Raw genomic sequence first — 144,179 nt, 5'->3', positions numbered from 1 at the left:
AAACAGAACAGCCAACATCGTTTCCACCAACAAAAGCCTTCAGAGCCGTTCTCTGGTGGTCTTTTTAAGAAGAAATATAAGCAAGATTGGACAACATGGATGAAATAGCAGCATTGATGTTGACGTCTGCTTCCTCGATGTGAACTGTCATTCTTGCGTGAATCACAACAGTCGCTTCTCCGCTACGTCACATATATAAAACCCAGCACCTGCGGCCCTGATTGGCTCGAGCATTTTTTACAGACCCTGGAATCCCTCTGCAATGAATGCACCCAGATGGTGAAGTGAAACTAGGCAGAGTCAAGGTGGAATTGAAGTCATCTGGCGATAGTCAAATTATGTCTCTGTAGCAATAAGGATTAGAATGTACAGTACTATCATGATGCTGCACTGATGAACTAATACTGAGAACACACCAGTGAAAGTCTACAGGTATAGCCACACCTCAACGTAACAGACTGACTGGTTTACTGACTGACTAGCTCAGTTTAGAGAGTGTGTGTGTGTGTGTGTGTGTGTGTGTGTGTGTGTGTGTGTGTGTGTGTGTGTGTGTGTGTGTGTGTGTGTGTGTGTGTGTGTGTGTGTGTGTGTGTGTGTGTGTGTGTGTGTGTGTGTGTGTGTGTGTGTGTGTGTGTGTGTGTGTGTGTGTGTGTGTGTGTTGTGTTTGAGCGCTCCTCAGCATTGCGTTAAACAAAATGGGAAGTGACATATTCCCTAAAGGATAATGCGGTGAGTGCAGGGGCTGATATTACCACATACACACACACACACACACACACACACACACACACACACACACACACACACACATACACACACACACAGCATTGTTTACAGCACAGGTGATCCATTTCCAACAAAGCAGGTTTTTATATTGATCTGCATCACCTTCAATTTAACAAAAAGGACTCCTGTTTGTGTGTGTGTGTGTGTGTGTGTGTGTGTGTGTGTGTGTGTATACGTGCTTGCGTGCATGAATGCGTGTGTGCGTGTTTGTGTGATTACAGTGAGTTTTCTGTCTTGCCATTTCTAATAATGTTTAGAAATAATTGCATTTGAGCATAGAAGTGTATCGACATTTCAAACAGGAGTGGCTTGATTTTTAGAATGATGAAATATATTTATTGACATGGTGCAAATAAAGTTTAAGAAAGGGGAAGAGTCTTTTGCGATAAGACCCCGTTGTGATGTCATAAATTAAGGGGGGAAGTGATGCCTTGTGTAATACAGGAATATCCCTCCGATGCAGGACCTTAAAAAATAAAAAATAAACATTATATCATTGCTGCTTTTGTAAAAATGTAGCCTGTTTTGTGCGCAACACAGGCCGGCGTGCCACTTAACCTGAGGAATTAATTGATCTGAACTTAACTGTGATCTAAACTATTAGCCAATGTTGATGGTAACTTCCAACATAGCTTACCCAGGTAAAAGTCCATCCACCACCAAGTCAGTCAACTGAAAGAGAGAAAGTGAAAAGAAAGTGAGAGAGAAAGAGATAGAGTGTGTGTGTGTGTGTGTGTGTGTGTGTGTGTGTGTGTGTGTGTGTGTGTGTGTGTGTGTGTGTGTGTGTGTGTGTGTGTGTGTGTGTGTGTGTGTGTGTGTGTGTGTGTGTGTGTGTGTGTGTGTGTGTGTGCGTGTGTGAATGAATGACTGAACTTCCACTAAGTCCCATAATCAGTAACACCACAAAATGATCCATCCCACATGCAGTGAACAAATAATACCCGTTAGTGAAAGCTTTTTAAAACACAGGCTTGCAATTTGCAAACATGTACCTGCCCTGCGCTCGCAATGCTCAACACAAGCCTATCCGTTACCTGCAATTATCTCTACATCAAATCCTGTCCCCACTCGACTCGTTAATATAAGACCTGACCTGACCCATAATTAAATAAAGGCTCAGAGCTGCTGCTGGGTAGTGAAGACAAAAGCGTGGAGCGCAGGATACAACGGCAAGAGGTAATAAATGATGAAAAAAACAAAAAAAACACTGACACCTGCAGACTAGTGAGGCAGAAGTACCCTCCATGTTTTCAATGAATTATGTTTGCTTATGTTTCCTTATGCTCAGATCAACTCCGTGGCAGAGGATCACACTCCAATTCTACCAAATTCCCCACAGCTTTACAGCTGGCAGTGTGAATACCTTCAGTAATTATTGAAATCTTCGGACGAGACCGCAGTTTAATGGTGACTGACCATGTGCATTTTTTCAGAATGTATTTGACACTGAAGGCAAACTTTCTGTTGTTGTGGAGGAAATTCAGTTGTAAAATGAAACTCATGTCATGAAAGACCCTCAGGATAGTTTCAAAATTTATACAGGAACATCAAAGTGACTTATACAGCCAAAGGAAACATCATTAACAACCACCTTTCCCAGTGTTTGTGACCTACAGTCAACATTATCAATGTATTGCTACCCATAGATGTGACCATTTGCAACTCTCCTGTTGATCCCTCTCAGTTCAGGACTTGCAAAACCTATTGTTGATTCCCTCACTTCAAAAACTTGCAAATCTTTTGTTGCTCCCTCGGTTCAACAGTCTCTCCGGCATCTGCTCAGAGTCTGATTTCAACAGACCACAACTTTAACTTTCCCAACTTAAAACTAAAAAAAACACACTACATAAAATGGATTTCTGACAATGTACTATCTTCCTTTGTAAGCAGACAATGCATTTGTTCCGGCAAACATGAATGGATTCTGACCGGGGACTCCACACATCTCACACATTTCAACAAGGAGCTCCATTGCAGTGACCATTGATGATTTAAGCAAGCAGGGACCATTCTTCAACATTAGCCTGGGATCCACATGCATCTGAAATATCTTGTTTTATTTACATGTGTCTAGTCCCCCTGTTTTGGACAGATTTCTTTCGAGCACAACCGTTGCATCATCTAATATGGGGTGTGTTTGGAGGACAGAGGATCATCGTTAAGGCATTTCGCAAAACAAAAACAACCAGCTGAACTTTCTGACGAAGCTGGTATCGCATAGCCTGACATCGCCTGACATCGTCAGACCAAATTGTATATGCATCTGCCCCTTTCGGTAAAGTGTTTAGAACCGTAGGTAACCTGTAAGGACATGGACCAAAACACTAGAACTGTTTCATGACACGTTACAATATACTTTATTTTCCCTGTAGGGAAATTTGCCTTGGACTCAATTGCGCCCAGATATTGCCTCCACAGTTACAATAGAACAACAATCGCACTATTACATTTAAAACAGCAATAGACATCAGATATATATTGCACATATAACGTAATGCACTCATCCAGACTAGTGTACACAATGCATTTCCACTGCAGACAGTACTCCTAAATGTAGATGAGGTTGTTACCAGATGGTAAGAGCCAGGTCAACCTCTTAAGACAGCACTGCGCCAAGAAAGAGCTCAAAAACTTTTTTGAATCTATTTCTTCTGCACCAACGATGCAGAGGAACTTCTGCATCAATAGACTGCAGTGTTTCTGGCTTCACCTACCGGATCAATGTACTGAGTACCTCAACAGAGGAGTAATGAAAAAATTGGATGGAACAGAGCGGTCAACTTGGGAATGCAAACATAATCGTTCTAATGTGTAACGAACTGGACCTGACTGAACCAGACTGGTCAGTGAAAACAAGAAGCTATTGATGTTACACCATCTTTGCACATTGTAGTCTGTTTAAATTGGCCATCGTTCAATGCTATGTCACATGTTTCATTGCTGTAATTGGTTGTAAGTGTGTCTAATTATGCCCAGAGGAAATTTGGTCTGTGGACGTTGATAACGCCCCTTGGAAACCTAAAATAAATCGAAAGATTTCAGGCTTATTTGCGTGATTTGGTCCGCCAATGTCGGGTTAATATCTTCATGCACCTCTGACTCATTTTGTGATGTAAGAGCATGCTGACTATCCCTCTATCGACACATCCCCTGCCCTTCTCCTGTTGAAAATAATTGTCCGTGCAAGTATGTCCTTGGCAAGGGCAACACAGCTGTCTGTGGAAGAGCATTGTCTGAGTTGACTCTCAGCACGGAAATAAACTTTATCCATGTGAAGATATAGACATTGCAGTGAATGGCTGCCTTTGTGGTGTATTCCACTTGGCCTCCTTGAAAGTGGTTAAGACACCAGCAGAAATTACCTCATACCATCACATCTGGTGAATAATTTGGACATGCCATGCTGACTCTGCCAATACTACTTCATTACTTTACTACAGATCTTATTCAGGCTGTGGCCAAGCCGGGCTAATGAGGGAATGTTGTAGGTATTATTTTATCACTTGTACCCAGCAACCGCTTACACTGCAGATACATGTGGGAAGTCTTTGGGAAATGGAAAAGTCCTCTGTCTTCTTCAGAGAGGTGTTCTTTTAAGCCTTAACCAGAAGTCTAGCAATTTCCCACAACGTCTGTCTTACGTGATCATGCTTAGTCACATCGGATCCATGATGATTAAACATGTGCTGATCAGACTGCACAATATATCACTCTGGGCGGTACATGACTCATCATCGTAGGTCATATAGGACATGTTCTTCAAACCCTCACTCATGTCCAGGATGAACGGAGTTGCGAGATCACACAATGATTGACCCCGTTTTCTACCAAGCTCAGATTTGTTACTCATTTCACCCTTTCTGGGCAGACTTTCTTTGCATGAAGACTGACATTCAGTCAGTGAATTAGCTCTTTACCTCGTCTGGTTGTCCTGGTCTGTATCGGACTGAAGATGTCATACAATTTGGAATGGGAGCAAAACAAACAATATTTCCTCTTTCCAAAGATACAAAATGCTTTCGAATTTAAGGGTCGCAGTACTGGAATTGGGGGCTCCTCCATCTGACCAGCAGCAGAAGGTGGAAAGACTTTATTGGCGGACCCTGCCTTTTGATGATCTGCATGCTTCTTTTCAATTTGCCAGTCTGTAGAAGTTTAAAGGACATGCTGACTTGGACTTTTGCCTTGCTAAAGGCAGCTGGGGAAATATTGAAAGACTGCCAGTGAGGGGCTAAGGAATGCTGTGGCTGGATTTATCTGAGGAGCCAACATCACTGTCAAGATATCAGGATAGCTGCAGTCTATGCAGTCGGACTCATCAGTTGATTTGCTTTGGCCATCTTCTCTTTTCAGGAAAAAAAGATATGCTGTTTTGTGTGATACAGATCACTAAGAAGCAATAGATCAAATGTAATGCCACTGTGTGTGTATACTGTTACAGAGAATTTATAATTCCCATTTATTTGCTCTGCCTCTACCTACAAATGCCCGAGTTAATAGACACTTCCTGCTCCTATGGTGTTTTATGTAACATTCTTTTAATATTATATTGAGATTTCTTAGTGATGGTCACGTTGGATTTCACTAATTACACTAAGATCTTAAAAACATGTAATTTTTTTTCCTAAACCTATATTTTGAATAACAACTTGTGTCAGTCCCTAGCAAAGACCGAAGTAGCTGTTAACCTCTCTTGCTCCTCCCTCTCTGTGCAATATGGCCCTACTTGGTCCCAGGTTTTATTGTGTGATATTTTGATTAAACACAGATTCATTTAGGACTGACCCTCTTCAAGATAGGGCCTCATCATCAGGTAATAAAGCCACCTTAAGACCCTTATCATGTCAGGTGATTTATGCTTTAGTTCAGGGGTATTCAATTAAAATTAAAGTAGATCCTGTTACTAAAATGTCCTCCCAGAAAAGAGCTGAACCTCATGCCTAAATTGCATCCTATAGCCTACCCCTATGTCTTTTAAATAACACCAACAATGTGCATTGCACTTAAAAGTCAATCTTTGCCATGGATAACGTGGACTTAAGGTCCACATTTAAAGTAAAAGAAACCAACCAATGAAATAAAAGTCTGTCTTTTAGAAACAGAACTTTAAGGGGCTCCTTTTGTCTTTGTTATACATTTTTATCTACTCCATGTCCTCGAGAAAGAAATGGGCAAGTGACTGCTCTGCAAGTAATTTGAATCTTGGATCGAATGGACGTAGTGTCATTTTTATTCACATGTATTTTGCGAGAGACTTTGTTTTAAACATGTTTATAGTGGAGAAAGCTGTGTCACAGCAATAAGTTGACCCAAACATGTTCAAGGTGAGCTACTTTGGTGAGACCAGGGAAACAGTCTCAGAACCGGTCTATAGCCAGGAAGTAGCAGGTCCGTTGATGCATGGTCCATGCGGTCATCTCTCTCATATCTCACTTGCGCAGTAATCGACACATAATCGATTTGATTGGCTCAATTTAGTGAAGTTGTTGCCGTGTTAACTGAATTAGCTGTGCCTGCATTCTATAGCTGTGACTGAAGTAATGTCCTGTGAAAATTACTATGTATTCTCATTAATTTATCAGAAATTGGTCATGGGTCGAGATAGAACTGTCACTTGGTGGGGGTTTGGACTGCAGCCTGCCATTTGGTGATGCCTTTGTTAGTGTTTCATATTGTGAAACATATTTTCAATTAAATGAAATTAGCACAAATCAGTCGATGCAGTAAACCAGGAGGTTAACATAACTCCAAGAGCTCCAGGTACAGTTACACACTCTGCCCAGTTTGTAATCCTGCCTTGGTTCTGCTCTCAGAATGTGACAATTTGCTGCTTCTCCCTATATAAAATCAAATCAATCTTTGTTTATATGGCACTGTTCATACTTTTTACAGTAGCACAAAGTGCCTCATAGAAAATAAAACAAAAACGAAACAGAAAATGAACAACAAAGAAACACCATGAAAACCCAAACCTCCCACCCCCACAAATATACACACACAGAGATACACAAAGACATACACACTCACGCACATACATAGCCATAAACACACCCACACACATACACTAGCTGTTGGTGAGGAGACATAGCTGGGCACCAAGATCTGAGGTGAGGAAGAAGCTACCTTTGGGGGCTGCGCATACCAAGAGGAATCATGGTCCAAGGCTGCAGGGGGCGCCACCACAGGGACCACCCCGGCCAAGGCAGACAGGAGGCTCCACACCAAGATGTAGAGCCTTCAAGCCACCTGGGCCAGAGCCGTCCACTGGACAGCAAACCCATCGGTGGACCAGAGACAACTCCCATTGTGGTAGGCCCCCAGGAGGAAACACAGGAAATCCAAGGAGCTGAAACAGTAAAATAAGATAAAAGGTGTAGAAGCTAGAAAACAAACAAAAAAAAAACTGAGGGAATAAAAACAGTCAAAACAGTAAAAGCAAAAAGGAATAGAAGCTAAAAATAATCAAAAATCTAAGAAGCATAAAAGGAATGAGAAAGAATCCAACAGGTCAGTTAAAAGCCTGATTAAAAAGGTGTGTCTTGAGCGTCTATTTAAAAACATCAACATTCTCTGCGGCCCTGAGTTTCTCCAGCAGGCTGCTCCACAATCGGGGGCCATAATAACTGAATGCCACCTCCCTGTGTGTTTTAGTTCCTGTCTGTGGTATGGTTACAAGGCCAGCACTGGAGGACCTTAGGGTCCGCAAGGGTTAATAGGGTAAACGTGTTGCAGATAAATAAGAAGGCCCGAGACCGTTAAGACATTTAAAAACTAGTAAAATAACCTTAAAATCGATCCTAGAGCGCACGGGGAGCCAATGCAGCGATTTTGAACCTGATGTAATGTGCTCCACCCCTTTGGTCCTCGTCAGCACGCGTGCAGCTGAGCATATATAGTATATATGTGTGTGTGTGTGTGAGTGTGTGTGTGTATGTGTGTGTTTGAGGCTGATTGCACGGGGACGTTGGACTTAATGATAGCTAATTGAAGTAGCCGGAGAGTCTTGTTGTTGCTGTTTTTGGCCGCTTGCTTACATTGATGACTGGCTCTAATGATGATAATGACATTTGCATTGTAAATGTGCCTCTTCAGCAAACAACAACAGCGCAGAAATCATGGAGATAATTTTACTAATATGGTGGTGTTATATGGCCTGCTGGGGTAACTAGACTGCACGTCATGCATAGATTATTGGTTGGCTTTATTCTGTAGTCGTAAAGTCATATAATAAGAAAGTATAGTGCAATGTACGTACATGTATAGGACTCTGAGTCATACAAAGACATAGAATAGTGTCGTTGTCTGGCAGAAACCTTGTACCTCCATATTTTGTATTTTTGCTATTGGTCTGTCAGCGACTAACAGTTACAATCTAACACGCTAACAAACAACAGAAGCTAAAAAAGATGCTAACTACACTTACCATTCGGATATGTCTGGCTAGTCAGCAATTTTAGGACACAACATATTCCTGTCTGTCAATCCACTCGCTGAGCTATGGGAGATGCACTGTACAGTGCCATACAGTGAGATGGCCATCCACCCAAAGGGCTCCACTGCTTGTAACATGTAGGCCTATTGATGAGTTTGGTCATCTTGATGGGTGGATTGCATGCTTTGCTCTCACCTGGGGTAGAATTTGTACAATAGAACCTCAACGCTAGATAAAACAATGCATCAACGTTTTAGAAATTAGCCACTTTTTCATGTGACAGTATCATAGCAACATGGGAATATAACTGCCCAATCAGAGCTGTAATGGAGGTGTTTGTTAGTTTAGTTTAATGAGCATGTATCAGGCATTGTGTGTTTGTGTGTGTGTGTGTGTGTGTGTGTGTGTGTGTGTGTGTGTGTGTGTGTGTGTGTGTGAGAGAGAGAGAGAGAGCCTGTGTGGGTCTATATCATCTCTTCCATTGATGTAGGAGTCCTCTTTACAACACAGCCACCCAACCATGCTGATAATGCTATGCTAATTATATGCTGATCGCCCATTCTCAATATTGTCAGCAGCTAATGCTAGGTGAATTACATAATGAGACACTATCTGGATTACTCAGCGGACACTATTTAATTACAGACAGTATGTCGATTGAGGGCTTTAGCAAACGTTTGTATATCAAGTCTCATATTTAGACGCTGCGAATTAGAAAACACACTGCTGATTAAACTGTGTTGTTTGAAAAGGTCCAATTCAGGCTCCTCTGTGTGTTGCCGTCAATTTATGATGAGCATGTACTGCTGAATAACTCAATGTCTAGCTGATGAGCAGGTGCATTTTAAATGGAAGAAGGTGCAGAGCTCTGAGCTTGTTAGCTTTTGAATGTTAAGCCTGGCAGCTAATGTCCAGATACCGCTACATGAAAGCACCGCAGACAGACATAGAGATTTAAAGCAGCATGAGTTTATTACTTTTTTTCTAACCTTTACTTTGAGTTAGACTACATTCTCAAGCGCCTGAGCTTCCACATAGAGAACTAAACCCAAGTATGACTTACTTTGCTCAGGGCTGCTAACCTTCTGCACATCTGTTGAATGTTAATCCAGCCTCAAAGGTGCGCTTGAATATAAAGTTGTCGTCTTAGATTCGTAAGCTGGTATATTTGATTTTCATCCGTGAACTATGTTGTGGATTTAGTTTAATTTACTCGTATGTATATTCGGAGGAAGGAAGGAATTTTATGAACAAATCAGTAGTGATGAATTTAGTTTAGGCAGTGGGCAGTGGCATTAATAGGTAAAAAAAAGAACTAATATTTGCAGTGATCTTTTTGAAGTTTGGGTTGAAGCTATCTAATGTTATCTCTATAATGTCCTAACAAATCACCATTAGACCTCATCCATTCACAGGTTTGTGTTTAAGGTTTTACACTAAATACTTTGATTATGTTTTATTCTGCCAGCTATAGCAAATCCCAATGTAAAAAGGTCACATATGATATGTTCATCTGAATGGTGGAGATTTTAGGACTAGAACATCATGTTTGCCTGGGCTCTGCCTGTAAGAGAAGCTGCCAGAACATTCTACACACATTCTCCAAGTCTGTTTGAAGAACTGTACCCTAAATTATATGGTTTTGTTTCCAAGACGACTCATTTTGTGTGTGTGTGTGTGTGTGTGTGTGTGTGTGTGTGTGTGTGTGTGTGTGTGTGTGTGTGTGTGTGTGTGTGTGTGTGTGTGTGTGTGTGTGTGTGTGTGTGTGTTCTTTCCCTGACATGCATTATTTACAGCCTGCCTGCGCTGCTTGGGAACCCTGCTATTTTCCGTGGGTGTCGAGCATACACAGAGAACGCAGCTCGGCTCTGTTCATCACAGCCGTTGCATAACGTTTCCAGTCCTGTGTGACTTCAGGACTGTGGCTGTATGGAGCTAACAGAGTTGGCTCTCTGCTGCAAAACAAATCCTCCTAAAGTCTGACTCTGCTGATGCATTGTGGCTATGAGGAGATGAGTGCTGTGCCTGTTATTTATAGCAGTATTCTGCAGGATTGTACGTTAAGATCACGGGGACAAAGTGGAGAAGTCTTAAGTAGTAGTTTGTAGATGGTGAAATACAAAGTCGAAATGTTTTTGCAAAGGAAGCTACAGTATGTTCACAATAGTTGATGTTGTTCACCGTGCACTAAAAACATGAGCATGTTTAATAAACTGCATTCTTGTAGTGCCAAACTTTGCTTATTACCTCCAATAACTGGACTGATGTGAGGCAGTAACCCATGGTGAATTGTGGGATAGAAACATATTTCAAAGCACATGGGACACTGCTGCTTACTACCTGACTACACACTGATCAAGTGCTCAAGACCGTAAGTGTGGGTATTGGGACAGACCAAGAGGATAGATGAACGTACAGTACATGCACACATGAATGTTGAAACAAGACAAAGGGTAAACAGTGCAATGGCCACGGAATGAAACAACCACACACACACATAAAGACTGGGGTTTAAACACACTCTGTGTTCCAGTGAAGGAATATCCCTCGTTTGCATGGGAGAGCTGCTGTGGTGGAGAGAAAAGCCTGTTTTTGTAGATTATGGAAATGACTGTATGGAGATGAAGTCTTTGTGTGTGTGTGTGTGTGTGTGTGTGTGTGTGTGTGTGTGTGTGTGTGTGTGTGTGTGTGTGTGTGTGTGTGTGTGTGTGTGTGTGCGTGTGCGTGTGTGTGTGTGTGTTGCTGTAGACAAGCTGTGGTGTGTTGACAAAGCAGTTCCCAATGAATCAAGTCCCTGGTTACACAGTGGCTAGCTTACTGTGTGCCAGAATGTCAGCTTTCTTTTAGCATGTGTGTGTGTATGTTTATTTTAGCACAGAAAAGCATGTGTATGTGTCATTAGAACAAATGCACAAAATGTTTCTGGTTGCTTGCATATGTTGTGTGTGAATGTGTACATTGTATGTATGTGTGTGTGTGTGTGTGTGTGTGTGTGTGTGTGTGTGTGTGTGTGTGTGTGTGTGTGTGTGTGTGTGTGTGTGTGTGTGTGTGTGTGTGTGTGTGTGTGTGTGTGTGTGTGTGTGTGTGTGTGTGTGTGTGTGTGTGTGTGTGTGTGTGTGTGTGTGTAGCATGGATTATGTGTAAAAGAGAAAAATGCAAATCATGCAATTACAAGCCCCAAAGCCAAGTATTAGAATTAATGCCTACAGCAGATGTGATGGAAATGAAGTAAATGTCTGATGTGGAATTAGCATACTGTACTGTTGGACAACCCCCTACACCCACCCACACACACATACACACACACACGCACAAAGAGGCTTATTGTCCCTTTATCACCTTCATCGCATTTTACAGTTATGTGGACATAAATTATAGGCATTTGTATTGTGTGTGCGTGTGGGACTAAACATATGGAGTTTATCCTCAAGGTGGCAGTAGAGGAAATGCAAAGTGGTCATTATAATGAAAAGGGTTCATCTTTTGGAGTATCTAAGGGCGCACTCACACTGTCCTTCCACACCGTGACCCGGGCTTTAGGGTACTTGTCCCCCCTCCCTCTCCCCCCGTGCCCCAGGCCCGTTTGTACTCACACTGCCTGGGCCTCGCACAAATGCTTCTTGCTGTCCATACGTCATCACGCTGTAACACGTCACACGCATTGATTGACGTCATCGCGATGCGGCGCTTTGTTTCCAAATCTTTCCATAGACCTCAGAGTTTTTGTGCGTCTTGTCGACTGTTTTTGAATATTTTCATCCGACCAAATCTGCAGTAAACACTCCACCTCCGCATCACACCAACGTAAACCTTTCGCCGCCATTGTTGTTATTGTTAAATGTCCGCGGATGGTCCCTCCTTCTTTTTCCTATGTCCCAACAGGCGCACATAAATAACGTCAGAACCGTCGTAGGCCTCGTGCTCGTACACGTGCGCATGCTCGTGCTCGTACACGTGCAAACGCGCTCTACAAAAGCCCACCTCTCTCAGGCGGGCGGTGGACGGCCAGCTGGCCGCAGTTATGCGCGGAGCGAGTGCACTCACACTGGTCTAACCCACTAGGCTTTAGCTGAAAAAACGGTTTTGGCCCGGTGCGGAAGGACAGTGTGAGTGCGCCCACTCCGCGCATAACTGCGGGTATACTCACACTTAGCTCAGATGATCCAAGCCAGTTTTAGCGGGATTGTCCTCCCTCCCTCTGCCCCGACGGCCCAGGCCCCCGGCCTGCACTCACATAACTTAAGGTGTGTCATGATGACCCCTCTTGAGTTTTTTTACATCCATACTTTTTAAAGTCAGTCTAGATACAATTTGGATATAGTTTAACATAAAGCTAGGATTGGAAGTCTGAACAAGGCTTTACATAATAATAATATTGTTAAAATAATCTGTAGAGCGGGAGGACAGAGATTGAGATTCATCCTCTGGGGGTCATGAATACCCACAGAAAAATGTTATACCAACATTGGGGACTAGCATGAGACAAGCATACAAATACATTCATAAAAATTGAATGAAATTAGATTGAAAAAGGATTTAATTCAATTTCAATAAATGCAAGGATACTTAAAAACTGCAGTATGTAAAAAGCACAAAAAAAACCCAACAACATTTGAAGCAGAGACTTCCTCCAGCTCTCCCTCGCCCCTCTCTGTGCTGAGCCAATAGGAACACTGTCTTTCCCTGAAATGACCTGTGATTGTCCAAAGTCTCTCTTTAGATTTTCTAAAGTGTGAAAACAGAACGGAGGAGGTACAAACGTTTGTTTTTTCTCTCTCAGACCACTTGAATTACAATAGTATAACGGATTACTATGTATTTTTTGCCTAACAATGCCACAATTAAACTGCCTACCCTAGCCTGAAAATTAATATATAAAATGTGATTGTTAAGAGTTTCACATCACAGTTTTGGTCCATAATAAGAGAACACTGCCTTTCTAGATTTCTTTGTCCGTATGATCACCTATCACCTCTTGATCACCCGATGAGAGGCGGCAGCCGGACATCAGGGAGGCTCCTCAGTGGATCCAGTGAATGCTCATAGGGTTCAGGAGATAAAGGAATCAGGGCAGGCAGTGGGCTAGTCAGCTCCGGTCAAGCAGTCTGGAGGCTAACAATCCTGAGGCTAGCCGGTTGGGTTGCAGACAGGAGGCTAGAGTGAAATTAAAGCTCTCTGAAAAATCCAGGCAGCAACTTCACCAGCCAAGGATTGGAAGACACTTGCTGGAGAGCGGTTGAGAGCTGCATCCTTCTGCTCAATGCTGGAGGCATCTTGGCAGTAGGTATAAAGGCACTGAACGGCATGAGTCACCTCATTTATCTACAAAAAAGGCTTCATCTGTCGCGTGCATTATTGGCCAGATTGTATTGTCAGGTGGATGAGTATTGTAAGAAGGGAAGTACCCACATACAGATACTACGGGCGGACAGAAACAGTTTAGTAATTCCTATTCCTATTAAAAAATACAAAAAGCTTACTGGCATTCAGTGAAATAAAGAACTTGGTTTGACAATTTGGTTGTCAAGGGGTTGTTGAGGAGATTTGGTGGATGTGCCATCTCATTCCTCAGGTGTAGCCTACTGATACTCCAACTGAAACTCTTACTTTAGCATCAACCAACTTTACATTTGGTCTCTTGTTGGGTGAAGCTCTGTGATAGCTGGTCTATTCTTTGAGGGCTCACCCAGCTCAAACACACTGTAAGGTTAGTGTGCACGGCTATTTTTTGTCTGTTTCCTAGGTTGATTCTTTTTTTGAGCGCCAGCATGTGGCTACCTAGCGCAAAAGCACTGCACCCAGTGTCTTTTTTTGAGAGTGCTCCATCTTTTTTGTGCAGCTGCAACTTTTCAGAAAAGTGCTGCTGTCGTCACTGTTGCCCCTGTACAGGAAACCATCACAATAGGGGTGACCCCGAATAGTCAACTATTCCACGATCCGCTCCGAGAAGCCCGATTCGACTGCCAATCTCACAGTCGAATTGTCGCAAAATGCGCAAAATGTGCAAAATGTGCAAAATGTGCAAAATGTGGTTATGAAACAATGGATTATTCCAGTCTGACTCTGGGGGTGCTGAATATCTGATTTTACGTATAGATGCTTGGTTTCTCCCACTAAACCATGATGCATAGCCTATTGTTTATAAATATAAGCCTATTAATAAATACTGTTGGTAAAACATGTAAAATTAATAACTCATGTGCTTTTAATCCATCTTCTTATTATGTGGGATTAACCCCCTCCCCCTCTTAGACTAAGTTGTACTATCCAGGATCCAGCACTGTCAGAGCGCATCTCGGCTGTGCTTTAAATCTGTCTGGGCGTCAGAAATACAACAGTCTGCTACTGTTTAATCATCAGCATCATTTCATTTGAATATTTGCCCATTTGTTGTCTTTCATTAAAGAAGTTCAGTCCGACACAGTCCGACACAGCGCCGTGAAAGTGAAACTACAGTTCTTAATATACCGTCAGCTATTGTCAAAGAAAGATACAAACAAAACACATTTAATACGATGTTCCTATCAGAAATCAGAAATCACATCTCTCAGATTCAACTATAAACATGTTTAGTCGGGGACACCCCTACATCACAACAAAGACATAAAAGCCCATGTGGGAGAAGATCATCTGGACACTGAATGTCGCCAGTGAATTTTTGCTTTTATCACACATTGTTCTTGTTGTAAGTTTCATGTTAGCTGTGAGGTCAACCCTCTGTCAACATATCGTTAAGTTAGCTCCCGTTGCCATGAAAACAAAACCTAGGTGCTTTTTATGCCTACTCGCCAGCGACAGCGATCCAATGTCTCATGAGTGCCTTTAGAGACTTTCTTCAAATTTGGCACAAATGTCTAACTTGACTCGTCAGATGGTTAGTCACAGAGAATCAATCTGAGAAGTCTTCATTGAAAACTTCTTGAGAAAGGGTTGGCACTTCCAAAACATACCTGGCAGGTGATTGGATAAACCATCTGTCTATCAAACTCTTGCCAAAGTCAGTTGGGAAAATAAGAAAAACATATTCTCCATCAAGAAAAAAAGCCTTCGGTGCTTCTCTTTGCCCTCGCTAACCTCTTCGGGAGCTGTCAGTGTTGTTTTGAATGAGAACAGTTGCCTTTTGGCTCTTATTTGATTTTATCCTGGAACTTCAAATGTATTGCATATGCAGCACATCACGTGTTTACCTATTTGGTAAATAAAATACAATAAACGACCTAAGTTTTCTGTTTTCCTCCCACGTACCCATTTTACACGTGGGAGGAAAAGTTTGTGACTGCACAAACAGTATTATAATTGAGTGTTTTAGCAAAAAATATGTGTTTTCTGCTTCATTGCTCCGGAGACATGCTGTTGATCTGTCAGCTATTAATTAGCAGATTTAACAAATGTGATACAGGTTTGTTTGTTTTCTCATTATACTAAGTTGTTTCTGTTCTCTCACTGTATTATTCAAGCAGTCAATTGTCTAGTTTAGAACCAGCATGCCACTATTTACTTTTGATATTTCGGACTAAGAGCTTATCAGGAAACATTAAACCACAGCATTAAACAATTTCATCATCATATGTTTGTTTTCCATAGCGGACATTATGGTAATACTGCCGTAGTAGCCATTACCAGTTTTAGACTTAATCATTATTAAAGTTGGTCTGTTATCTGGATGGATGTTAAGGGTTTCAGTGTGCTGTGGATCGGATGAAGAATATGCACTGTAGTGTACTGTGTGCTCTTGTTTTTCCTAAAAAGAAAACATAATTTAATGAACATGTACATGTAAAGCACATATACAACTTGGCTATGTTCCTGTGAGTCCATTTGTAGAAACCCCCCAAATTCCTTGATTTCCCCAAATTGTTAGATTAAATGATCTTCCAGGAATTAATGTTAAAGTATCTGCAGCAATTCCTTTTGCTCAACTCCTTCTCTCAGTGATTAGATTGATCTATTTTTGTTCTCATGCTCTCTCTCACCCTTTCTCTCCCTCTCTCTCTGTCTCTCTCTCACACACACACAGAGAAATTTGGTTTTGGATCAGTTTAAAGCGTTGGCCATGATGCTTTTGAGCAAAGCGGGTGGAAGCTTATCTTCATGTTGCCTTGGAAACGTAGGAAGAAAATGTTTTATCTGTCCTTGGAGGACCTGTAATGCGTGTGTGTGTGTTTGTTTGTGTGTACACGTGTGTGTTTTAAAAGTATCTGTCGGTCATACGTTAATCTGTGTGTTTGTGTATGTGTGTGTGTGTGTGTGTGTGTGTGTGTGTGTGTGTGTGTGTGTGTGTGTGTGTGTGTGTGTGTGTGTGTGTGTGTGTGTGTGTGTGTGTGTGTGTGTGTGTGTGTGTGTGTGTGTGTGTGTGTGTGTGTGTGTGTTTGTGTGTGCAGGGGTGAGTTGTGTACAGTAGATTTACTCTGTTACATATTTATGCTCATCCATATTACACCACAGCTATTCTATGATAAAAATAAACCCCAAGGTCATTCAGCTCTGAGCAGTTGAACCTTGAAGTCCAACAACTTATTTTACTGCATGTTGTTTTTTTCTGCTACAGTATACAGATCCCCTCTTTAAGTAACATGCCCTGAAGGGATAAATGCATATCCTATATATATATATATTATGATGGGGCCCCCATTATGTCCATTAATCAGTCAGAATTCAATTGATTATTTGCTTACGTAAATTGAGCAGTTCTTTACAAACCATTAGGTTTCAGAAAAGGTTTTGGGATAAAGGAAAAGACAAAAGGCCGATGCAATCAGGCATTTAAGGCCATTCATTGTTAATTAAATAAAATGAGCAAAACAACTGTTAATTGAGGTGAGCAAATATCACATCTAACTGGTAAAGTCCAACAAATAAAAGGAATGAACTGGCTCTTGTCTTGGTCTTGGAATTGTCTTGAGAAATGGTCAAGTTGTTCCCTGCTGCGGATTCTGGATCAGTTGTGAACCATGGATTAATTAGTTTGCTGTTAGTAGATAGATCATTATATTACTAATGAAAATACACTATTGCTCTGGACTTAGTCTTGAATTGGTCTGGATTGCGGTTTTGGACTTGATTTAGACTTAAATGAAGCTAGTCTTTAGCTAGTTGAGCAAGGCACCGAACCCCCAACTGCTTGGGACGCCGGTCACTGGCAACCCCCTCACTCTGACATCTCTCCGGGGCGGAAGTAACTCAGTCCATAGGTGACTTGGCTGGGAACGCTGGTTCAAGTCCCTGTGTGGACCATATATGGAGCGTGGACTGGTGGCTGGAGAGGTGCCAGTTCATCACCTGGGCGCTGTTGAGCAAGGCACCGAACCCCCAACTGCTCGGGGCGCTGGTCACTGGCAGCCCCCTCGCTCTGACATCTCTCCTTAATTGCATGTATATAGGTCCTGTCTGTGCATGTGTGTATTTCGGGCCTGTGTGTGTAACATGATTAATAATAAGAGTCAAAAAAATTCAATTTCCCCGTTGCGGGATAAATAAAGTAATTCTGCTTCTTCTTCTTCTTTACTACAGCCATGCATTACATTTATCCTGCATTTTCACTTGTTAACAAAAGTGGATCCAACTGAACACCTCACATCTGGACACCCAAGCTCTGTGAATGGCGGATTTTTCCCAAAATGTAATTGAACAGAATTTAACAAAGTTCAACATGTTTCCACACATATGTTATGTAGCGTCAACGTATTATTGTTTGGTGCTTTGAATGAATTGATAACAAACTTTATAACAATGACATTATAGCTTTATGAAACAAGAAAATATTTAATGGGACATTGGCTGACTCATTTTTTTAAATATAGCGATAGAGATTAGATAGACTGAAGATGTACACACTAAACATTGCACTTGGGCTTCTCCGCAAACTAGCTAGTCAGCTGCAGTTCATTGGACAGCTTTAAAATGTTTAAATGTTAAACGGTGTGTTCCTTATTCTTTTACAGCACCATTATATATTGTACTGATAACAAAACACTGATTGTATGTGGTTTGTAAGTTACTGTTAACAGTGAAAGTTTGTTTACATGCCCCTACCGGCTAAGCTGTCAATCAAACACCCACTCTGAGGCTTAGAGGTTAAAGGAGCATTTCTGAGGAATCTCTGTTGTAGGGCTGTTTTTCTTCCTTTCAATTAAAAAAAATGATAATAACAATAAATAAAAAGTCTATTTGACATCAGTTTGACGGCAATAAAGTATACCAAACTGTGATTTAAGGTTGAACTTTAATGACATGCATTACACACTCGCTCACTCTCACGCAGAGTGACAGAATGATGTCCTCAGTAGGGTCTGTGTGACGTGAGAATGAATTGGTGAAAAGATGAAGTACTTGGTAGGTGAAAAACCTCAAATAACCTCTATAAAAATCCATGGGTATTCAGTCTCTCACACACACACATAATGCAGCTCAGAGAGCCTGTTATACAAAGTGTGTGTGTGGGCGTGTTGGGCTCATCTGCATGGCGGTTGTTGCAGTCAGCCAAGGTCACGTCACAGTTTATGGCAGGACTCTCTGTCAGAAATCAAATTTTAAACGTGCGAAATGAACCTTGAAAATATGCACAGACATTCTGAACAGATTGAGCTCAACTTGAGCCACATCCTGAGGTATCAGGAAAACATGTCGACCATGGAGTGAACAACACTGACTGACGTGTGATATATTGTATAGGCCTAATGCAAGTGTGTCTTTGCAAAGACCTTGTTAATCTTGTTCCAAAGTGCTCAATCGCACCATGTTCACACAAGATTCAATACCAAAGGAAGTCTGTAATTTTCAGGTGCATTTAGATTGAACCGATAGATTGATGCCCTTGCAGTCAATGTTCATTCGCCACTAACTAGTCAATGTTTCCAATGTTTCAGCAGTTGTAGCTCACAGCTAGCAATGTAATCACCAATTTGCCGGTGTGTGTTTGTGACAGTTTTGCCTAGGACTGCCTTCAAAAACAACACATTTCAGGAGGACGGTGCCTTTCAAAGATGTTTCCATTACCAAAATACTGATTTAAAAGTGTGATTCATGTGTGTCTTTTTGATCAGCCAACCTTGTGTTTACAATTTGGTAAGGTTTAGGCACAACACTGATTGGTTATGGTCAGATTCTTTGACATAGTTAATAGATACAAGAATGGATTGGTGGTAGGAGGTGGGAAGCTCTCCCTTGTCAAACTCACAAGTTTTAGCTTTTTCCACTACAGGAAAGAACCCATAACCTAAAGGGATAGTTCAGATTTTTTGAGGTGTGTTTGTATGAGGTACTTATCTATAGTCAGAGTAGATGGCAGTCAGCAAGCCCCCAGTTTAGAGAAGCACAAGACACAGCGATGTACTGCTGTGGATGGGGGCAGCATTTAACTTTTAGCCACCTAAAAAGAGGCCTGAATATTTTCTGTGCTTTTGCTGTCAGAGAGCTTTTTCTCTTGGCACTACATTTTCTCAACAGTGTAACATCCGTATTTCTTCGTTTCAATGTCCATCCTACCCGATCCTCCAAACTAGGGGCTTGCCGACCACCATCTACTGAAGGTAATACACTAACAAGTGCCTCATAAAACCACACTTTAAAAAATCTGAACTATCCCTACGTGTTTATGCGTCATCCATAATCCAGATCATAATGACTCTGGCTTTCCAGTGGAAAACCAGGCAAAACCAAGAATCTAGGTTTCAGGCTTTGGGAAACTGCAGGTTACAAGTCACAAAGTTACTGTAGTGGAATTTGGAGTTTGTTCTAAAGCTTGTCACATAAACCTTTAAATTGTTTTTTCTCCAATTTAATGAAACAAATGTGTATATTCAAGAGGAAGAGGAAGGCGGAAGAGATTTCCAATAAAGCCTAGAACATGAAATAATTGTCTAAACTACTAAATATGATTTTGTTGAACAACAAAATTAGCTATTGTTGAACACAGTTTCAGGACAATCCTTGGAATCTCAGAGTAAGTTTGGACTGGAGTGTGTATACCTGATTAATGTAGTGTTTTCTTAAATAATGGGAATTACAATTTAGTTTTCGGAGCTCACAGTGCAGTACAATGTTGAAAGTAATTGTTGAAAGTAATGTTGAATCCTAAAAAAGCTAAAACATGTTACATTAACATATTGCTTGGACATAAATAAAACTATTACATGAGATGATTTATCAGAACTGTTCACAGTTTTGTGTGTGATATACTAACACCTCTCTCCCAATGACAACAGCCAGCAGATGGGTGTATATTACTGAGCCATCATCTGTGTTTTCACAACCCCTCTCTCTCTCTCTCTCTCAGCTCACTGAATGTGCCAGTGTAATGGCTTTCAGTTACTACAAAGTGCAAACATTGATCCTGACAACAGAATAACATCTGTGGGCTTGTTAGGCAAATGAACAAGTGTTACACACCAGAACAGAGACGCTGCTGCAAAAGTGACAAACGCCAATCCTCCAAAGTTACAAAGCACACACCTGCACACTCACACACACACACACACACACACACACACACACACACACACACACACACACACACACACACACACACACACACACACACACACACACAAACACATTCTTCCTCTGACTCAGCTCATGCAAACTCGCTCATTAAGCCTTAATTATAGCCTGTAATTTTTGGAGAAAAGCAGCTTGGTTTGTAAAAGATGGGAACTTAATTCCAAATGTCGAATCATTTATAACCTGAAACAAGGAAACCTTTGTAATGCATCAATACTATGAATAAAATTTCAAACATTCTGACTGGTCAAACAGGTTAAGTCAACTAACTATGTAGCATTTAAACTCATGTAAAAGCAGTGTGTACCAGTGTTGGGGGGTAGCACGTTACAAACTAATGCGTAAGTGTACTTTTTTGTTGTGACAAGTAATATAACATGTTAATTTAGCAATTCAAGTAATCAGTAATTTAGTTTTCAAATGCGCTTTCAAATGTGTAATTCGTTACTTTAAAACTAATCATATCTTCCCTGCAAGTATCAATTAAACTACAGCCGCCTGCACCTATCACTGGAGGAGACTCTGGCTTGAGGTTGATTTTTTCGCATTTGAGATAGAAAAGTGACAGTTTCGACGGTCACTGAAATCATGGAGTATGCCTCTGCCCAGCTTGCTGTCAGATTGTTAGCAGCCAACAGGTTTCACAGACCTGTCAGATACCCTCAATGTTTTCTATTCAGCCTACTTTCATGTACAAGGAAGTGTATGTAAGCCACAGTCGACTCTCGGTGGATGTTAGCTGCTTTAACCCGCAGGGATTTTTGTGCGCTGTGGCCACAGAGGGCATCCACAAACCATTCATCTGCACACACTGCCCACACTGCTATGACAAAGCAAGATCAGCAAAAATATCTCTCTAATAAAGAGCTGTGAAGAGAATATTGCGTCTGGCATTTATGTCATTAGTCTGTAAAGTTGTCGTTTTTTTATTTTTTTATATTGTTTTATCAGTTTATATATAATCAGTGGTATAGTGGAGGGTATATGCAGCTCCTTTTTTCAATATCTATCAGTGAATACACATATAGTGTATGCCTACTTCCTCCACTGTAACCTACTCACCTACCTAGTAGAACACCCACCGCATCAACTGCCACTACACTACTGTATATATACACATTTACTTCCATTGAAACATCAGAAATCTGGGTCTTTATTATTTAACACACCTGCCATTACCACCAGTAACCATGGGGAATAAATGGGTTGCTGTCCCTTCAGAATATTACTGCACATTTCCATCCACTACTGGATGTTGGGGCCATTAGATAAACAGCTGGTGGCATTAATTCTCCAACCCAGTGCCATTAAATCATTGAAGAAGAAGAAGAAGAGGGCACAACAAGATGACGCAGTTAGAAGTGCTTCAGTCAAAGCTCAAACGACAGAAACCCGTATGGAAACCATGGTGGAAATATGTAATTTCTGTTTGTTCATAAATTATTCGGGGAAGATTAGGTCTGTTCACCTCAGCCATCTAAAAATTATTTTTTTTCTAGTGTAATACTTTTTTTTCCTCATTTCTGGCATTTCCACTAATGTTTCTTCCTAAAGTCATCTCCAAAGACACTCTACCCCTGGCTGAGATTTATGAATTGAATCTAAAGTGGCGCCTGCTCTCTGAAAATATGCCAACCAAAAAATATATATTGTGGTACTTGAAATGCAAATATCTGGTGTATAGACCTTAAATTAGTTTTTACTGTGGGTTCCATTACACAACCATCATGAATAAATACACGTTATGACAGGCAGCAGGAGCCAGGCTGACTCATGACTGAGATGAAGTTCTGTCTTGAACCAGTGAACAACCGAATGAATGTCTGGCCTCAAGTCCTGAGCAGGACTGCCAGCCAGCCCAGCAGTGTGTGTGTGTGTGTGTGTGTGTGTGTGTGTGTTTCTCAGTGTTTATGTGTTCATCCTGCATGGTGTTGCTATGGTCACACCATGCCTCACATCCCAAACCATCTGTCAACTACACGACCAGGACACACACACATACTCACACACATCTGGCCGGAACTCGCCCGTCCATAATCCTACCAGCTTCTCCTTCTTTGGTCTCTCCCTCTGTGTAGAAGGCCATCTGTGTGTGTGTGTGTGTGTGTGTTTGTGTGTGTGTGTGTGTGTGTGTGTGTGTGTGTGTGTGTGTGTGTGTGTGTGTGTGTGTGTGTGTGTGTGTGTGTGTGTGTGTGTGTGTGTGTGTGTGTGTGTGTGTGTGTGTGTGTGTGTGTGTGTGTGTGTGTGTGTGTGTGTGTGTGTGTGTGTGTGTGTGTGTGTGTGTGTGTGTGTGTGTGTGTGGCTGAGATAGATGTATCCAGTATTTAACAAAGAGAGGAATTAAGTAAGAGGGGTAGAGGCCATGGACCAGCCAGTAAAATGATTACCATTATAAATAGGGACAACATCTCATTAATCTTAAATAATAATCTCAATTAGCTTTCTTTGAGCTTGAAACCACAGTCTTCATTAGCTAATGAGTGACCCAGGTGTCATCCTGTGACATGAGTGCATATAAATTAAATTGGATAATTCAAACATTCCCATTCAAATCCATGTAGCAGAATAGTCAGAGTGGCAGCCGTTTTCATGTGTATTGTTGCCAAGCAACAAACTAACTTCCATATAAACTTTTGTATTAACCAACTTGCAGCAAGTTGTGGAGGTGAGGTCTTGCAGTCACGGCCAAACGAGCAGTTGAGTAATGACGTTAGCACTGCCAGCCGCTAAATGAGTCATATTAATACACTATGCTGATATCGGGTAGGGAAGCACATTGCTTTTATGCGTGGGGGATGGCGAGTTAGCAAACTAGCCACCCATCCGCTGATTGGCTGCTGGCTTGCTGGTTCCGCTGTGCTTTCATGCTGTATTGGCTACAGAAAATGAGCCGGATAGTGGGCTGGTTCTAATGGCCTGCTGACCCGCTGCCACTTGGTCTAGCCAGCCCCCCTATCACACAGTACCGTTTTGAGTTGCTGTTTTAAACAGAGGGAACACATTGTTTTAACTCACATAAAATTACATGGTTAGGTTAAGGCAACAAAGCCACTTGGTTAGAGTCAGGAAGTGGGTTCATAACGTAACTACCATGGCACATGGGAAGCACGGGACAGGAACAGGTCCCTGGTGTCCTGGGGGAAAGTATTGTGTTTGTCTGAACCATCCACCACTCCAGCTTACCTCATTGAATGGAGTTTGGCGCTCTTAATCCTGGAACACTTGCTCCGATCGTCTATATCACAGTTGAAAGCCCTTTGTGTTGCAGGACACCATTGTTCTTCTGTTCCAGATGTAGAGGGCCGTAACAAACTACCAGTATTTGACGCCCTTGGAATGAGAACAGCCTGGTCTCACTGTCAGCTGACCTGCTGAGTCTAACGCCCCCTCCTCTTAAATCCCTGTCGCTCTGGAGAACGTCTCCCGAGCTGAATTGGCCCGCTGTCCCCACAGCAAGCTGTGACTCACTTTATAGCCCTTTATATGTGTTGTCGACCAATTGCCATTTTGTTTTCTAACTGGTCATATGACCCTGGCAAATGGCTCGATGTCCTTTCTATCCAATTGAATTTCTATGGCAAAGTGTGGAACCTGCTTGGTGACATGATAACAGGTGGTGATGCATGGTAACCCCTGTCTCTGTTCAAAACATGGCCTCTGGTGTCAGTGAATGTCCTCCTTGATTTTTCTCCAGAGAATTTATATGTTGAAGCCAGGTGCCGTAGACACCTGACAAATTGAATAAGTGTAACCCCAACTCTAGACTGCAAATGTCACGTCAGCGTTGCATGCCGACAGCGTTCATGAGGAGACTGTCTATACTGATTCCGTGTTGTCTGCCAATTTCAAGCGTCAAGCTGCAGGGCAGGGAGGTGTTGGCCATCAGAGCAGAGGAAAAGGTTGTCAAGGAAGTTGGTTAGTTGCAGTAAGTGTACAATGATTACATTTGATTGATGTACAGTAGATTACAGTTTGCCCATAAATAAGCACGGAAGCAAAGACGTGCTTGTGCTTCCCAGCTGCTGGACAAAAGTGAAGCGAGAGTCTGTGAGATTAAAAACCGGAGCAGAAAATGTTGCTCCCTGACTCTGTTCAGAGACAACACCCTGCTCCAACTGGGTTTCAAATTGTAGATAAACATATTCAATCAGTATCTTATAGGGCATCAAAATATCATGAAGCGTAAAAAAAAAACACTTCAGGTCATGTTTACGCCTTTAAGACATGGCTGAGATGCGAGTCTGCCAGTGCAGAAATCTGCATAGATTAAAATGAGAGCGTATCTGTTGCATGTCTGCTTACAAATACACAGACATATCAGCATGTTGTTAACAGTCTCATCACTGCACTCTAATGTGAGTGTAATGTCCCCGTAGAGACCTTGCCTAGTGGTATACTCCCTCTTGTGGTGAAAGCTGTCTTTGTTCAAGTCACTGACACACAGTAACTATTTGCTCACCGAATAATAACATACAAATATAAGTATGAAAGCAAACAATGCATGAACTATTATTTAGATCTAGCGCAGTATTTATCATGGTGCTACAATGGAGTATATTACATGTAGCAACAACATGTAGGGCAGGGATGTCAAAGTCAAATACATCAGAGGGCCAAAAAAACAAATTTGCTACAAGCCGAGGGCCGGACAGGTTCAATGTTTATTAAAACATATTAAAATGATTGCATATAACCTATTGAACCAAGACCTAACACAGTGTACTGTATATTATTTAATGATTAAATTAATAATCCAATATTTTTGTACGGCTCTGTCAGTGATTTCAAGTGAAAACATTTTTCAACAGACTCACAGACAAAAACAAACTTCCTTCAAAGAGAAAACATATGTCCTGTACATTAAATGAATAAAGCAATATTTTCTTATGACTTTAGTTATTTCAAGGAAAATATTTTCAACAAGCAAACAGCAAAAAAGAAAATGTTCTTCAAAAATAAAATGTGTTCCTTAATATCAAGATAAAGACACACAGCTTTGTGAACATGCACTAGTTTCAAACACCCAGTGCTCATCATCCACCTTCGGTTTAGCCATTATTGGGGAGGGGGGGTGCTGAAAGTTGAGGCGGCCCACTTGTGGCGCTGCAGTGTGTTCGCGGGCTACCGTTGCATTGTGGGTAATGTAGTTTTGGTGCGTGAAAAACACCAGCAGGCGGCTGTGGCGTGCGGGCCGGTTCTAATACTAATCAAATATCATCCTTGACTTTGACACCAGTGATGTAGGGGGTGCATCATTTTATGAACTCCTCACATTAAGCTTCAAACCAACTAGTTCATGTGTCAGATGTTGTTTTGAACAATAGATTCAAACTGAATTTGAAGAAGCATTGTGACAACTTTATTGATGGGGGGCACTGATGGTGTCCAGTCCAGTTCATCTCAAAGGTCTGGAACGGTTGAGCTCAGGGCTCCTGGAGGCCAGTCAAGTTATTCTACACCACACAGGGAAAAACGTATTGAGCTGGCTTTGTGTATTGTCATGTTGAAACAGGAAGGGGAGTCAAACCGGGAAAAACAGACCAAGACAAAAAGACTAGAAATGTCACAACACCAGAAATGTGTGATGTTTCTACCTAAAACTTGTGTCATGTCACTCTTTCATTGTAATATTTTGCTCTTCAGTTTCAACTCTTTGTCACTTTTTTGGCATGGAGGGAAGGGATTTGAGGGAGCCGGATCTTTTGACAACCAACAACCCGCTGCTTTGAAGCCTGACATCACTTCACAGCTAGCTAGAATACAGTAATGTTTGTGGTTTCAAGAGAACTTGTGAATTCCGTTGCTGTAGTGTTGTGGGAATTTTGGATCTTTGTAATTCATAATCATAGTTTTGTCAGGTCAGACACAGTTCAGTGCCTCCTCTGTCTCACCTTCTTAATGGATAATGCAAATAACTAACTCATGATGATATATTGGCATATTTGTGCATCTGTACCCTGTGTTAGAGACCTTGTGATGAGAGAGGTTCAGAATGTTCAGCATTGTAATGTCTGAGGCAGGTTTTTGTTTGGTCTAAAGACGTCACCCAACCGAGGCTATTTGCGTCCTGTCCCTCTCCCTAAAAGACTGTGCGAGATTTAGCACAGGGTCATTTCTACTAGACTCTAACTTTGTGAGGATGTAGGGATGAACGTATTTTTGTCTGCAGAGGAAAATGCTTTGGCAAAATAAACCACGGAGAAAAAGCTGATCCTGTTTGTTGATCTTTATTGAAGAATCTATTTCCACAACAGTAGATAGATAGATAAATAGATAGATCGATAGATAGATAGATAGATAGATAGATAGATGGATAGATGGATAGATAGATAGATAGATAGATAGATGGATAGATAGATAGATAGATAGATAGATAGATAGATAGATAGATAGATAGATAGATAGATAGATAGATAGATAGATAGATAGATAGATAGATAGATAGATAGATAGATCGATAGATAATTACTTTATTCATCCCGAAGGGACATTTTTTTGTTGCAGCAATGTGGTACAACTGAATATGATACAATAGAATAGAATAAAATAAGATAAAATAAAAAATATCTGGGCCAAAGAAATAAGTAGGAACACAGAACGGAACATGGGCACTTAGACATACACACGAGATGAAGCAAGATGAACAGTAAGGCTAGAGGGCTCACACCGTGTCTACGCCATCGTCAGGATGTCATGTCACGTCTGCGCTCTCTGTCCTCACTTATTCATAGTATGTGTGGAACAAGCTGTAAAATATGCCCCTGATAGACAGGTAAATATCCAGTGCACCGGTGAATTACTAGGGTTTGACAAGGAGGCAGCGCCGTCACCTCACAGAGGCCGCCTTCTGCCCAAACCCAAACTCAAAAACAACTATCGTCACGTTCTCCCAATTTTGGCATTGTTAGCCTTGCATACACTGTGTGAATATAGAAATGTTGCTGTATAATTCCAACACATACTGTATGAGTATATCATCTTTAATATACAGCCAAAGCTCACAATTTATCTAGACTTGACCTGAGTGCTCATACTTGTGTAAGACATCCTGACAGCCCCTCCGGACTATTCTGTCTGACAATTGTCAATAAAGATTAGTTTGAAGGCTCTGAGGCAAGTAAAAGTTTGTTTGCTAGTGGTCTGTAACGATAATCATCATCATTGACACTGTACCATGGAAACTGTACCGTGAAGATCTAACAAGCAGAAAATATATAATGTAGGCTTTTAGCAACTTTATTTAACTTCCTGTCTCTTTCCTATATATTCCCCAGATCACTACACACAAGTTTCTACATGTAAACTATAACTACAAGTAGAACTCATTAGAAAGTGAGAGAGTATGGATCATTGCTCATCAGCTATGTTTTCACCTGCAAGATCTATTATTTTTATTTGTGGATCGACCAACCTGGTCTCCATATTTTCAAACCACATGTCACCATGGCACTTTCAGAGCCTGGCAACGGCTGACCAAAATTTCTGACATGTCAGAAATTCGTCCCAATGTTCGATGGCCAGTTGAGAGCAGTTAATTGGGCCATGACCGGTTCTTGCTACCCACAGTAAACTGCACCAAAAATGGCGCCTGTCAAGGCTAAAATTAGGTCCGTGTCTAAAATGAGAATGTTCAAAAAAATCCCTAAAAAATCAGGTCAGCAATGGGCTCAAACAGTGATCAGTGAATGCCCAGCTTAAAAGGGACAAGAGTATGTGTCCATCATTGGCCGTATAGTTTAATGGTCCAAATGTAAAAAAGCACATTTCTACAGTACAGATAAGAAAGGAAAGAGAAGAGAGTGGTGAAAACATTTTGGGGGAATGCTACTTTCATTCACAGTGGCACCTCCTCCTCCTCCTCCTCCTCCTCCTCCTCCTTCTGCTCATTCCCCCACTATACACACACACACACACACACACACACACACACACAGACATACAGAGACACACACACACACACACACACACACACACACACACACAAAGCCATCCATAATTGATGCTAGCTGTAGGCAGTCACTGGCGGGCTGGACTTTACGGCGCAGCTGGATGTGCATGGAGGAAGGCAAATGCAAGATGGTAGAGCAGGTACTTCTGAGAATACACACTGTTTTTCCTCCATCTCTCTCTCTCTCTCTGTCTCTTTCGTCATTGTCGTACTCTGCACTTGCTCTCTCGCTCCACACTGTTTGTGCGGTGACTGCAGAAGGCAGCATGCTGCATGCCCCTTATGTGTGTGTGTGTGTTTGTGTTTGTGTGTGTGTGTGTATGCGGTACATGTGGGTTTGCAGGGCTCGGTGCTCTGCTTATGTGTGTCGGTGTGTATCTCTTTTTTCTACTTCATCTGTGGTAGATGCCAGCGAGAGGCGATGGATGTAGGCATTAGAGAGAGAGAGAGAGAGGAGCTGCAGCTTTGTTTTGAAAATGAAACAAAGACAACCCGCAAGCCGTAAAGGATCGTTGATTGTCCAGTATTGAGAATAAAAAAAGAGGAAGGCAATATGAAGGTAGAATGATGATAAATTTGACTATTTATTTTATTTCTGAGGATACGTGTACAATATGATATAGAAATGTTGTGATTTGGTGTAGTATACTGTGTCTCGTCAAATTGGCCACGGGGGGATCCCCTCCTAGCAAGACTCCAGTGTAAAACAGAGGGGTGAGAACATGGACCAAAGGTCAGCTGAAGTGAAACCAAAATATATCGGTTCTGAAAGCATATCATATATCAAGATAGAGAAGGCATTTTAATATATATATATAGATTTAATGAATAAACAATTTGATAGGATGTTTTTTTCAGTGGTTTTTAAGGAACACCATTTTCAAAATCTATTTTTCCGGGCTTAACGTCACGGCTCGACAGAAAAGACAAGTCCATGAGTGAGTCGAGAGGAGTTTAGCTCAGATATGTATGAAGCAGCAGGACAGAGAGGACTGAGCGTTGTTAAAGAAACACGTAAAAAAAGTTGGAAAAATGTGCTTTTTTGGAGTTTCTCGAATATGAATGTAAACAAGTAACGACTTAATGGCTTAAGTACCAGTACCACCACTTCATTGAAGCTGTTGTTTTTTCCGTGTTAGTAGTCTTTTGAGGGCGTTTCTTTTAGCGACCGCCTTAGCCGATGTCGATTTGTCCTAAAATATGGTGAAAATATTGATATGGTGATAAGTGAAAGACCACGCTTCATTTTTTCAGAATGACCCGTCTCTATAGGGCGAAGTGCCTCCCCTTCTGGTGTCCTCCGTTAGACTTTATAACACAAACTGTACGGTATAAAACAGCGAAAGACGAGTAATATTTTGATACCATTTGAATTATGCCGTGAATTATATGCGAGGTTTGTCAAATAAAAAGATAATTGCAAGTCAAGGAGCCAAGTCTTCGACAAACGTTTACAAACATTGTGTTATTCATGGCACAATTCAAACGGGATCCAAAAGTATTTGACTCTCGCCATTAGCTACCATTCATTTTTTTTTTCTGGAGTAACGTCCCGTGGTGGACTTCGCCTCTCTATGTAAAGCTTCATAGGTTAAACAAATCAAGTGGATATCGTCCAACGCTACAGTCTATTTAGTAGGAATTTCTCTTTGCGTATTTCCCTCCAGCGCCGGTGTTTCAGTATGATAGTCTGTTTCTTCATCTTCATTTGTTTTCCCTCACACCTTAACCTGAACCCTACCCAAGTCGACTTCTGACCACAACCTAAACTTACACCTAAGCCCAAGTTCTATGGGAAACACTGTTAGTTGGGGAAACAGATTTAAATACAGTAAACACAGTAAACACAAGTCATAAACCTACAGTAGTAGCTCAGTCCATAGGTGACTGGGCTGGGAACTGGAGGGTTGCTGGTTAGAGTCCCTGTGTGGACCATGACTGGAGTGTGGACTGGTGGCTGGAGAGGTGCCAGTTCATCTCCTGGGCACTGCCGAGGTGCTGTTGAACTGCTCGGGGCGCTGGTCACTGGCAGCCCCCTCGCTCTAACATCCCTCCTTTGGTTGCATGTATATAGGTCCTGTCTGTGCATGTGTGTGTATTCCGGGCCTGTGTGTGTGTAAAATGAAAAATAATAATAGAGTGAAAATTAAATTTCCCCATTGCGGGACAAATAAAGGAATTATTCTTCTTCTTCAAGTAAAAACAATAAAAATAAATACTTCTAATGTATTAGAATTGTTTTGGAAGTGTATTCTAACATTTTTAAGTTGAGAGTCTTGTTGATCAGCTTCTACTGAACTTTAAATGTTGACGTTTGATGTATTGCGTCTGGGTTAGTCTAAATCTAATTTTAATCTGCTGTCACAATTCAAGTGTATTTGTCATTTGGACTGTGATAAATACAGTTTAATTAAATATGGTTTCTTCAGGATCATAGCGTAAATTGGACAGAACGTCTGAGAAAACATAAAGACAAACATCTAAAGCATCTTGTGTATGAGTGCATTACAACTTGGGTGCAATTAAAAGTGTATGTTTAAAAAAGTTAAATAAATACACCAAAGAACACCTTTAAAGCTCACTAATTTAAATGTTCTATATAAGTATAATATAACCTGTAATGGCCCTGCACAATACATCCATGCAGTCTCTCTGGCTACAGTGTGGCAGGACATCCCCTGATGTTTAGCCTTCCAGTCTCACTCTACACTTTGTAGTTATTGTAGTTGTATACATAGTTTTATGGTGCAATGGGGGATTATTAACAACATTTCCGGTCAGATATACATTTGTGCTATGAAAATAAGACCCAAATTGTACCTCACTACAACTCTTTATGCCATCTGGTAATGTGTGCCAGTGGCTTTTACAGAAAAGGCTGGCTGAACAAATGCAGTGTAACAAACGGCTGCTGTACCATATCTTATGGAAGTCAAGTCAACATAACATTGTATCAGAAGTCAATCAATGGGGAGTTGCCAAGGCCTTCAAGTTTAAGTAGAACAGATATTGTCTTTGACATAGTTCTAGAGCAGAATAGTACACAGCACACTGAGTGACAATATTTACTCTGAAGGAGGAAAGAAATTCCTTCTCTCCCTGGGCTTATTCTGAATTTTAATTGTATTCCTTCAGTTGTGTGTGTGTGTGTTTGTGTGTGTGTGTGTGTGTGTGTGTGTGTGTGTGTGTGTGTGTGTGTGCGTGTGCGTGTGCGTGTGCGTGCAGCGCTCTGCCACGTAAAGCATATTTCAGCCTTCAAAATGTGGTTCTCATTACACAGCAGAGCATTTAGCCAAGACTCACTGTCTGCATCCCTTTCACTCTTTCTGTCTCTCGCTCACTCGCTTTCTTTTTCCTACATATGGCTGCACCCCCCCTCCCCTCTCTCTCTCTCACTCTCACTCTCTCTCTCTCTCTCTCTCTCTCGCTCTCTCTCTCTCTCCCTCTCTCTCTCTCTCTCTCTGTGTAATGGCTGAGATATAAATATCCCACAGGAGTAACCTCTGTCACATACACACTCACACATACTTACACACCACACTAAGTGTTTTTGAAGGCAGTTTGACTTTCCTTCCTCCAGTTTTGCCACTATTTTTGTGAATCACAGCTGCAACAGCTGAAGACACATTTCTAAAAACTCGTAATTCTCACTCAGACATTTTTTAGTTTGTTCTGAGCAGTCATTGCTCAGGTATTTGATAGTTTGTGTCTGTGGTCATCACAACTCACCATCTGTAATGTATATCCTCTCACTACAAATACTGTGTGGGGTTATTGAAATATGGAATATACATACCAGCATCATTGGGGGAGGGGGGGGTGTATTGGCAAGTATCCTGCAATACAATATGTACTGTATCATGATATAGCAGTTACGATTAAATATACACGTTTTTGCATGTAAACTATTTATTAAAAATTGTTTTTGAGAATCAATACATCATCACAAAACATTGTATCGCAACACTCAAGTGCATCGATATTTTCTTACACCCCTTGTGGATTCCTTCCTTTAGTTCAGGGAGTTTGTATCTAAATAGAGCAACAACACGCTAAATCATCTGTAGAGCAAAAACATTGTTGTACAGATTTCCATGAGCCCTGACACACCAAGTCACCGATATTAACTTGCAATGCCTATCAGGTTATCTAACCACAGGTCTGTGCATTAATATGTTACTGATTGGTTTGAGAACAGGAAATTTAGAGTTAAAAGACCTTTCAACTTGTTTTGATGGATTTTTGTTTCTTTCTAAGAAAGTTGCAGAGCTGAACAGAGTAATTGACACCTGGTGGTGATCAGGTGTAACCAAGACCACTTCCACGACACCATTTCCACCTAGTATCAATATTGGACATGTATCTGAATAATGGCATCTGGTCATTGGGCTTTGGCATTTACTCTCGATTATGGCCATATTGCCTGTCAGATCTCCATATGCAAATTAGGTAGACAGAGCTGGCTCACTTGCCAACAGAAATGGGACCACTGTGATAAAAGGCAGGAGTCAAATTACGAACAAAGACAGCTGAAGGCATCTGTAGGCTACTTTTAACTAACTTACTGGGCTAGCATTGTCTTAGATCACTCATGAGTCTCCTGACATGATGTTGATAGTCGAGCTCTGCGGCAGAAAAAAAGCTTGTCTGTAGCTTTTGGATGAACGTGTGAAACAGCAAGAACGTGGACAAATCATATTGATTTACACCTGATTGAGAGAAGATTAAAATGTGACCCAGGCCACTTCTAAATGGTGCATCTTCAATATCCTGATTAACAAATCCTGCAAGATTTAATCACAATGTACTTACGCACTGACATTTCTAAATCAACCCATATATAAAAACAAACACATGTATTTAAACTTATGATAACTTAAATGTGGTTTGGCCTGGACGAGTTCAACAAGAGTATTTATTGTACATAAGCAGCTACCTATGCTAATGTTCTGTGACAACGTTAGTGTTATCCTCTGTATGCATGGTACACAGTGTTCAAGTTTAGTGTGTGTGTGTGTGTGTGTGTGTGTGTGTGTGTGTTATTCGGTCCGTGTCTGTGATGTAGAGTGCCCTCTGCAATCATGTGGATAACCCTGCTCTCTCAGTGATGGATGAATCTCTTATTAGACAATAAATCTCTCCAAGTATGTTTTCTCTACATAAAAAGCTAAAAAGGTCTGATTGCCCATCATCTTTTTTTGTAGTTTTATTCTGCGAAAAAGTTAAGGATAAGGACATATGACTAGGAGGCTTCAATCTAATACTGTTGCAGTTGCAATAAAAAGAACAATCTGATGATTTATATCCTTTAGGTCTTGTCAGCTGTGGGAATGTACATAAAATGTGAGATTTGCCTGAGAGTTAAGCCAAATGAAAGCTCCTTGAGTATCTCAAATGGAGAAAGTTCTCCCTCTGGTAGTATGAATGTGCTCGATACCTCCCATGACAATGTTCTCATTAGATTGTTCAGTGTATTTTGCTGACACTTAGGGAGCAAACAAAAACACAATTATTCATTCTCTGGGGATCAATAATATCTGCAGCAAACCTCACTGAAATCCAGACAGTTTTAAGCATACTGTAAGTTGTCATTGAGCAAGATGATTACATTTATAATAATAATGACATCTGGTCATTGGGCTTTGGCATTTACTCTCGATTATGGCCATATTGCCTGTCAGATCTCCATATGCAAATTAGGTAGACAGAGCTGACTGACTTGCCAACAGAAATGGGACCACTGTGATAAAAGACCGGGGTCATATTACGGACAAAGACAGCTGAAGGCATCTGTAGGCTACTTTTAACTAACTAGGCTAGTATCGTCTTAGATCACTCATGAGTCTCCTGACATGATGTTGATAATCGAGCTCTGTGGAGTAAATTTGTTTTCTCCGTTGTACGTTACCAGACTGATCTGCAAGTAAAATACAGTGGAGCTTGCGAGATCAGGATGGTCTCACGTGGCTATATTTTTGCAGAAATTTAGTAATAAACCAACATGGTTAAAGTTTTAAAATTTGAACCTGATAGTGAGTCAAGAGAGAAAGCCAGGGCATCACCAAAGTCATGAGGACACATCATTTCGGAGGAACGAATGTCTATACCAACTCTAATGGCAATCCAACCAATAGTTGCCAGCCAATAGTGCTGGTTGGCATCCTCTGGGGATCATGAGTGTTTGTATACAGTGTAATGGTAATCCATCCAAATGCTGTGGTGATTCCACAGTCTGGACCAAAGTGGCCGACTGATTGACCCACCACGAGCATGGCAAAAAAACAGTAATATAAGTGCAGGAAGTGAGAAAAATCTTCAATAATGAAATGGTTTTTATTAAATTAAGAATTTAATCTCTCTGTCCATACAGGGTAACCAGGACACACCGGCACCCCCGGACCCATCCATGGCCCAGGCCTACCCATCAGCCCAGTTTGCCCCCCCTCCCCAGAACGGCATTCCAGCTGAGTTCACAGCTTCACACGCCCATCCGCATCCACACTCCCACCCGCATCCACACCAGCACCCTGCAGCACCACAGGACTACACCGGGGTCCAGGCCTCCGTCAGTGAGCATCAACTCAACATGTACCAGTCCTCACAGAGCCACAGTGAGCAGAGCGGGTCAGACTCCGGCAGTCAGACGGTCACCGGCACAGCCACAGTAAGGCATCATGGGAAGCTGTTGATTAAGTCGGTGATAGCTAGGTTTAAAAGTTTAGTGTTTAATGTCAGAGTTTTTCTACATGCTGTAACATGTAGTTAATTATTATCAATTTTAGACAATTAAATCCTGTCCTATGTACATGTTGTTATTTGTTTATTCAACACATCTGAGAGTATTTGTTTTCCCTTTTGTAGTTTCTGCAGGTTAAAAATCAAATAAGATAATTGAGCCAAACACTATCTCACAAATAAAATAGAAAGCAAAAGGCAGCTTCCAGAAAAACAGAGGTTACCCAAACAAAGTCCAAATGTACTCAACATCCGCACATTCTCATTTTAAAATGATGTCTTAAAACAAACTAATCTCTCTCATTAATAACACACCGGAAAGCACAAATCGCTTGAATAAAAGATTGGCTCTTGTGCACGTAGGCAGTAGAAGCATTATACAATGCAGAATTTAACTGCAAAGCTGCTAACATCAACAACAAGGTCAGAAATGGCTGTAATTTGTTATCCATGTTGAATTAACCATCGGTAACCAAGGCTTATATTACTTGCTTTTCCAGAAAAGGGTATGACTTGGACCTGACTAATCGGGGAAGGACAAGTCGGGACTGATAAGACCCAATCAGGAAGCGGATGTTGGTGTCTGTGTCATTGTTGCCAAATGTCTCTGTTTCTTCCTGTCCAAAGTGGTGTGTAAGCAAAGCAAAAGTTATGTGTTGCAGTGTGTTTGTAGCCTTAGAGGAGCCAGTGCTCTATAGCAACTCTGGAATTTAAAACTAGACCACAACCTGCAGGTATAGGACTGTAAGACTGTGTCATGGCTAATGAGTTGATCATGATCTGGAGGTCAGGGGTTGTGGGACTCGATCTTGACTGGGCATGTAGAAATGGATCATGATCTGGAGGTCAGGGGTTGTGGGACTCGATCTTGACTGGGCATGTAGAAATGGATCATGATCTGGAGGTCAGGGGTTGTGGGACTCGATCTTGACTGGGCGTGTAGAAATGGATCATGATCTGGAAGTACATGGCAGTAGGATGGCATCATTACCTGGAGATATGAAATTCTGCAACTGGTTTTATAAATGCTCGATATATGAGGAGATTTTGGTTTGGTTGGATACAATTTTTTTGTTTTAGACATGTTGATGCATTCATTTGCTTAGTATTAGACACTGTTAGCCTGACAAATCAGTTCAGTTAGTCAAGGTGAAGGAACAAAAAGATACTGTCATTACGAATACTGTCGCACCATGCAACCATGTGGTTGGTCTACTATCCTTTCAGTCCGCAAACAAACTGTATAAGAGTCTGATTGGAATTGATCTGAGGTTTGGTCCTCACCAGAACTTGATTGACAGCTTTTTCACCAGCCCAAACCAAACAGGGGAACAAACCACAGTTGTTTGAACCGAACAGATTAGATGTGAAAGCTCCCTAAGTAAAAGCCTATGAGGTTTGGTGGAAAGAATTCTGAATATCTCTCTATGTATTTATGTTTTTGCAGCCTTTGGCGTTGGATAAATGTCTTTATGTGTCCTGGTACACTACTCGTCATCGAGGAGTATTATGCTTATATGTCACATGTCTCAGCCTTTCATAGTCAGCGATTTTATCTCGTGTTTTTGTACAGTCAGTGGTTACCAGTAAAATTTTACTCACTTTGAAAGTGTGACTCTGAAATGTTTCCCATTTAAAACCAGTGCTGGTATAATTATGCCAGTTTCACCAGTTACAAGGCAGGTTAACCTGTCAATTTAAAATTCTAGGCACTTGCTATCCCCTCGATTGTGTATTTGTTCAGCTGTATACTGTAGTACAACCACAAAACAGACCCGCAGGGTTATCTGGTTATCTCCAACACTGCAGCTCTCTAAAGACAATTGCTATTGATCTCTGGGGGCCATTTTTGATTCCCTGTTTTAATAGAATTCATATGATTTTTAATGCAGAATATACCGGTACAGCCTTGCAGGCGACAAAACTCCTGCTTGTCATTTGTTCTCTAGATTCATAACTCAGTTCATTTTCATAAATATTTATTACACCATTGGCCTTAAGTGTCATACAGATGGGTATTATTTTGCATAGTAATAATGTTTCCCCTCCGCACTGCAAAAATTCCTTAGTTTTCTTTTTCTTTCTCAGCCGGACGTTCAAACTTAATTTACACAATAAATATTTATCTTAATCAAAGATGAAGCTTCACTGACAAACGCAGGGCTAATGCAGATGGGCCTGATTATAGTAGGGTACTAACAAAAATATGAACTTTTAAAGTCAGAATATAGTAGAGTGATCTAATGAGACACCCTCCTACAAAAAAAGGTGATTACTTGTGTGGATATTGAAACGTATGTCTTGCTTGAGAAAGACATACTGTATAGATAAGATTCAGATATGACAGCAAAAACACAACACAGCTTTAAGTATGAGTTGAGAGTGTTGTATGCTTTCTTTTCTGCAACCCTCAAGCTATTCTACCCGAGGAAAGAGTGAGAGAAAGGACGCTTGTCTGCAGCAACAAGACGGCATACTGTACATCTGGAAGTCTCATCAGTTTTCTCTCTCTCAGTCAGTCTGTCTGCTGAACTCCTTTCCCCACGTCATCAAACCCCCTCTCGCTGCTTTATGCCTCTCTTTTTTTCAGCCACATCTACTCTGTGTGTCTCTCTCCGTGTCTGGGACTCTGTTTCTCTCGCTCCTCCATGCTTCAGCAACACTGAATGTCAGTCCCAAATTACCACGAAAGCCACAATAACAGAAGATTCAGAGAAGCGCTATTGTATTTGGTGATTTTATGCACAACATGCTGATTTGGCATCAACATGGGACACTTTTAAATGTATTATATGCTTACACCACATTACAGAACAGTCATCACAATGAGGAGAAAAAGCTAAAGAGCATGATTACGTGTCAAGCTGAACAACATGACAACAATATCCTGTTGCAACTTTCCCTATGAAATAAACTCCACAGATGTATTACATTAAATTAGTGGTATACCTAACATTAATTAATAGTTTTTAAATATAATCATGGCATTTAAAATGATTTATGTATCTTATAAAAAATACAGAAATGGGCTGCAAGTAGCACTACACAGAAAGTGATGAACGCACCTGGGACACGCTTGTTGTTGCCGGGGTTTGTGGCTTATGAATTGATCTGATGAAGCTATTAATCAGACACACATGATTTATTGTGATTCAGGCTTACATAATGTCAGCTGGCTATAGTTAGTTTCAGAACGCGTAATAAGGGACAAGAAACAAGAAAGGTAAGTTAAGGCTCTCAAAATATACTGTACATCTTAAACACATGAAATAAGTACAAAAGATGACGGGGACTGACTGCACTCAACTTTGGCATCGCAGATAAATAAGTTCATATTAAATGACAGTATTTAACCTGTGTTAAATCCACCTCGTAGCCCCACCCTGTGAAAATGGAAAAATTATAGCCAATTTACTCAATTCTGTCTCAATATTGAAAGTTGCTTCTGAGGTTTTGACTAATTTAAAATGACTGTAATGCGCCATACACACAAAACCACACAATATACAAATGAAATTAAGAAATGCGATGATGAGTGACTGTGATGGATAAAGCAATGAACAAATAAGTGTCAGCTACTCCGCATTTAAATCATCACGACGAAATAAACTTCCTAAATAGCCATGCATAATACTTCAATTAACGTACACTTAATTGTGCATCGATAAATCATTTACTTTTACCCTTTGACTCCACAGTGCTGTGTGTGACTTTGCCGGCCATATCCTGGACTGTGCGTAGCAGCCCATAATGTAATCATTTGCAGAAAATGTAATAATGCCAAAGAAAAAATAATAATGGGAACAAGAGATCAGTCTAATTAGTTGGTATGGATCGGATGATCTAATTTCTTTCCATTAGGACAATCATATCATAAGAACATATGATATCATTTTATAAAAGAAGAAGAAGAATTCCTTTATTTGTCCCGCAATGGGGAAATTAAATTTTCACTCTACACACATGCACGGACAGGACCTATATACATGCAACTAATGGAGAGATGTTAAAGCGAGGGGGCTGCCAGTAACCGGAGCCCCGAGCAGTTGGGGGTTCAGTGCCTTGCTCAACAGCACATCTGCAGTGCCCAGGAGATGAACTGACACCTCTCCAGCCACAAGTCCACGCACCATACATGGTCCACATAGGGACTCGATCCAGCGACCCTCCGGTCCCCCGCCAAGTCACCTATGGACTGAGCTACTGCCGCCCCAAATTTCTGCTAGCAAAGGAAAACTATAAAACCTTTTTATTTATATCAATTTACATAATTAGTTTATTCTGGTATTCATGCATGGAATTATACAGATTTTTGGGATTTGGAATATTGTAATTGTAATCAGCCTGCAATTGAGATTTGCAGCTGCTGGAAACCCATGTCAGTGACTGTAACAGTTTTGGAAATAAATGTCACAGTCAATACAAATAAAATGAATTGAAATGTGCATGTACTGTAGATATGTATGGATGTGGTGGTTGATTTTGAATGAGACTCACTGATTTGAAATGTGTTGCAGACTGAGCACATTTGTTGTCAAAGTAATGAAAAAATATGGGATGCCACGGTGCTTCCTGCACAAGAGTCTAGAAAAAGTGGATCTCGTATTGGAAAAAAGCTTTTGACAAATTGTAAAAACCTGTAAATGGATGGACTTACAGGTATTTGCATAATGTTTTTTTGGCTGGAGGTAGAAATCGACATCTCTCTGCCTTCCTCTCTCAGTAGTGCGAGTATGTGTGTGCTGTGGAAGAATGGAAGAATGACCTCCTCCGGTCGGAGTGTTTATAGAGCGACCTCAACCTCCTCTCCCCTCACTGTCAGCCCCACATGTGAGCAGTAAAAAAGAGAAAGTTGTTGTTGTTTTTTTTAAAACTTGCAATCAAACCCACATTATTTACTTATTTGTTAGAGCATTACCTATTTCCATCCAGACATACTGCAGTGAAATGAGGGACAAAGTGTGAGAAAAAAAGGTAATGAGAAAGCTGTTTTTTCTTTGTTGACTAAAATGCTCCATGGTAAATGCATTTCTGCCCTTTCTGGTGTTATGGTACATTTGCATAATTCCACTTATGAGAGAATACAATGACATGATTGCCGTTAGATGCACTACTAATCTGCTGAACACGTTCATGCTCCCCAGAGTATGAGCCCTTTCCATTTTGGATCCAAAATGTCAACTTTTCACATGCGCTATATCATGATTTAATGGGCAGATTACCATAGTTTGCTGAAAACTTTCACACTTCATAGGGGATGAAGCCATCTGAGTTATATGACCTCACCTTAAAGTCCCTCTCCACTCAAAAAAGTGTTTTTTCTTCTGTTTCTGTCCTCTCAATTGTCTAACACTAACTATAGTGATTTATATGTGAGCAAAGTTTGTCACTAGAGAGGTGTTTTCACATTCCTCTCCTGAAGGAGGAGATGCCTGTGCATTCCTCTGAGTTTTAGTTGGAACGTCACTAGTAAGTAAACCAATCGCTGTCTGATATGTGAAACACTATTCAAAGGGGGATAAACTTCGACAGAACACCGGCAGATAAATCTGAAACCTCCACTGCAGAGTGGACTGTCAGTACAGAGAGAAAACTCACTGCCACCATAGCTGTCAGCCACTGACAGTTACAAGCTAACAAGCTAACAAACAAAATAAACTAATAAAAGATGCCTATTACACTTACCATTCTGATATGGCTGCTAGTCGCCAATTTCAGTGCACAACTTATTCCTCATCTGGGTCTGGGTCTGACTGACACCAGGTTCAGAACGCAGAAAGTAAAACTTTGTTGCAGATCGCTAACGTTAGCTCCATGGGTAGGCAGCTTGGGCTCCGTGTTTGTCCATCCACCTGCAGGGCCCCAGGAGTTACACCTGCCATAGCTGGGGTTGGTGATCTGTCCAAGGGGCTTGGCATGTAGAGCGATGGCTAATCCCTCTGATGTGTTTAGTCATCTTGATGAGTTGTTGCCACGGTTCAGTTTAAACCTCTTGCACATTTGCAAACCTTTAGTAGAAGCTACCAGTTGGTTATCTCAAGCTAACGGGGCACGCGCAGGGTGGGGGCTAAATTAAATTGGTGATCATATTAAACATATCTTGGCGAATATCACAAATATCAAGTACAGCCTCACAGAGCTGCCAATATTGTTGCAGACTTTTTTTAGTATTGTTAGACACACGATACATCACAACTTAATGGTCAGATTACGATGAAATCTAAGAATTGTGGAAAATATAAATACATTAGACAAGAGGTTTGTATGATGTGTGGTCTATTCGATTGGCTAGAGGCTCTAGTGAGGCTTTTCTTAACAGGTTCAAAAGATAAAATGCACATTGTTGTGTTTTTACAACCTTGTTTCACCAGGTTACAATTCATTGTCTCTTCTCTGAGAACCTGATGTTAGAACTCATCTCTGTTTGATATTTCCCATACATCTGAAACCATGCTATATGCAGTCTGGCCTTATATATGAGTTTCTGATGCCAAAAGGGATGAGATGAGATGCTTTGTCTCACTGTTTGTTTATTTGTTTTATTTCTTCACTGCAAGTGTAGGCGGATGTCACCACCAACGAGGAGCTCTGCACAGATGGCATTCGCTGCTGTGTGTGTGTGTGTGTGTGTGTCGACAGTCCTTTCCATATGTGTCGGTATATACCTAGGCGTTGCATGGAAGACTTGCAGTCTGCTGGCCTTATGCTGTTTCTTTTTAAGCTCATACACCCACACAAATACACACACATACACACAGGCTGTATTTTTAGCTGGCTTTAAGCCTGGAACTGTTTGCGAGCAAAAGAAAGAAAGAGGGAGAAGAAATGGCAACCATTGTCTTTCATGTAGGATCATGATTTAAGCATGTTACACAGGGGTATAGCTAAAGTTTGTTCAGTACATTTATTATTTAAACAGAAAACCATGGAAACACGATCACTAGTCTACTCATTGCATTGAATAATCAACACCCCTGTCACTCACTTCAACACAATTGTTATTTCTTGAGGACAGTTTTGGATGTTTTTATCGGAATGCATTATAGCCTATATACAGGGCCTTGTCTCATTATTTCCTTATTTTCTGTCATATACATATTGTTAGAATGTCAGATGTTCATGCTAAAGACCAAAGTTTCAAATAATGAGATAAACGTGTTTATGGATTACTAATCTAACTCCCATGAGCAGATCTGCTCAGAGTACAGACTGTCATCGCCTTCTTTCAGACAGTTTTTTTCTTCTTTCTTAGCGGTCTGACATCAAGCCTTCGCAGATTTTCCAATAAAGCCAATGAAGAACAGCTACGCATAGCTCCGGTAGAATGTGCTACTATTTACTAGATGAAGTGACATGCTAATGGCAGACAAAGCTGTAATTTTGGTTGATTGTGTTGTTCATTTGACTACACTCCTGCTACAACATTGCCGGTTGTGTTATGTTTGGTTTATAAAGCGTAATTTGTGATTTCTGACAGTAGAAAGTGCTGCTTACAACATATAGCTACATGCTAACGGCAGACAAAGCAGTAATATTAGTTGCTTGTGTTGGTTATTGCTGCTTAATTTAGTACCACACTCCTGCTGCAACATGTCCGGGTGTGTAGTGTTTGGATTAGAAGGCTTTATTTGTGACTTTTGACGTTAGAAAATGAAACAAAAAAACTAAAAATTACACTCTCAGCTTCCCTCAGAGAGACAGAGAATGGAATAGCAGAACGGAGAACAGGAAGTGCATGAAAAATAGTATAATAGGTCTTGAAAGCCAGCAAAGAGACCCACCGACAGTTTTTGTAACACACACACACACACTCTTGAAGTATAGCAGGAGAGACTGGGAAGTCCTCTCCTGTGTTTAACAGCCATTGATCTCACTCACACTGAGAGCTAAAGGACAAACACAGACTGCTGCTGGTACTCTGTAGTTGTGTGCAAGAGCGTCTATTATGTCTGTGTGTTTGCATATTTAACTCTTTCTAGATCAAATTTATTTTTGTCTCTATCTATTTTACCCGGGGTCTGGTTGCAGGGGCAGCAGGCTCAGTTGGACGTTGGAGCAGTAGCTCTACTCCAAGCTCCCTTCGGATGTCCAAGCTCTTCACCATATCTCTAAGGCTAAACCCTACCCTCTCTTTCACTCTTTCTGGACGCTTGTATCAGCAATCTCATTCTTTCGGTCACTACCCAAAACTCATGACCATAGGTGAGGATTGGAACAAGGATGGACGAGTAATTGAAGAGCCTTCCGGGTCAGCTGCCTCTTCAGCACAACGGTGCCGTACAACAACTGCATCACTGCTGAAGCAACATCAAACCGCTTGTCTATCTCACGAACCATGAAACCCCCTCTTGTGAACTAGAACCTGATATACTTGAACTCCTTTGTCATTTATACATTTCTTTTAAATTCATGGGCTCTAAGGATCCATGGCCTGAGGTCCGATGCGCTCTCAGAATAAAATGAATTATAATGTGGAAACTAATTATTAAAGAGAGATTAAAGACATTAAAGTGCAATTTAAAAGCCAGTCTTTGCATGAACAAGCTCTCTTCCCATATACAAAGAATTGGGTGTGCATTCAAATCTCCCCCTCTTTAAAATTACAACTCAGAATGAGAGTTACATATAGTTACAAGTATAGTTCTACGAGTACTGGATGAGATATTACCTGGACTTTTGTTGTGGAACTGCAATTCACCCGCATCTAACTGAACATAATGGTGTCTTGTTATATTGTTTCATATCAGGGGTGCACTGTACACAATATTTTTTCCGCGCAATCTGCCCAACTTTTGTGATTTTTGCTGTTTAAACTCGTCCTGATGTTGGGGAAAAGATCAGGGTCATATTTTGGGAATCATGAATAACTATTTGGGACACATGGGCACTGTATATTGACAGGTTTTGATTCCTGGCAGGGGGATCTGTGGCTTGGATGTGTTATGAGGTGGCTGATCTGTCATGACATCAAGCTAGAACCTTCAAGTCACAAGCAGTCAGCACTTAGCATAAACCATTGAACACCTTAATATCCCTCCTGGACCTTCCCAGAGGAAATCTGGAGTGATGTATCACACCATCATGAAGTCACTTGTGACAGCTGTGGGTAACACTAGATCAATTAAACAATTGACCCTGGACAGTAGACTGAATGAACACCAGGAACAGAAAACACAGAGTGTGTGTGAACAGCAGACCAAAACCAGTTGGATGTCATTGACCAGGAGTCAGTAGGTGGCCAGAGAAACATCACCATCAGGACTTCACTCCACATCTATATTGACCTTTTGTTGCCTGCATTTGTGTCTTATTTGTCCTAACTTCTGGGTGCAATAGCTGGTTATAGCACAGGTAAAATGTGATCTGTTCACACAGCCTACTATACATTTTCTCAAAGTTGGTCTGACACCAGCACATCCACCACAGATACTGGATTAAAAAGATTAACTTTGGTGCAAAGTTACATTCAACATCAACTGGCCTCCAACAAACTCAACAGTTTTTGTTTCTATGGGGGGGGGGGGGATTGTCAAGACCTCTGATGCTAACTAAGTTATTACCAATATTTGCATTCTTTACAAATGGTCACTAAACCATCTGATGTTCGCTTTGTTGTTAAGAATCGGACATATTAGAAGAAAAATTGTACACACATAGATGACTGTATATCATATTGTTATGAAACTGATAATAAAACAAAATATATATATATAGAGGATGAAAGTCCTAGCTGCAGCGGCCAGGGTTCAACCCCGACCTTTGTTGCATGTCGCCCCCCCTCTCTGTCAACCTCCCTCGAATATACGTATATATGTATATAGATCAGTGCCTTCTGACAAGTCACAATGACTTTTACCGCAGTGAAAGTGAACAGCTGATCCCAGCACTATGCATGTGAACTGATCTACAGTACTTGGTGCTGCTAAGTAAATTGCGGTGGATATTTGTCAGACTTCTGTAGAAGAAGTAATTTTCCTTTCAATTCCTTCAAACTAAACCTAAGATCATAAAACTGATAAGATGTTTGATAAAATGCAGATCACAGGCAGCAGATGTCTGTCTACACAATGGGACACATTCCCACTGACAGTAAGTTAAAAAAAGAAATTGGACAAGAAAGTTCTTGTTGCTGAAATGTCGCCACCTTTTAAATATTACAGATTTAGAAATGATATACATATTATCCTGTTGTCAAGCTAATTTCATAGTTTAATGTTACAGAATGTCAATGAATGTAAAGGTGTATTCATAGCTGCTGCCATTGTCATTTCATCCGTTTCAGTGTCTCTGTTTCTGTGTTTTCCAGCAGACAGATGATGCCGCCCAGACAGACAGTCAGCCACCAACACAGTCTGTATCCGAAAGCACAGACAGCAAGGCCCAACCCAAGAGACTTCATGTCTCCAACATCCCCTTCAGGTTTAGAGACCCAGACCTCAGGCAAATGTTCGGCGTGAGTTCAACAATATCTGACGTACAGTACATGACACATCCCAGACTTATGTTTTGCGAGACATTTGGATCAACAAAAACTAGAAGTAATTAATTTTTTGTTGAATTGATAGCAAAAAGAAAAATCAATCACTGAGCGCTTCTTCTTTTTTTCCGTCTTTACAGCAATTTGGCAAAATCTTAGATGTGGAAATTATCTTCAACGAGCGCGGTTCTAAGGTACGTGGTTTTTTGTTTTATTTACATTTCCTCCTTTTGTAGTAACTGTTCCAGAAGAATCAATAAAGCAAGTTTAAATTAAAGATACACAGTTTGTTCTGCTTCTTTATGTTGGCCTGCTTACAGGCACCTCTCTGAAAACATTGGAGCAAGTTTTCAAGTAGGCATACGTCTGATGAATAGACTTTAAAATCGAAGTTAATTTTTCACCTAAACAAAACCTAAATTTAATCTGGAGACACAATAACATTTGCAAAAGGTATAACTGATGACTTTTATAAGTCGTCGAGAACAAAGACAAGTACGAACAAGAACACATTTCAATGTTTAAGAACATGCTACAGAGCTACAAGATGTCTGATCAATGATATTCTCAATGATTAAGCACATTAATGAGGAAAATTAATGATTTTGAAATTGATAAAAAAGAAAATGAAACAAAGTTGATTAAGTATTTTTCCACTCATTAACAAACCAGAGAGTTGTTGCTGATCAACACTGGTGTATAAAATGCCCTCCTTAGAACAGAACCCTTCTTTTATACTGAGCTACGATATTGTCTATCAAAGATGAAGGTCCTTTTGAAGTCCTTAAGTTCCTTTGAGAATGGTTAGAATATGATTATTTGCTGTTTTCGTGTTCTTTGTTTTGGCTGATGTGCTGTGCTTTTGGTTATTCTGTAGTCTTTTTATCTTATTGCTGATGCCTTGCCAAAAATAAGTTAATTTTCCTTCATTCTTTTGGTAGATTGAATTTGCTCTTTTATGACTTCATCAGATAACTCTATTTGCTGTTCCATTTTGCAATATAGGAATATTGCAGTAGATGATTTATGTGCGACTACATTGCATGCAATTGTCATAAACCCCTGCTATAAAAGCAGGCATTTATTATTGCCGCGTGTTATGAACCCTTGAGACCTGAATTTAGTGGGACAGTGCAGGTAATGCTTGGGAGACAAGATTGGGAGGCTTCAATTCCAATAACTAACAATTGTAAATCAAATGTCTTACAAACAGTACTGCATTTTTTTCATTGTTCACATTAAAAACTTCACTGACATAGTTTATTGATGTTCCGTATGAATTCAAACGACTCTTCACTAAACCCTTCCCCCAAACAGTGATTGTCCAATTATTGCTTACCATCCGTATCAAGCTCGCAACAGGCCTGTCAAGCTTTACTTTTCTGAATATGTCAAAGTAGTGCACATGGGGCTCTTGTAAGAGCTAATACTAAGGATCCAACGAGTTTGAAGGGTTATAACTTTTATTCTCATTTCCAAACCAGAGAGCAAATATATAAGGAAAGGGTTAAATGTTGGGTTTGTCTATTCTAACGCACAACATTAGCAGTGGCATGTCTGGCTAACTAGTTCACTTTCTGCAGTATGCAATGCAATGTTAACATTACTGCCAAGGCCAAGGATCACACAATTAGCTACCTGTATTATTGTGTGTGGTTACAGGTCATGTGAGTAAAATCCCCATTCCGGACTGAAATCCACTACAGGGGAGCTGGTCCTGGGTTCTGCCATGTCAGAGTACAGGCTAACTTTAGGAGCTCTGTCCTGATACTGAAAATATACACTCCAAGACTGCCAGGCATGTTTGTCCAGAACATGCATGCTTAGCTTTTAGCATACTGCCATGTATGTAGCCTTAGAGGGCATATTGAAGATCAATAATAGTGTTCCCATTTCAAGTCAGCCGATGACAAAGTTTTTAACCAACTTGCAAAGTTCAATCTTGGCCAGCAAATTATAACCTTCACTGACTAAGAATGAGAAGCCTGATTTTGTCCGCCTCTGTGTGAAATCAGCCTAAGCACAAACCCAGTGCAGTATAGACAGAACTGCGCATGCAACCATGTGTATACGGCCCTTAAATTGCAATGTAATATGCAATTCAAAAAAGGAAAGCTTGACAGGGATAGTAACAGTACCTAAGGGGGCAGGGCTTTGCTAAAGGTCAGTTTCCTCTCATCAATGAATTTGCTTTTTTCCCCAGAGTTGTGTAATATCACTGGATATTGGTTAATATAAGATATTGAAATAGAAGCAGACATTTGTGTTATCTACTGTTACTGACGCAAGCCCTTATTCACTGTAATGTTGAGTATGATATGTAAAAAATAATGTGCATGTTGTTCTTGCCTCTTTCCGTCCTGCATGCAGGGTTTTGGGTTCGTAACGTTCGAGCATAGCGTGGACGCCGACAGGGCCAGAGAGAAATTACACGGCACCGTGGTAGAAGGCCGTAAAATAGAGGTGCATGTTCTCAAATTCTTCTTCCTTCTCCCTGTCCTCCTTTTCCTCTTTGTGTGTGTTTGTGTGTGTTTGTGTATTTGTGTGTGTGAGTGTTTGTCCACCACCACATCCCACCCTGGCATCTTTCTCATGACATCAAACTGTTACGTCATCCAGCCATCTTCATCACTTCCTTTCCTTGTGTGGATTAACCCAAACACAAATAAATGTTGACGCATACTAGTACATTATTGTATGTGAAAGACTTTGCTTGTTTTATTTTTTGTTTTTTTACTTTTTTGTTCATTTTCCCTGTTTTACTTGATTTTGTACTGTCGAGGCAATTGGCCTTACCAAATGTTTAAAAGTAAAAATCTACACTCCAAGCATTATAGATAGACATATTTGCTTTGGAGTTTGGCCATAAATGTTCAAAATACATTCTAATTTATGTGTAATAAAGAAAGGAACTTTCCCCCAGAAAAAGTACTCATCTTGCTTATCCATGGACGGAGAAAGTACTTAGGAATTTGAGAGACACTTGGAGAGTGAAATGCAGGGTTTTCAACTAACTCACTGACTGATTTAGTAGCATTACAATAGTTAAGTGTTATTTATGTCGTGTGTCCAACAAGGGGAACAACAGACACCACAAGACTTAAAGCACAACTCTGTCCATTTATCACATCGCAGTTGCAATCTTCCATTGCTAATCCTTCATACCAGACTATGTCTATACCTGTTGAACCTACAAATATAAAATAATTAATTCTTTGTACCCTAATAAAGGCTATAATATGTTGACACCATGTCAACCCAGTCTCCTTCACCCATCCATTCACTTTCAATCGCTTATCCAGTGGCCCAGATGCCACTTCCTCCAGCTCTTTCTGGGGGATCCAAATGGGATATGTTATCCCTCCTGCGTGTTCTGGGTCTCCCCTAGGGTCTCCTCCCAGTGATCCTCCATATAATACCTACACAGGAAGGAAGAAAGGCCAGGAGGAATTCTAATCAGAGCCCCAAACCACCTCGACTAGCTAGTATGCCAGATAAGTCATTCTACTCTGAAATCCCACCTACACCTGAGTATGAGATATCTGAACCCCTTCACTCTCAGGCAGAATCAATAAATCCAACCAGCAGTCCCTGTTACATATATTCTACACCCAAGTGCTTATAGGCCGACACCATGTCTACCATTGCACCCTGGGGTCTTGTACACTGTAGGTACATGTAATGACATGGTTATCCCTGAACACAGGTCATCAAATGTATTGCCATTCAACCTCTTAAATCAAAACATCTAAATAGACTAACATGCTGTAAGAGACTGTATTGTAGCTCATCTTTATTTCCCTTAAAACATATTTCTGAAGCCAGATTAATTCAATTTCATACAGCATCCTAATCTTGTATCCTAAAATTTCCAGGTTTGTCCAAATGTTACATATAATGTCTTAAGGGGCTTTACAGGCCCACAACAGTGCCATTTCCAGAATCCTAGACTCACTAAGAACACTGCGCCATCAAGGACCATGTGGAGTAGGACTTGTTACTGCGGCAATTGTATCTTTCATCACTACGATGACAACATAGACAGTACAAATGTGCACTTGCTGATATTTGATTGGCACTCCAATACTCTGCTCCATGATCTTGCATTGAGGTCTAAGATACTAATCCTGCCACATTATCAAACTTTGATACAAAACCTCAAATCCTTCCGTGTGCCCTTCTAGATTAATAAAGTTTGATGATGGGTTATAATCTAAGATGACTCAGTGGAGTGTTGACTGAACTCGACTTGAGGTGAAAAAGTAATCCCTCATCAACATCCACTCCTTTTAGCCTCCATCCACCTGCTCAGCTGTTTGCAATACACAACACTAACTAGTATGTCTATGACAAGGAAGTGCTAAAGCAATGGTGCAGGTAACATCAAAACTTCATAAGAGAAATAAGATTTTATATGACATTAAAATAAGTTAGTATGGATCTAGAAACACAATGGCTTCATCTACCAGCATCAAACTAATCAATGCATAGAAAGGCAACGTTCTGTACAACTTATCCCGAATCAGCAGCCAGTCAGAACTTGACATGATCTCAACAACCAAGACAAGTACAAGAGTTAAACAAAAGTGGACATGACTCAAGTACTACAACAATGCTCTGGGTGCCTTCAAAGTATTTACTGGTTCTTTGAGAGCTGAGCCAATATGTAGTTATCTCTTAGTGTAGCAATTTAGATGTTTTTGGCCAAATCAGTTAATATGATGAATGAAGACAGCTCGTCCAGACAAAATAGTCAGAGTTATGCTTTAGGAAACCAGCTAACTGCTTGTCTAGAGAGAGCTGAAAGAGAGCGTTTGTGCAGTGGAATGATTGCAAAGTTTTCTTGGCCACGTGAGTAAGATGCTGCTTATTCCTTTTTCATCCCCTCCTCCCCCACCATCCTTCCAATGGTAGCTTGGCTATTGGTTGGTTTAGGGCCCCATCCAACACAGTTACAACGGTAACAGTACACAAACAAGTTTGCGGGGCCAAGAGGTTTGGGAATGGTAAGTGTGGGCAAACAAGCCATTCTGCCAGCATTTCCTCTCTCTTCCTCTCTCTTTGGAACGTTTGCAACGCTAAAACTCACGTGACATTTCTTTTTGAATTGTGGTTGAGTTGATGCTGTATATTGACATACATATTTTATTGCGTGTCGGCGTGCGTGCCCATTCACTAAGTGTTCTCCTGAAGCTGCGTGTGGGAGCGATACTGACTGAGATTTGAATTCGTTTGCACATCTATCTGAGATTGTTGGAAACCCATTTCTTAATTTATTTTATTTTACTTTGGAAGACAATGCACCTTTATTTTAATTTACCCTGTTAGCTGTTTGAATTTGGAATGATTTGATTGATTGACTTGGTTGGTTAATTTCAGTACATCTACTTTATTTGGTTGTTTTTTGATCTCAATAATTTCTCTTGCAATGAATTAGAGAGACTGTTGTCTGAGTGTGAATGCTTTGTGTTGCTTTCGTCACAACAGTTCTTCTCACGTTTTAAGGTTGACTGGATGTTGCATAATGCTCCCAACATATTGTCTTCTCCCCTTCCCCCAATGACATTTTCTTTGTCTGTTTTTCTTCTTCTCCTTATCTCCCCCACGGCATGCATCTATACATTAACAAAACATCATTTTGCCAAGTGCATCTGTTGTTTTCTTTACTTTTGTCTGTATGTTATTGAAATGTCACTATAATTGGGGAGAGCATGCCGGAAAACGTCAGAAGATAGAAAATATGCAAATGAGAAAGAAAACTGATTTGTTTTGGATGTGTTTTTAAGTGTTTCTGAATGCAATTCCAAAAAACACACAAATGACATTGGTGTTTGCCGTGATACAGTGTACTGCTTTCTTTGTTTACAACATTAGGACACTATGCATGCAGATTTATTCTAACAAGTATAGCATTCACTACTAACATATTAGTATCATAACTCATGGACCTCTCTTCATCTGCTGTAGGTCAACAATGCAACAGCACGAGTAATGACAAATAAGAAGACTGTCAACCCATATGCAAATGGTAAGGCCAAGTCAATGGAAGTGCCTATACAAAATTATGTACCTTGTTGTTTAAATTGTTCATATTTTGTTTTTATTGGCGGCAAAAAATGTCAAATTCAAAGGCAGCGCTCTATTAGTGATGCTTTTTATGTCAGTCAGCAGCTGTTAGTCTGTCCAGGTGGCGCTTGTCTCTGAATGCTACGTTTCATTGTAATCGCAAATCGGGAACTTCCAACTTCTGAGTCAGGCTTGTAGTGAGGGCAGAATTGTAATAGGAACATCTGTGTATATGGATTATAAAACCTGACACAAGATAGCTATAAAATTCAATTTTTTTTGGAACTGAGATGTTAATCAAACCTTTTAAGAAAATACAAAAAAATGCCATACTTTATTTACGATATTGTTTTTTGTATCACATTATTTACATTAGGGTTGTTACGATTATGGTTTCAGAAAAATTGGTATTGTGAAAATTACAAAATACATGTATAAGCATTAACCCTATTTAATAGGACACTGAAATCATCATTGATGCAACCAATGGGTTTTAAAAGATGCATAATTAGTTAAATGGAGATAATCTTTTTTTTTTTAAGGGGTTTGAGTTGATTGTGGTATGAATACACCTGTATCAGTCGCACCTTTAAGGCATGGTCACAACGCGCGGATACAGGCAACCATTGCCTGCCAAGGCAAAGTACACCAAAGTTGATATGTCAGCCACAGTTTGCAGGGTACATGGGAGGCTCCTAACTCAGCCTGAAGAAGCTTCAATTTGGGGAGAGCAACACTGAACACCATGTGCACATTATCATAAACATAGCCTCCCCGCCATGAAGCATGGTGGTGGCAACAGCATGCTGTGTGGATGCTTGTTGGCAACAGGCCCTGGAAGGCTTGTGAGGGTAGGGGGTAAAATGAATATAGCTAAATACAGTAAAATCCTGGTGGAAATCCAGATCATTTTTGCAAGAAACCTGCAAATAGAAAGAAGATTTGTTTTTCACCTGACAATTAGCCCTTGCATAAAGCCAAAGCTATATGGAAATGACATAACAACAATTGTAATGACCTGGACCGGCCGAGGCAGACCCCGGATCTATTGATCCCCATGCAACCTGACAGCGCTTTAACTGTTGTGTAAAGAAAAATGAGACAATTTTGCATTGGGTTTTTTTTTGTAATTAACATTTTATTAATATTTGAAAGAAAAAAAAGAAAAACACAGACAAGAAACAAAGACCACAAAGGGCAATATACACCCATACAACCAAAAACAGCAAACCAAAACAATGATAACATAATTGGGACAGGTGAGCAAATGCATGTGTGTATGGTTACGTGCAGGCGGCTAAGCCCTGAGTTTGTCTCTAATGGTAATTATCACATAGTTGTGCAAACTGATTCAAACATATCCACTTCCTAAGCAAAGGTGCAACTACTAAATACCGACATGCAAATATATATATTTTTTTATGGATATATTCTATTCACTTTGACAATAAAGGGTCATTTTGTATTGATCCGTGTCAAAAAATCCACATTAACTGAATGTGATTCAGTTTAGATTATAGAAATCACAAAATAACATTGTTTCCCATCAGAAGTAAAACATGAAATCTTCCAAGGGGTAGAGTATTTTTTTATAGGCACCGTGTGAATGCATTACACATGAAAGCTAGCTTCCAACTGCTGATTTCAGGCCTCTTGACATCAAGTCACCCATAGACCACAGTAAATTATGAATGTCACAGCTGTGACATCACACAAAGGTTTCTGAAAGGACATTTCTATGTCTGGATTTTAATTTAGAGTGGTTCCAGCTTTCTAGGTCACACTTCATTTCAGTTCACTTGCCTTAAAATAGGAAATTATTTTGCAGCAAAGTAGCATAAAAACACCAAAACATGAGAAATAAACACAATAAAAACACATTAACACGGATGAAGAAATGAAAAGTATTGGTATTATACACACAGTTCAGAATCAAAAGAGAGGTAATAATGTATTAGAACTAAGAGCACATGGGATTCACGAAAACTTGAACCAGTTGCATCTCATTTTTGGAGATCAGAAACATTTCCTCTCCACAAAAAACCCAGCACATGCAGACTGTTGTGTTGTGTTGTCCCAGTTGTGCTCATTGACAGCAACATCATCTTTCTGTGCCTGGATAAAAAGCGACAGAAAAATAGCCACAAGGCAACAAGCATGGGTCAGGAGGACAACTATGCCAGATTAAATAATGAAGTGAAGAAAAAATCAGACAGGCAGTCCAGGCTGCTTATCACACACCAACATTTCTGCTATTACTGCACCCAAATGGATCGAAGATGCGGAAGGAGATGAGGAAACAATCATCTAGCATATTTTTACCGTAGACCAAGGGTGTCAAACTGATCCAGTAAAGGGCCGTGTGGCTGCAGGTTGTCATTCCAACCAATCAAAAACACACCTGGTCCAACAAATCAACTGTGTGAAGACAGTTCAGGTGATTGAGTAAGTCGAGTCAGGTGTGTTCTTGCTTTGTTGGATTGAAAACCTGCAGCCACACGGCCCTTTACTGGATCAGTTTGACACCCCTGTCGTAGACTAACGTTTAGGCTACAAGCTAATAGTCCTGCCTTCTTGATATTTTTATCGCTGATAGTAGTAGTTGTAGCTATCAATCATGCAAATGAGCAGCGCCTCCTCAGCTTGTTTTTGAGTTGCGATTTATATGAGTTGTTTCATGTATATTTTCTTTGAAACACCCATGGGAATATTAAAACACAAAGTCGCAAAAATTAAACTCATTTGCATTGGCTAATACATTACAGGGAGTAGTGTGATATCTGAAGTTTTGACACCAGATGCAAACATACAGTCTATGTTTCTAGTTATAATGTCTTTGTCTGATGATGTCATAACATTGTTCTGTCTCAGCTCAAAGCACGATGCTTGCAATCTGGGGACCTGAAGTTTGAAAGCCTGGTAATTTCATTAAGAGGGCCTATTAGAAGATGAAGTTAGATTGTAGGAAATTACTATTTTTGTTTGTTTTTTTGTTTTTCTGTGGGTTACATATGTAAGGTGTAGGTAAGCAAATCCTGATTGGCCAGCTATGTTTATGCAAATTCAAGTAGGCGGATGTGTGCTGTTTATTGGAGGAGAGTATTACCTACAGAGTCCAGTAGAGGGCGGAGCCTGTCTGAGATACAACCACAGTCTGTATCCGGTTTTTCAGACCATTCTAGGGATAACAATTCACTATAATTGCCATGATATTACACACAGGCATCCACAGTCCCCCAACGATGTGTGGTGATTCCTCTGGTGCCACTATGAAGTTCACAATTGTGTTTTTTTTTGATTGCCGTGAAATTAGGTTCAGATATTCAGGATGAAATGTAACAACTACCTCAAATCTACATGCTAGCATTGTCATTGTGAGTATGTTGCCATACAATCATTAGCATTTATTTCAAAGCCCCGATCTACCTAAGTACAGTCCCACATAGCCTTATTGGAAAGTCGGGACTAGAAATCCGTATATTTCATTTAATTTCATTCTGTGTACCCTTTTATCCAAATACGTTGAGTTGCCTAAATTGCCCTACGAAAAACTAAGTGCAAAGACTACAAAAAAAATGTAAACAGAAAAAAATTGCTTTTAAGTTTGTTTACTATCCCAACAAATGAATATTTGGCACATTGATGGTAGATAATGGCTTACTAGCTTGCCATTTAATAAGTTGTGTCCAACTCAATCCCAACCTCAATACTTTCAGGCCCAAACTTGTGCAAAAATCATGTTATTAGTGATTTTGTAGTTACTGCACTTTGGCTTTGTAGGGCAGTATACATAAAGATAATGTTCCATATGAACATTTTGTGTTGCCAGGTAGGATGTGTTGCTAGAAATTCATTCATTCATTCATCTTCAACCGCTTATCCCGGGGTCAGGGTCGCGGGGGGGCTGGAGCTAATCCCAGCTGACATCGGGCGTGAGGCGGGGTCCACCCTGGACAGGACGCCAGTCTATTACAGGACACATAGAGACGAACAGAGACAGACAACCATTCACACCTAAGGGCAATTTTTAGAGTCATCAATTGTTAGTAGAAATGTTCTATATAAATGTTTCAATTGCTGTTTATGAATATAATGTATATCATACAACATCACATATATTGGCAGCTGACATGGTAAGGAGGTAAAAACGTTAAATCTGTTGATTCAAAGTCCATGTGACCATACTGTGTTGAATCTAAATACATTTCCAGATAGATTAAACCTCAGTCAGAATAAACAGGTTCATATAAACTAAGCACACTAAAACACCGTTACCTGTTCTGTCTCTTTCTCTTCCTCTTTGTCTTGCTGTCTGTCTTGTTTCAGGCTGGAAGTTAAATCCAGTGGTCAGCGCTGTCTACAGCCCAGAATTCTATGCAGGTAGGAGGACATGCCCTTCTCCATCCGTCACCATCTCCTTTGTCGTTATCTTCCTCCTCCTCATTCATTCTGTTCTTCAGTTTCTCCGACATCTTCATTTTCTCCTTCCCCTACCCCACCCCCTCGTGCCCCCTTCATTTTAACCTTTGTCATCTCTGCTTTCTTTCAAAGCAACACACAATCAGTAAAAGTCTGTTTATAGCCTGAGAACTATGCTGACTTGCACAAACACAACAGACTCATCTCTGCTGCAAAACAAATGCACATTTTGCATCCCACACCACTACCCACAAGCCATCTTCAATCTTGTCCATCCTAGCATTCACCTCCCCCAACCCTTAACCACCACCCAACCCCCCACAATGTCATTAACCATGGCCATTAAGGTGAAAAATACCTGGATTTTGTGATAAGAGGAAGAGAGACAGATAAAAAATAGTGTGGCAGAAGAAAGGAGGAGTGAAGGAAAGCAAAGGACAAAAGGGAAGGAAATCTAATTGTCCACTTCTGCAAGGACATTAAAAGGTGTGAAATATATTTTTAAATTAAAATCAATAGTTTCAATTTCTCCAGACAGTCGTTTGCCTAATTCACCCCCACGTTCTTTTAATTACAAAATTGCTTCGTATTGATTTACATTTGTTTCACCTTTCGTGTACCCAAAATGCCATTGGGGCATGTGTATGTGTGTGTATGTGTGTGTGTGTGTCTGTGTGTGTATGTGTTTTGTATGGATGTGCACATGTGCAAGGAGTGTACAAGGTTTTCAGTCTTTCACTTCTTAATTAGCAATTAGTGCTATTATGTTATTAATAGGTTATGTTCGCAGTTGTTGAGGATAGAGGCCAGGATCTGTTCTTTTTGTTAATTGGTTCAGATGTTTCGATAGCAGAGTAGATTACGATTCACAAGGCAGTGTTGAAGACCAAATTACTACAGCCAATTTCTTTGTCAACTGTCAAAACTCCCTCACAGATAAAAAAAAAAAGGCAGATTTTCTTTGCAGATTTTAATGAACCCCGCTCCTGAAAATGTTCGGCTTCTTTGGACTTAAATAGAATGGATAAGACATGACTCTGAATTGCCCCCCAGCTCTATCATTAACCCCTTATTTCTAATACACTGCTGTAGCCTCATAGTAAATGTGGACCGTTAAGTACTAGAAAAAAGGGGCAACTAGTCTTTAGTACATATAAGGCACGTTTCCATTGGGGTACAATTTGGCCACTGGGGAAGTTGCAGGGCACGTCCTCTCAAAAGTCTTCTCACTCGCCGTGTTTCTATTACAAACAAAAGGCCCTGGAAGGATTTACCAGACTCCGCAGGTGCCCTATCAGTCTGAACGGGTTTCGATCGCCGGATGATCAGTAATGCAGGAGCACTCCGTTGTTTCTCCAAGTGAGAAATACAGATTAATGCAGTTTGATTTAAGGTTGCCTGTATGATTGATAAACGTCAACCTTTGTGCAAGTAAGATGAAATAAAAGGCTTGCAGCGGTGCAGACCAGAGAAAGTATATAATGTCTCTACGTTATATACTTTCTGTGTGTGTGTGTGTGTGTGTGTGTATGTGTGTGTGTGTGTGTGGAAATGGGAGAGAGAGAGGGAGCATGCAGCAAAGGGCCGCAGGTCAGAATCCAACTCGGCTGCTGCAGCACTCATTTTAAAAAGCCCTTAAAGATACTCTTGCACAGATCATTTTATGCGCTGTGTTCTACTACACCTTGCTTTACGTCCACACGTCAAATCCCGCTGAGAGTTGCATCCAATCAGCAACCAGGCTTCTCTCAGGGGAGAAAAAAAGGCCTTGCTCTTTGACAGGGTAAACAAACGGCCGCTCGGACGACTCACAAATTAGGGGCATTTTGGCAAGGGAGACCCACCTTATTCCGGGTATCTGTCCTAATGAAAACGCACCTATAACCATATGTACTAACATTGTCAGTGAGTTCTGAAGTATTACTTAGTAGGTTGAGGAGGTAGAGGAGTAGCGATGGGAAGGGACGTCAGTGTGACTTTAAGGGCAGCCAAGCCACTTGGTCCTAAAATCAAGGTGACAAAAGATGAATAGGAACAATTACCAGCCACACTCCTCTCCTTGTCTCTCTTTGAGAAACTCTTATCCTTTGGCTCAAACCTTCCATTTTTCATCAGGTCAATGAATGATTCACCGTTTCTATTAGCATTTTATTAGATCTCCTTTTTGAAGAGATGTATAATTAGGGCTGGATATGGCACCTCGATCTCCTTCTCAACCTTCACTCACCCCAGCTCTCAAATTAAGCTTTGTGTCAGTCGTCCCCAATTAAGATTAATGATAAGTTAATAACAATACCACTGCAATAGCTCCGCTCCACTCCTACGCCCCCTTTATTCTTTCCTTCTCTTCACATTTTTACCACAAGTGGAAATGAGAGAACACTCATTCTCTCCAGAATCCAAATGCTAATATTACAGGTGTACAGCTCTTTGTGCTATACTACGCACTGAATACCACTAACATTATCCGCCTTAAGTGGAAATTGTGCATTCTTTTTGGGGGATTTTATGACATCAGGGGAGGTATGCATCATTTTTTGTTGTCTGTCTCCAGTACCAGGTTTTCCCTACCCAACAGCCAGTGCAGCAGCAGCATACAGAGGAGCCCACCTAAGAGGTCGAGGACGGACCGTGTACAACACATTCAGGGCGGCTGCTCCGCCTCCCCACATTCCAGCTTACGGAGGGTGAGCGTTCTTTCTTGCTCTTTTCCTGTTGTCATTTCTCCCTCTTTGTTCTCTCTTTGTCTCTTCCCTTTATCCAATGGCAAGTCATGAATCTCTGCGCTCAGAGTCAGTGGAGCAGTGCATGCCAACCTCTCCACACAGCGATAACACACTCCCCTACTTCCACAGCATGCTGAATCAACTGACAGGCATGCTCAGAGACATGTGCCTTTGCACGGGCTCATGGGTAATGATTGTCAATTTGGCCTTGTACCCTGGTGTTATTGAAAGACGCTGTGTTCATGGTGAGAAGTCCTCTCACTTTGTGACCAGTTTTGGAGTTTACCCAGTTGCCACAAAAAAGAAAGAAAGAAGAGATAAAAGAGAGAAAAGACCCATTTTCTCAGCCACAGCATATCAAATGACAGTTATGTTAGAAATTGGTGGGATTAATTATAAGCAATATCATAAAATCAGTTAGTTAGTATCAATGCAATTAAAATAAAGGTGAATGTTGCACTTATAAAGTAAGAACTCATCTTAAAAACACTGGTCCACAAATTAGATTTTGTACAGTTTATCAAAAAAACTTAATTTGATTTGGTTTTTAATGTAAGATAAAAAAAAATTATTAAATTACTCTTACAAATTCTAAGCACATATATTTACCAGTTTTATTCCGTGCACAACACCTCACGTGTGAATTTTCGAAGAATTTAGCAAACGATCAGATAACAGCTGATGTTCAAATAATGCCAGAGGTTCAAATAATAGAGGCCAACACCACAGGCTGGAAAAAAACCCTCATAAAATACATTTCTGCAGCACTATTTCAGGTTCATTCGCAGATTTATTGCAATTGTTTCTACTTTGCAGTTTTTTCAATTGTTGTTAAAGCACACGTGAAAGTGCTTCTATTTCCCGATGACTTTCAACTGAAGTAACAAATAAAATCTTACTGTCACTGGGATCTTTAGGGGGACCGTCACATAAGAAGAGGAAGATAGGTGTTCGGGCACGGTCTTGATAAAGAGATATGTGCTGCAGATTGTACTTTCATTATCGCTGCTGCACCACTTAATTGCCCCAGTGGCAGTCGGATGGTGAATTATTAATGTGGACCGTGATGTATTTTTATTAAAACTGTCTCGAGTGGCAACGAGCCGACTCCAAATAAAACCTGTGACACAGCTAGGAAACCAAGTTTGCTGTGTGTGTGTGTGTGTGTGTGTGTGTGTGTGTGTGTGTGTGTGTGTGTGTGTGCGTGTGTGCGTGTGTGTGTGTGTGTGTGTGTGTGTGTGTGTGTGTGTGTGTGTGTGTGTGTGCGTGTGCGTGTGTGTGTGTGTGTGTGTTCATTAAATGTTCCTTCATGTATTTAAGGGGGCCTGACATGACAGCGGCATCAGTAAGCCAATATGTGTATGTAGCTGTGCTGCAGTCGCACAGAATACATGAGTGTAACAGCTCCCTGGGCCACCTTGACATTTGAGAAGTTATTGATTATCAGAGATAACATAAACGGTGTGAAACCAGTCCATCGGGTGGTGAAATTGGAAGCTTGGCCCTCTGAGGAGCTCTTCTTGTTAAATGGAACTCCATCATAATGCAATGCTGACAGCAGCGTCCCGCTCATTTTATTGGAGGCTACTGTAGATGAGGAACGCTTTCTCTCTCACATACACACACACCTGAATACACTGTACATAGAGGGAGGATTTTAATCTCAGCACTAATGGTCAGTGGTGCAGTGATTTCATCTCGTTAGTCAAGGAATTGTGCTGCAGGTCAAGACACAAAAAACACACACAGAAATGAAATTACAATCAGATGTCATTGTTTGGCCAATCCCCAGGTGTTAGGGTGTGATAGCAATACATGTACACCTCTGTTAAATACAGGTGTATAATATAATCTGAGAGAATAACACTGATTATGTCATAGTGATGTCAACAGGGTTATCACAAATTACAGAGTTATTATGGATAGTATGTTATACAAACTAGGGTGTGGATTTTGAAAGATGTGATGGCTTACCAGGCAAGGAAGGTCTAACAAAGGATGATATTGGAGTCAGGAGTCAGTGTGTTTTTGGGACTTTAACCACGTCAGAGACTAAAAGTCACATTAATTTTACCACGCAGAACACGTTAGTTGCTGGTCTACTGCTGCCTAGTTAATTCATTTTGTATTATTGTGTGACTTGGTGTTATAAAGTGGTAAGAAGCAAACGAGCTGGTCAAGGCAGCAATAGACCAACTCCCGTGTTCTGTGAAAAATACTGTTTTTGTTACTGGAGTCTGAGTGGCTTTAATAAAAGCATAGAACGGCTTCAGTTGCCCCATGTAAACTTACAACAGCAACATAAAGCAGTCAAAATGTTCTAAATATAGCATACATTGAAACTAATATGGATTTTTGTAGGTGGTCCTTTTATAGGTGTCTAAAATACATCCATCTGCTGCCTGCACCCACAGCCGTATATTTCTTAGCTTTCCATGCCATACCTCCTGTCTTTCTCTCTTAACTGGGGGCATGCCGACCTCCATCTACTGTAGGTAATGCACTGACTATAGATAAGTACCTCATACAACCACGATCCAAACCATCCCTTTATCTAAATGCATTGTTAACAAAATGAATCGAAGCCATATGATTTTGTAAGTAAAATATGTTTAAAATACACTTACACTTAACCCCTCATAGCTAACTGGGTGACTGGTTTAATCATTGGAACCAGTTGACCTGGATTGAATCCAGCCTGCAATGTACTTTAAAATGTTGTTGATTTATGATTTTCACCGTTTGTTTAGGTTCAGACAACAAAACTATTTGGTAAGGTTCAGGCAAAAAAAACATTTGGTGAAGATAGCATTGTTGGCTACCGACACCTGGGTACAAATAGCATACGTTGATATTTGTACCCGGTAGTAAATAGCCTTTGCCTGAGCATTAGCATTATTAGGTAAATAGCACACATTGCTATATACACCAGGGTACAAATAGCCTCCACTTCTAATTATATGCTGGTGAAAATAGCATACATTGATATTTGTACCCGGGTGTAAATAACCTTTGCCACTGTTAATCTCCAGTGGCTTGCATTAGGTCAAAAACTCATTCTAGACATTTGTAAATATATGCCTCAACTCCTATTGTTGTAGAAACTCTTTTTGGACCTTCCCAGCCTCCTTACCCAGCTATTAGAGCAGTGCCTGCTGTATTTCTCCTTTGCCTCTGCCCCTCTTATGTCCTTCTTTTGGGTTGTTTTTTTAGATTGGAGGGGGTTGGTTGGTAGCTAGCCCAGTGCCTGCATGTCAACATGCACTAATATGGATGTTTTTGTTTTACTGTGTGTCTGTTTGTCTGTTTGTTTGTGTTTGCATCCTCTGCAGTGTTGTTTACCAGGATGGATTTTATGGTGCAGATATTTATGTAAGTATTATTTACTGGTATGACATTGCATGCTACACCGCCATCTCTGTGGTTTCTACCCTGTTGCTACGGACATGCAAGCCCCCAACCTTTCATACTCATACATGGCTTCACTTTCAGCTGTCGGAGCAGATAACTGGTTATGGCACAGCCTGCAGTTCAGATTATGGCTCCAGCAAAAAGACCAGACGACAACATCAACAGGCACTGTGAGCGAGGAGCACACAGTGTAGTCCAACCAAGACGCAAATAAAACACACACTACAACTACAAACACAGGGACAGAAAAAGATAAGGCTTTAAAAATGGGAAAGTGACTTCTTTAGGAACCTCACAATTTGATTTGATTTTTGATTTGATCCTTGATGTCATGATTTGATCCAGAATCCCTTCTTGATTCGAAAAATAGGAAGAAGCGGAAGACGCACTCGGTCCAGACTATTTTCAGTGCACTGACATTCACTCATGTCCTTAGTCCGCTGTCCAACTGAACACATAAAGAAAAGAAAAGTGTGTTAGCAAATACATTCATTTGATTGAACAAGTTGAAAAATGTGCTGCAGTATCCTGGCTGCATAAGACTAATGAACCAATATGAATAGGAATTACGGCAGTGTAGTTTTAGACTACTACGCATCCCTGGTAAAGTTTCCTTATAAAGACATAAAAAGTAAGTAACTTGTAGCAGGTTTGTCTACATCATGGCAACGAAATAAATATGGACCCAAGGTTCTCGTGAGAGAGAAGTCAGTCCATCACTGAAATTCTGTCCGACAAGAAAGTTAAATACCATTTTATTTATTATCGACTGATTTTAACTTAAATAATGTTGCATATGTAGGTTACATAACAAACATACTTAGCCCAAAACACAATATTTCCCTAAACCTAAGCTCAGTCCATAGGTGACTTGGCTAGGAACCAGAGGCTCGCTGGTTCGAGTCCCTGTGTGGACCATGTATGGAGCGTGGACTGGTGGCTGGAGATAAGCCAGTTCATCTCCTGGGCACTGCTGAGGTGCTGTTGAGCAAGGCACCAAACCCCCAACTGCTCAAGGCGCCGGTCACTGGCAGCCCCCTCGCTCTAACATCTCTCCATTAGTTGCATGTTGTACGAATCTCTTGTTGAAAGAATTGAATCCTGATTAAATACTGACAACAACAGAAAAACAATAATTTTAGTTTATTTTTAGAACCACAACCACTTAGAGCCACATTATCTCCCCAGCATATGCATATTAACATGCACCTCTCTATAGCCTCATTTTGTCACTTTGCCTTTAAATTTGGTAAATCAATACATTTTCACATGATTAAGATCCGGTCTCTCAGGTCTTTATCCCAGTGAGACTTCCTGAATAAATATGGCTTGTGACCCAGTGACATGAGGACTTTTTTCAAAATACAAAAGCCGATAATGTGTTGCTATGTGTTAAAAAGTAGCAAAATTGAACTCTTAAGTCAAACATTCTTCATTTATACATTTAAAAACAGCAAACTTAAAATACTGGAAAAACACAAGCGAAACGTAGTGGTGTCAGGGACTCTTATTTGTATTCTGGTGTGTGTTTGTATGTGTGTGTGTGTGTGTGTGTGTGTGTGTGACTAATTGCCATGCTACAATCAGAGCATGTAATATTCCCATGTCCCGTGTGAAACCAAAAGCCATCATTTAGTTGTTTTCGTAACACACATATCCTGCGTCACTTCGTAACATATTTAACTTAACTTATGTACATAACTTAAGTTATGTATTAAACACACTTAATTAACCCTGAACATATTTTTTTCTTAACTTACCCAAGGTTGTCTAAACCTAACCAAGTAGATAGTTTCAATTCACAATGCTTACCATTGTTTTACTTCGTGCAGTGCACTGGTTGTTGAGAAATCTGTTTTCCTTGAAACAGAATGCAGTTTTGTTGTACCTGAACATCATATTTTAGGAGACAGGGTTGTTCAGAAATGTGTTCAGTCAGGTCTAATAGCAGATTAGATAAGATAGAAAAAGAGCTCAGCCATCCCAGAGAGGCTCAGACCATTTGAAAAAAAACCTCATAGTGGCCAAGGCTGTTATCTGAAACAGGTTAACATTGGAGACAGGTTTTTTTTCGTCTTACGCCCGTTTGGCGATGCAAACTCAAAACGTTCTCATAGTAAAAAAATCTGAAGGAAATGTTACAATTAGTTGATGGTGGCTTGACAACGATGGAACAAAATGACAAAGTATAAGTCGTTGGGGGGAGAAAATCAATGAAAACATTCACATATGGATTTTCACTGCATCGCCACAGCAGTGGTGTCATGTGTGATGACGGAGAATACACGGAGGAGGGGACCCAAATGCAGACACGGAACTCAGGAGACGGTATTAACAGATTTAATAAAACTAATTTACAAAAGGTGCTTAAAACACGAAGAGAACTGATACAAACTGATACGATGAATGGACACAAGAGGACAGGTACACAGGGAGACATCAGGGTATGTAGAGGGTATGATCCGGCACAGAGTGAGGCTCAGTACCAGGTTAATATACAGAGAGGCAGGTGATCAATGTTAACAAGGATCACCTGCCAGGAAAACAAACTCAAACCAGAAAACAGAGAGAAAGCACACACAGAAAAACACAAAGAGAGGGAGAGAAAAACAACGATTAAATAGGAGAGGGAGAGACTGTCCAGAACCAATCACAACAAGTGGATAACTATGTTGAGCCTCACTGTTGGGGTCATGCTTGGTAGCAGGTTCGAGCATAGCTAACCTGCGTCTCATCCCTCAGACCAAAGCCACTTCTTACAATAATCTGATCTGATCAATACATGGTTATCTGTACTGGTGACTAGAGAGAAAGCCCTGTTTTTAAAAGCTTTAGCTCTCAGAATGTGCATAGCTTCTAACTTCTAACTCAGTGGTTTGGCGTTTAGCATACTTTCCTGTTTGTACTTTCAGATATCAGCCTTATCTCTCTCATTCTCTCTCCACGTTTACAACCCAATCATATCAGAGCCTTGTTAAGTTACTGATGCAAACCCAACGTGGCTCACCTTGAAAACATGTTTTGTGATTTCAAGAAGCAGTAATCAGGAAATGCAGTGTCTTTGTAACTGTATTAACAAATAGTGGTACAATTCTTCCTCACTAATCCTGTGGAAAACCATTCCTGCTCAGCTCATGGGACTATATGAAAATTGTATTTAATTTATTTATCCAGGCCCAAAATAATTGTGATTCACATTATCCAGATAATCATCCAAATATATTTAAAACTTTAAAATGGCACTAAAACACACTGGAATCACTTGCATTTAGTTAAGAAACAAATATGTTATTGCATCACAGATAGGACCCATCTGTTTTAAATATATAGTGTCAAATCATGACAGAAGTGACCTTAGGACACTTGTTTTGTTGGGAAAATCACACAGTCATTGTAGAGTATGTTGTAAGAAATCACAGTGGAACAGAAAGCCCATGATGATGTTGTGGTTGATGAATACGTGAACAGCGATGTTAACTATATATGCAACAAACACTTTCACTTTCTCCTTTTTTTATGAGGCTTCATCAAATGAGAAGATGGATTTTCTGTAGAATTAAATGCATTATAGTTGATTTGAATAGTTACTATTGAGTAGTGGCCAAATTATTGTTATTGTTTGAGATTAAAAAAAAAAAACTGTAGTAAACTGCAGTCAGTTTGCTGTTCAAGCCAGTCATGAGGATATTTAAGATATTCACCATTATCCCGATAATGGGAATTCACTACAGAACGAGGTCGCGGGTACAAGCGGCCGAAATGTGTTTTCTCAGGAGGGTGGCTGGAGTCTCCCTTAGAGAGAGGGGGAGAAGTTCAGCATCCGTGAGGAACTCGGAGTAGAGCCGCTGCTCCTTTGCGTTGAAAGGAGCCAGTTGAGGTGGTTCAGGATCATCTGGTAAGGATGAACCCTGGGCGCCTCCCGAGGGAGGTGTTCCAGGCACGTCCAGCTGGGAGGAGGCCTCGGGGAAGACCCAGGACCAGGTGGAGAGATTATATATCCACACTGGCCTGGGAACGCCTTGGGATACCCCAGTTAGAGCTGGTTAATGTGGCCCGGGAAAGGGAAGTTTGGGGTCCCCTGCTAAAGCTGCTGCCCCCGCGACCCGACCCCAGATAAGCGGATGAAGATGAGATGAGATGAGACTACAGTCAACTAACTGTGAGGTTTTTTTTATCAAAATCCCTGATAATAACGATTATCGTCCCATCCCTAATACCGACCCCTGTTAAAATCCATTTGACATGACTCTGTTGTCTTACTAATGGAATTGGTGCTGCATACTTTACAATTAATATACCGCATTAGTTATTATAGGACAAGTCAATCGCTATATCCCTATGGTTTTAACTGGTCTTTTGTAGGAACAAAACATAATTGATTCCTGGTGGCCACAAGCCAATATTAGAATAGTGGCTTGTAATTTAGATTTTACTCCATCAATAAACATGTTAACAGAGAAGGTTAAAGCTATAAATGTTGTTTGTAGCCATTGAAGATGTTACTTTTGTGCAATCAATTGAATGAAGGCAGTGTCACAGCATGAGTGTGGGCCTGCAGCCTCGTTGCCAAAGACACCGAAAGTCAGTGAAAATGGATGCACAGACAGGAAGAGGAGTCCTGTCCGGCCCTTCTTCCCTTCAGTGAATCAAGCGTGATGGATTGGAACATTCCCATTGTGAGATTGCGTGTGTACGGAGTGGCCAAACCTTGACCATATGGACACACACACACACACACACACACACACACCGACTATTAGCCTCCTTTCCAAACACAATCTACACACACTACAGAGCAGTAGAGTTGCCATTAGTCACTCAGTCAGGAGTGACAGTCCACAGTGGCTGGTGACTAACACAGGCCAACCTGTTCATCTTCCTGCCACGGCCCATCATCACACGCACTAAGTATCACTTACTCGCCTCCACAGTTTATAGTGGTAATAATGCATTGCTCATGTCAGGACAGACACGCTGCCTCATTCATAGAGCATGGAAGGGTGGAAGGTGAAATGATGTGAGAAGTGCTGGAGTTGTCACTGAGCCTGGGATAGAGAAAAATGGCTTGTGTTTTATAATAAATTAAGGCAGGGGTTCTCAGCCATGTGCCATTCACAGCCAACAGACTACTGGCTTTTAGTGGTAACCGTAAGACAACCAAGATACAATATAACTGCTTACACCTCAAACAAAAAAAAAGACTCAAACAAAAACATAACAAAAGTGGTGGGTGGAATAAATAAACAGAATATTCTTTAAATCTTAAGCCCATGGTGGCGGAGATGCTCTAATTTATAGCTCTGTTCTGCTCAACTAGACTAGACGTGCTTTTGGTTATCAGTACGTTTACACCCTCAGTGGAGGCTGCATTCTCAGCTGATCACCATAGCAATGGTGCGTAAAACTGCAGCTTTTTCTTTCTTTTTTTTTTTTACATTTTTCAACCTTTGATGTGTCTGACTTGCAGCATTTCTGCATTTGTTTGTTTCTGTGTGCCACGTGCAGTATGTGCAGTCAAATTACTGAATGTGTTCGTATTGTTTTTGCTGCTTTTTGTTGTTTGGTTTCGCTCAGTTGCAGTACGTCAAGATGTCTCTGCCACTACACTTACTCGCAGATACGAAAGCTGCGTTTATATATTTCTGCCCACTAGGGGACAGCAGAACACACTTAAAATACAATATTAACGAATGATAATATAATAGAGTTGTTACGGAGAATGTGTCGGTACATTAGCAACACTATCGTTTATTTAGAGTCATGTTCATGTTCACCTGATGAATTTAAGTCCAACATTGACTCTCCTTTTAACTCTGGTTTGGTTTCTAGCAATTAGCTCCTAAGCTGCTGTCATTCTGTTCAACATTGAATTGCTCTGTGTGATCACTGCTGACAGCATGTCACGTGTGTGCATGTGAGTATTAATTTGTACGAGAGATGTGTAGAGGAGGGAACTGATCCGGCAGGTCTGAAGGCAGTGCAGGATTCACCGAGTATATAAGATGACACTGTGATGCTGACACTAAACAATCCTGTCGTGCGGTATGCAGCACTATGTCAGCATGCAGTGTGACATAGTGCTGACAAACACTACTACAGCTAGCTCCCTAGTTTCCGCTTACACTTAGAGAAACCTGTCATCGATAAGGCTTAAAGAGAATGCTTCGTAAATGAAAAATAAAGTAAGAAAAGCGAGGAATGATTCAATTTCAGTCGGCTGGCAAAAGCACAATTCAATTTAACATGCCGTAAATATTACCTCTTATTTCAACATCATATTTTTTTAGGGAGAAATACAAAATGATCTCGTGAAAATTTGTCATGTAGTCTATGTGCTTAAGTGTGCGTGTGTGTGTGTGGTATATGCTTTCATATTACAGAATATTTGTGCTGCATCTGTGTAGGGGAACTGCGCAGCTGACAGCAATAATGATTACAACAGTTTTGCATGCTCTCACAGTCTACTGGAGATATGTGACATTACAAAATAATGTGGGAAGATTTAATGTGTGTAATGTGCATATGTTTGTAATAACAGTATCATAATGCTAGTATCTCATACATTGGGTAAAACCATGTGTATTAAGTTTAGTTTAGTTTTTTTGTTTCTTAATGCTGGTATGTCTGTCTCAGTGTTAATGTCTGGCATTACGGTAAAAAAAAACCTGTTTTATGGAACAATATTGACACTGATTTATATATTTTCTCTCATTATGGTGTGTGTGTGTGTGTGTGTGTGTTTTCCAGGGTGGTTACGCTGCCTACAGATATGCCCAGCCTACTGCTGCCACAGCTGCTGCATACAGTGACAGGTAAGGTATCAACGCTCACTGACACATTGGGACATTCATTATTATTATTAATTGTGTTTTAGGTTCAAGATAGGATGTTATGACCCATAATTGCGAAAGTAATCAAAGTGTCATTTAACAAAGGCTACACTGGCTGTATTTACACTTATTTACACTTGATCCAAAGAGAGACTATTTACAATTAAGTTAGGTCAGTTAAATTAACTAGTTGAAATCAAATAGTTGTCTCGTAATAAAGTACCACAAAGAGAGAATCCCAACAAGTTGTGAAACAGACTCTCAATGCTCTCAATCTCAAAAGAGACAGTAGCACAGTGGTCTGCTACACAAAACTGTATGTGATGTAGCACTAGCTCCAAACTCTTGAGCTGCTGTAAGCCTCACTGTTGCTGCAAACAAACATCTGCTACAGGTGTTCGTATTAGTTGCCCCATATCCAACTAAGCATTTTACTCGCCTAACCCTAATCATACTTTAATCCAGTGACGTGCAGTGAGGGTTGGGGTTGGGGAGGCACTGACTCACAAGTCAGATTTACAAACATACAGTAGGATGCCAATAGGATAGGATGAGAGAATAGGAGCGAACAGGATGCTGAAAACCATTTTAAAACACCAGTGCCACTGTATATTGCGGTATATCTTATCTTTACTTGTAAATTACTTCTTGCTTTGACTGAAAGTCCAGCTTTGTCTTAGTTTAGAAATCAAATCCTCCATTTTCAGGGGGAGAAATGAAAGCTTGTCGCTAAGCTCTACAGCGTCGCACAGCACACTTCTGTGTTTACTTTTTGCACAGGGGTCAGAGTTCACCGTGACCTGGCTGGATGTAGGCTGCTCACTGTCGCCGCCTAACTTGAGGCAGAGGTGCAGCCTGCCTCAAGGCGAGCATTTCCCCTGTGGATTTATGTCACATCAAACAGCATATTGGAAACATACACAGAAATGGGAACAAGCACGTGCCATTTGCACGCGCTCAATCCAGTTTGTGAGTGATTGCGCAATCTGGAGGGAGGCTGGGCTGTCCGTGCCTCACCTCTCGTCTCCGAAGAGACTCCGTTTATTTAAGCAGGAAATACAGAATTTTCTGCCATTTTTACTATAAAAACGGTCAAAATACATTAAGAACCACACCAAAATCACAGTTTCTTTTTTAACCTTTTCATGACCTCAGCTATACTGTATCTGCCATCTGCAGATGTTGTATAAAGAAGACATTGAAACTGGTTGAAACCACTATCAATGTTGTTCTGGTGAGGGGTTTGGTACTAACCCTGGTTATTTAGTGCGCCATTCACATATATGTTGACAGTTACTGCAGCATATCCCAGATACTCGTTTATATTGTCTCCCTACCAGAGATGAGCCAGATACTCTTTCTTTTAAGTGTCTGACACTTTCTTGCTGTAGTCCATAAAAAAAATAAAGGTAGTAGAGGTATAAATATTACCAATCAATTAAGCTGCACGCACACACCACACACACTCCCTCTCCCTGCCGGTCGTCTGAGGATTTTTCTTAAACCGCCAGCTGTCAACACACACACACACACACACACACACACACACACACACACACACACACACACACACACACACACACAAACACACGCACGCATACACACACACACTCCTTCTCCCTGCCGGTCGCTGGTCGTCTGTGCACGCACGCATACACACACACACATACACACACACACATACACACACACACACACGCACACACACACACACACACACACACACACACACACACACACACACACACACACACACACACACACACACACACTCACTCTCTTTCTCTCTCTCTCTCTCTCTCTCTCTCTGTCTCTCTAACTCACTCACACGCACAGACTCACACACACACACACTCCTTCTCCCTGCTGGTTGTCTGAGTTGGTTTTTTTTAAACCATCAGCTGTCAACACACACACACACACGCACACACAAACAATCACACACACAAACACACACACCAACACACAACTGGTGTGGAAATAAAAAAGAACCAAAAAAAATTTAAAGTTAAAAAAAAAAAAAAGTTACATTGAGTATGTTGCATTCACTGTTGCAAAACTTGTTCTGTAAATAGTTTGCTGTCGTAATCAAAACCATTGATCTGAAGCTCAATGCCGATGCTGTCCTGTCAATAGTTTTCTAATTAACAATGAATATAACCATTTCTGATCAACCCATATCAGTTGCATGCTTAAAATAACATACCGGTTAAAGCCCTGGCAATTTCAAGACAACTCGACCCACTTCCTGGTTAAATCCCGCCCACTTCTGGGTAAGGATACGGATACAGATAATGCTGTACTCGCTCATCCCTACTCCCTGCCCAACCTCCACTCATACATTTGATGTAGCAGTTGTATCTATGGCTCAAAACATATTGAGACGATGGTGATGGTGAAAGTCTCAACAAAAACAGAGCATTTGAAGCCGTATTTCAGGGCCATTCCATTGGATTGCAATGCAGGATTTCCTTTCTACAGACTTCACTGTGTAAACGTTGGAAGTACAACACAGAGTAATTACTCTGATGAGTAAAAATATGCTTCAGGAACATTTGAAAAAGGCAGTGGAGTTGAAATAGTGGTTTCTAGGGCTGAAAGGTTATTTGAGTGTGTTTATCTCCCATATGTCCCTCCCCACCTTACTAAAAATAGATCTATTCATAACATGATGAATAATTTGTAGGCATTGGTGTGAAATTTTAGTTTCTAATTGCATGGAAGTCCTTTTTGATTCATTATTCATCTTCTGCCTCCCTTTCCCCAGCTTCAGTTTTATTACGAGCTTGGTTTGAATTAACAATCTTGGATGGGAGAAATATGATCGATCTAATTCAGGGCTGTGATGTTTAATTATTACATAGAGGGGTTTGGGGCTCTAGACGATAGAGAAGCTAATATTTTAGCAGACAAAGTAGGTACTATACACAGTAGTTTCACTTGTAAAGAAGCTATAATGCTTATGAATGATGACACCGGCTCTATTGTCCAAGTGAGACTTGAGGGAGAGCCAAGATTAGAAATGAGAAGATTTATTCCACTACCTCAGTACTTTTGTTCAGATCAGACATGGCAGTGTAAATAAGCAACTGTTTGCTAACATATTCTGCAATTATTAACCTAATAATATATCAGATATTATTTTTCCAGTTTGTTTTGCTCCCTTAAGTAGCCAAACAATCAATAATGGTGCTTTAAACAAGCCCCTAGCACTGTTTTGATGTTCCACCTCGGTCTGGTGTGGCATTGAGGGCTTGCTTGTGTACCTGTGTGGCCTTGATGTTCCCATCTGTGTGGGGTCACGCTGGCACCATGTTGGTCATGTTCATGCCACAAGGGTCACAGATGGGAAGCACTAACAGCTGCTTTCATGAGGCCTGACCAGACCCAGTCTGGCTCATATGGCAGACAAACCTATGCAAATTCATTGCAGTCACTCATGCAGATATGCTCATGCAAGCACATTATGAGCATTCACAAATTACTACACACACGCACATGGGAGAGCACAGACCTTTTGGCCCTTTACCAGACTATAACATTTTTATAGAATACAGGAATTAGGTACCACATGCATGTCTCATTTGTCTGGGGAATAAGGTCATTTATTTGGACGTCATAATTGAAATTGCGTTGGGTCGGCAAGTACTTATGTGTTCTTCATCAATTTATTCCTCCTGAAGAAACAATTGATATTAGAAGCAAAGAGCAAAAAACAAAAGAACTATTGACACTGTTTTATAAGCCATGAGTTTGGTCTCACATGCCATCATTGCAGGAGGACCTTTCAATGCCAAAAACGTTTTCATGAGTCACTTACAGACTCACAGTTTACCAAACAAAATGCCTTGATCATGGTTTTCATGCATCTTCTTTTACCCATGGTATTCTCTAGGGATGACAATGTTGCTCTATCCACTGCTCAAGTCCAACAGATTTTCTAAGCTATTGGATGGATTGCCAATAAATTCACCGTGCTCAGAGGTTACATTCTAATGACTTACGTGACCCCCTCACTTTTCCTCTAGCGCCACCATGAGTTGACAGTTTTGGTTTAGAGTGACATGTCTCAAGAACTACTGGATAGATTGGCATGAAGTGTGACATTCATGTTTGTGGGAATTTGTTTCAACTTTGGTAGTGCCTTAACTTTACATTAGGCGCCATCCGCAGGTCAGAACTAAAATTGTCCCAGTTGCCTCTCCAGAACCTTTGGCAAATTTCCCATCAGCCTAAGCTGTAGTTTGTGTCTCCGCCTAATTAGAAAATGTAAGCATGGTAGCTGAACATGGTAAACATTGTTATCCCTGTATAACATGTTAGCATCATCATGGCGAGGGTGTTGGCATGCTGATGTTAGCAGCACAAAGCACCACTGTGCCTAAGTAAAGTCTCCATGAGCTGCTACAGTAGTGTGACTCCAGTTTCATACACAACGCACACATGGGAGACCTTTCCATGTTTTGCTCGTAGAGAAAGTGCTTGCTGCTTATCTATAAGGAAAATAACAAGTAATGATTCTGCATAATGATGAAGAAAGCTGCAGTTTCAGGTCATCAGAATGCAGGACAGTATAGTTGCATGACTGTCTTTCTTCACTCTATCCAAAAACCTTGTGCATTTGACCAGGCTCCCAACCATTTTGTGAGAGCTGTTGAAAATGTTGTTTCCATGTTTATCTTTTCACCTCAGGGTCATTTTAAAAATGCATTTGACTCAAATTGCATTTGAATTTGTGTTGTACTTGCAGCTTACCACACACTCTCTCACATACACACTGTCACACATGCACACACACACAGACACACACACTGATGATGGGTTAGGGCTCTGCGCTGTGAGATAAGATAGGTCAAATGCGGTGCTGGGCTGAGTGTGGGTGTTGGGGGGTTGCATGGTGAATAGCAATGTCCAAAACTAATCGGGATTAACTTCTAATCGCTTCAACCACTGGGTCGCTATGCAAATCTGCTCAATTATGGGCACAGGCCCTGGACCCTGATTGGCCCTTATCATGACTGGGGGAGGACACAGAAGGGAGGAAGGGGGTGGACTGGTTGCCCACAGCATGGCTGCTCACTTGGAATAAGCACTGCTGCTGTCTATTTCTTTCTATAAAAAAATAGATTGATTCTCTGTTCTTTGATTGTTTATATATTTAGTCTACTGTATGTTCATGATGCTTTGTGTTTTCTGTTTCTTTCTTGTATTGTTTAAACTCTGTCTCTTTCTTGGCTAATTCCCCCTGTTTCCTAGACTACTTAATCATAACCCTTGGGGTCATTCAATTGAATTGGTCTGTACATAGGATGTGGACATAAAATGACAAGTAATATCTTGGTCCACTCAGAACTCTGGTCCACACTATGATAACAACCAACTGCACCCGAACTGCAATGGAGTTTGCTTTGGATAATGCTTTGAGAGGATTATATGAATTAATCACCGGCCTTTCTTCTTGGCCAACAAATATATGTACATGGAGGAAATTTCACAACTTAAATGGTAGATGACCATGACGTTTAGTGATCGCCAGAGGATGAACCATTCATATTTTTGATGCTAGTTGAGATTTCCTACTTTTCTACTTTAAAGCCGAACTTGGAACATAAAAATAAATTCGTAATAAAAATAGCTAATCGTCGTGAGTATTGGAAAGTGGACTTCAATATAAAGAATAGCAAAAATGTGTTGCTTGTTCATTCCAACACCTTTGTACTGTGACGTACAATTAACATTAGACCTCACCGCTACTAGCAAGGCTTTATCGTGAGCCTCAATTGACTGAACAGGGAAGTACTTTAGCCTATAAAGCTCATAGAGCTGGAAACTTGAGTGATCATTCGAAGTGACTTTGACTGTGTCATTATGAATTTGATATGTAAAATTCCTAGTTATTTCTGTGTAACCCACCTTTATATTTATATTTAATCCCACTGTATGCCACAGATTATTGGTAACTAATGAGTAGTTACTTGGAGTCTCCACTACACACACTGCCAGGGCATAATTTGATTTAATTACTCTCTGTTATCCCATGTATTTCTACAGTTACGGACGAGTATATGCTGCCGATCCCTACAACCACACACTCACTCCAGCAGCCACATACAGCGTTGGTGCCATGGTAAGACTATTGTGCCTGCCACAGATCTCTGTTCTACATTCCCTGGTCTTCTTCACATCATGCATCATCCCACTTCCCTTATTTGCAAAGTATTTAAAAGCTAACTTTTAATATTATAATCTCCAAAACTGTGTTTCCAAAATACACATTAAAATGTAGCTTCCGTGCCGTGCATGACTCCTGCTTGTACTTGCATTGTTTAGAGCTGCCCTTGGTGTGCAGGCTTGAGTGGAGTGAGACTAACTGACCAATCATCACATTCGGTGTTGCTGAGTAGGGCAATAGCAACAAAGGCTGGATAATTTACTATGCCACTGAGTATGGTTGGCCATATTTATAAATAATAATTAAAAAGCACAGAAAGATTTATGAGCACAGTAAGGCAGACATATTTTATGCCGAGTTCATACACACTTATAGATCTTAATTACTGTCTTAGCTTGATGCTGTACTATTGTGCATTGTAGGAATGGTTGACCTTAGCAAATACTCCATTCACACTGCCTGTTTATTGTGGGGCTGTTGCGCCTTAATTATGCCTCGTCGTCTTTGTAAATGGCACATAGACTGCAGGGGGGGGGGGCAGATCTCTGAGCTGCAACGGAAATAGTCACAGAGCTGAGCCGAGCCGACATCTGTGTGAATGGGAAAACTAGCAGGGCGGAACGACATGCAATAGTAATGAAAAGTTGACCCACAGACAGGTCAGAAAGCGACAAAGCAGCATTGAGAGTAGTTATTAATAACTTACAGAAACATTCCGTGCAATTACTCCACTGTCTCTTCCCCTCTCTCTTTTCTCTCTCTCCCTCTCTCAAACACGCACACGGTGCAGTCCAATCTCTGTCCTTCTCTCTACTGACAGTTGTGCTACTTCACTGTTTAAGTTGTTAGTTTGCGTGTCGGGTCAGCTTCGAGTGGTTGAGTAACAGTGCACGTTGGCTCACACACAATACATGCCAGCGCCTCTATTGCTTCAAGAATGCCAGCGTTCTGTGTGAAATCACAACTGGAATGGCTTTATAGCCTACTGCTGTAAATGTGTTCAATCTCAAACCCAGTTCAGACCAAAGATTCACAATGACACGAGTTGAAACTTGCGAGTCCCTGCAATGCGCACGTCTGCGACGTTCCGAAACCTGCCAGTTCACACCTACACCCCGCAATGACTCTCTGTACTTAGTTTCTAATTTCTAACTTTTCAGGCTTTGTTGTAGCTGGATATAATTTGTAGCATCTTTAAATATGAATGAGGATAGTGATAATGAGATACTTCTACAGTTTAATTTCTATGAAACAGCGAAAATAACTAATCAATGTTTCTCTGATTCACCACTTTGTTCTTGATAATGGCGTTCACTATCCTCATTTACTCAGAAGCTTGCTCAACCCCCTATCTGTCTCTTTTTCTCTCTCTTGCACATGATCATTGAGCCTTCGTCAAAAATTCTGCCATTTCTACCAACTGACAGTTTCAGCTGACATTGCTAAGAGCTAATTGGCTGTTGAATAAGCTGCTGTTGACTTGACAAGGTGAGTCGCACTCGCAGGCTACACTGTCAGCTGCTTTGAGACAAGATGAGACTAGCCAATTCACACCGCTGCAACGTTTACCTTGAACATTTTAAAAGGGTTTCATCTTGTTGGGAAACTTTGGTCTTAACTGGGTTTTATCCTCACTCTTGAACAAGACTCCAAGATACTTAAACTCCTTCACTGGTCTACACCAGGGCGTTTGTCAAATATCATATCAACGAACATGGCACCCTTGCCACAGGCCTTTCACCCAGAAGATGGCATTCTATGTCCCGTTCATGTCACGTGACGTCCTAATCAACACTATAGTTATGTTACAAATGCACTTATTCTAACCCCAACCAGAATCTTTTCCTAACCCTAACCAAGTGGTTGTGTTGTCCAAACCTAATCATGTTTTTGTTTGTATTCACAACACTAACCATGTGTTCCCCTTGTTTAAAACACACACACACACACACACACACACACACACACACACACACACACACACACACACACACAGGACTGCTCAATGCATTGAAAAGCGATGCCAAGGGCTCTTGACAAAGCGGGCGTATGTGATGAGCTGGGTTTAGAAAAGGTTGTCTTCACCCTTAGGTTGGGGAGTGATGAAGCCATCAGAAGAATATTATCTGCAAAAAGCAGAAATCCAATCCTGAGGTCATCATTTCAGATACTCTCCGTGCATTCTCTCCATGAAAATCTCTGACAGAATCTGTACAACCCTGGCAGACCCCAACGGCCATGACTTTTTTTTCTAATAATATGAACACAGTGTTATACAAGCAATGGCCCTGGTACCCCATTCTCCCAAATAACTCCCCGCAAGACACACTGGGGACATGGCCTTCTTTAAGCCTACAAAGCACAGGTAGACTGGACTAGGCAAACTCCCCGCCAGTATCCTTGCAATTAAAGAGCTGATACACTGTTCCACGACCAGGACAGAATTCACATCACTCCTTCTGAAACTGAGTGATGACTATAGGCCGCAATCTTTTTCGGCCCTCTTTGTGATATCCCTATAATTGGAGCACAACCTCTGAGCACACTATACTACTTTCAACTGAATTCTTTCAATGTCCACAAGGAGGAGACCCCTTTGGCCATATGGCCTGTGCTCGAAAGGCTTGCTTGGTTAATCCATCCCTTAGGGTGGGGTTCAATAGTATTTTACTGAATCCTATTCCAGTATTTAATCTTATTATCAAACCCTTTCATTTTCAAGTTAACTTAATGTGAAATCACCTGGTGTTAGTTGAGAAGGCAAAAAAGGGTATTGAGTGGCAGCCTATTGATATTCACTACCTGTAAAAGATGCACAGCATAGAAAGATTTTTTTTTATATTAAGGATAAATCTGCACTTTGTTGTGAATGTAAAATTAAGAAGGGGACTAAACAACAGCAGCTGAGTTTTGCGTCCAAAATAAACTCTCTCTCCTTAGAAGAACATTGACTGTAGATAAAAATCTTACAAGAGCGACAAAGTGCATTTTCAGCCCTGAGCCATATATGCAGGTACTTCTTTCAAGTTGCATACAGCCAGACAACCTTTACCAATAAGATAAGGCAGCCTTTATGCAGACCTAAAGGCTAAAAGCCAGGCCAAAAAAAAGCTGCAGAGGCCTCTCCACACCACTCTACTGCTCGTTAAGCTCCTATCTCTGCATGCACAGTAATAACTGAAGTTGACTCTGGTGAGTGTATCAGCATTTTTATCAACTCAGATCCCCTCTCCTCTGGATTTTGGCAGCTGGAGGACATGCAGAGAGGTTTTACTATGAAAATCCAAAAATGTGAGGGGGAGGGTGGAAATGATGCCCTTGTATTAAGTTGGACTTTTACAAACTGTGCCAATAGAGCCCCATAATCTCCATCTTACGATTTTATTTTAACATTTTGGATTCCTTGAAAATAATTGAATACAGAACATGCTTTATTTTATTCACTTTCATCATGTGCAGGGCTGTGTGATCCACAAGGACCATTGCAAATTGTTACAACCATTTTTGAAAGCACTTCATAAAGATCACTGCACATGACATCAATCAGCATTATAGATGAAACAGAAACAATTAATATCTGGATGTCTTTGACCACGGCAGATCAGGCTTGAGCTGATTGCGCATACAAGTGTGTCCAGTCAATAGGCCTTCTCTGATGTCACTTCTTAAGATTGGTCTATTGGTATGTGCCAGAAACATTTGCATTTTTAGCTGCATATTAAATTTCACCAACTGCACTTCACAATCTCCCCACGCGCTCCATCTCCTTCATACTGTCCCCCTCCCCCCAGCACTTTCTCTTCTTCACTTGCTGTGCATAAGCTTTTCTGCAGCGCTGACATCTCCTCACTTAAACTTAATTGAATTTGTCTGTGCTGCTAACGGCAGTCCAAATGACACATTAATCCCGCCTGTAAAAGGTGATGAATGTCTTCATGCCTTGGCAGCCCGGTCCATGTTAGTTATTATATTTCTAATTTGGTGGATACCACCTCACCCCACACTCCCTGGTAATGAAATAATTAGTCATTTTGATAATTAAATCCCTTGTGATGCAGCCGCAGGGAGGAGGCAAGGGAGGGAAGAAATGAATAAGAAGGCTGGGAGGACTGGAGGGAAAGATCGTCAAAACTCCCCGGTTAGCCGCAAGCAACACCTTCCAAACTGACAGCGCAGTGTGGTTGATAACAGAAGAAACAAATACGGTTTAAGGTGTCAGTCGTGTCTCAATACAGTACACCAATAAGCCCTGTAAATGATGCCACACCTATATTTAAACACTTTATTCGATTTCTTTCATTAAGTTATGCACATGAATACATTGCTAACATATCAATAAGAAATGTGCCACAAACTGGATGAGCAGCTATATGGAAGCCCATTACTTATGTTAAATGATGTTTGAGCTATCATTAGGACCTGCCGTATTAAACTTTCCCAATTCCCTTATTTGATCGCTCCCTGCTCCTTATTTGACCTGGAAAAAGTTTCGGTCAACCAAATTGGAGGATGTTCCAATTCCCTTAGTTCTGCTCTGAGGATTGAGGCTCGAGAAGCGAGGACAAATCTCTGAGGAGACATGAACGATCTCACGTGAGAGCTGCAGAATCAACCAAGTTTTAGATGTCATTGATTTTCTGATTAAATATATGATTAAAAAGTGTGGATCTGTATTAACTGTGGGTCTAATCAACAAAGGAACCATGGACAACTCATATTAGAAAGATTTTTCTCTTTGTGATCAGTTATTCCTTATTTTAATCAGTGATGGGAAGAGAGTCTGTTGTCTGTCCTTAATTAATTAGTAATAATTGAGTCACAAATGAGGTTGAAAAGCTAGAAATATAGTTTGATGTATGTTTATAAATAGCCTTGATTATAGAATAATCATTTTACAAACAGAATATACAATATGTGCATTTAATTGTTAAATTAAAAATTAATTTCCATTGACATTAATTTAAATTTTAATGTGTTGCTGGGTGAAGAAATGTAATGTTTATTCTGTTTTTAAATCTGTTTACACAGTCTACATACAGGCGGCAGGTTTTAAATAAATGTGCAGATGCCTGTCAACAGAGGAGAAAAAAGAAAGGTCTTATTTCTCTTAAAGGTGTTTCTTTGCTCGTTATTTTGTCCTATCTCATCCTCAGCCTCACACGTTTGGTCCCTACCTTCCAGTAGGTTCAGAAGTTATTCTCTATTAACATGGTAATGGTCGCCGTAAGGACCCCTTTGCATCGCTTTTTAACGGTCTGAGAATCACATTATGAATTTAAATAAATTAGACGTTACATGGTTAAGTTTAGGCAACAGAACTAAAAAAGTACCAAAAGCGATTCAATCCTCGTAGACCTCCATGTCAAAATTCCCAACTTTACAGCAGAAATAAACATGTTTTATAGCCTGCTACAAAAAAGATTTCCTGGTCCATGACAACTCTACATAAGGCTTTAAGTTCTGCCTAATTAAGAGCGGGTCATTTTGATTGACAGGTGGGGGTAACTGTAAAGGTAGAGCGGTTGTGCTTTAAACCAAAAGGGGGAGGTTTGATATCCGGCTCCTGCTGTCCACGTGTTGAAGTTTCCTTGAGCAAGACAATAAACCCCTAATTGCTCCCCGGGCGCTTTTCAGCTGCAGTTAAAAGCAGTATTCAAATTTTCACTACATGGTGGCAATTAAGAAAGCGGTTACAAGGAGATAGTTAAGCCCGATTCAGCCTTCCCTCGATGATTGGATTGGAGTCACTCTGAAGATATTTAGGATGGAAAAAATTGAATTAAGAATCCAAAAGGAACAATTCTACCAAATTTGGAACAACTGGATTTCATTCATAACCCCTACTAGAACAGATTTGATTTGATCTCACTGGTATTATTGTTTTGTAATCTACTTATTTCATTTCTGACTGGTTATCGTTGATTATTTCTTTAACAGCAGCAGCAGGCGGCCACCCTGGTTCCTGGACATAGTCTCATGTAAACTGTTCCATCTATGATGAAGTTGTATCAGAGTTTTTTTTTTTCTAAATGAATATGTGCACCTCATCTGGCTCTCTTTTTATCCCGGGCTAGGTGTCAGTACTCTCCTCAAGAGGATAATGCATATCTACTGATGTTATTCTATCTCAGTTGCTGTGAAACTTGACTTGATAAGAGGAACGTGGACAATACAGGGGATGAAGTAACCCGATACACGATCCGTGACTATACTCTCTTTGGACTCATTTGCCTGGACGTCTGGTGTTACATTCTTTCTTCTGGACTCAAAACAAACAAACAAAACTGGAAGAACATGTGTTTTTTTGCCACTAAATGTTACTATGCGGGTGTTTTTAGCTGTCCATCACAAATAAAGTTACAATATAAAAAAAAAAACAATTCACTACATTTGTATGTACAATTTGTATGTGACCACTGATGGATAAAGTTTAAAGGTGACTGTATAGGCTTCATCTAGCCCACCTCAGATCCATGAATCACAGAAGATGTTTAATTATTCCACACTTGCCTCGGAGATAGCCTTGTATCTTCATGTGGTCGGGATTGTGGCTTTTCCCCCTTTTCCTCCGCGTGTACGCCTTTGTTTCATTTGGAAACCTCAAGGAGCCAGGTTAGCAGAGTTGGCAGGAGAGCGGTGAGTTGGTTATCTGATCCTGTCCTGATGAGCCACTTGTAGTCATATGTCTTCATTGCCCAGTGTCAATCACAAAAAGTACAAACGATGGGGACAAAGCCAACATCACCAAGCAAATGGATATCGAAGTTGTGGTTATTATTGCCAAAATTGTGGGATAAGGACACCTCTGGAGCTTAACTAGATGTTGGCAGAGATAGGCGCCTAAAAGTAGGATCAAACATGTATCACTGACAATGTTTGGCCAGTTAGACTTTCACTCCTACTTTGAAAAGTTTGATGATTAGCTTGGGAAAATGATTCACAAAGGCAGTTTCATTTGGACACACACAGAGGAAACTGTTCTCAACACTCTCTTTCAAGTGTGGATTTCACAGAAGTACATTTTTATAATATTTTCAAAATGACTGTTGCTAATAGCTGCAATCGCCTCAATCTCAATCACCATCACCTCCACGCCAGCATGATCCATTCAGAAGATTTAGTCCGTCCTGGTTCACATTCTGCTCAAAATCACCTTTTGACTTGATTTCTTTGATTCATCTTTTATTCCACTTTTTCATGGTTGTATTGACTGGATTTCTTTCACATAGCAGTCGGCATGTACCCCTGGCATGAAGCGTCCCGCTGTGCTTGCTGCATGATGGTTGCTCCGGTCATTGGTCTGTTCATCCCCCATGGGTTTGCACTGGAATAATGGTAATGTAATGATTAAACTCTAGTTGTAGTTTTTGCAGGACTAAGGGAGGCTAATGAGGGATGTGTGTGTGTGTGTGTGTGTGTGTGTGTGTGTGTGTGTGTGTGTGTGTGTGTGTGTGTGTGTGTGTGTGTGTGTGTGTGTGTGTGTGTGTGTGTGTGTGTGTGTGTGTGTGTGTGTGTGTGTGTGTGTGTGTGTGTGTGTGTGTGTGTGTGTGTGTTTTTCTATGAATGTGTATGTGCGTACGTTCGTTTTGTACATTCTGTCTTGGGTGCATGTGCCTCTGTGTGTGTGCATGTGTGTGTGTGTGTGTGTGTGTGTGTGTGTGTGTGTGTGTGTGTGTGTGTGTGTGTGTGCATGTGTGTGTGCGCGTGTGTTTCAGAATGCGTTTACCCCACTGACAGATGCGAAAACTCGGAGCCATGCCGACGATGTGGGGCTAGTGCTGTCCTCTCTCCAGGCTAGTATATACCGGGGAGGCTACAGCCGCTTCGCACCCTATTAGCAACACCTCCAACTTTTACTCAACCTTCCAACAGGACAGAAAGAAAGTGTGTGCGTGCGCGAGTGTGTGAGCGAATGAAAACAACAGAGAGAACGAGTTATCAGAGGAGAGACGTTACTGAGGCCTGGGTATTGCAATACATGCAGTCTGTGCATCATTTCAGCATCTCCTAAGAGAGAAGTACAAAAAAAAAAGAATAAAATAAAATGACAGCTGATATTTTTCATCTTATACCTCAGATATTTTGTGCTGTGTATTTTGATATTGTGGGTTTTTAATTTCTAAAGATTTAAAGCTAGATTATCAGCTGTAGAGGTTTTTCCATGGTACTAATAGAGAGCTGCTAGAGCAATGATTAGGACACAAATGAAATATTTATCAGATTCAAATTGTTAGGGCTTGTATAGAACTCCAACCCTGTAAGATAGATCATAGTCACACTTTGGGGTTTTTATGTTTTGTAAGAGTGTTAAAGTGACTATGCTAGTCAAGTGTTGTTGTTTTTCTTGTCTCAGCTTCCTTTGGCACTTCCTCTGTCAGTTTAGCAATGACAGTGTTTTTTTTCCTTTAGTTTGGGAAGTAAAGAAGCCTTGGAAAACATGGACATCAACAAAAAGTTCTTCTCTGAACCTTTGAGGGTAGGGTGGGTATGTACCAGAAGCTGAGAACAGCCATTACTGCTATTTTTCCAGACCATTATCTTGAGATGTCAACTTTTTTAAACTGAGAACAGAATGTTTACTTGAGACTGCAACTTTACTGTCATATGTTCATAGTTATTTTACCAAACCAAATATAATCCTTTCCAAAAGACAAACTCCTATGTAGTGTCTGAATAGTTGGGGAAACTGCATGTAGTGGAGCCCAATTACGTGTCGTTTTCTTGTTCTTGTGTACAATTGCATTGCATTCACAGAGACGAAGGTCGACTTTGTATCTCGTAATTACAAAATCTCATCCCTGCTCTTTTTCAAACATAAGCCATGTCCACCAAACACCTAATGTCCATACAGATATTTTTGGGCAAATAAGATTGGCCTGTCGTGCATGTTGTTGAGCCTAAAAATAGATATTGAACATTGGGCTATGATTAGTCTGTGAGTTGTTAGTAGGCTTTTGGCTGATTACTTTATACTAATGTAGCATGTGATCTTTGGTGACAAACAGATATCTCTCTTTAACATCTCACTGCACTCTTTTACACTCAAATTCAAGACATCACTTAATGCGCCCCTTCTTAACCAACACGACTGCTACGAAAAGTCACATCATCCATTCCAATATGAGGTTACTTTTCTAACTTCATTATGCAATTAAAATAAAAGGAAATGAAAGTTTCCCAGCTAACCTTTCCACACTGCAACCAAAAACTGTTCTATTGAAAGTAAAGCACTTTTGTTTTCGAATTGAAACGTTTTGATTTGAATCGAAAAGTCGTGTTGTGAGTCTTGTGAGCGGAAAAGAGAGACAGCTTGGTAATATCCACTGTTAGTAAATGACAGAGAGAGAGTTTTGAAGTCCATGAAGAAGACAGAGAGGTATCAGAGAAGACAGAAAACCAGTGCACAGGTCTCTATCACTGTTACTGCCACTCAAGATTGGCCAATAAAGACAATATATCTTTCAGCGTAGGTTCGCCCACAACATCCAGAGCAACAGCAAGCAAAACTTTTCAATTCGAAAACAATTAACGCCATTTTAATCAAAAATCTCAATCTGTTTTTGTAGTACAGCGTAAAAAATTTAGCTTTCAAACCTTTTCTGTTTGATTGCATAACAAAGAAACAAGCCCAGCCCCGTGTTGCTATGGCTACATTGATTAGACAGGCTAACAATAATTACTCAAGGCAAACATCTCATACGTTTAAGATACGAAGTCACGACTACGACATGAAGTCTCCGGTTCTTCTTCTTTCCTTTGATGAATGCAATGTGTTTTCAAAATAACAACATTCTCTGTTTGATGTTTCTGCAGCTAACATGACAAAAATGCAACAAATTTCAAGTTTCTCTAAGAAGTGCGTTTCTGCTTTTTTCTGCCTTTTTATCTTGATATAACGGGGTTATTAAGTCATAGTCACTTAATTAAAGAAAAATTCAGCACTACAACAAGTACGAGCAGTCACGGCTGCTCTCAGCTTCCAGAGACAGGCGAAAGTGTGGTTGAGTTTACTTTTTTGGGAGAGAATGGTGTGAGTCAGCACATTATTCAGCCTGTAAATATATTGACTAAATAATGTGGTTATAGCTTACATCACTTCAAGCCAAAGCTTCTGATGGACATTTCTGCCGTGTTTATGTGTATAGTAAAGATTCTACATAGATATGAATTATGAGATGAGAAAAAAAAAAAACAGAATTTCCATGGCAACTAAACTGTTCACCATTTAATTGCTTAGTCCACATGCTGTGATATGAAAGAGAATTAGTGCCACGTCAGTTAAAATAAAAACCAAAAAAAAAAAAAGAGATTTCGATTAATCGCAGAACTCTGAGGAAAAGTCCGAATCCTGGGGAAGAAAGTCAAACTTTAATCAGAGTTCTGATTTTGAAGATGAAATGTTTCGTGGCACTAATCCTCTTCCATACTGAGTAGTGTTTGCCATCCAGATGTAGATGTTTTTTATATAAACTTCCAATATATTCATTGGTATAATTGATGATTTTTTATATTACAGGAGAGATTTCAAAATATATATATCAGTGGCCAAAGCCACTGTGTCTATTTTATCTCTTTGTTAATTTTGTTTTGGCTTTTTTTTTTTTCATTATTGAAATTTAAGGGGGGGGGGGGGGTAAAGTACAGTATAATAATCCAACAATGTATTATATTTGAACTGTGCAGTGAACATGTTCTCTTATATGAAATACACAATGGTATAATGTTTTAGAGTTAGACGAGTAGATCAGTTGTTAGGGCGAGCTATCTCATTTTCTATCAAACCATGTTCTGATTTTTATTGACTCTTTACAAATAATGTAATCACGGTGTAGATACTCATTCATCGTTTTTCCTTTGTCAACTGTACCATTTTGCACACGCAACTTGTCATTTTCAGATAAACCTGAGACATATCAGTGCTGTAGTTGTAATTTTTTTGTACCTTTTTTATTTTCAGTTCTGTGATCTCTGATTCTTTCTCTTTCCTCTCATGTCGTTCTCAATGTGACATATTTTCTGTTGTTTTCTAGAACTCAACCTTTACTCTTTGAAAAATAACTGTTTGAGTATTATGATATAAAATAAATATGAGAAATAAATGATTTGTGAACAGGCTAATCTACAGTATGATGTAAATAGAAATGAATGGAATAAATCCATAGTGTATTTGGAAAGCACTACATGGGCAACAGGAGCTCTGCTACGGCTGCATTGCAAGCCAGCCTACGGGCCGCTTCCTGTGCCACATTCTGTTTACAACTATTCCCAATTAGTGGTGTTGTTACATATCTCCCTTTTTGTATTTATAACAAATTAGATAGGAAAAACTCTCAGATGCATCACATTATAAAAAAGGCAGCAGTAAGAGCCTCTGGGCCGCTCTGTGTCCGTCTGTGTCGATGAGAAACTGGACAACTAGTAGTCCTCACTATGCTGAATGTCTGACTCCGCAACTACTTTATACAAGCTCTGCTTCCAGTAGGTGTTGTGGTTCAAAACAAGGCTTCCTACCCAGTCATTGTATGTGCATGTACTATGGTTCTTCCACTAATCAATAACCATCAATAAAGTTTTGTTTTCTCAAGATGTTCTCGTCTGTTTCCTCTTTTTAAAGCTATTAAGTGAAGATATTAGACGCTGATCATCACTGTGTCGCATATTTCTCGCATAACGTGTTTTCAGAAACATATGTTAGTTACTGTTTAACTCTAAAATGAGAACGTTTTCCCAGCTAGTCTGTTGGTTAAATGGACTTGTATTTCTATAGCGACGTCTTTGGCTCAGCTTGCTCACAAACTTTCTCATTTTACAGCTAAACAGTACACTTAAATATGTTTCTGAAAACACTTAATGCAACAAATAGGCGATACAGTGACAGAATATTGATTCATATTTGATCAGAGCTGCCGAATTTCACAGTTTGATCAGATTTCAGAGCATTCATTGACACTGGGTCAGCGACTCCTCGGCTCTGGTTGTTTTTCCTCTGGCGCGGTGGAAACTAGCATATGCCGTTAGCAGCACACAGAGAGGGCTCTGGGAGGAGACACGAACAGAAGGTGCAGGTAAATTTACATGACTTTTGTTGTGTTTTTTATTGTGTGTGTTTTAATGGTAATAAGTGTAACAGTGGCTCAAACAATGGAGCTCTGGTACAAATAAGTATGATAAGGCTTTGATGTAAACACATTACTTGCTACTATTTCACGGGACTAAAACATCTGGCATAGGTTTTTCCATTAATTGAACTGCTTATTAATCAGCACTGAGTGCCTTTTGAGGAAATAGTGCAATTATCATATTGTGTGTTCAAACTTAAGTTCCAGATGGTGGATTGTTTAGAAAATTTTCACCAGTATGATATACTGGCAGCCAACCTGGTCAACAAGTTCTCACTCCCAACTCGTCAAATAGCTTGGTCAGTTGCCCTCAGCACCTGATACCGAACCACGAGAAGTCTTTACATGGTTCCTACGCAGTATGGAAAAGTATTTAATTTAGTTTGAGTCATTTCCAGGTCTGGATAAGTCTGGTAAAAAAAGGAAAAGAGTATGGAAAAGTGTTTTCCTTAGGTGCTCATTTGTTGAGACTTCGCCTACCCCCCTATTTATGGCCCTGAGCTTTCAATTGGTACCAAGATTGAGTCTCTACGACGTTCCTATCAAAAGTTATGGCCTATTTAAAATAGGGTTAAGGTTTGAGATTAGGGTTATGGTTAGGATTAGGGTTAGGGTTTAGGGGTTAGGGTTAGTTTAGAGACTTGAAACTTGGGCTACCCCCGCCTATTTCCTGGAAGCTGAGTGCACTCGTGCTAGTTGAGACTTTGCCTACCCCCCTATTTATGGCCCTGCGCTTTCCATTGGTACCAAGATGGAGTCTCTACGACGTTCCTATCAAAAGTTATGGCCTATTTAAAATAGGGTTATGGTTTGAGATTAGGGTTAGGGTTTGAGATTAGGGTTAGGGTTTGAGATTAAGGTTAGGGTTAGGGTTAGGGTTTAGGATTAGGGTTAGGGTTTAGGGGTTAGGGTTAGTTTAGAGACTTGAAACTTGGGCCACCCCCCTATTTCCTGGGTGCTGAGTGCACTCGTGCTAGTTTCATTGCGATCGGACGTCGGGATCCCTTTGATCTTGAACAATTCTGTGCCTATTTTTTTCCCCTTAGGTGCTCATTTGTTGAGACTTCGCCTACCCCCCTATTTATGGCCCTGCGCTTTCCATTGGTACCAAGATGGAGTCTCTACGACGTTCCTATCAAAAGTTATGGCCTATTTAAAATAGGGTTAAGCTTTGAGATTAGGGTTTGAGGTTAGGGTTAGGGTTTGAGATTAGGGTTAGGGTTAGGGTTAGGGTTTGAGATTAGGGTTAGGGTTTGAGATTAGGGTTAGGGTTAGGGTTTGAGATTAGGGTTAGGGTTAGGGTTTGAGATTAGGGTTAGAGTTAGGGTTAGGGTTAGGATTAGGATTAGGGTTAGGGTTAGGTTTAGGGTTTGAGATTAGGGTTAGGGTTAGGGTTTGAGATTAGGGTTAGGGTTAGGGTTTGAGATTAGGGTTAGGGTTAGGGTTTAGGATAAGGGTTAGGTTTAGGGTTTAGGGGTTAGGGTTAGTTTAGAGACTTGGAAATTGGGCTACCCCCCTATTTCCTGGGCGCTGAGTGCACTCGTGCTAGTTTCATTGCGATCGGACGTCGGGAACCCTTTGATCTTGAACAATTCTATGCCTATTTTTTTCCCCTTAGGTGCTCATTTGTTGAGACTTCGCCTACCCCCCTATTTATGGCCCTGCGCTTTCCATTGGTACCAAGATGGAGTCTCTACGACATTCCTATCAAAAGTTATGGCCTATTTAAAATAGGGTTAAGGTTTGAGATTAGGGTTAGGGTTAGGGTTTGAGATTAGGGTTAGGGTTAGGGTTTGAGATTAGGGTTAGGGTTAGGGTTAGGGGTTTAGGATTAGTGTTAGGGTTTAGGGGTTAGGGTTAGTTTAGAGACTTGAAACTTGGGCTACCCCCCCTATTTCCTGGGCGCTGAGTGCACTCGTGCTAGTTTCGTTGCGATCGGACGTCGGGAACCCTTTGATCTTGAACAATTCTGTGCCTATTTTTTTCCCCTTAGGTGCTCATTTGTTGAGACTTCGCTTACCCCCCTATTTATGGCCCTGCGCTTTCCATTGGTACTAAGATGGAGTCTCTACGACATTCCTATCAAAAGTCATGGCCTATTTAAAATAGGGTTAAGGTTTGAGATTAGGGTTAGGGTTAGGGTTAGCATTAGGGTTAGGGTTAGGGTTTAGGGGTTAGGGGTTAGGGTTAGTTTAGAGACTTGAAACTTGGGCTACCCCCCCTATTTCCTGGGCGCTGAGTGCACTCGTGCTAGTTTCGTTGCGATCGGACAACGGGAACCCTTTGATCTTGAACAATTATGTGCCTATTTTTTTCCCCTTAGGTGCTCATTTGTTGAGACTTTGCCTACCCCCCTATTTATGGCCCTGCTCTTTCCATTGGTACCAAGATGGAGTCTCTACGACGTTCCTATCAAAAGTTATGGCCTATTTAAAATAGGGTTAGGGTTTGAGATTAGGGTTAGGGTTAGGGTTAGGGTTTAGGATTAGGGTTAGGGTTTAGGGGTTAGGGGTAGTTTAGAGACTTGAAACTTGGGCTACCCCCCCCTATTTCCTGGGCGCTGAGTGCACTCGTGCTAGTTTCGTTGCGATCGGACGTCGGGAACCCTTTGATCTTGAACAATTCTGTGCCTATTTTTTTCCCCTTAGGTGCTCATTTGTTGAGACTTCGCCTACCCCCCTATTTATGGCCCTGCGCTTTCCATTGGTACCAAGATGGAGTCTCTACGACGTTCCTATCAAAAGTTATGGCCTATTTAAAATAGGGTTAAGGTTTGAGATTAGGGTTAGGGTTAGGGTTAGGGTTTGAGATTAGGGTTAGGGTTAGGGTTTGAGATTAGGGTTAGGGTTTAGGGTTAGGGTTTAGGGGTTAGGGGTAGTTTAGAGACTTGAAACTTGGGCTACCCCCCCCTATTTCCTGGGCGCTGAGTGCACTCGTGCTAGTTTCGTTGCGATCGGACGTCGGGAACCCTTTGATCTTGAACAATTATGTGCCTATTTTTTTCCCCTTAGGTGCTCATTTGTTGAGACTTTGCCTACCCCCCTATTTATGGACCTGCGCTTTCCATTGGTACCAAGATGGAGTCTCTACGACATTCCTATCAAAAGTTATGGCCTATTTAAAATAGGGTTAAGGTTTGAGATTAGGGTTAGGGTTAGGGTTTAGGATTAGGGTAAGGGTTTAGGGGATAGGGTTAGTTTAGAGACTTGAAACTTGGGCTACCCCCCCTATTTCCTGGGCGCTGAGTGCACTCGTGCTAGTTTCGTTGTGATCGGACAACGGGAACCCTTTGATCTTGAACAATTATGTGCCTATTTTTTTCCCCTTAGGTGCTCATTTGTTGAGACTTTGCCTACCCCCCTATTTATGGCCCTGCGCTTTCCATTGGTACCAAGATGGAGTCTCTACGACATTCCTATCAAAAGTTATGGCCTATTTAAAATAGGGTTAAGGTTTGAGATTAGGGTTAGGGTTAGGGTTAGGGTTTAGGATTAGGGTAAGGGTTTAGGGGTTAGGGTTAGTTTAGAGACTTGAAACTTGGGCTACCCCCCCCCCCCCTATTTCCTGGGCGCTGAGTGCACTCGTGCTAGTTACGTTGCGATCGGACGTCGGGAACCCTTTGATCTTGAACAATTCTGTGCCTATTTTTTTCCCCTTAGGTGCTCATTTGTTGAGACTTCGCCTACCCCCCTATTTATGGCCCTGCGCTTTCCATTGGTACCAAGATGGAGTCTCTACGACATTCCTATCAAAAGTTATGGCCTATTTAAAATAGGGTTAAGGTTTGAGATTAGGGTTAGGGTTAGGGTTAGCATTAGGGTTAGGGTTAGGGTTAGGGTTTAGGATTAGGGTTAGGGTTTAGGGGTTAGGGTTAGTTTAGAGACTTGAAACTTGGGCTACCCCCCCCCCTATTTCCTGGGCGCTGAGTGCACTCGTGCTAGTTTCGTTGCGATCGGACAACGGGAACCCTTTGATCTTGAACAATTATGTGCCTATTTTTTTCCCCTTAGGTGCTCATTTGTTGAGACTTTGCCTACCCCCCTATTTATGGCCCTGCGCTTTCCATTGGTACCAGGATGGAGTCTCTACGACATTCCTATCAAAAGTTATGGCCTATTTAAAATAGGGTTAAGGTTTGAGATTAGGGTTAGGGTTAGAGTTAGGGTTTGAGATTAGGGTTAGGGTTAGGGTTTGAGATTAGGGTTAGGGTTTAGGATTAGGGTTAGGGTTTAGGGGTTAGGGGTAGTTTAGAGACTTGAAACTTGGGCTACCCCCCCTATTTCCTGGGCGCTGAGTGCACTCGTGCTAGTTTCGTTGCGATCGGACGTCGGGAACCCTTTGATCTTGAACAATTCTGTGCCTATTTTTTTCCCCTTAGGTGCTCATTTGTTGAGACTTCGCCCACCCCCTATTTATGGCCCTGCGCTTTCCATTGGTACCAAGATGGAGTCTCTACGACATTCCTATCAAAAGTTATGGCCTATTTAAAATAGGGTTAAGGTTTGAGATTAGGGTTAGGGTTAGGGTTAGGGGGTTAGCTAGGGTTAGCTATTTATGGACCTGCGCTTTCCATTGGTACCAAGATGGAGTCTCTACGACATTCCTATCAAAAGTTATGGCCTATTTAAAATTAGGGTTAGGGTTAGGGTTAGGGTTAGGGTTTAGGATTAGGGTAAGGGTTTAGGGGTTAGGGTTAGTTTAGAGACTTGAAACTTGGGCTACCCCCCCTATTTCCTGGGCGCTGAGTGCACTCGTGCTAGTTTCGTTGTGATCGGACAACGGGAACCCTTTGATCTTGAACAACTATGTGCTTATTTTTTTCCCCTTAGGTGCTCATTTGTTGAGACTTTGCCTACCCCCCTATTTATGGCCCTGCGTTTTCCATTGGTACCAAGATGGAGTCTCTACGACGTTCCTATCAAAAGTTATGGCCTATTTAAAATAGGGTTAAGGTTTGAGATTAGGGTTAGGGTTAGGGTTTGAGATTAGGGTTAGGGTTAGGGTTAGGGGCTTAGGATTAGTGTTAGGGTTTAGGGGTTAGGGGTAGTTTAGAGACTTGAAACTTGGGCTACCCCCCTATTTCCTGGGCGCTGAGTGCACTCGTGCTAGTTTCGTTGCGATCGGACGTCGGGAACCCTTTGATCTTGAACAATTCTGTGCCTATTTTTTTCCCCTTAGGTGCTCATTTGTTGAGACTTCGCCTACCCCCCTATTTATGGCCCTGCGCTTTCCATTGGTACCAAGATGGAGTCTCTACGACATTCCTATCAAAAGTTATGGCCTATTTAAAATAGGGTTAAGGTTTGAGATTAGGGTTAGGGTTAGGGTTAGCATTAGGGTTAGGGTTAGGGTTAGGGTTAGGGTTTAGGATTAGGGTTAGGGTTTAGGGGTTAGGGTTAGTTTAGAGACTTGAAACTTGGGCTACCCCCCCTATTTCCTGGGCGCTGAGTGCACTCGTGCTAGTTTCGTTGCGATCGGACAACGGGAACCCTTTGATCTTGAACAATTATGTGCCTATTTTTTTCCCCTTAGGTGCTCATTTGTTGAGACTTTGCCTACCCCCCTATTTATGGCCCTGCGCTTTCCATTGGTACCAAGATGGAGTCTCTACGACGTTCCTATCAAAAGTTATGGCCTATTTAAAATAGGGTTAAGGTTTGAGATTAGGGTTAGGGTTAGGGTTAGGGTTTGAGATTAGGGTTAGGGTTAGGGTTAGGGTTTGAGATTAGGGTTAGGGTTTAGGGTTAGGGTTTAGGGGTTAGGGGTAGTTTAGAGACTTGAAACTTGGGCTACCCCCCCTATTTCCTGGGCGCTGAGTGCACTCGTGCTAGTTTCGTTGCGATCGGACGTCGGGAACCCTTTGATCTTGAACAATTCTGTGCCTATTTTTTTCCCCTTAGGTGCTCATTTGTTGAGACTTTGCCTACCCCCCTATTTATGGACCTGCGCTTTCCATTGGTACCAAGATGGAGTCTCTACGACATTCCTATCAAAAGTTATGGCCTATTTAAAATAGGGTTAAGGTTTGAGATTAGGGTTAGGGTTAGGGTTAGCATTAGGGTTAGGGTTAGGGTTAGGGTTAGGGTTTAGGATTAGGGTTAGGGTTTAGGGGTTAGGGTTAGTTTAGAGACTTGAAACTTGGGCTACCCCCCCTATTTCCTGGGCGCTGAGTGCACTCGTGCTAGTTTCGTTGCGATCGGACAACGGGAACCCTTTGATCTTGAACAATTATGTGCCTATTTTTTTCCCCTTAGGTGCTCATTTGTTGAGACTTTGCCTACCCCCCTATTTATGGCCCTGCGCTTTCCATTGGTACCAAGATGGAGTCTCTACGACGTTCCTATCAAAAGTTATGGCCTATTTAAAATAGGGTTAAGGTTTGAGATTAGGGTTAGGGTTAGGGTTAGGGTTTGAGATTAGGGTTAGGGTTAGGGTTAGGGTTTGAGATTAGGGTTAGGGTTTAGGGTTAGGGTTTAGGGGTTAGGGGTAGTTTAGAGACTTGAAACTTGGGCTACCCCCCCTATTTCCTGGGCGCTGAGTGCACTCGTGCTAGTTTCGTTGCGATCGGACGTCGGGAACCCTTTGATCTTGAACAATTCTGTGCCTATTTTTTTCCCCTTAGGTGCTCATTTGTTGAGACTTTGCCTACCCCCCTATTTATGGACCTGCGCTTTCCATTGGTACCAAGATGGAGTCTCTACGACATTCCTATCAAAAGTTATGGCCTATTTAAAATATGGTTAAGGTTTGAGATTAGGGTTAGGGTTAGGGTTAGGGTTAGGGTTAGGGTTTAGGATTAGGGTAAGGGTTTAGGGGTTAGGGTTAGTTTAGAGACTTGAAACTTGGGCTACCCCCCCTATTTCCTGGGCGCTGAGTGCACTCGTGCTAGTTTCGTTGTGATCGGACAACGGGAACCCTTTGATCTTGAACAACTATGTGCTTATTTTTTTCCCCTTAGGTGCTCATTTGTTGAGACTTTGCCTACCCCCCTATTTATGGCCCTGCGTTTTCCATTGGTACCAAGATGGAGTCTCTACGATGTTCCTATCAAAAGTTATGGCCTATTTAAAATAGGGTTAAGGTTTGAGATTAGGGTTAGGGTTAGGGTTAGGGTTTGAGATTAGGGTTAGGGTTAGGGTTAGGGTTTGAGATTAGGGTTAGGGTTAGGGTTAGGGTTAGGGTTTGAGATTAGGGTTAGGGTTAGGGTTAGGGGTTTAGGATTAGTGTTAGGGTTTAGGGGTTAGGGGTAGTTTAGAGACTTGAAACTTGGGCTACCCCCCTATTTCCTGGGCGCTGAGTGCACTCGTGCTAGTTTCGTTGCGATCGGACGTCGGGAACCCTTTGATCTTGAACAATTCTGTGCCTATTTTTTTCCCCTTAGGTGCTCATTTGTTGAGACTTCGCCTACCCCCCTATTTATGGCCCTGCGCTTTCCATTGGTACCAAGATGGAGTCTCTACGACATTCCTATCAAAAGTTATGGCCTATTTAAAATAGGGTTAAGGTTTGAGATTAGGGTTAGGGTTAGGGTTAGGGTTAGCATTAGGGTTAGGGTTAGGGTTAGGGTTAGGGTTTAGGATTAGGGTTAGGGTTTAGGGGTTAGGGTTAGTTTAGAGACTTGAAACTTGGGCTACCCCCCTATTTCCTGGGCGCTGAGTGCACTCGTGCTAGTTTCGTTGCGATCGGACAACGGGAACCCTTTGATCTTGAACAATTATGTGCCTACTTTTTTCCCCTTAGGTGCTCATTTGTTGAGACTTCGCCTACCCCCCTATTTATGGCCCTGCGCTTTCCATTGGTACCAAGATGGAGTCTCTACGACGTTCTTATCAAAAGTTATGGCCTATTTAAAATAGGGTTAAGGTTTGAGATTAGGGTTAGGGTTAGGGTTAGGGTTTGAGATTAGGGTTAGGGTTAGGGTTAGGGTTTGAGATTAGGGTTAGGGTTAGGGTTTAGGATTAGGGTTAGGGTTTAGGGGTTAGGGGTAGTTTAGAGACTTGAAACTTGGGCTACCCCCCCTATTTCCTGGGCGCTGAGTGCACTCGTGCTAGTTTCGTTGCGATCGGACGTCGGGAACCCTTTGATTTTGAACAATTCTGTGCCTATTTTTTTCCCCTTAGGTGCTCATTTGTTGAGACTTCGCCTACCCCCCTATTTATGGCCCTGCGCTTTCCATTGGTACCAAGATGGAGTCTCTACGACATTCCTATCAAAAGTTATGGCCTATTTAAAATAGGGTTAAGGTTTGAGATTAGGGTTAGGGTTAGGGTTAGGGTTAGGGTTTAGGGATTAGGGGTAGTTTAGAGACTTGAAACTTGGGCTACCCCCCCTATTTCCTGGGCGCTGAGTGCACTCATGCTAGTTTCGTTGCGATCGGACATCGGGAACCCTTTGATCTTGAACAATTATGTGCCTTTTTTTTTCCCCTTAGGTGTTCATTTGTTGAGACTTCGCCTACCCCCTTATTTATGGCCCTGCGCTTTCCATTGGTACCAAGATGGAGTCTCTACGACGTTCCTATCAAAAGTTATGGCCTATTTTAAATAGGGTTAAGGTTTGAGATTAGGGTTAGGGTTAGGGTTAGGGTTTGAGATTAGGGTTAGGGTTAGGGTTTGAGATTAGGGTTAGGGTTAGGGTTAGGGTTTAGGATTAGGGTTAGGGTTTAGGGGTTAGGGGTAGTTTAGAGACTTGAAACTTGGGCTACCCCCCTATTTCCTGGGCGCTGAGTGCACTCGTGCTAGTTTCGTTGTGATCGGACAACGGGAACCCTTTGATCTTGAACAATTCTGTGCCTATTTTTTTCCCCTTAGGTGCTCATTTGTTGAGACTTCGCCTACCCCCCTATTTATGGCCCTGCGCTTTCCATTGGTACCAAGATGGAGTCTCTACGACATTCCTATCAAAAGTTATGGCCTATTTAAAATAGGGTTAAGGTTTGAGATTAGGGTTAGGGTTAGGGTTAGGGTTAGCATTAGGGTTAGGGTTAGGGTTAGGGTTTAGGATTAGGGTTAGGGTTAGTTTAGAGACTTGAAACTTGGGCTACCCCCCCCCCCCTATTTCCTGGGCGCTGAGTGCACTCGTGCCAGTTTCGTTGCGATCGGACGTCGGGAACCCTTTGATCTTGAACAATTCTGTGCCTATTTTTTCCCCCTTAGGTGCTCATTTGTTGAGACTTCGCCTACCCCCCTATTTATGGCCCTGCGCTTTCCATTGGTACCAAGATGGAGTCTCTACGACGATCCTATCAAAAGTTATGGCCTATTTAAAATAGGGTTAAGGTTTGAGATTAGGGTTAGGGTTAGGGTTAGGGTTAGGGTTAGCATTAGGGTTAGGGTTAGGGTTAGGGTTAGGGTTAGGGTTTAGGATTAGGGTTAGGGTTTAGGGGTTAGGGTTAGTTTAGAGACTTGAAACTTGGGCTACCCCCCCCCCCCCTATTTCCTGGGCGCTGAGTGCACTCGTGCTAGTTTCGTTGCGATCGGACAACGGGAACCCTTTGATCTTGAACAATTATGTGCCTATTTTTTTCCCCTTAGGTGCTCATTTGTTGAGACTTTGCCTACCCCCCTATTTATGGCCCTGCGCTTTCCATTGGTACCAAGATGGAGTCTCTACGACGATCCTATCAAAAGTTATGGCCTATTTAAAATAGGGTTAAGGTTTGAGATTAGGGTTAGGGTTAGGGTTAGGGTTTGAGATTAGGGTTAGGGTTAGGGTTAGGGTTAGGGTTTAGGATTAGGGTTAGGGTTTAGGGATTAGGGTTAGTTTAGAGACTTGAAACTTGGGCTACCCCCCCCCCCCTATTTCCTGGGCGCTGAGTGCACTCGTGCTAGTTTCGTTGCGATCGGACAACGGGAACCCTTTGATCTTGAACAATTATGTGCCTATTTTTTTCCCCTTAGGTGCTCATTTGTTGAGACTTTGCCTACCCCCCTATTTATGGCCCTGCGCTTTCCATTGGTACCAAGATGGAGTCTCTACGACATTCCTATCAAAAGTTATGGCCTATTTAAAATAGGGTTAAGGTTTGAGATTAGGGTTAGGGTTAGGGTTAGGGTTTGAGATTAGGGTTAGGGTTAGGGTTAGGGTTTGAGATTAGGGTTAGGGTTAGGGTTAGGGGTTTAGGATTAGTGTTAGGGTTTAGGGGTTAGGGGTAGTTTAGAGACTTGAAACTTGGGCTACCCCCCCTATTTCCTGGGCGCTGAGTGCACTCGTGCTAGTTTCGTTGCGATCGGACGTCGGGAACCCTTTGATCTTGAACAATTCTGTGCCTATTTTTTTCCCCTTAGGTGCTCATTTGTTGAGACTTCGCCTACCCCCCTATTTATGGCCCTGCGCTTTCCATTGGTACCAAGATGGAGTCTCTACGACATTCCTATCAAAAGTTATGGCCTATTTAAAATAGGGTTAAGGTTTGAGATTAGGGTTAGGGTTAGGGTTAGGGTTAGGGTTAGGGTTTGAGATTAGGGTTAGGGTTAGGGTTAGGGTTAGGGTTAGCATTAGGGTTAGGGTTAGGGTTAGGGTTAGGGTTAGGGTTTAGGATAAGGGTTAGGGTTTAGGGGTTAGGGTTAGTTTAGAGACTTGAAACTTGGGCTACCCCCCCCTATTTCCTGGGCGCTGAGTGCACTCGTGCTAGTTTCGTTGCGATCGGACAACGGGAACCCTTTGATCTTGAACAATTATGTGCCTACTTTTTTCCCCTTAGGTGCTCATTTGTTGAGACTTTGCCTACCCCCCTATTTATGGCCCTGCGCTTTCCATTGGTACCAAGATGGAGTCTCTACGACGTTCTTATCAAAAGTTATGGCCTATTTAAAATAGGGTTAAGGTTTGAGATTAGGGTTAGGGTTAGGGTTAGGGTTTGAGATTAGGGTTAGGGTTAGGGTTAGGGTTTGAGATTAGGGTTAGGGTTAGGGTTTAGGATTAGGGTTAGGGTTTAGGGGTTAGGGGTAGTTTAGAGACTTGAAACTTGGGCTACCCCCCCTATTTCCTGGGCGCTGAGTGCACTCGTGCTAGTTTCGTTGCGATCGGACGTCGGGAACCCTTTGATTTTGAACAATTCTGTGCCTATTTTTTTCCCCTTAGGTGCTCATTTGTTGAGACTTCGCCTACCCCCCTATTTATGGCCCTGCGCTTTCCATTGGTACCAAGATGGAGTCTCTACGACATTCCTATCAAAAGTTATGGCCTATTTAAAATAGGGTTAAGGTTTGAGATTAGGGTTAGGGTTAGGGTTAGGGTTTGAGATTAGGGTTAGGGTTAGGGTTAGGGTTTGAGATTAGGGTTAGGGTTAGGGTTAGGGGTTTAGGATTAGTGTTAGGGTTTAGGGGTTAGGGGTAGTTTAGAGACTTGAAACTTGGGCTACCCCCCCTATTTCCTGGGCGCTGAGTGCACTCGTGCTAGTTTCGTTGCGATCGGACGTCGGGAACCCTTTGATCTTGAACAATTCTGTGCCTATTTTTTTCCCCTTAGGTGCTCATTTGTTGAGACTTCGCCTACCCCCCTATTTATGGCCCTGCGCTTTCCATTGGTACCAAGATGGAGTCTCTACGACATTCCTATCAAAAGTTATGGCCTATTTAAAATAGGGTTAAGGTTTGAGATTAGGGTTAGGGTTAGGGTTAGGGTTAGGGTTTAGGGATTAGGGGTAGTTTAGAGACTTGAAACTTGGGCTACCCCCCCTATTTCCTGGGCGCTGAGTGCACTCGTGCTAGTTTCGTTGCGATCGGACATCGGGAACCCTTTGATCTTGAACAATTATGTGCCTTTTTTTTTCCCCTTAGGTGTTCATTTGTTGAGACTTCGCCTACCCCCTTATTTATGGCCCTGCGCTTTCCATTGGTACCAAGATGGAGTCTCTACGACGTTCCTATCAAAAGTTATGGCCTATTTTAAATAGGGTTAAGGTTTGAGATTAGGGTTAGGGTTAGGGTTAGGGTTTGAGATTAGGGTTAGGGTTTGAGATTAGGGTTAGGGTTAGGGTTAGGGTTTAGGATTAGGGTTAGGGTTTAGGGGTTAGGGGTAGTTTAGAGACTTGAAACTTGGGCTACCCCCCTATTTCCTGGGCGCTGAGTGCACTCGTGCTAGTTTCGTTGTGATCGGACAACGGGAACCCTTTGATCTTGAACAATTCTGTGCCTATTTTTTTCCCCTTAGGTGCTCATTTGTTGAGACTTCGCCTACCCCCCTATTTATGGCCCTGCGCTTTCCATTGGTACCAAGATGGAGTCTCTACGACATTCCTATCAAAAGTTATGGCCTATTTAAAATAGGGTTAAGGTTTGAGATTAGGGTTAGGGTTAGGGTTAGGGTTAGCATTAGGGTTAGGGTTAGGGTTAGGGTTTAGGATTAGGGTTAGGGTTAGTTTAGAGACTTGAAACTTGGGCTACCCCCCCCTATTTCCTGGGCGCTGAGTGCACTCGTGCCAGTTTCGTTGCGATCGGACGTCGGGAACCCTTTGATCTTGAACAATTCTGTGCCTATTTTTTCCCCCTTAGGTGCTCATTTGTTGAGACTTCGCCTACCCCCCTATTTATGGCCCTGCGCTTTCCATTGGTACCAAGATGGAGTCTCTACGACGATCCTATCAAAAGTTATGGCCTATTTAAAATAGGGTTAAGGTTTGAGATTAGGGTTAGGGTTAGGGTTAGGGTTAGGGTTAGCATTAGGGTTAGGGTTAGGGTTAGGGTTAGGGTTAGGGTTTAGGATTAGGGTTAGGGTTTAGGGGTTAGGGTTAGTTTAGAGACTTGAAACTTGGGCTACCCCCCCCCCCCTATTTCCTGGGCGCTGAGTGCACTCGTGCTAGTTTCGTTGCGATCGGACAACGGGAACCCTTTGATCTTAAACAATTATGTGCCTATTTTTTTCCCCTTAGGTGCTCATTTGTTGAGACTTTGCCTACCCCCCTATTTATGGCCCTGCGCTTTCCATTGGTACCAAGATGGAGTCTCTACGACGATCCTATCAAAAGTTATGGCCTATTTAAAATAGGGTTAAGGTTTGAGATTAGGGTTAGGGTTAGGGTTAGGGTTAGGGTTAGCATTAGGGTTAGGGTTAGGGTTAGGGTTTGAGATTAGGGTTAGGGTTAGGGTTAGGGTTTGAGATTAGGGTTAGGGTTAGGGTTAGGGTTTAGGATTAGGGTTAGGGTTTAGGGGTTAGGGTTAGTTTAGAGACTTGAAACTTGGGCTACCCCCCCCTATTTCCTGGGCGCTGAGTGCACTCGTGCTAGTTTCGTTGCGATCGGACGTCGGGAACCCTTTGATCTTGAACAATTCTGTGCCTATTTTTTTCCCCTTAGGTGCTCATTTGTTGAGACTTCGCCTACCCCCCTATTTATGGCCCTGCGCTTTCCATTGGTACCAAGATGGAGTCTCTACGATGTTCCTATCAAAAGTTATGGCCTATTTAAAATAGGGTTAAGGTTTGAGATTAGGGTTAGGGTTAGGGTTAGCATTAGGGTTAGGGTTTAGGGGTTAGGGTTAGTTTAGAGACTTGAAACTTGGGCTACCCCCCCCCCCCCCTATTTCCTGGAAGCTGAGTGCACTCGTGCTAGTTTCGTTGCGATCGGACGTCGGGAACCCTTTGATCTTGAACAATTCTGTGCCTATTTTTTTCCCCTTAGGTGTTCATTTGTTGAGACTTCGCCTACCCCCTTATTTATGGCCCTGCGCTTTCCATTGGTACCAAGATGGAGCCTCTACGACGTTCCTATCAAAAGTTATGGCCTATTTAAAATAGGGTTAAGGTTTGAGATTAGGGTTAGGGTTAGGGTTAGGGTTAGGGTTAGGATTAGGGTTAGGGTTTAGGGGTTAGGGGTAGTTTAGAGACTTGAAACTTGGGCTACCCCCCCTATTTCCTGGGCGCTGAGTGCACTCGTGCTAGTTTCGTTGCGATCGGAGGTCGGGAACCCTTTGATCTTGAACAATTCTGTGCCTATGTTTTTCCGCTTAGGTGCTCATTTGTTGAGACTTCGCCTACCCCCCTAAATATGGCCCTGCGCTTTCCATTGGTATCAAGATGGAGTCTCTACGACGTTCCTATCAAAAGTTATGGCCTATTTAAAATAGGGTTAAGGTTTGAGATTAGGGTTAGGGTTAGTGTTAGCATTAGGGTTAGGGTTAGGGTTAGGGTTTGAGATTAGGGTTAGGGTTAGGGTTAGGATTAGGGTTAGGGTTTAGGGGTTAGGGTTAGTTTAGAGACTTGAAACTTGGGCTACCCCCCCTATTTCCTGGAAGCTGAGTGCACTCGTGCTAGTTTCGTTGCGACCGAACGTCGGGAACCCTTTGATCTTGAACAATTCTGTGCCTATGTTTTTCCGCTTAGGTGCTCATTCTTTGAGACTTCGCCTACCCCCCTATTTATGGCCCTGCGCTTTCCATTGGTACCAAGATGGAGTCTCTACGACGTTCCTATCAAAAGTTATGGCCTATTTAAAATAGGGTTAAGGTTTGAGATTAGGGTTAGGGTTAGGGTTAGGGTTAGGGTTAGCATTAGGGTTAGGGTTAGGGTTAGGGTTAGGGTTTAGGATTAGGGTTAGGGTTTAGGGGTTAGGGTTAGTTTAGAGACTTGAAACTTGGGCTACCCCCCCCCCCCCTATTTCCTGGGCGCTGAGTGCACTCGTGCTAGTTTCGTTGCGATCGGACAACGGGAACCCTTTGATCTTGAACAATTATGTGCCTATTTTTTTCCCCTTAGGTGCTCATTTGTTGAGACTTTGCCTACCCCCCTATTTATGGCCCTGCGCTTTCCATTGGTACCAAGATGGAGTCTCTACGACGATCCTATCAAAAGTTATGGCCTATTTAAAATAGGGTTAAGGTTTGAGATTAGGGTTAGGGTTAGGGTTAGGGTTTGAGATTAGGGTTAGGGTTAGGGTTAGGGTTTAAGATTAGGGTTAGGGTTAGGGTTAGGGTTTAGGATTAGGGTTAGGGTTTAGGGGTTAGGGGTAGTTTAGAGACTTGAAACTTGGGCTACCCCCCTATTTCCTGGGCGCTGAGTGCACTCGTGCTAGTTTCGTTGCGATCAGACGTCGGGAACCCTTTGATCTTGAACAATTCTGTGCTTATTTTTTTCCCCTTAGGTGCTCATTTGTTGAGACTTCGCCTACCCCCCTATTTATGGCCCTGCGCTTTCCATTGGTACCAAGATGGAGTCTCTACGACATTCCTATCAAAAGTTATGGCCTATTTAAAATAGGGTTAAGGTTTGAGATTAGGGTTAGGGTTAGGGTTAGGGTTAGCATTAGGGTTAGGGTTAGGGTTAGGGTTTAGGATTAGGGTTAGGGTTAGTTTAGAGACTTGAAACTTGGGCTACCCCCCCCTATTTCCTGGGCGCTGAGTGCACTCGTGCCAGTTTCGTTGCGATCGGACGTCGGGAACCCTTTGATCTTGAACAATTCTGTGCCTATTTTTTCCCCCTTAGGTGCTCATTTGTTGAGACTTCGCCTACCCCCCGATTTATGGCCCTGCGCTTTCCATTGGTACCAAGATGGAGTCTCTACGACGATCCTATCAAAAGTTATGGCCTATTTAAAATAGGGTTAAGGTTTGAGATTAGGGTTAGGGTTAGGGTTAGGGTTAGGGTTAGCATTAGGGTTAGGGTTAGGGTTAGGGTTAGGGTTAGGGTTTGAGATTAGGGTTAGGGTTAGGGTTAGGGTTTGAGATTAGGGTTAGGGTTAGGGTTAGGGTTTAGGATTAGGGTTAGGGTTTAGGGGTTAGGGTTAGTTTAGAGACTTGAAACTTGGGCTACCCCCCCCTATTTCCTGGGCGCTGAGTGCACTCGTGCTAGTTTCGTTGCGATCGGACGTCGGGAACCCTTTGATCTTGAACAATTCTGTGCCTATTTTTTTCCCCTTAGGTGCTCATTTGTTGAGACTTCGCCTACCCCCCTATTTATGGCCCTGCGCTTTCCATTGGTACCAAGATGGAGTCTCTACGATGTTCCTATCAAAAGTTATGGCCTATTTAAAATAAGGTTAAGGTTTGAGATTAGGGTTAGGGTTAGGGTTAGCATTAGGGTTAGGGTTTAGGGGTTAGGGTTAGTTTAGAGACTTGAAACTTGGGCTACCCCCCCCCCCCTATTTCCTGGAAGCTGAGTGCACTCGTGCTAGTTTCGTTGCGATCGGACGTCGGGAACCCTTTGATCTTGAACAATTCTGTGCCTATTTTTTTCCCCTTAGGTGTTCATTTGTTGAGACTTCGCCTACCCCCTTATTTATGGCCCTGCGCTTTCCATTGGTACCAAGATGGAGCCTCTACGACGTTCCTATCAAAAGTTATGGCCTATTTAAAATAGGGTTAAGGTTTGAGATTAGGGTTAGGGTTAGGGTTAGGGTTAGGGTTAGGATTAGGGTTAGGGTTTAGGCGTTAGGGGTAGTTTAGAGACTTGAAACTTGGGCTACCCCCCCTATTTCCTGGGCGCTGAGTGCACTCGTGCTAGTTTCGTTGCGATCGGAGGTCGGGAACCCTTTGATCTTGAACAATTCTGTGCCTATGTTTTTCCGCTTAGGTGCTCATTTGTTGAGACTTCGCCTACCCCCCTAAATATGGCCCTGCGCTTTCCATTGGTACCAAGATGGAGTCTCTACGACGTTCCTATCAAAAGTTATGGCCTATTTAAAATAGGGTTAAGGTTTGAGATTAGGGTTAGGGTTAGGGTTAGCATTAGGGTTAGGGTTAGGGTTAGGGTTTGAGATTAGGGTTAGGGTTAGGGTTAGGATTAGGGTTAGGGTTTAGGGGTTAGGGTTAGTTTAGAGACTTGAAACTTGGGCTACCCCCCCTATTTCCTGGAAGCTGAGTGCACTCGTGCTAGTTTCGTTGCGACCGGACGTCGGGAACCCTTTGATCTTGAACAATTCTGTGCCTATGTTTTTCCGCTTAGGTGCTCATTCTTTGAGACTTCGCCTACCCCCCTATTTATGGCCCTGCGCTTTCCATTGGTACCAAGATGGAGTCCCTACGACGTTCCTATCAAAAGTTATGGCCTATTTAAAATAGGGTTAAGGTTTGAGATTAGGGTTAGGGTTAGGATTAGGGTTAGGGTATAGGGTTTAGGGGTTAGGGGTAGTTTAGAGACTTGAAACTTGGGCTAGCCCCCCATATTTCCTGGGCGCTGAGTGCACTCGTGCTAGTTTCGTTGCGATCGGGCGATGGGAACCCTTTGATCTTGAACAATTCTGCGCCTATTTTTTTCCCCTTAAGTGCTCATTTGTTGAGACTTCGCCTACCCCCCTATTTATGGCCCTGCGCTTTCCATTGGTACCAAGATGGAGTCTCTACGACGTTCCTATCAAAGGTTATGGCCTATTTAAAATAGGGTTAAGGTTTGAGATTAGGGTTAGGGTTTGAGATTAGGGTTTTGGGCTTAGGGTTAGGGTTTGAGATTAGGGTTAGGGTTAGGGTTAGGGTTTGAGATTAGGGTTCGGGTTAGGGTTAGGGTTTAGGATTAGGGTTAGGGTTTAGGGGTTAGGGTTAGTTTAGAGACTTGAAACTTGGGCTCCCCCCTATTTCCTGGGCGCTGAGTGCACTCGTGCTAGTTTCGTTGCTATCGGACGTCGGGAACCCTTTGATCTTGAACAATTCTGTGCCTATTCATTTTTCCTTAGGTGCTCATTTGTTGAGACTTCGCCTACCCCTATGTATTGTTTCCAGATTATTATCTTACTTTCTAAAATAAAATATATTAATATTTACAAATCAACAAGATTACTAGCGCAACACAGCTTACCTGTAGGTGATATGAAACTGATCAAGCTGGCTGTCTTGTGGCGTCGGGTTACCATGGTTACCGTCCCCCGTGCGACTGCAATTCTCATTCATTTAATTTTTTCCATACGTGTCATTTCATTTATTATTTATTTGTATTTATTATTGTTTTATTTATTCACAGTAGTAGTAGTTTACTCCATCTAAAGCCATTGAAGCAAAGACTGGTTTTCTTTTGTAGTTCCCCGGTTAATTGTACACAACTACTGTTACTGTCTGTAGGGGTTGCAGGACTGTGTACCTGCAACCCCTACAGACAGCAACACTCTTTAAGCATTTAGCTTGAATAAAATGCTGTACGTTGAACATGTCTCAGTTTGGAGGTGATTCACTTATATGAGCTACAATACGAATGTAAAAGTGTCTCGTAATTACTTGGCAACATAATGGCATACAGTACATAGTCAGAATTTAACATATGTGTAGGAAGAATGCCAAAGTCTGCAAACCGAGGAGGTTGGTGGTTGGAAGTTATGTAACGAACAAACTAGTCTTAACTCAAACCACAAGCTTTCCCTAAACTTAACCATATAGTTTTGGTTGCTTAAACCTGGGGCGGTTGGGTCCCTGGGGTGAGCTTACCTTCCATAGAGGCTTATCTTCTACAGAGGCTGTGCATGAACTATGAAGTCATTGTATTTCTTAACTCAGATGCTTAAAGCTCTGTTCAACGTGGATGTATGTTTGATGCCAAGATCAGAATATCCCTTTGTTTTCAAATGCCTGCGGTTCTTATTGATTTTGGTGTCCAATGTCAGTTTTGTTAGATTTTACACTCAACCTTCGACTGTAAGGATAATTTTGTTCAGATCTTTGTTTCATTAGTTATTATTTTAAACGTAAAAAACATATATTCCCATGTAGCTGTGTTTTCTAATACATTTATTAAGCAAATGCTTCCCCAACCTACAGCACACCACTACAAGAAACTATGGACACCAGCCATTATTCATCATTTCACCTCATTGTAAGTAAAGTACTTTGGGATCAAGTGAAATATGCACGTCATCCCTATTTTCTAATTGAAGCAAAGAGAAGAATTACTCTCAGACAGAATTTGATTAGTGTCATTAGAAAAATTTAGCCAGGGGGTTAGGCAGAAAGATAAGCAATATAAATGTTTAAATATGATGAAGGGTTGACATTACTGAAGGTAATTATGTCTCACTTGCATAGAAACAGGTGATCAATAATTAATGCGTAGCAGGTCGTGTGATGGAGATATAATTCAAACTGCTTATTAATTCTGCAATTCAGGATAAAAATGTTAAGGGAGAAAAATATATAGAGAGAGAGCTTTTAGTGAATTCCTCCTCTCCGATAACAGAGACTCTGAGCATCACTGGGATTTAACTTTATTCTAGTTTCTTGTACATGAACACACTACACAGTATATAACATCAACAATATAGTGTGTGTGTGTGTGTGTATGTGTATGTGTATGTGTATATGTGTGTGTGTGTGTGTGTGTGTGTGTGTGTGTGTGTGTGTGTGTGTGTGTGTGTGTGTGTGTGTGTGTGTGTGTGTGTGTGTGTGTGTGTGTGTGTGTGTGTGTGTGTGTGCGTGTGCGTGTGTGTGTGTGTGTGTGTCTATCTATTACCCTGCCTCACAAAGGACTGTTTTTTACCCTGCCTCAATATGGCAGTGGGTGATATTGTAATATCGGAAACTTACGACATGTAATTTCTTCCGTAATTTTCCATGCCCATAGAAAATTATGTTTACATGTTTCTAATATCTAATTATGCATCATACACTGGTGTGCTATTAAGAGATGTGTGTGTGTGCGCGCGTGCCCGCCCTATCATCAGAAATGTGTGTGCCTTGTTATTACACTGCAGCAGACTATATAAAATGTGCAAACTAACCATTTTTCATTGTATAGGATAATCAATATGTAGTGGTATGCTGGCCATATTACGTGTAGCGCTTATCAACCTGCTAAGCGGTTGAACATGAGTGATGAGAGTGATATTGTACACATATGATATTATCTTGATCAACAAAACTTTAATGAATGGATTCATTAAAACCAGTGACGTGCAGTCAGGGGAGGCAGGTGAGGCTGTGCCTCCCCTGTCATCATGAGAGGAAAAAGAAACTAAATAATAAAATAACACAAGTATTAATATTTGTCCTCTGGATATCTATGATTTTGGTGTGGTTCTTAATGTATTTCTTCCATTTTTATAGTAAAAATGGCAGAAAAGTCTGTATTTCCTGCTTAAATAAACGGAGTCTCTTCAGGGACGAGAGGTGAGGCACGGACAGACGAGCCTCCATCCAGATTGCGCAATCACTCACAAACTGGATCGAGCGAGTGCAAACGGCGCGTGCTTGTTCCCATTTCTGTGTATGTTTCCAATATGATGGTTGAGACACTTTTATGTAATAAAAGCATACGCCTTCTTTTCCATGGTGTTAAGTGATGTATTTTACGTATGTGTGTAATATTTACATCTTATTGATGTGACATGAATCCACAGGGGAAGTGTTTGCCTTGAGACAGGCAGCACCTCTGCCTCAAGGAAGGCGGCGATAGTGAGCAGCCTTATAGCCTGCCACCAGCCAGGTCACGGTGAACTCTGACCCGTGTGCAAAAAGTAAACACAGAAGTGTGCTGTGCGATGCTGTAGAGCTTGGCTACAAGCTGTTATCTCTCGCCCTGAAAACAGAGGATTTGATTTCTAAACTAAGACATTTTTCAACTGCTGAAAACTCGAACGTCAGTGTGAATTAAATTAATTCATTTTATAATGATAATACATTTCTAGCAACCTGGACGACATCCTACAATGAAATATCTGCACATTTTACAAGGTATTTTATAAGCTGATTCCAGGACATTTAGACTCAATGAAATAAATAATCAAGTATTCGACATTTATTCCCCATAGTTTTATTTCTGACAGTGTGGAGAAGTCTTTCAAACTGTGTTTAATCTTTCATGTTGGGAAACAACATTTACAGAAAGCATAATTGAATGTATTTATTTTTGGTATCTGGTCATTTTTTTCTCTGGCGGTGATTCACGAGTCTCTCTGTCTTTTCACAGCAAGTCAGCTAAAATGCCAAAATGTTAAATTCAACATAGGGTGGACCCTAAAGATAATAATGAGACAGTTACTTGAGTTTGCACAGAGCAGTTCTTTCAAAATCTCAATGCAAAGGCCTTAGAACTTAGCCTTGACTTCCCTATAATTAGCAGTGAATTATTTATTTCATTCAGGAAACTTCAAAGGGAGTTATTGAAGGTCCCATTACCAAAAAAGCCTCACCAATATTTATTGTTTATGCCTAAGAAAAACGTCAGTTTACACACTTCTGACGGAGGTATTCAATTCAATTCAATTCAATTTTAGTTACAGTGCCAAATCATAACTAAAGTTATCTCAGGACACTTTACAGAGTAGGTAAAGACCACACTCTATGACTTCTTTATGATTTACATAGACCCAACAATTCCCCCGTAGAGTACAGTGGCATTGAAAACCTTCGCTATAACAGGCAGGAACATCAGACAGACCCAGCTCTGTGGAGGACGGACGTCTGTCTGCACCGGAGAGAGAAAGAAAAGGAGAGAGAGAGAGAGAAAAGACGGACAGATGGACTGAGAAAGACAAAGACAGACACAAAGACAGAGACAGACACACTTCCAGTAACTATAATAGTATCTATAGTAATGTGAATATGACTTATATGTTATGGCAGTTAATACAGCAGAATAGTAGAAACAAGCACAGCTAAGGTTATAGATTATAATAGCAGCAGGAAGCGTCATGCAGGACCACGGCAGCAGGCACCACCACGATCAGCAGAGACCTGTGAGACGACAAAGCACAAACAACTCCGGGGAAGAAGCTGAATTAGTAACATGCATTGATGAGACATGAATGATACAAACAGAGAGGAGAGAAGCTCAGAGTATCAGGGAAAGTATTATCCCCCAGCAGACTCGGCCTATAGCAGCAGCATTAAGCAGAACAAAATCAGCTTAAAGATAACAACATTGCTAAGGGCTCGTAAGCCCTAGCTGTAAGCTTTATCAAAAAGGAAAGTTTGAAGTTTACTCTTAAATATGGGATGTCATCAGGTTTATTGTGTGGCTGCCTCGGCTGTGTGCATCTTCAACACTTTCATTTCAACAATAATACATTCAAACACCGTATTCACCAAATAATATCTTAAATTCATTCAGACCAAAAAAGAAATATTGAAGAAAGTTGTGTGGCCCCTCTTTCTGGCTGCTGTCTCCACCGAACATCACCATAAAACAGGTCAGGATTCAGCAGGAAGGTTTATTGGTGGGACAACTTTTTACACTGTCAAACTGCAGCTCACAGTTAGCCGGCAGGATATTTAGGGAATTGGGTAACGGGTTAGTGTACGTTTAGAGTGAAGAAGGGCCAGAATCAGGCTGTCTGTTATTTTATTTCAAATCATCATCATTTAGCAAATGCTATATTACGGTTATTAGACAGAAAAATAGAATCTGCACTCAATATTATGCTCTCATGAAACATTATTTATTGAAGAAGAGTGGGATGCACAAAACATCTGCTCATCTGCGCACAACAATGTATGTTTTATGAGATCATAATCTAGTCCAGACAGATTGTTCCGTCTTGCACCTAGTGTTTATCCTCCACTGTAGTCGTGCATCCTTTTTTGAACTCTTTCATATAATTGTTATTATCTTTACGTACCTTCATGCCTTTATGCTATGATGTAATATTGACCCACTCCGCTACATTGCTCACTCATGTTTATGCCTTCACACCGTAGAGGCTGGTTCAGCATCCAGAGCCGTGCGCGGATAGAGCCTCATGGTTTGCCCTGTTTGCACGAGCAGGTTGTGATATTCTGTGTTGCGCTTCCATCAAGTGGTCAAACAAGTTCATTACAAACACTGTCCCTTAAACTACAACTATATGGTCAGGTTAAGTATTATGGAACACCCTAACATTGGTTCAAATCCCTTAAAATGGTTTTGTCTTTAGAAGACTCTGTTGTGTCTTGTTTAGAGGGCCGAAGTGTCAGTTTAGATCATATCACATATAATCATATAATATAATCATTCTTGTCCTGAGATTGATTTTTAAAGCAATACATGCATTTGGTGTTTCTGCACGGAGGCTTGTCTTTAGTTGCTTCTTGTGCACCATCTTGTGGACGTGCAACAGCATCACATGAGAAAAGATTCCTGTCTCATGGACTTGCAATCTGACCATAGATTAGACATGCCGAGTGTCACACTGAAGCCTCAGATTTAATTAATTAAATGTCCTGTAAATGTATTAGCTGACTTACTTTGCAGACAGACAGCTATGACCACAGAAGGAAAGTAGTTTATATGTTCTTTGAAGATAACGGTGGGAATTCTGGAGATCCTTACCTGGGATCACTGTGAGGCCAAAACAATTAAAGTTCATACTGAACAACATACTGGGGAAAAAAGTGCAGCAAAATTAGATGTAAGAACATTTGATTTAGCTGTTACAGGAGGCTATCATTCAAAAATAATCATTAGGAATCATCCCCTGGGAACATCAACAATCCAAAGAAATCTTTGAAACTGCCTAAATTTGAAGAAGAAGAGTTCCTTTATTCGTCCCGCAATGGGGAAATTTGAGCTACTGCCGCCCCAGGAGATGTACCGGATGGAATCATCCTCTGGTGACCACAAATGTCCACGGCAAATGTTATGATAATACCTCAGGATTTGTCAATAAATTACACTGGAGAAAACTTTTTTTTGGTTTTTTTTGTCTGGTGGGTTTCAGATTCACATAACCAAAGAACTGTCCGCACCAAACTGTCAGGGAATATTTTCACACTACTTACATCTGTATTTTACACAGAGTGGCCATCTGCCTCCTGTTGCTCACTGCAACTTGGTTGCATTTGAACAACCAACCCCCTCCCTTCCTGATCCAATGATCAGTGGTACAAGCTTCTTATGAGCACCAGAATCCCACAAAAGCCCAGCCCAGGCAGTGTGCCGTGCAGAGCTGCAGCAATCAGCTAACCAGTGGAAGCACCATTGTCATTGTTACCTTGCAGCTGACAATGCTAGTGTATTACAGCTCAGCCATCTCAGCCATCAGACTCTAAGGTTTGTAGTTAGGGCTCCTCGGCTATGGAACGACCTGCCCTAGGAGATCCTGCTTGCTACATCAGTATCTTCTTTCAAATCACTCAAGACTTAATCAGGGGGCTTTTTTTTCTCCTCTCATTTTTACATTTATTCCTAACTGTTGGGTTGCACTGTTAGTATTGAAGTTGAGAGTATTGCACGGTTTATTTATCCATTGATTTTAAGTTTATTCTGCTTTTTCCCTTATGCTTTTCTGGTTATTCAAATATATTATGTATTATATTGTTGTGTTTTACGTGTTCATCGTAGCACTTTGTAATGCATTAGTATGAGCATAGCACCAAATGCTAGTAGTAGTGATGTCCAAATGAAGTTAAATGAAACTATTTTTATTTATTTTGTGAGCCCACTAGATGGTGCTCCTGGTGTAAAGAAAGAGGCTCATTGAATGGCAATTCGGTGTGTTGGCAGCCCTTTGTTGAACAAAAGGTGTAATCAAGTGGGCTCAGAAATGAATAAAATGCTTAATCAAGCTTTATTTGGCCATCACTGGCTAACATGTCTGGGTCTATTTGTAATTTTTAATTATAATTTCCTCAGTAAATTTAAAAATCATGTGTATGTGTTGTATCAGTGTCTGCTAGTGTATAATGCATGCTAAAAGCGGGGTTGGGGGTAACGGATTACATGTAACGGCATTCAAAATAAAAAATAAAACTATTACGTTAGTATAAGATTACTTTACTGCACCACCGGAGTTTTCTGTCAACAAAAATGTTGTCCATGACCAAATTTCTAAAAGGCCTGGGACCCAGATGTATCCACCAAGTTCATGTTTCATTTGCTCTGGCAGGCACATCCAGCCCCTGTCACAGTCCCACACATTTCCAGCAGCTTGAGATCTAACAGACCAATCACACATTTATCGGCAGGCTTACGGGATGACTGACTGAAAGAAACTAGGCTAAATATGAATCAAGATTCTGTAACTGTTTATGTTTTTCCAAATAAGTCTGATGATGGCAGGCTACATTTCAACCATTCAACTTTGCCTGTGTTATCTGTATAATGACATCTGATCACAGGCCTTTTCCATTTACACCTACTCTTAATACGTACTATCGTTAAATCCATTTTGCCTCAGACCTCAATCAGCAAATAAGCCCCAACTGTAAATTGCCCTTAGGTGTGAATGGTTGTCTGTCTCTGTGCGTCTCTATGTGCCCTGCGATAGACTGGCGTCCTGTCGAGGGTGTACCCCGCCTCACGCCCGATGTCAGCTGGGATCGGCTCCAGCCCCCCGCGACCCCGACAGGGACAAGCGGTTGAAGATGTATGAATGAATGAATGTTCCAGCAGAGCTGCTCATTGGCTAGCAGGTCAGACTGTAACAGATGCGATCTTGCTAACCTGATTTCATCCCTACTGCAATGTGTTCTGTGTAAATTGATGCCTGTATTAATGTGTTTTTCTTGAGTAAGGTAAGATATATATGACCAGTTGGAAACTGGCGTTGTGTCCTCCGGAAGTATCTGTAGGGACCAGACAGCACAGAAGTCAGTGGCTGAATGTCAGTCTCGACTGTGACGAAAAGTGACAACCCTCCACATCAACAAGAGGATGCTGGGTTGGGCTTTTTGACTTACATGCAGAGCCCTCGCCCCCCAGAGCTATCCGTGCGCAGTCTTCCGAGCCTGTCTCCAGAACATTCCACTTCCTGCTAAACAACAAGCAGGGAGAAAATGAAAGAGAAATCTCTGTGGCATGCAACCCTCCCACTGTTTCCTGTTCATTACCTTACACATCATAAGATTATTACATGTTTTTTTTTTAAGTTTTGCATTTTGCCCCACAGTGGAATTTACATGTATATCACATCCATCCAAGTCATAATGTCTCTGTGGTTGATTTGATAAAAATGTAGACAGTCACATTTGATAGTTTACAGTGCTATATATATTATATCGAAGCTTAATTGTCATATACAACCAATATCATTTATTAATAGTAAGTAGTGCATGATAATGGTAGTGGGATATGTAAATTATGTTCTCATAATATTATTTTCAAATATTTTGTGGTTCAGCTCATGCAAATACTTTCTCAAGGCTTTCTTGTTTTTTGTACCAGCAGAAAAATGTGAATTAGGATTTGCTTCTTAGAAATCAGAACCAGCAGTGGGCACTATACGTGACATTTCCTTCACCCTCCATTTAGCTTCACCTTTTCCTTTCTGCAGTGCAGTCGTTAACACTCAAGGTCTGACTAATACATCTGTGACCACAGTGTAATAACTATAAAGGCATGGTTCCGGCAGTGTCTCAGTGGTATACACTGTCTAGCCATTTCACCAGTAACTATTAAGAATTCTTGCTTCTCAGGTGCCAATAAAAACTTTCCTATTTATTGCCATTAAGGTAAAAATAGTGAGTCGTTCCTACCTGTATTTCTGTGTCCTGGACGAACCTCAACCCCAGGCTGCAGAAGGCCCCGGGCCATTGTCAGAGATACTGCTTTTGTTTCCACTGTTCTCTGTTCGCTCAGGAAGTGATACTTTATTCATGTTTAGGTATCTTCAGGGGTTGGCTGCAGTGCTGTTGACTGCAGATGTGACATCACAGCACTACAAGGATGACTACAACAAACCCAGCGCCAGTAACCAGTGCCAGGATGTTTTATTCATCATTCATTTTCAACCGCTTGTCCCTGTTGGGGTCGCGGGGGGCTGGAGCCGGTCCCAGCTGACATCGGGCGTGAGGCGGGGTCCACCCTGGACAGGATGTCTATCGCAGGGCACATAAACTGTAATTTCCCTTTACTGTGGAAAATTTAAGATGCCTGAATGAAAACATGTCCTACAAAGAAATAAAGTAAAACGCACAACTTTTATGTGTACATTTACTGTCATAATTAAGTGAATTTAAATGTTAACAGCAAAAAAATGTGTCTTTTTGTCTTTGATGAATTAATTATTTTGTGACTTTTCCATATCACATTAAAATAATTGTCCTACCTGTAAAGAAAATACAGTACGTATTGCAATGTGAATTGTATTTTATTTGATTTGTTTTAATTTAGGCATTTTAAATCCACCGTAGCTTCAGATAGTCCCCCACGCACGCAGAACAAATGCATACCGAAACAGTTGAAAATAACAAAATTTAATGATTTTCAGATTCAGGAACAGTATAGCTGTGGTAGATTGCCTCAGCAATTGATAGTCATTGTAGTTGTGCTTTCTTAACATTGCAGAGCATCTTTTTGCCTTCTGTCCATGATGTCCAAATTCCAACTGCACCAACTTAAATGCAAACCATGTAGACTGTACCATGATGTGGTGATTAGAGAGAAAATGCACTGCACACCAACCAGAGACTGAACCTTTAATACATGCTGTGAGCAGCAGCAAGTATTATTATGTTATATTAGAGCTTGAAGACCCCACCCCTTTGTTTACAGTGACATACAGTCATCGACACATTTCCATGATCCACCAACCCTAGTACAAAAGTCATTTGTCATTACTGTATGTGTACGCATGGTGCAGGTACTGTAATTTATTCTGCAGTGTACTCCATGGAGCCATCAAAGGTGTGCTCATGCGGATCAGGGAGCTCTGGTCCATTTCCACTGGAAAATAACGGGATGTGAAGATCTCAAAGGGCTTTTGTTGTTCATTTCCTGTAGACGTTTGAACAGAATATCCACTTGCTGGAAGTGAGACTGGTGGGATTTGTAGTCCAGTTCCTATCTGAGGTTTTCAAAATGGCTGGGTAATCCAAATTGGCTTGTAACACTCAGATGTCTTTTTTTCTCAGTATGTAAAGGTGAAGAATATTTCAATGAGTACACAATACTACCATGCAACAACCACACATGGACACCCTCTGACATGTGCACTGTTCAAATACACAGAGGAGACATCTAAGAGACAGCAGCTGAAGGCTGGGATACACGGGTAGCATTTGGGCGCAATGGTGAAGGGTGGCAATTCAGGGACAAAATCTATTCCTGTTTAATGCTGCATTTTTTTGCAAGCAAAGATCTCAGAGCTGTAAATAGTTTTTATAGTGAATATTTTGTGATTTCAGTTAAACATTTGGTTAAACTGTGGGTTAAAGTTAACTACCGTAATTTCCGGACTATAAGCCGCTACTTTTTTCCCTCGTTCTGGTCCCTGAGGCTTATACAACGCTACGGCTTACGGTAACCAGGGGCGCGCACTACCGAGGATGCGCGAGACCGAGGCAGACATCTGGCGCCAGGTAACGAGAGCAAAACAAAGAGTAGGAGAGCTTCAGCGACAGTTTGCGCGAAGGAAGTGTTCATGCAAACACCCTCAACATGGAAAACAAACGGAGAAGTGCATATGATGCTGCTTTTAAGTTAAAGGCAATCGATCTGGCTTTCAAAGAAGGAAATAGAGCTGCTGCACGTACCCTTGACATCAATGAATGGCTGGTTATTTTGATAACGTAAACGGCCGCGGGACTGCACTTTTACTGCCGTACTACAGGCGAGCACTTTGTATTACTTTGCACTGTTGTATTATTTGTACTCTGCACGAATGCTGTTCGCCATGTCAAAGATGTGAAAGTTTGATTGAATGATTGAAAGATTTATTGTTAATAAATGGGATGCTTTGCGTTCCCAAACAGTCATCTCTGTCCCGACAATCCCCTCCGTGGTAGCAGGAACCCCTATATACTACGGTAATTACACATCAAAACGCCTGCGGTTTATAGTCGGGTGCGGCTTATATATGGAGCAATCTGTATTTTCCCCTAAATTTAGCTGGTGAGGCTTTTAGTCAGGTGCGCTTTATAGTCCGGAAATTACGGTATAATGTAATGGAATTCTTAATGACTAGTATGGGTGTTTCCTATGAGGTATCCACATGTGGGAATAGAAATCTCTTTATATCACAATTAATATTTTTTAGCAGGCATTGCATCTCTGATGTCACACTGATGCCATAACATTTCAGCGAATTCAAATTCTCTCTAACAGATGGGATGCAAAAACATTTGGTAAGGATTATCAGCAGAGTTTGGTTGAGCCGCTCCTGTTGCCCCACATGTCTGAAACTGTTAATGTAATGCATTCTTGCTTAATTTGATTGCTTCAAAAAGTTACCCGTGTAACACTGCCTCAAGACTTCAGATACCCCCCCCCCCACTTCCACCCCACAGTAAAACATTATAACAAAGTTACATATTTAATTTACAGCAACAATAAATCTTTCTTCTTTTTAATATTCAACCTCTTTTGAAAGTTCTTGATTGCAAAATGGGATTTTTTTAACCCCACCCATTGGAAAGGACTGATTCCCTCTGTGATTAAAAACTCCGATCCCCGTCTTCCTCCATTCATTCCTCCAGTCTTTCTTCCTGTGATTTGCTCATTCTCTCATTTTCTTTCAGCATTTGTTTTATTCTCCTGCAACAAAAAAAAAAAAAAAGCCAATATTCTCAAGAATGATCATCAATTAGACTGGATTCAAAAAGATTAGAAGAAATATAAAATACCACCACTGACACTACAATAAATATACATAGTAGAAATGTTACACCCAAGACTGCGCACCTAATTTTACTGGCAACAGGTTTTCTACGGCAAAATCCATCTAAATGAATAGTTCGACAATTTTGGAAGTAGGCTTGATCACTTTCTTCTCATGTCTGTGGATCAAGTAGGAAGCTTTCGTCTGGACCAAGCCCCCACCACAGCGAGTTCCTGGTCGATCCAGTACGGAGGTGCCAAATAATGCAGTTCTCCGAGTGGCCAGTAGGAGTAGTTTGCACAATAGAGCAGTTTCTCATTGACCCCCAAGTTAAACAGGCCAATTTTCACAGCATAATTAAATCTCTTTAGGGCTTGTTTACGAAAAACACTCTCGTCTGTATGTTTAAGTCATATCTCAATGGCAACACTTAGGAGGGTGAATTGTTTTGTAACAGGCTAGTTTTTATTTTATTGGGGATTAAGACTGGTGAGCAGGCGTCTGGACTTGGTGAGCCCATAGACTTTATAATAAAGATGGACGTAGCTTCTGGGTCTAAAAAGGTGAAGCCAATGCAGAAGTATATTAAATCTGCATTTTTTCTACTGGTCTATGGAAAAATAAGCATACTTCTGACTTTTTTACCTCAGCAAATTACTTTGTGGTCTCAGTCGTTTCAAGTCTTCTTGGATGATTTTCATTCTGTAAATTATGGTCCCATTTAGAATAAACTAGACCATAAATCAGGGGATGCCTTAGGGTGCGGCTACTTTGTGATTTACAGGTTGCCATGCTGGAGCTCCCGATAGAGGCTTAATGATACATACAGGGCACTTTGTACATTAAAATAGCAGTTAACTTGTTTATGGGTGTTGTTATTGTGAAATTCTCAGGACTTTGATCCTTTCACAGTGTGTTGTCACTTTTCACATAAAAGAACAAAGCTAACGTTAGCTAGCTAGCACTAGCATTAGCTGGAACTGGCAGTTTTCAGCTGGCTCTTTGTCACTGCAGCGAACGGCGCCAGTGATTGGAGCTCCTCGCTCACCCGCCAGCAATAGTCCACGGGGTGACTCTTGTCAGCTTGTTGAAAAATCATCAGTTTCCCTCTTTAGCGTTGAACTAGGTGCAAACGGTAGACCCAGCTGAGATCTCCAATATTTGAATTTTCCCTGGGGGATGATAGTGTCACCGCTATGCAAGTGTGAGTCATTTTAAGAAACTCCATTTCTGAAATTGTCAAAAGTTTACCAATGACACAATATCTTCTCAAATAAAAGCATTGAACTTAAAACTGCCAACAGTGTTGCGTGTGTGTTTACCTGTTAGAGGGGTTCAGGGTAGGCTTGTCTTGGGTCGTAGCTCATATCGGGGATGTAAGTCTCATGGAGGTCAGGATCTAGCGGCAGGCTGTCCAGAGGCAGATCAGTGTAGCCATAGGAAGGGTAAGAGCCATCTAACTCTGAGACACAGAGGAGCAGAGAATGATTTATTTATTTTTATGAATGAGCTCTATGTGCGCAAGTATTATTGTAGACTCAACTTTTTCTGTAACCCCCTGTAAGTCCACATATTGTTGAGTGGATAAATTATTTTTCAAAATGTCAAATTATCATTAAAAACAATGGGTATGGAATAAGTCTGACAAAAAACCGTCTTCTGAACAAAATTGAATGAGATACTACTGACAGTCAGATGGTTCTGAGGCTCTAATAGGCAGTGTCCAAACTAAACTATTACTTTTGGGGGCACTCGCTTTTTTTTTTTACAATATGATGCAATACAGTCAACTAAAGCCGTGAACAGAATACTCAGACTACTGCAGAGTAATGCACTATGTCCTATAGTTGATTGGAACAAATAGGACGCAGATATGTTGAATATAGAGGTTCAGTGCACCGACTGAGTTGGAAAGTTTCGGCGCAGCCACGGTTTATTACATGCTTCACACCTGCAGGTTTATTTATTTAGGTGAAGAATTGATGAATCCCACAAACGCATGAATCCTCCCCCAATAACTGCGTACATTTTATGCATGATCCTTGATGATGACGATGCATAAAAATATAAGTATATGGCAAAAATAGCATATTGTTAATATTTTTGCTCATGTCATGTTTTCAGTGGTGTTCATGTGTTATTAAGAGCAGCCAAGCTTCCCCCGGCTCCCCTGTAGTTCACACCCTGCTGATAGGGTATTTGGCACCATCTGGCAGCACTGCTTTCAACCATTTGAACCTTATTTGATCCTATTTGATCCTGAACTGCAAGATTGCTGACAGTTTGTTCTTGGTGTGAGAAGAGTATAGAAGTCAAGTGAAAGTTCAAATCTAGCTCCAGTTTGAACATTGACGATGATTTACACTGTAATTGTGTACAAACAGGCTGTCCCATACAAATTTGGAGCAATGCAAAATAAAGCTTCAAATGTACACCTCCAAGCAGATGGAAGTCATTCCTTACCTTGGAAGATGGGAGAGTCTATAGCCCAGTTCAGACCAAAGATTTGTGATAAGATGAAGCTGTTTTAGAATGATGCAGGTAAAAGTTGCAGCGGTGTGAACACACACACTCACATCTGGACTCAAAACGGCTGATGTTGTCGTTTCAGAACATTTCAGACCTGCATATTACATGTAGTTGCAAATGTCAACTTTGTCTTGTTGCGAATCTTCGGTCTGAACTGAGCTTTAGAGGAAAATTCCCCTTGATATTTGTGACATTTGTATTGTGATTAACATTATATGAATGAGACACAGAGTGGGATTTTATGCTGCGTTCACTGGAGATGGGAATTGTCGCTGTTACCACCTGGTTACTATTCACATAAACTTGCTTGTTTCTGTTGTGGCGTCCACTTGTTGTGGCAATCAGTAAATATAGTGATGTTATTAATAAGGTGCTGGACAAATATGCATTGTATCATATGTTACCTAGTTATCAGTTGATAGCTTACATTATTTTACTTTACATCCACACGATAACGCTCTGTTAACGGTGGCACCACGGCACGCACACGCTGCATGCTTTAGCTGTGTCGTAGCTCCACATGTCCCTCGTCTGCTGCGTTATTGTCTTTCCTAAATGCCATCAAATTTGCTTACATCAAAAAAGTTAGATACAACAAGTATAAAGCACTTGATTTAGCTTTTATTTTTCATTCTTCTTATTAATAAGAATATAAATTACATGTAAAAAAAAACTGTTGAAAAGTAGCCGCTGCTGTGTGTCTTTCTGCACCATGGAGGCTCGGAAAGAGATTGATAGATGCGGTTGAGTCAGTAAGTAGCTGTCACCTTATTGCACTTTATTTATTATTATAAAGAGTTTGAATGTGATGGCCTGTAAATTCAGATGGTTGTTGATTGGCTGTCAGTGTTTCTGTTATATCATCTGAATGTGATCCAATGATATATATTTCGGCACTGTCGTTGTCATTATTGTTGTGCTGTGGATTCTACTTGAGTCAAAATGTCTTTTAAAACTACATATTTATAGTTTTCATTATGGTTATAGTTCTTGGTGTGGATGCTCTTTAATGCTGCACAGTCAAGTCAATTGCATTTGACACCAAATCACAACAAGGGATCTTGTGAAATCTTTCATAGCAGATCCAAACCGTAATTTTAAAAAGGACAAGATGAAATGTTTCCTGCAGCGATGTTCACATGTTTACAGTCAGCTCAGTTAAGTCATCATATATTTTAAGTAGAGATAGCGCAAGGTATCATAGTGGTGAGGTTTGGGTGAAACAACTAGTTGGTCTCATCTCATCTCATCGCCATCCGCTTATCCGGGGTCGGGTCGCGGGGGCAGCAGCTTTAGCAGGCGACCCCAAACTTCCCTTTCCCGGGCCACATTAACCAGCTCTAACTGGGGGATCCTGAGGCGTTCCCAGGCCAGTGTGGAGATATAATCTCTCCACCTGGTCCTGGGTCTTCCCCGAGGCCTCCTCCCAGCAGGACGTGCCTGGAACACCTCCCTAGGGAGGCGCCCAGGGGGCATCCTTACTAGATGCCCGAACCACCTCAACTGGCAACAACTGCTACAACAGGCGGCAAAAATATTACATATATAAATTTGAATCTGCCATTTTCCAGCTAGAAGAAAACTAACTGATATCATTCCAGGTTTTCCACATGTTCTGGGACACATATGAACCCTTGTTATTAACTTCACTGTGAAGTAATCTGCAGGCACTTAAGCTCAAAGTGTAAAAAGCAAAGGCCTTAGGATGAATGTGTGGAGGATGAATGACGGTGCATGTGGAAGGTGTAACCGAGAGACATCAGAATACTGAATAAAGGAGGTAATTCTGCACTGACAACTGCGCTATGAAATCGCCACCTTCAATTGACCTCCATTATAACTCATGACAGCTGTGTGTGCGTGCGTGCATGAACTACTGTGGTGGATTAAAAGTCTGGGGAAAAAAGTAGACTTGGAGATCAATAGGACCAGTATCCTCCTAAATCTCTCTCACACACACAGACAGACAGACACACACACACACACACACACACACACACACACGGGATGAAGACTTAAGCATTAATTAAAGATGTAAGATTGAGGGATTTACACAAAGTATGTACACAAAGGAAATGAGAGGAGAAGAACAATTAACAATAGTTAAGGGGGAGAAAAGAGCGAAGAGAGAGCGGGGGAACTTTCCTTATTGCAGTCACTCGTATTTTGTATTTTAAATACATAACGCCGTTACAAGTAATCCGTTACTCCCCAACCCTAGTTTATTCATCTCCACTGAAAGCAGTGGAGATTAACAGTGGTGGAAACTAACAGTGGTGGAAACTAACAGTGGTGAGGGTGATGCAGGGAGAGCCAGCACTGCAGAGTTGCAGGTAGGTGCTATATGAAGGGTGAGGTGATTTTAGTTCGTTGAACATGAGAGGAGGGTTTGAACATGATAAGAAGTTGACACGGTTTAATTTAAACTATAATATAACAAACATGATTTTAATATTGCACTAGCTTTCCCACAAGTATTTTTCCATACCTTATTCATTTTCACTGCTTTCATATTAGAGATCAGATGACGTTTTGCAGTGTACTTAATGTATGACATATTTCTGTTCAAACCATTAACGGATCTATCAGGGTTCCTCTCCAATGTTAAACTTTAAACAAATTTGTACACCCCCGCTGGTCCCAAATAGCTAGCTGTTAACAACAGACATGTGGGCTAAATTGGAGCATTGCTAGGGGACTCCAGGTGTGTCGAGTGTGAAGTTGTTTCGATGAGCAGTTCTCAAGAAAGCTGGAAGGGGCCTTATAGAGGCCAAGCATTTGGCCCTTTCTGAATAGACATGTTTGAATGTGATAATGATATCACACACACACACACATGCATTCATGTGTACGTTGCCGACAGTGGACTGTCAGGATACATCAGGTGTGGACTTAACAAAAATAGAACTGAACATTTACTTTTAAAGCAATTCTTACCTTCCTGGCATGTCGCACAGCAGCAAAATTTTAGCAACTCTGCTTCCCTCCAAAGACCCACACTCTTCCCTCTGCCTGACCTCACACGCCCCCCCCCCCCCCCCCCCCCCCCACACACACACACACACCCTGATGAAAATACACCCCGAACTCCAAGATCACAGGTTTATGTGTGTGTGTGTGTGCGTGCGTGCGTGTGTGTGTGTGTGTGTGTGAGTGAGTGGTACAGAACACAGTCTTGGTTCTGCTGTTGAGGAGGTTTACGACAGGAATACTAATATTAACTCTGTATGTGTACAGGCTGGGTGATTGTTGTGCATGTTGATGCCCAGCTTTATTTTAACACCTAGTCATTTTGTTTGTTGTCTCAAGTGTTTGCTGCTGTGTTGACAACTCAGTTTCCCCCTGGGAATTCTGTCTAATGAGCCTGTGCGGTTTGTCTGAGGCCCTCTCCACCTATTGTGATGTTTTGAGAGTTGTCAGGAAGGAAGATGCAGGGAGCTTGCGTTTGATAGAGAACACGGAGGGGGATAAAAATAGTGTGTTTTAGAGTGTTTGCTGTGTGTTAGTTTTCAGTCTAACAAGACCAAGACCACATTTTGGTTGTACTCTCTTCTTAATTTAACATAAATCATTTTAGATATTAGAACTATTGTTTCTTGCCCCACTGGATTTGGACATCAGTTGCATTGATGTTTCTCATCTCATCTCATCTTCAGCCTCTTATCCGGGGTCGGGTTCCGGGGGCAGCAGCTTTAGCAGGGGACCCCAAACTTCCCTTTCCCGGGCCACATTAACCAGCTCTAACTGGGGGATCCCGAGGCGTTCCTAGGCCAGTGTGGAGATCTAATCTCTCCACCTGGTCCTGGGTCTTCCCCGAGCCCTCCTCCCAGCTGGACGTGCCTGGAACACCTCCCTAGGGAGGCGCCCAGGGTTCATCCTTACCAGATGATCCTGAACCACCTCAACTGGCTCCTTTCAACGCAAAGGAGCAGCGGCTCTACTCCGAGTTCCTCACGGATGCTGAACTTCTCCCCCTCTCTCTAAGGGAGACTCGAGCCACCCTCAAAACCCATTTCGGCCGCTTGTACCCGCGACCTCTTTCTTTCGGTCATGAGCCAGCTTTCATGACCACAGGTGAGGGTAGGAACGAAGACTGACCGGTAGATCCAGAGCTTTGTCTTCCTCAGCTCTCTTTTCGTCACAACGGTGCGGTAGAGCGACTGCAGCACCGCCCCCGCTGCTCCGATTCTCCGGCCAAACTCACGCTCCATCGTCCCCTCACTCGTGAACATGATCCCGAGGTACTTGAACTCCTTCACTTGGGGTAAGGACTCAGTGATGTTTCTGCGATCTCATATCTCAGCAATCACTCTGGTGAGTACAGTGAATCAATAACTAAGTAATTAAGTTGTAATAGAGGGTTGGCCTTGTCGATGTCCATCGTTGAGAGGTCACCACACTAGTTCTGTGCCCTGGCAAAGAATGTTTGAGCCCCAAAATATGTTAAATGTGTATTTGTAGATGTCTTGGGAGTATTCCCCTGTTAATAAAAATACTTACCATCAGCTAGGTATGTAGGTTCCAAAGGAACCACAGTATGGGCCTGCAGAGAAACAGACAAAGACAGGGACCAACAAAATAGTCGATAATTTTGTACACTGCTATGGCAACACTGTTTCTGTCTTGAGTAGACAGGTCAATAAAGCATTTATCACAGGGGAGATGGTGAAGGTAGACACACACACACACGCACGCGCACACGCACACGCACACACACACACGCACGCGCACGCACACACACACACACGCACACGCACACGCACACGTACACACACACACACACACACACACAAACCAATTCAACTGACCAAATACTATTCTCACGCTGAACTAACATCAGTCCACTGAACAACTATAATTGCTCACATAGGAAAACACAAGTGGATGAAGAAGTGCACTTGAAGATACAAATAACTTTGGACAAAATATAAAAGAAAGAAAAAGTAAGAACCCCAGTTAGAGAGAGAAATGTGTGACTGTTTGGTACACAGCATATTTGTGGTCCAGCAGTACCACTATTGGTACTGGGTCACTACTTAATAGGGTTATAAGGTATGCAAGATGTTTTTCCTCCATATTATTAAAATTATCTGATGATCTAAGCTTAATAGATATGTTGGGGGGAGAGTTCGGAGGCTTGCGTGGTTAAGCTATGTATTAGCATTCAAATCTTTCACAAACACTGGAGGCTATACTCTGAAGGGACACTTAAAGTAAGCATAGGAAAGGATGCACAGCAAATGGGCGAGGCATTATGTTGAATAGTGTGTGCCTGTGTGAAAAATGTGCTGAGATCCAGAAAAACAAGAAGAGGAAGTTTTGTTCACCAGAGCAGTTTTAGGAAGTCAAGACTAAATTATACTTTTTTTTAAAGAGTGGGTGCACTTGTGTATTTTATTGAGATATATTGTGGGTATAGCTGTGTCTTTTAGGGTGGTGTTAGTTAAACCTTTACCTCATTACAAAATCTCTACATCCACACACACACACACACACACACACACACACAGAGCTCTTACCATTTCCCAGGCCACAGGGTCATGTTTGAAAAGTGAGTGTGTGAGCTCCACTGACACTCTCTTCCTGTAGTCTGAACTCTTGTCCTCCGAAATTCGGAACAGCACTGCTGCGGCGTAGGTGGCTGCGGGGAGACGGCAGCAATACAGTCACTTATAAACAGATTAAAGGGGGGAAGCCAGGCATTAACTTGTCCTCTCTGCCGCTCTTATGTACTCTCACTGTGCACAAAATATAAATATTCAGTTTTGCAATTGCACAAATTTAACCAATCATTATAATGTGTTTTTTTTTATTCAAGTGTCCCTTTTATTACAGTCACTGTTGCAGTTTACTGTGTTAAAATCCATATTTTTGAGTCATATTAATGTCACGCTTTAATCTCAACAAACCAACATGTAACTTTTTATTTTTCCTATGGACTTCTTCTCAGGAAGAAGTTGCCTTCAGGGAACCATATTGCAATCAGTCATTTTTAAAGATACCATAATACGCTCTTTCAGATTTGATACCTAAAACTAACCATTTAACAAAGCTTGCTGACAATGCTGCACAACATAAGGATTCAGTGAAAGAGTCACAGGAGCACATTTAAGTATTTGCCCAGCTATTTATACGGGCTAGAGGCCAGTACGAAAGAACTAGAGACCCCCTGTTCATCTTAATTAGCTATTGAAAGCTGGGGTGGGCAGGTTTTTTGGCAAAAATCCATAATAATCCTTTCATCATATTATAATTCAAGTGGCCTGAGAGAGCACTAGACGTCTGCACCTCCTCTTGGCTCAGGCTTTGGAAAATCACATGTTATTTAACAGAGTGCATTGTAATGTCTGACGACCGTAGAGGAACCAACACTAAAATTAAAATTTAGCACCATGTTTGTCAGAGTGGACGGTGCATGCTAAATTATTAGCAACATTTTCTCTTCATCTCTAACATGCTTCGGCAATATTGACAGTATTTTACACATTTGTCAGTCTAAAAGAGAGTCTGACATGAAATAGGTTGTGTATGTGAATTTGGTTTGATAATTATATGCTTATGTTTAGGAACACATTCACCCACAAGTGTAGAAGAAAGCTGATTTGCGTTAAAGATTCTGCAGTGGAGTTAAAGCCGGATCTTAACGATGCTCCGATATGTAACTGTTTCTCCCACATAACATCTTAAAGCCCACAGAAGGTGTGTAGTTGAGATCGAAATGAAGGTCAAGCATGAAAATGGGTGTGATCCAAGAAAGGGGGCTGGAAGTAGGAGGTACAAAGTAGGAAAGGGGCCATTTTCCCACCACTTTATGGTTATTTTGCATGGTGGTGTGATCCCGTGGCAAGATGGCCTCTAGTTTATTTGCTAAGTCAGTTTACATTCAACTTTGCCACATTTAAAGTCATTTAAAGCTGTGGCCTCTACACTTCCTGTTCATTTTTTTAATCCTATAGAAGAAAACGTTGTTGAAATCTTCTCTTCTGACACAATGGTTACTGTTCTCTAATTTTGATCACTGTTTTTTTTTCACAAAATAAAGGTTTTTGTTGAAGTGCCTTGGTTATTTTAAAAAAACATGCTAGTACAGCAGTAGTATAGACACAGTGGATATTCTATCAAATTCTGAACGATAAAAAAAAAAAATATTTCAGAATAAATCAAATATGAATCATTTGTTCTCTACTTTTGATCTCCAGTGTATGTCTGTGTGTTTTCATAGAATAGCACACGGTGGCTAATATCTAGTATCTCTGAAGCAGGAAAGGAGCGAGACGTACCAATTCCCTCATTGTTGGAGTGCAGGAGCTCCATGAGCGGTGCCGACGCTCCCTCTGCATCAATGAGCTCTGCTGACTGTTTGTCCAGAGCCAGCTCGCACAGGACGCCTGCTGATACTCGCTTTACATTCTCCACATACGAGTACAGCAGCTGGACACACACACACACACACACACACACACACACACACACACACACACACACACACACACACACACACACACACACACACACACACACACACACACACACACACACACACACACACACACACACACACACACACACACACACACACACACACACACACACACACACACACACACACACACACACACACACACACACACACATATATAAAGCTGTGATCTTAAAGTTTGGGGTCTTTTTTAACACGTTTTCCGTCACGGATCTTTTAAAACTGTCTATACGTGTGAAGTATGCTTCAAATAGACTTGGTTGTAGGACATGACATGTTTATATGTATTCTGAATGTCCACACAAGGGCACAGGGTGTAAAACCTGCTGTCATAAGCCGGCTGTAAATCATAGTCATTCATCTATTTTATATCTTCAAGGAGACAGTTGATTGGCTACTTAATTTCTTGCAGTCTAGTGAACCCATAGGTGTATGGTGGCTTAAGCCTACCATTATCAAAGTGCTGCTTAATTGTACTTCACAGTATTCTTACCAATCTCAAATAATCCTGTCATTTAAACTCCACACACTGCAACCGGTAAGACCTGCATGTGGCCTTTTTTTTTAAGAGAGGTGAAAAAGCAAGATATGGGGTATACGTGCAACCCACTGTACTGCGCACTTTCTGCTAACTGCATCTCTGGTAACAGTAGGGGGGTCTTAGCAGTGACGATTTAATGGTGATTTGAAGCTGTATTAATAGCTTAAAACATCTAAAAAATTAAAAACATCTTTGCTGGATGTAGATTTTTATTAAAAAAACATTTTATTTAAATTTCTGGTGTAAGGTGTTCTTCTTTCTTATTGACTGTGCATGTTGGTCTTCTGGCAAGAAGTGTTCCTATCAAACCTACGCCCTTGGTAAAATGTAAAGTGTGTTGTAGGAGAAAATAATTATCCATCACAAATATCAGACGTAACATGTCTTCGAGCGAGATATAGACTTCCACCAATGAGAACCAAATTTCTAACTCTAACTTTTTCTAGTTTGTGAAAACCTGATTTCTTCATGCCATGTAGCAAGCATCTGAGTGTACCTGTACAAACAATGGTACGGTCTGCATGTTGGCAATCTCTCCTCTGTTCATGGGATCTCTGGCCAGAATGTGCAGCGCTCCTGTGCAGCCCTCTACTATTTCCTCCATACGAACGCCATCCTGACAACAGTTAGAAAGACAGAGGAGAGTGAAGTCAGAGAAAGCAATAAGGGACGAAACCTGCTCCCCCAAATGGAGTGGAACTTGAGGGTGTTGTGATTATGGCAATGATTACATTTTGCACATAAAAATTAGCAATTTAACACAATGTTATCCCAAGTTTGCTGGACTGACTGCTTATGAAAGGGTATCTTTCTCCCTGATAGGCAGACTAGACAAGATTGACAATAAATAGGGAACAGTTCTTTATTTTGTTAAAACTCAAAGATATTTTCATAGTTCAATTGTTGTTTATTTTAGTATCGCTTGGTTTTGCTCAATACATTTTGTTTGTGTGTGTGTGCGTGCGTGTGAGTGTGCGTGTGCGTGTGTGTGTGTGTGTGGTCCAGACCTGGTATGTCTGCTGTGCGGAGGAGGCATGTCTCTGTGTGTCCTGGTGAGCCTTCAGCAGCAGGTTGACCAATCGTGGAATAGCACCTGCCTCCCTCAGTGGCGCCTGATTGGCCGGGCACAGCGCCAGGTTCCGGATCAGACCAACTGTAGCCTGAGGAGAGAACAGAGATCAAAGATATTTCTCAACAGGAAGATTCAGGCTCTATTTGGGTCAGCTGTAAATTACATGTGGTGTCTCCAAATGGCAAACTGCATGAACTGCACTAGTGTTTACCAGCCAGTGTGTGAAGCATCATACCAAAGGAAAACACAGGGATAAGAGGAAAAAGATCAACAGTTTTCTGTGGACAGTGGTCTCGCTCTCTGCAGAGGAGACAGCTGGGCCGAGTCCCAGCATGTGGACAGACACGAGAGCTTGGTGCTGTCTCTATTACACTAAAATACTACATGCATAGCCTGTAACCCTGCAGACATGTCAGAGGGAATGCCATCATTTCAAACTATGTTACAAATACAAGGAAGTTCAGAGATCATGGGAGGAATATGTATGTGAAGGTTTTGAGAAAATTTCTGGACCATAACCCCGTTTTTAGGTTTCGAACATTCTCATGACGTCAGCAATTATTCCCAGCATCTGCATATCAAAAGACCTCACATCCAATCCCCCAACCTGTACTGGTACGTGTCTGTATCACAAACTGTTAGGTCTGAAATGATTCATAATCTTTTTTGCTTCTGTATTTAGTATTTCTCACTCAGAAGAAGTAGAAGAATTACTTTATTGATCCCGCAACAGGGAAATTAAATTTTTCACTCTTATTCTTAATCATGTTACACACACACAGGCCCGAAAATACACACACACATGCACAAACAGGACCTATACATGCAATTAAGGAGAGATGTTAGAGCGAGGGGGCTGCCAGTGAACGGCGCCCCGAGCAGTTGGGGGTTTGGTGGCTTCCTCAGTAGCACCTCGGCAGTGCCCAGGAGATGAAGTGGCACCTCTCCAGCCACCAGTCCACGCTCCATATATGGTCCACACAGGGACTTGAACCAGTGACCCTACGGTTCCCAGCCAAGTCACCTATGGACTGAGCTACTGCCGCCCAAATAACAACAATAACACTGTAATATATGGAAATAATTCCACTTTTTTGAACAAAATCTGTTTAGGAAATCTCGTAGAACCTGATCCATGTTGAGAATATAGTCAGTGAAGTCAAATTCCATTCACATGAACGTTATAAAAAACAAAACAAATAAATGTATTGGTCCATCATAAATAAGTATTGTTTTGACATCGGAACCAAAACTTCGAGTCTCGTTTAGATCTAATTTGAAAATACGTAGACGACAGACGACAGAAATCACAATGGTACAGTATCGTCTTATCATATCTGTGGATAAGATATTTGCTATTGTTAAATGCACAACTTCCTGTTTCCCTTACTGCCCCTCTCCTCCCTGCCTCTGTGTCTCTGCCTCTCACCAACCCAGGCTCTGTAAAGCTACCTCGTGAAGTCACATTGTCCATTTCTCCATTACACATCATTAAACGCCAATACCTCAGTTCATTAATATAATCTGCCTGAGTTGGCAGGGCTGTCGGCCGACTGAGAGAGAGGAACCTGTGTGTGTGTGTGTGTGTGTGTGTGTGTGTGTGTGTGTGTGTGTGTGTGTGTGTGTGTGTGTGTGTGTGTGTGTGTGTGTGTGTGTGTGTGTGTGTATGTGTGTGTGTTTGTGTGTGTATGCAAATGAGAGAGGGACAAAATGGAAAAACTCATTTCCCTCTACAAGGTAATAGAGACTGACAAAGAGAGACAGAGAACGGACATAAAAGTGGCGGTGCTAGTGTATTTTTTTTATTATTATAAATTCTGAGCTACTTTCTAAACCACAGCAACAATGAATTTATCCTATTAACAAGTTCTGTGTGTTCATCAAAGCCTGATGTACCGTCTTCCTCCGTGCCACAGAGCTCCATTATTGCCCCGAAAACTATTTAAAGTGACACATACTATTGCACAGTGAGTGAATGACATATGCCTTCATTACCATGAACACACACAATGTAAATTATTTTCAATCCCGCCTACACTGTCCTACTGCCCTAAATACTCACTAGAGCACCAAATGTTGATTCATCTGTTTTGGATTCTGGCCAATGTGTCTTTTTGTCTAAAAAAAAACACATTGGCCAGCTGTTTCAGAAAATCACTGAGCCTTTTTTTTTTTTTTTTACAAATGATACTAAATATATGTAAGATGAGTCACGTATCCAGTAGGAACCAATGGGTTTGACAGGGTAGTGTGGTCAGAAAGCTGTGTTATTATTATAATGGAACATGACATTCATTCATTCATTCATCTTCAACCGCTTATCCCGGGTTCGGGGTCGGGGGGGGGCTGGATCCCAGCTGACATCGGGCGTGAGGCGGGATACACCCTGGACAGGACACCAGTCTATCACAGGACACATAGAGACGAACAGAGACGGACAACCATTCACACCTACGTGGCAATTTTTAGAGTAATCAATTAACCTAACACGTGCACGTCTTTGGACTGTGGGAGGAAACCGGAGAACCCGGAGAAAACCCACGCAGACACGGGGAGAACATGCAAACTCCACACAGAAAGGCCCAGGCCGGGATGCGAACCTGGAACCTTCGTGTAGCCTATGGAACATGACATTGAGAGCTATTTTGACGATCTATAGCGCATGGTCCAAAGTGCATGGCACGAGTGCATTTAGGGCATGTTCAACTCAACTTTTGCTAGTTAGATAGGCATATTCCTTGGGTCTATATGAATATTGGCGAGACTGCTTTTTGTTATGATGCCCCTAGCTCTTGGAACGCGCTACAGCACATCCTGAGATTGGTCGCGCTCCCTTCACTCACAGAGTTTAGGACCTTTGTCATGAACAGCTGTGTTTCTAATTGCAACTGTTTCAGATGACTGCCTTTCTTGTTTCTTGTTAAATGTATATTGTCATGTTGTCAGTTTCAAATAATGATACCAATGTCAATATTTGATTTGCCTTGTAAACTTGACAACATTGAAAATGAGGGTAACCTCAGTGTCTCAAGAGAATAAATAAAGGCTATAATATTCTTAGTGCAAGTCACAATGGGCAAAGTCATGGCTGGATTATATACTGGTCCAGTGGGGCCAGTGCCCTGCGGCTGCCAACTGCCAGCTAGCGTAAAAAGCCTCACTCCACATAAGGATAACTGCTAGGGTCCTCAGTGTACACAGCACAAGCTGACCACTAGGCTCCTAGGTGCTTAAAGCATGAGCTAATAACTAGCACCCATCAGACCCCTTGGTGTTTAAAATGTAAGTTGGTCAGTAGGGCCACTCAGGGCTTACAGTGAGACGGCCCCATTCCCCTTGGCGTCTGAAGATTAAAGAGTGAGCTGACCAGGGTCCTTAGAGTTCAACACAGTAAAAAGTCATAGTGGTGAAGCAAACACCATTGGAAATAATGGGTTTAAGAATGCAATGGTGCCATTACGGTGTCAAGCAATATACAATATAGAGAGCCTCCAGAAGACATGCCCAGGTGACTCACAGGACCATGATCCTGCCCTGGGCAGAGGAGGTTTAGTCTCTTAATTAAAACATAGGTGTGTTCTGGGCATAACATGAATCAAACCAATCAGTCATCTCCCATTCCCGTTAAATGCCAGGTGTACCTGCTTGAGTTCCCACTGATCTTGAACTTCTCTCTTAAGCTCTTTTGGTCTCATTTTACTCACTTCTGCATTTTCTGTGTGACCATCCGATTGCAACAACATGAATGCCTTCAAGCAGAGACCGTCTGAAAGTGTGTACTGTTATCCCCGTTTAAAAGATCATCGAGTCTTACTCACGCCATGACGGCAGGCTTTTCACCCCACCAGAACAGATGTAGTCGTACAATCACAACTATGTAATTTCAAGCACCGGTTGGCCTTCACATAGAGAATATATCTAGAACATGGAACAATGCAAAACCATATCCTTTAATAAAACATAGCAAACTCCTCGATGCATCAGCACCCTATAGATAGGCCTGTATGTGTCTTTTCCTGACAGGCCTGTTATTTTGTTGACCTTCCCAGCAGGGGGCAGCAGTGCACAGAGCAGATGAAGTGTGAAAGTTGACATTTTAACTAAAACATTAGGTTTAATTTGCAAATCTGAATGTCAAAATATGAGTCATATTAGACCAAGAGGGAGAGGCTTTTAGTGTCTTCTGGATCAGCTGATCTGAAACTGACACACACACACACACACACACAAACTTACAAAGTGAAGCTAATGCTGGAATGAACTGGAATTCATTTACACAGTAAGAGAAAATCAGGGCACATATACAGTAGATCTGTGTGTGTGTGTGTGTGTGTGTGAATATTTGTGTCTGTGTGTGTGTGTCCGGGGACACACCGGGTATATAGGTTGTCAAATAAAACCTGATTTAATTGTAGGATTCGTTTCAATCTGCACTCAGCTGACACCCTGGAAAAGATAAAGGGTCAATATATACGTTAACTGTCCAAGTGTCAGCGGGCAGGCTGCTCTCAATCACTGTTCACACATAAGTGAGAAAAGTAATGCACAGTAATTTGTGTGTATTCCTCAGATTTATTTTGTCTGTATTCCACATACTGAAAGCAGGTGAGCTAGTATGAGACCACAAAGTTCTACTTAGAGAGGTAGATTGGAGTGGAGGGTGGGTCCCTAAACACAGGTCTTTTACCCAGCTGTGGTGTTTGTGTCCCAGAAGTACTAAGCCAAACCACAACCTTATTTCTAAACCCTAACAAAGTTGTTTTGATACTGAACCCTCACCCTCACCGTTTGTTGCCTTAACCTAACCGACACATTTTGTTTCCTAAACGTAAAACGGTTGCGGTCCACCTCCGGTCGCCATTTCACAGTCCACTTCCAGTCATCATCTGTTTCATCATCATGTTTCTCTCCTGAAAATAGTTAGAATGAAATGGCTTTGCTCAATAAATTACATTTAGCAGCGTTTATCTGCCCACCATGGTTTCCTCAAAATGTCCTACATGCTGTCCCAGCTGTTTGTTAATCTTTGTTGTGGTCGTAAAGCCATTAGTTGGTGCATTACATGTAGCCACAAGCATTTCTTTGTTTTCCTCATCCACCAGTGTGATAAATGGCCAACATCAGCAGATATCAAAAAGCAATTTACCTCATTCACACTGGCCAGTTTTGATTTACTCTCTTGCGAGACCTGCACAGCATAGACAAACCACCAAACAAATCATGTAAAATGGCCACCAAACCTGTATTTTGGACGTTGTTGACTGACAACCACAGCTGCAGGTCAAATGATTCAGAAACACAATCCAAGAAGATAATAAATATAAGCTCCCTCCTGTTGTAGCAGCAGCAACTTCCTGAAAGTTGGCTGTTGATTTGGCTGGGTGATCAGAATTCCCTTCTAAAGAGACTTTGAAACAAGAAATGCATACTTACTCTGGTTAACAATTTGAATTCTTTGTGGTTTTTGATCCGTTTTCCCTCCCTTTATTTACAGGTTTATTGCACAGTCACTACTAGACATGCCATTTATTGTAATTGCAACTACTCACTAAACAAATCAGAATGAACCGTTGTCCCAAACTGGGACATCTGCTAATTTTCCCTTCAAAAAGAACGACAGATGGATGGTCAGAAGAAGTTTGCGCAGCGGCTAGATAGCACTAGCTGTTGAACATGCATGTAATATGGAGTGTAACAGAGAAATTGATGCAAAATTTTGCAAAAACTATGAAAACTAGTAAGGTTCTATGTGTTGACATCTATCAACTAGAACAAAGAACAAATTCTCTGTAAGAACTGGTCCGCCCATCACTAGAGGTACTGTTCCCGATATATTTTCCTGTAGTGCCGCCAACAGGTGAACATAACCTGACTATCACCAGATGAATTTATTTCCGCATTGCTTCCGCCTAGCTCCACTCAAGAATCTGGGATCACTCCGTAGGAAAGTGTTTCAGGGGGTCGAGTCAAACAGGACCGCCGGGCGGTTTTAACGATGTAATGTAGCAGAGAAGCGACTGTTGCGATTCAGACAACAATGGCGGCTCGCATTGAGGAAGCAGGCTTCAACATCAGTGCTGCTATTTCATCCGTGTTGTTAAAAGAACACCAGTGAACGGCTTTTTAGGCTTTTTTAAGGCTTTTGTTGGTGGAAATCATGTTTTCGCCCTTCTCCCGACCGGGTTTGGCTTTTCCCTGCGTCACTCTCATCAGCGTCACGGGTTTCGACGTGAGTGGTTGAAGTAGCACGTCAATAAAGATGACAGACGTGGTTTATCCAATCATATGCAAGTATTTTTTGATAAGGCCCGGCCTCCTGAAATCACTTTACGATGGAGTGATCCCACATGTATGAGTGAAGCAAGGCGGAACGAAATTCATCTGGCAAGAGTCAGGTTATAGGTTTTGTACTGTAACATGTAATTGAAGGATACAGTTTATGGCTTATAGGAATTAATAATAATGTATTCTGCTTTTAAAAGAATAGTTGAATTCATCGCTCTTGCTAAATTCAGTACATCTGGGAGGTTTACAACTAGCCTCACTGGGAATCCCTATCGGAAGCAAGACATAAATGAGAAACAAGCCCTGTAAACGTTCTGTCATCCAATCCATCTTGACTCCGTCTTCTGTAAATGCCTTTTCAGCCAGATGTTTGGAAGTCTCTGCCCGTCTCAGCCGGACTGACAGCACAAACTTAATGAACTGAAATAGTTGACTTCATTTTCCTCTTTTTGTTCTTTCTGACCATTGGTTTGGCTGCTGTGGCTGCATGGGAAGAATCAGCAGTGTTTGATTCAGCTGTATAGACTCGTTAATTGCATTTCCCTACCCATAGTAGCGTGTTGTGAAACAGGCACTCACAACTAGACCGGGAGCCTTCACTTCATATCACATACAGTGGGATATATGTGTGATTTTAACAGCTAATTAATGCAGATTAGCTTCACTAAATGTGACAAAAATAGACTTGTTCAAAAGTGTACAAAAGCATGAGAGGTGTATCGTGAGACAGGCAATTGACAAATGTCAAAAATTTCTCTGTGTATAAGATACAGAGCAGTGGCATGAACAGGCTCCAAGAGGGTACTTCAGCATGCGTTTTGGCTTCCAGGGGGCACTTTAGCACGCGTTTTTCAAAAATTGGGCCACGAGGGGAGGTACCCTGTGCACGCCAGTGATATTCAGTCCTCTGTGTCCATGTATACACATAGAGCCTTCAGTCACAGCACTGCTACTATTTAACATAGTGGCCAAACAGTGGGACTGCGACGACGAGGTCTGTCGCAGGATTTCTTCTGGCCCAAACAGACAATACACTTACATGGCAAAAGACAAGCCTGTATATCCGCGGATAGATTATTTTTAGCATCACAACCCCTATAAAAAGATTCCCATTCAGGTTAGCCAGAGAGCTAAACAAGAAGTGGCCAACTAGGCCTGTGGAAGTCACTAGTATGCCTGCTCAATGGGCCACATAATGCGGCAGGAGTGCTGATCAGCTGGGTATTTTTTGATACAGCACTAGAACGTTTTTGGCATCTTGCACCACTGAACAACTTTCATAGGTATGAACGGTGCTCCACCTCAAACACTGTATCCAGTTCTCTTAATGCTTCACTGGCTCTTTGGCAGAGGTCAAAGACTAATCCATGATATGAAATGAAAGAAAACGAAGCCGATTTGGGTTTCAGTTACACACCTCAAACGAAATGTGAGCTGTTACATGGTCAGGGTTGACAGCTGTATTGCAACAGATACATTCATATAATTATTATATTGTAAATGTAATTAGAATAGTTTTTTAAAATGTATCCGTTTCGGATAATAATTCAAATTAGTAGCTATAGTTATTCTGTTGGCAGACTCCAGGCTCCATAGCAAGGCTCCAGATAGAGCTTTATTTCCAGGTTGTTGGTCATTTTACCCAACATTTCTTTGTGAATTAATGAACCTCTAGGGGCCGTTTTCAGGGCTTTAGGACCGTATGTTTTGTTAATTTTACTTACAGCTACTGGCAGTCGTCCCTCTCTTTTGCTTTCCCTAAGTGTCGCTCAGTCTCAGTCTCTCTTCCTCACTGTGAAACCAAACCACCAGCTTTGTCTCTGGAGCTCTCGGTGTCTCTCTCTCTCTCTCTTTATCTGTCTGTCGGTCTCTCTCTCTAGGGATACATGGCGCCAGCGGGTGTTGTCACAGCTGAAGTGTTTTGGAAGTAAAGCATGATGGGATGTCATAGTGGGTGTGTTTGCTTGTCGGTGGGTGCTGTTCTGGCTTTGCTGTATACGTCTTGTATTTTTGAGTCAGTGCAGCAGTAGAGTACTGTCTTCTGTAGCATCACCTCCCTTCAGACCATCTGACATCGTATCAACACTATTAACATCTTTTGCTTTACTCCCCTTCCCATTCTTTTCATTTCCTTTGTTTTCCATCTGTCCACTGAGGCTGATTTGATTACCATTTCCATTGCATGAGAAAAGTATACAAATACAAACCACTGCCTCCCATCACCTTTACTACAGGCCAGTAGTGCGGCTGCCCCAGCAACTTGACGATAGCTGGGATACCGTAGTGCAGCCGCACAGCGTTCTGGGCCAGCTCGGCGTCCTGGTGGCGAGAGGTGAGGTGACGCAGGGCACAGACTGCCGGCTCAGCAACATCCTCCTTTTCCCCGGCCCGAAGCACAGCGTGGATCAATGCCTCCACACCGCCATACTGAGTCACCAGAGTCTGTGGGATAACAGGTAGAAGAGCACAGAATGGAAGAGCTCATCTGAAATGCAGGTGTGCAGTGAAGCTTCGTTTCCAGCATGAGGGCCACTAATAGCAAACATAAATTAATTTCCAAAACATGGAGTAGAAAGAAAACAACTTTAAGAAAATGGCATGTTTATACGACAAGAAAAATGAGAAAACAGTAAATATCCATAAGATGTATTGCTTTTGTAAATTGATTTTCCTCAGGAGTGCAGAGTGAAGATTGTGGAGTGTGAATAGAAACTGAAATCTTTCGTTACCTAAATACTGTAGGACACACACACACACACACACACACACATATATATATATCGTAGAGCTGCAAAGGCTTTTTTTCCCTTTGTTCTTTTTTTAATGAGTTCACAAAAGAATAATCAAGAAGCAAGACGACGTCAAATTGTAATCAGCTTTTAAAAGCTCTGCCTGGCACTCTGAATTTTTAATCCTACAGGTTTCTTTGAATGTTTATTAGGGTGTGTTTATGTGCACTAATGCAAAATGCATAAATATGCATACATAAACGAGTTTAAAAATTAAAACAGTTTGCAAGGATTAAGTGCGTTTGAATACCAGTGCTTTGTTTGTGGTAGTTGGTTTGAATTGGCAAAACAAATGCATTAAGATCATTTGAAGAGGTAGTCTGGATTCAATCCCAAATTGACTCTGGAGCGGTTTGTTTGTTTGTAGTGAGAATGTGATACTATTGCATATAACAGAGATGTTCAAATCCACACACACATGTAATATACCATCTCATAATGGTTACCTTGTTGCGTGAGTTATTACAGGTGAGGTTGGACAGGATTCCAGTTGCACATGTCAACATGTTGACGTCATCTGAGCCCAGCTGGGTGACCAATATCTGCAGCAGACCATCTAATCCCTCCTGCAGAGACAGACAGACAGAGAGAGAACGAATTAACTAATCGTAGCCATGATAGTCTCCACAGAGCAGTGCTAGTGCACACAGTTTTCACCACTAAGACAGATAGTGATGCTGCCTTCATGTGCTATGGAAAACATGGTCTTTTCCCCTTTTAAACTGGAAATTACCAGTGCGCTGTGTTCAAGTACGTTTGTTGTCGTAGTTAAATGAAACATGGCGGACCCACAGATCCTGATCTGGAACCATTTTAAACAGCCTAATTCATCAGCTACAGCAAAAACAGGGTTTATCAAAACACAAACGGTAAATAATAAACTGTATTTTTTACAGATCATAAATAGAAGATTTTTAAAGGACAAAGAAATAGCTAATATTTCTTTTTTAGCTACATAAGCTAGGTCTACCCTTATCTGAAACACATAATCTTCCCCACCAGCTCAAAAACAGTGTTGTTGTGATAAAGTAGACTCTTGCATTGCGCTCCGCCATGTTGAAAAGTTCAAAGGTTAACTCATATTGGCAACTCGTGTATCAAAATATTCTACGAGTTTCCCAGAAAATTGGTAAATACCAAAATCTGTTGTGGAAATTACCACATGAGGGGTATTCATGTGGTAATTTCCACAACAGATTTTGGTATTTACCAATTTTCCATAGGACGTGAAGGTTCCATAAAGCATGATAGTTAATTCCATCTCATATTTGATCAATGTCATTAATAAAACAACAAACAAACCTTTTTAAATTTATGTTTATGGGATGAAAACTGGAAATAAGCTATTAGCAGGCCTGTAGACACAAATGGTCTGACTTTTTATAATTCGAACATGTAAATGATGCACATACAAATGTTGTGCGGGTAACTTGGCACTCCTCTCTCCATCATCCCCTGATTTCTGGAACCTATTGGCTGGCCTTTAAAAATCATTGCAGCCACCATCAGCAGCATCCTTATCAGTCACCATTCATTTTATGTTTTTTTTCAATGACATTTTGGTAACTTTGAAATAAACTTTGTTTTCTAAACAGCAGTTATTGTTGTTTGACTCATCTATGATGCTTCCCCTGAGCCACAGTGATAACAAACTCCAATGAACAGACAAAGACTAGCGAAAAAGAGCAATTCAGTTCAACTGCGCTATGTTAAAAAACTTTTGTATTGTTTATATATTCTGTTCACAATAAATCTTTGTATTTTTTCTCTCTACTAACTTCATTTTCTCATTAATCTCATTCAACATTGTAACACTTTCCAGACACATAAGACTGTGCTGGTCATCAATTCATCCCCATTTCACAATTTCATATGTGATTTCAAGCTCTTCTGTCTTTTGGGTACATTGCGTCAATACATACACCAGATCCTAAGAAACCTTTTCCACTATGAGACCTTTTTAAAAACAGAGCTCAGGGGTGCAGATCTGGTGTTGTTTTTTCTTTTTTTCTGCCTGTAAGCAACTCATACCTTGCCACAGCTTGGTAAAGCTCGCCATATCATTCAAAAAGTACTCATCATCTCATCTCATCTCATCTTCATCCGCTTAACCGGGGTCGGGTCTCGGGGGCAGCAGGTTTAGCAGGGGACCCAGAACTTCCCTTTCCCGGGCCACAATAACCAGCTGTAACTGGGGGATCCCAAGGCGTTCCCAGGCCAGTGTGGAGATATAATCTCTCCACCTGGTCCTGGGTCTTCCCCGAGGCCTCCTTCCAGCTGGACGTGCCTGGAACACCTCCCTCGGGAGGCGCCCAGGGTTCATCCTTACCAGATGCCCGAACCACCTCAACTGGTTCCTTTCAACGCTAAGGAGCAGTATTCTAAAGTACTGCACAGGAAACAATTTACTGTGCTTATATCTCTTGTTTATTCAGCCAACAGCGTATTACTGCTTACTTAACTGTTATATTTGTAAATCATATTTTAAGGGTCCCAGGCATGTAATGTCTACTCACCCCCAGTTCTTCTCTCAATCTTCCCTTTTCTCCCAGTGTATGGGACTACTTTATGCATGATTAATTGATATGGATGAATATCAAAATACGAAGCCCTTTTTTTAAAGCCTGCTGATCACCAGCGTCTGTGTAAGAAACTCCCGTTCATTTGTGTTGTAGTGGAGGAGAGCAGAGATAGATGAAAATCTTAACTTAAAGTGTGCTTTAGCCTCGTGACACCATCCTGATCTTGCAAGCTCCATTATATTTTACTCACAGATCAGTCTGGTAATGTGCAGCAGAGAAAATTTGGAGAAGGTTTACCAAGCAACCGAACCAATCAGCGTTGGTTTTGAGACGGCTCGAAGTGTGACGCAACGAGTAGCAACTGTTTAGTGTTAAAAACATGGCGGCTTCAGCGGATGAGATGAGCAAACCGCTCGCTAACACTTTTTTCTCTTGGATTCTTCTGTTGGAATATGGACCCGGCACTTTGATATTGTGCCTTTGATCCGTAAATTCACGTTACACAAACGGAAAATATCCTTTACCAACATTTTGTTTACTTTGCCTCGACACTGTACGTCATACGCTACGTTGGTCTGATTGGTTGATTTGGCCTGTCTACCACCAACAGAGGTGGTGATAAACAGATTATCCAATCAGAAACCAGTATTTTCGTCTCTTCTCAAAACATCTATAACCGAGAGTTCCCAGATGGATATACTAAGCAAATGTGAAATATGCAAATTAATCCATCTGGCGAAGTCAGTTCGTTTTGTGCTACCAGCCCCTGGAATATAGTTTGAGTACACCCTCTGAGCAATGCCCTAATGTAGTTCCAGGTTAAAAAGGCAAGAGGACACAATAAAATAGAATCCACGACAATGGTCTTTGATGACTGGTGCCAGCTGCAGAGTCTTGTGAAGTGAGTCACTTCTGCCTATTAAAAAATGAGAAGGGGGTGAACTTTGCTTTGTGCTGCTTTACAAATATCTGAACGCAAAGTCAAGAAAGCTGTAGCCTATATCTGTACCCAGGCAGAGTGAAATCACAGGTTGTACCTTACTACTCTGGCACTGGCAACATTGGCAGTTGTGGTTGTAGCAGTATTAGAAGTACATTCAGTAGTAGTAATAGTGGGTGACTTAATACGTACCTGTTTAGTTGCAGCATCTGAAAGATTGCGGAGTGTCCACAGACAGTTCTGGATCAGACGCTGACTGGAGCCTGTAAGATGTTGGCCCAAAGCCTGCATACCACCTAAGCACAGATGTAAACAGATGTGTACAGACTTCTACACTGAATGTTCTATATTCATGTTCAGTGATGAAGACGTACCAGCCTCCACTATCGCTGGCTTGTTGCTGGGACAAACAGACAGCACTTTGAGAACGCGACTAGTGGTCCACAGCAGCTTCTCATAGTTGTAGTTCCTTGTGATGAATACCAGACCCTCTGGGCCCCCATTGGCTAGGATGATCAGCTGACAAGAAACAGGAAGCAGGAGGTGTAATTCTGTAATAAATCAACACAACAGGGATCTCCTTCCCAATGTCCAAGTCCTCTCCTCACCTTGCTCTCCTGGTTTCCGTAGGATAGAAGCTGCAGACAGTCAGTGGTAATGGCCAGGAACTTGGGGTTACTCTTTTTCAGTAAGGGAACCATCCTCTGCAGGCCATCAGCAAGACGCACTGCCATCTTGGCCCCCTCTTGGTGCAGCAGTAGGTTGTGGAGGGTGGTTATGGCATAAAATAAGACTGATTCCACCGGGGAACTGCATGAAGAAACGGAGGAAGAGAGAGAAAAATGGATGTAGAGATTTCATAAAAGGAACTAATTTCAAGGGGCATTAAGCAATATATGACCTTTACTGACCTCTATCAGCAGCCAATATCTAATTCTACTCAAGGTTGTAGTACATGAGGTGAGAAAGCTTTTGTAGTTGCTTGCTCACAGCACCATCCTCCGTCATTGAGCAGTTGAAAAGGAAACCGCGTGTGTGTGTGTGTGTGTGTGTGTGTGTGTGTGTGTGTGTGTGTGTGTGTGTGTGTGTGTGTGTGTGTGTGTGTGTGTGTGTGTGTGTGTGTGCGTAAATGAGTGTCTTTTATTTAAAATCTTGGAAATATCAGCACATGGTAAAGCAATCACTGGACATAAGTATGAATCAGCAACCTTTAGAACTTATAACACAACAACCAACGCCCCAACAGACCAACTTCCATACAAACAGTAACAACAGCCAAACGAACAGTGTATATGTCAGGAGAGCCAGCCCCTAAATGAGTCACTGTCATGTCACAACTTTTGCTTCAACCACACACTATTGTCACCAGATGGTTTAAAACTTTCGTTACGTTAGGCTCGTTTTCTGTTACCAATGATGTGTGGGGACATGACGGACCTAGCAAGGTAGCTAACTAGCCAGCCATCCACTGGATGGCTGCTGGCTTGCTGGATCTCCTTTCCATTTTATGTTGCATTGGTGAAAGAAAATAATCCGGTCCACTGCCACTGGGTCTAGTGGTTCTCTGACTCCCTGCTGCTATTTTTAGTTTTCAGTCTGTGACATAAGATGTGTAGAGTTTCTGATGTCACTGGGGAGCTCGTTCCACCAGTGTGGAGCCATGACAGCAAACCCACTTTATGTGGCTCGACTATGAGAACATTTAAACAGAGTTTTTTAAGCACGAGTCAGCTGTTACAGTGGCCAGTTTTGTCGTTTTGACTTTTGTTTTGGTTTTAAACATGCCTTATCACCTTTTTATAAAGACAGGTATGTTCCTTAGTACTTAGGGTGACAGTAGCTCAGCCTGTAGGGACCACGTGACAACGTCTGTTGTTGAAACCAAGTGTCAAAAACTGCAGTTCCCCAAATGGCCACATGAGTCGATCCAAAAGCAATTTAATCCCCACAGAGCCCCATGTCAAAATGCACAAATCTACAGCACAAATAAACATGTTTACAGTCTGGTATAAAAACGGTTATGACAACTGCGCAGGGAGATATTATTTATACAACCCACCATTAAAATTACATTAAGAATTAAAGTTGTGCATAATTAAGGGCTGGCTGCTCTGAGTGGTGGGTAGGGCTGTCACAGGAGATTGTAGGCTTCATTCAGCTGCCTCAGCTCCATCCACACTCTACCTCTTTGCCCATTTTTGGAATAGCCACTACCAAGGGACGTCAGGCACTGCCAGGATGGCATTGGAGAGATGCCAGTTCACCTCCTGGGTAATGCTGAAGTACCCTTGAAGAACTGCTTGGAGCACTGACTTTGTAGCAGCCCCTTCGCTCTGATAGTTCTCCTAATGCATGTCTATTGGTCCTGTGTGTGTATTTCAGGCGTTTCACGAGTGTAAACATTCAATTTCTCCAGTGAGGGATCAAGGGTCCCTCCAGACGTGTTTCCTGTAACCGCACAACTTTTCTATCATTTTGGCCGACCATCCACATGAAGCCAGCGTTATCTGAACCTGAAAATGGTATCTTTTGAAACTGGGTCCCAGAGGAGGAAGATTTGAAAATGCCCCCCATGGCGTTGTCATCTGGACGGCGAAACTGCATACTTTGTTAAACGATGCCGTCGTCGCACGGAGCGTCACATAACAACAATAGTGCTGCTGAGAGGAGAGAGATGGACTTATACACTGTACACTGAACTGTACTCTGAACGACATGCATGGGAATGAATTAGGCCAACCATATATTTCTCCCTTTTCCCTCATGGTCTGAATAAGTTGCTTTTAATAAGAAGGACTGAAAAGTTGCTTAATCTAGCGAGAAAGTTCCCGCCTGTGTGTGCTTTGGTACGAGGAAGGGGCTCACAGCAGCACCAGCTGCTCGTTGCAGACTGATTCGTGCATCAGAGTGTCCAAAACACCACACAAGTCTTCAATAACACCAGCAACAGTCGCTAGAATTCTCTAGGATGGATGAGGATTGGGGAAGTCACCAGCTTTGGCAAGAACCTTGCCGGTGATTGTGTTATACACAGCGTCTATCC

At 41.5% G+C, this 144,179-nt stretch overlaps 2 protein-coding genes across 3 annotated transcripts in view; one reads left to right on the top strand and one right to left on the bottom strand.

Annotated features, from left to right (window-relative positions):
- Positions 1–28,712: 28,712 nt before the first annotated feature.
- Positions 28,713–83,434, top strand: rbfox1 (RNA binding fox-1 homolog 1). Of its 2 annotated transcripts, XM_083930792.1 has the most exons (12): positions 28,713–28,804; positions 35,035–35,328; positions 45,706–45,852; positions 46,017–46,070; positions 48,247–48,339; positions 51,844–51,904; positions 56,269–56,322; positions 58,916–59,048; positions 62,420–62,459; positions 69,246–69,310; positions 75,380–75,455; positions 83,216–83,434. In XM_083930792.1, exons 1-12 carry the CDS (start codon positions 28,766–28,768, stop codon positions 83,336–83,338), a joined length of 1,179 nt encoding a protein of 392 aa, XP_083786918.1. In that variant the 5' UTR covers positions 28,713–28,765; the 3' UTR covers positions 83,339–83,434. The 2 variants fall into 2 exon arrangements, with proteins under 2 accessions (XP_083786918.1, XP_083786919.1); XM_083930793.1 differs by lacking the exon at positions 48,247–48,339.
- Positions 83,435–116,743: 33,309 nt separating this feature from the next.
- The window catches only part of LOC310960426 (junction plakoglobin-like), a 124,325-nt gene continuing 96,889 nt past the window's right edge, over positions 116,744–144,179 (bottom strand). The window contains exons 6-17 of the mRNA XM_083932130.1: positions 141,745–141,946; positions 141,511–141,655; positions 141,329–141,432; positions 138,121–138,240; positions 137,109–137,327; positions 128,536–128,688; positions 128,025–128,144; positions 126,788–126,938; positions 125,027–125,148; positions 124,008–124,050; positions 118,301–118,440; positions 116,744–116,914 (exon numbers count right to left, since the gene is read on the bottom strand). Coding sequence (XP_083788256.1) covers positions 118,304–118,440; positions 124,008–124,050; positions 125,027–125,148; positions 126,788–126,938; positions 128,025–128,144; positions 128,536–128,688; positions 137,109–137,327; positions 138,121–138,240; positions 141,329–141,432; positions 141,511–141,655; positions 141,745–141,946 — 1,516 coding nt within the window. The 3' untranslated portion in view covers positions 116,744–116,914; positions 118,301–118,303. The remainder of the gene's footprint in view (positions 116,915–118,300; positions 118,441–124,007; positions 124,051–125,026; positions 125,149–126,787; positions 126,939–128,024; positions 128,145–128,535; positions 128,689–137,108; positions 137,328–138,120; positions 138,241–141,328; positions 141,433–141,510; positions 141,656–141,744; positions 141,947–144,179) is intronic.

This window comes from Echiichthys vipera, assembly GCF_963691815.1.
Source record: "Echiichthys vipera genome assembly, chromosome: 17".
NCBI classification, from domain to species: Eukaryota; Metazoa; Chordata; class Actinopteri; order Perciformes; family Trachinidae; genus Echiichthys; species Echiichthys vipera.
Note: the sequence above shows the minus strand (reverse complement) of the source record. Positions and strands in the feature narration are given on the sequence as shown.

Coding starts and splice junctions, on each gene's coding strand:
- rbfox1 (XM_083930792.1), top strand. CDS start 28,766: ATGTGCATGGAGGAAGGCAAATGCAAGATGGTAGAGCAG. Junction 51,905..56,268: donor TGTCAACCCATATGCAAATG/GTAAGGCCAAGT, acceptor GTCTTGTTTCAG/GCTGGAAGTTAAATCCAGTG. Junction 59,049..62,419: donor CACATTCCAGCTTACGGAGG/GTGAGCGTTCTT, acceptor CATCCTCTGCAG/TGTTGTTTACCAGGATGGAT.